General features: G+C 42.8%; 4 protein-coding genes across 4 annotated transcripts; all 4 read right to left on the minus strand.

The window, feature by feature from the left end:
* Positions 1 to 4,873: 4,873 nt before the first annotated feature.
* MAPK1 (mitogen-activated protein kinase 1) lies at positions 4,874 to 31,349 on the minus strand. Its single transcript, XM_070762852.1, has 9 exons — positions 30,941 to 31,349; positions 19,198 to 19,380; positions 17,677 to 17,866; positions 16,100 to 16,216; positions 14,773 to 14,887; positions 14,433 to 14,564; positions 13,933 to 14,042; positions 8,288 to 8,416; positions 4,874 to 6,501 (listed from the first exon to the last, which is right to left on the minus strand). Exons 1-8 carry the CDS (start codon positions 31,072 to 31,074, stop codon positions 8,300 to 8,302), a joined length of 1,098 nt encoding a protein of 365 aa, XP_070618953.1. The 5' UTR covers positions 31,075 to 31,349; the 3' UTR covers positions 4,874 to 6,501; positions 8,288 to 8,299.
* A 10,117-nt stretch (positions 31,350 to 41,466) lies between these two features.
* On the minus strand, positions 41,467 to 46,481 carry LOC139173232 (uncharacterized). The gene is made up of 2 exons (XM_070762854.1): positions 44,865 to 46,481; positions 41,467 to 44,730 (listed from the first exon to the last, which is right to left on the minus strand). Exon 2 carries the CDS (start codon positions 42,598 to 42,600, stop codon positions 41,629 to 41,631), a length of 972 nt encoding a protein of 323 aa, XP_070618955.1. The 5' UTR covers positions 42,601 to 44,730; positions 44,865 to 46,481; the 3' UTR covers positions 41,467 to 41,628.
* A 4,008-nt stretch (positions 46,482 to 50,489) lies between these two features.
* On the minus strand, positions 50,490 to 77,442 carry PPM1F (protein phosphatase, Mg2+/Mn2+ dependent 1F). The gene is made up of 8 exons (XM_070762851.1): positions 77,074 to 77,442; positions 69,404 to 69,534; positions 65,695 to 65,894; positions 64,607 to 64,795; positions 60,673 to 60,816; positions 59,038 to 59,131; positions 52,495 to 52,900; positions 50,490 to 51,379 (listed from the first exon to the last, which is right to left on the minus strand). The coding sequence occupies exons 1-7, from the start codon at positions 77,241 to 77,243 to the stop codon at positions 52,542 to 52,544; spliced, it is 1,287 nt and encodes a 428-aa protein (XP_070618952.1). The 5' UTR covers positions 77,244 to 77,442; the 3' UTR covers positions 50,490 to 51,379; positions 52,495 to 52,541.
* A 964-nt stretch (positions 77,443 to 78,406) lies between these two features.
* On the minus strand, positions 78,407 to 110,709 carry TOP3B (DNA topoisomerase III beta). The gene is given in 20 exon segments (XM_070762864.1): positions 78,407 to 78,952; positions 81,191 to 81,392; positions 83,272 to 83,372; positions 84,317 to 84,466; positions 85,104 to 85,232; positions 87,146 to 87,319; positions 89,327 to 89,387; positions 89,389 to 89,474; positions 91,467 to 91,538; positions 91,541 to 91,571; positions 93,169 to 93,323; positions 93,937 to 94,027; positions 94,929 to 95,042; positions 96,521 to 96,677; positions 99,809 to 100,005; positions 102,362 to 102,436; positions 103,352 to 103,458; positions 105,457 to 105,588; positions 107,212 to 107,331; positions 110,569 to 110,709. Coding segments are annotated over 19 exon segments (2,592 nt in total). The 5' UTR covers positions 107,282 to 107,331; positions 110,569 to 110,709; the 3' UTR covers positions 78,407 to 78,464.
* Positions 110,710 to 144,179: the final 33,470 nt, after the last annotated feature.

A 144,179-nucleotide genomic window follows, 5' to 3' on the forward strand; every position in this document is an offset into this window, starting at 1 on the left:
TCTAAATTCTATTTCATTCCCTACATTCTATTCTATTCCATTCTCTAAATTCTATTCTATTCATTTCAGAATCTATTCTATTCAAGCAGGGTCTCTGAGCAGTGTTCATTGTCATCCACTTGGCTCTTGTGACATAGCTACGTGAAGGAGCAAAGAACAGGCCTGCAGAAATTCGGGGGGGGGGGGTGCAGAGGGCGCTTTGTGACAGCAGGAAAAGAGACACACAAATCTCTAAAATGTTGCTGACACCTAGCGGCAGCTCCAGCAAAGATACATTTTTTGTTTGCCACACAGATTAACTTGTTTCAAGGGCATTGTGGGCTCCGGAGTGTGTTTGTGTGTGTGAATCATTTAATAGAAATGCTAACTGAAATAAAGTTATAACTGGTGGATGAATGCTGCAAGAGATTAAAAGGACAGTGCGATGGGTGGGGGGAAAGGAGACCACCTGATGTTCCTGAGGTTATCAGTGGTTGGATTCTTCCAAACCATCGCCAAGGCACCAGCTATTTATCACTTATTTTACCTGGGCCATTTTTCATGCCACTGATCCCAAGTGGAATAACCAAGGCCTGAATTAGCTCCTTTCCCCTGCTCTTATTAACAACATATAAGTCCTTAGGGAAAGGGGGGACATGATCGAAACATTTAAATATGTTAAAGGAGGTTCAGGAGGGAAGTGTTTTTAATAGTAAAGTGAACACAAGAACAAGGGGGCATAATCTGAGGTTAGTTGGGGGAAAGATCAGAAGCAACGTGAGAAAATATGATTTGACTGAAAGAGTAGTAGATGCTTGGAACAAACTTCCATCAGACGTTGGCAAATCCACAGTAACTGAATGTAAACATGCCTGGGATAAACATAGATCCATCCTAAGATAAAATACAGGAAATAGTATAAGGGCAGACTAGACCATGAGGTCTTTTTCTGCCGTCAATCTTCTATGTTTCCTTGACTTCTAACAGTTCAATTAGTGACTACATTTTCAACATCATGATAAAAGTGACTAACTTAACAACTGCGGTGGCAAGAAAAGTCATAATGGGGCAAAACTCGCTTAACAGCTGTCTTGCTTAGCGAGAGCAACGTTGGGCTCCATTGTGGCTGTCAAGTCGAGGACCCACCTGTATTGTAGAAAACGTGCTTTTGAAAAAAGACCCAGCATCTCTCTCATTCCAAATATCCACAACTACTTTGTTGCTTTAGTAATCCAGGATCAAAATTTAATGAGTACCTTCACATTTGTTTTTACAGGAATCTGATGGCAGGTATTAACAAAACATTAACTGTTCCATTTGTCTTTAAAAAAAAAAAAAGCATGTACGCTTACAACAGAAGACAAAAATATAAACTTTTCCTACTTACAGTCATCCTATACATAGCATTAAGAACCAAATCACACATTTTGTCACACGATAGAAATGTTTTGTGTTATCAGGTAACATAGCGAGAAAACCCTTTATAAAATCCTGCTTTTTCCGGTTTTAAATTAACCATTAACTATGACTAGCTATTCAGAAGGGCCTGGAATACATGACTAAGGCACCGACAGTACAAAGCAATATAAAAGCAAAACGTTATTTCCTTAAGGAGTGCGTTACACACCGACACGCCACGAGAAAAGGCAAAAAGAGTAAACAGACTCGTTGCAACCTTCATGTGTTTTTTCTCAGATGGCACCGTTTCTTCCAGTTTTCATCCAAACTAATATGTTGATGGACTTCCTCGAGGCTTCAGAAATTCAATTTTCCTAACGTGGGTGTTTCTTCAGATTCTTAGTAATAACCAAACTGGTTGGAGAATTTCAAGTAGATGACAACCAAACAAATCGGTTGCTCAAAATCTAAACCTGAATTTTACTTTTGAGGCTTTCCTTGAAGGTGAACCTTCGATGCTAAACAGAAATAATTTACTGTTCAACTAAGAATTACGTCAAAACCTTGTTGGCTGGAAGTATTATCTTACATCTGCCTCGCCTGAGCTCATTTCAAATTAAGGTTTCATCTGCAGGAACCAATTTAGCCTCAAGAATCTATCCCCTGCGATTCCCTTGCAGGAAGTATGCTGTAATGAAGCACATGATGTAAGGATGTGCTATAGCTTTCTTGCAATATACAAGGTGTGCATATCTCGTAGTTCTTACATTTAGAGTTGAGAATCAGCAGAGATGAGGATGATTTCTGCACAACCGTTTGAGGGTATTTACTGTCAGGGGTTTCATAACCTAACATACTGTTTTCCATTATTAGAGCACAATCAATTATAATCAGTACCAAACTTGATAACCTTAAGACTAGTGGACTTCAACTCCCAGAATTGCTGGCTGGGGAATTCTGGGAGTTTGAAGTCCATGAGTCTTAAAATTGCTGAATTTGAAGACCCCTGAATTAAGGTACACCCAGCTGTATTCCTAGAAGGGCCAACATGCTTGCAAGGAACACTAGGCGTTATGGGTTTGAACCCTGTGGGAAGGGGGTGCCAGTCATCTTATATCCACCATTTTGGTAAATTATGAGATTACTTTTAAACTAGATTGTTTGGATTGGCAGGGAGAGTTCCATGGAGGATCTGCACCAAAGGCTCTTCCATTTTGCCCAATTGATCTGCATAGTCTCAAACATGATATCCAAAACATTTTGTAAATGGCCAGCAGAGGTTCATTCAATTCATATTGGGTCCAATATATCCATATATTCCATATTTACATACATCAAATCTTTCTGAATAGGCGTGAACATGATTACATATTCTTTATCAATAGTGTAATTTATAATATATATGGCATAAGAAATAATGTATTAGAACTGTACAGATAGAAGCATTTATTTTTTTAAAAAGACAGAATATGGTAACAGAATAATAGAATTGGAAGAGGCCTTGGAGGTCTCCTAGTCCAACTTCCTGCTCAGGCAAGAAACTATACTACTTCGGACAAATAGTTGTCAAATTTCTTCTTAAAAACTTCCAATGTTGGATAATTCACAACTTCTGCGGGCAAGTTGTTCCACTGATTAATTGTTCTGCCAGGAAATTTCTCCTTGTTTAGTTTCCATCAGTTGCTTCTTGTCCTACCCTCAGGTGCTATGGAGAGTAGCTTGACTCCCTCTTCTTTGTGGCAACCCCTGAGATATTGGAACACCGCTATCATGTCACCCGTAGTCCTTATTTTCATCAAACTAGACCTACCCAATTCCAGCAACCGTTCATTACATGTTTTAGCCTTCAGTCCCCTAATCATCTTTCTTGCTCTTCTCTGCACTCTTTCTAGTCTCTCCACATCTTTTTTACATTGTGGTGACCAAAACCGGATGCAGTATTCCAAGTGTGGCCTTACCAAGGCCTTATAAAGTGGCATCAACACTTCACGTGATCTTGATTCCATCCTTCTGTTTATGCAACCTAGAATTGTGTTGGCTTTTGTTTGGCAGCTGCAGCATATTGCTGGCTCATACTTAAGCGATTATCCACTAGGACTCCAAAGTCCCTCTCACAGTTACTACCATTGAGCCAGGTACCACCTAAACCAATGATGGCTAACCTTTTACGTCACCTTGTGCTGACCTGCGTTCCAGAAATGGCAGGTAAAACTGTCCCACCTGAACAATGTGGCCTTGCAGCTCAAGGTTTCAGCATCCCTGTGTGTGCAAAGACCAGCTGCCTAGCGCATGTGTGTACACTGGAGTGCGGAAGAGGAGTCAGCGAGGCTGCATGACCTGCGCTAGATGGTTCTACGTGCCCCTTCCGGTATACGTTCCATAGATTCATGGACCTACACTATAGTTTTGCATTTGGTTTTTCTTGCCTAAATGTAGAGCCTTACTTTTTTCACCATTCTGTCAAAAGATGGGCCTTGTAAACAAACAGTTAATGACCAGAAGTCAATTAACAGACAGAATGAATATCTCAAAGCAGATTTTAGTACAAGGCTCCCCAACTCCTGGTGGATTGGGCCACACACACACAAGCGAAGCCCCTTCCATGGGATGCAGGCAGCATTCAAAACCACATCTCCCCTGGTCCACAAAAAAAAACCCTTTCTCCAAGGAACCTGGTGCCCAAAGGTTTGGGGGCAGCACCAGTTTAGTATGTTTTGTCTGTAGCTTCCTTTGTTCAATTGTAAATTGCAGGTGAATAGGACAGTACAAAGCATAACAAAGTTAGCAAAAGTTTCCATTCTTGTAACAAAAGCTGCTGTGGTTTCACTTGAGACTTGTAACAGTCTAAAACCACCAAATTAATGTTGCAATAATGATGCAAGTCAGCTCCCAAGAACTTAACGGCTGGCATCATGGTAAAAATTAAAGACAAATCTAGAAAGGATCTGAACAGTCATAGGAAGTTGGGGAGAACTTGTGACCGGTCAAACCTTTTCCAACAATATTCCCAATATATGCTTTTTTGCAGGTTCCAAGAGAGTTAACAAAGATCAAATTTTAGAGACACACATTTATTAAGTTTTGGTTTAGCAGGCTGATTGCTTATGTATTAATGTAGAATCCTGTCATCTGTAAACACCTAGTATAAACTCTGATGCTATACACCTTACGCAACTTCAGATGCACCTAAAATGGCCAAAACTAGAATTCTAATTTCCGAACGAACAGTCTTACCGAGCTCAATGGAATTTTGGAATTTGGAGAAGCAAATTAACTAACTGTGGATCAAGCTGAGACCATAATGTCACATTAACTTCCTTAACAGAAAAAAAAAATCCTTGCCCATTTTAGCATATATGCATAATGACTGGCCCACTAAGAATCCACCCAAAAGATTTTATCACCCTTGCAGGAAATTAAATTAAATGCAAGCCATCCCAAGACTGAAATAGCAAGAGTCCTATCGAAGCAAACAAAATCATTTGGAGGAAAAAGGTAAATATACAAAACAACATTTTAATGCTTGATTCGTTAACAAGGGCACTGCTGCCAAAATACAACAGAGCAAAAAAAAAGATGGGACAGCTAAACATACTTTATTCTCCCCCATGAAATGTTCTCTTTGCTGGGGAAAATTTCATTGAGCATAATTAAGAGGTAACTTTTTTTGTTGTTTGTTTCAGCTCCAGCTATGTGGCACTTAAGACAATCATTGGTGCACAGAAAGCTTTTAACAGTCATGCGAGGAGGATACAGTCATCATTTTAGAACAAGGTAAAATTTCTCACCAAGAGCAGTAGGGGGTGAGGGAGGGGGAAGTGGTCAGTGAGGCACCGCACTGGGACAGAACATCTAGTAAACTCCACACTGCACAGTTTCAGAAACAAATACTTGAAGAGCCATCATAAAAAAAAAATTAAAAAAAGCAGAGTATTGATGAAAGAGAACCAAGCAGCAGGTTCATTTCGTGGGCCCGGGTTAGAGGGGGTCTTGATAATACAACTTAAATCAGGTGAGGTCCAGAGTTATAAATTCTGAAAGCATATGGGTAGAGGGGCAACCTTACAAGAAATAAATGTGAGGTGCTGCGGAAATAACTTGTTCTCACTTTCTTATTTTAAAGATGCAGCGTTCCTTTTTTCCCCCCCCCCCCACATACATTCAAAAGAAAGGTACCAAGTGAGGATTCTTCGTATTTGGGTGGAGTTTACATTATTCACAAAAGTTTCTCCGCTAATAATACATTACCCCCAGATGCCTTACCATATCAAATGCAGGATTTCGTATTTAAGTCATTTTTGCTGGGTTGAAAACGACTGAAATTCTAAAGTCGGCGTGGATTATGTTCAAATCAAAGAGATTGGCTTCTGGGTAAGCAGAGGTGTTTTGCAAATGTGGCGTTAGATATCCCAGGTGTACCATTCAAAGTTAAAATTGCACAAGTACCTAGGACTTCTTAAAATGGGGGGGGAGAGAAATGGCGGCGGGAGGGGGTGGGGTTTCTGCATCATTTGCTGAGACATCTCAGCATTGAGGTGACCGACTTTAATTTATGACGGGAGGGGGGGAGAGGTGAAAAGTATAAATACAGTGTATGCTTGGATCTGTCCTCTCGTACTGTGCATGTCGGTAAACATGGCAAGCTTAAAGAAGTGCAAAAGTTGTGGCGAATGCCCCTGACTTAAAGTGCCCTCAATGTTCCTTAATTATTATTATTTTTTTCCTCTCAAATGACGTTACAAAAAATCTAGAAAACAAAAACGATTCAAGGTATAAAATAGTCTGCCCTCCCGAAGGTCAGAAACCAACACTGCATCTTTCAAACCAGAAAGGGACATGGTCTAAACTGGTCGGCGTGTGTTTAGAGAGAAAGATAGTACCTGCAAAAAGACCGGTAGGGGGGGGGGGGGTTTACACGCAGGAGTATTGGTAACGTTTCTTCAGGAGTAAGAGAGAGAATTGGTTGAAGACATAGAAAGCCAGGATGACCATAGAAATGGTCCTCCTGAATGGCTTGAAATGTTTAGTGGATAAACTGAAGGAGGCCACGTCATATGATCATAGAGAAAGATCCAGGAAGAGAACGTCTACGAAGAGTGTTCCCAGCCCTTTAATTCTTTTATCCTATAAAAAAAAAAAGACAAAGGGGGAAGGTTTTATTGGAAAAAAAGTAGAGAGAGATCACACCATACAGATAGTCCTTGACTTACAACAGCAATGTAGCCAAAAACAAGATCACAGTACATGCACAGTGCCGGAAAATTTGGCTTCTGTGCATGCGCAGATGAAAAAAAAAATTCAATTATTTTTTCAAAAGAAAAAAGACGGCGGCATCCACAGACTGGCACGGACCAAACAGGCTCTGTGAAGTCACCAGCGGTATGCTACCGGTTCAGGCAAACTAGTCCGAATCCACCTCTGGGCCCACCTCACTGCTGAGAAGCTGCGGCTGGCTCACAACAACTTATACATAAACAGTGACAATTTATTCAGGGAAGGCTGCCTTTGTTTTTGGCTTCTGAAGGCAGGGCCACAAAGTATACTGCTCGGAAAAATAAAGGGAACACTCAAATAACACACCCTGGATCTGAATGAATGAAATATTCTCATTGAATATTTCATTTGCACAACTATTCCATTTGCACAACAGCATGTGAAATTGACTGTCAATCAGTGTTGCTTCCTAAGTGAACAATTTGGTTTCACAGAAGTTTGATTTATTTGGAGTTATATTTAGTTGTTTAAGTGTTCCCTTTATTTTTTTGACCAGTGTACAGTGTTCCCTCGATTTTCGCGGGTTCAAACTTCGCGAAAAGTCTATACCACGGTTTTTCAAAAATATTAATTAAAAAATACTTCGTGTTTTTTTCCCTATACCACGGTTTATCCCGCCCGATGATGTCATATACATCACTGCCAAACTTTTGTCCGCCTTTAATAAATATTTTTTTTAATAAACTTTAATAAATAACCCTGGTGAGTAATAATCTAAATGGTTGCTAAGGGAATGGGAAATTGCAATTTAGAGTTTTAAAGTGTTAAGGGATGGCTTGTGATAATGTTCACAGCCAAAAATAGTGTATTTACTTCTGTATCTCTACTTCGCGGAAATTCGACTTTCGCGGGCGGTCTCAGAACGCATCTCCTGCGAAAATCGAGGGAACACTGTATTTCTTTTTGATTTAAAGCAATTTTTAAATATATTTTAGCTTTTGCTATACAAAGATTAATACAGAATATTCTAGGTGTATGAATTGAACTGAATACTGGACAAAAGAGCAAATAATCCTTGCTTTAGAAAGACGACTACATTCTATGTATGGGTGGGTGGGTGGTATCAATAGGCATTTTGGAAAAACTAACGGAAGCCATTGCAGACTTTTGGGTTGTTCTTCTGAATTCTTTCAGATGTTTTATGGGCATTTTGGAATAGCCACTTGGGGCTACCCCAAAGTAAATTCCTGAGTAAATTTTTCAAAAGACAGAAGGAAAAGGGGGGACATGATCGAAACATTTAAATATGTTAAAGGGTTAAATAAGGTTCAGGAGGGAAGTGTTTTTAATAGGAAAGTGAACACAAGAACAAGGGGACACAATCTGAAGTTAGTTGGGGGAAAGATAAAAAGCAACGTGAGGAAATATTATTTGACTAAAAGAGTAGTAGATCCTTGGAACAAACTTCCAGCAGACGTGGCTGGCAAATCCACAGTAACTGAATTTAAATATGCCTGGGATAAACATATATCCATCCTAAGATAAAATACAGGAAATAGTATAAGGGCAGACTAGATGGACCATGATGTCTTTTTCTGCTGTCAGTCTTCTATGTTTCTATTTATTTATCAAGCAATTACATTAAATACAAAACAAGTTGCCCATTTCACGTACTTAGATTAAACACTTAACGTACCTTTAAAGCCATTTAGGATCTGTATCCTGGCTGGAATCTGGCAGTTTCCTCAAAAATTAGTTCTTTCAGTTTTTCCTTCGGCAAGTCATCCAGCTCCATATCAAATTTGAAAGGCGCTTCAGCTACAGGCTTTAAAAAAATAAAGAACAGGCCATCAGAAACATGGATGATTTTGAGGCACACAAGGAATACCATAAATCGCAAAGTTTCTGACTTTGTAAGTTTTCTAAAGCTACTCAGATGACTTTGTGGTCAAAATTAAAATATGAAGAACATATTGCATACCAAATTAGCCGCTCTAGTAGTTACTCTGTAAATATGCAGTTACAGAAGTTTTACTTGGTTATATTTATTATGATGTGGTTTGGAAAGCTGGTGAGTTAAATTTTTCAAACATTTATTGATATATAAAGATGCATGCGAGAGCAGTCATGGGCTTACCTAGGTATGCCCATGTTTCACCAACACTCCGCAGTCTGCATTGGTTGCCGATCAATTTCTGGTCACAATTCAAAGTGTTGGTTATGACCTATAAAGGCCTTCATGGCATTGGACCAGAATATCTCCGAGACCGCCTTCTGCTGCACGAATCCCAGCGACCGATTAGGTCCCACAGAGTGGGCCTTCTCCGGGTCCCGTCAACTAAACAATGTCGGTTGGCGGGCCCCAGGGGAAGAGCCTTCTCTGTGTCGGCCCCGGCTCTCTGGAACCAGCTCCCCCCAGAGATTAGAACTGCCCCTTCTCTCCTTGCCTTTCGTAAACTCCTTAAAACCCACCTTTGTCGTCAGGCATGGGGGAACTGAGACATCTCCCCCGGGCATATACAATTTATGCATGGTATGTTTGTATGTATGTTTGCTTAGTAAATGGGTTTTTTTTAAATATTTTTAAATTATAATTTAGATCAAGGGGACACAATCTGAAGTTAGTTGGGGGAAAGATCAAAAGCAACATGAGAAAATATTATTTTACTGAAAGAGTAGTAGATCCTTGGAACAAACTTCCAGCAGACGTGGTAGATAAATCCACAGTAACTGAATTTAAACATGCTTGGGATAAACATATATCCATCCTAAGATAAAATACAGAAAATAGTATAAGGGCAGACTAGATGGACCATGAGGTCTTTTTCTGCCATCAGACTTCTTTGTTTCTATTTGTCATGAACTGTTTTTGTTTTGTTGTGAGCCGCCCCGAGTCTGAGGAGAGGGGCGGCATACAAATATATATAAATAAATAAATAAATAAATAAATAAATAAATAAATAAATAAATAAATAAATAAATATGCTAAGGAAAATACAGATAGCCTTCAACAAAACAACAGTCCATTTATTGACCGTTCAAAGTTACAACGGCAGTGAAAAATGTGTCTTTTAATAGTTACCACTATTGTGGCATCACCATGGTCACGTGATCCAAGTTCAGATGCTTGGGAACTTAACAACCAGGTTAATAACTTATCAACTGCAGTGATTCAGGTAACAACTGTAGCAAGGAAAGTCGTAACATGAGGCAAAACATGCTTTTGTCTCTTTTAGGAACATACATTTTGGGCTCAATTATGGTTGTAAGTCAGGGACTACCTGTAACTGATATAACTATGAATGTAGTAGAATAGTTATTTTTGACCTAAAGTGTGGTTCTGCACTTACAGACATCCGAACCTTACAGCTTCGGAAATGATTACTGAGATCCTCATTAAATGGCTAAACTTGTATGTAGTCCTTGGGAAGACCTCGACCTACGAGAACATTTGGGACCAAAATTTCCAACGCTAAGCAAGGTGGTTGTTACCCCAGTGAAGCCTGATTGTACAGCCTTTTTGAGCCATGGTTTTTAAGAAAATTGGTGCAGTTATTAAGTGAGTCATGAGGTCGTTAAGGAAATTTGACTTTGCTTGTTGGAAGCATCCCAGAAAGGCTGCAGATGATGACACCAAACCTGGCAAGGACAATGTAACCTTCCTAAATGCCAAGCACCCAAAATTTCATCAGGTGACTGGGGGATTTCGAGTGACCGTCATCAGGGCAAGGACCAGTTGCAACTTTCTCCCCCCTCCATACGGTTGTAACAGTGACTAAGCAAACGGGTATAAGTTGACCCAAAGGTGCTTTTTCAAAAGGCAACTGGGCTTTATTTTTCCAATGAAGACATTTCGCTTCTCATCCAAGAAGTTCCTTCACTTCTGACTGAATGGTGGAAGAGGGAAGGATTTAGAAACATAGAAACATAGAAGTCTGACGGCAGAAAAAGACCTCATGGTCCATCTAGTCTGCCCTTATACTGTTTTCTGTATTTTATCTTAGGATGGATCTATGTTTATCCCAGGCATGTTTAAATTTAGTTACTGTGGATTTATCTACCACATCTGCTGGAAGTTTGTTCCAAGGATCTACTACTCTTTCAGTAAAATAATATTTTCTCATGTTGCTTTTGATCTTTCCACTTCAGATTGTGCCCCCTTGTTCTTGTGTTCACTTTCCTATTAAAAACACTTCCCTCCTGGACCTTATTTAACCCTTTAAGATATTTAAATGTTTCTATCATGTCCCCCCTTTTCCTTCTGTCCTCCAGACTATACAGATTGAGTTCATGAAGTCTTTCCTGATAAGTTTTATGCTTAAGACCTTCCACCATTCTTGTAGCCCGTTTTTGGACCCGTTCAATTTTGTCAATATCTTTTTGTAGGTGAGGTTTGATTTATATTCCCTTTGCAGTCATCTGGTTCTTAGCGCTCTGAGAGTCATTGAGGCCACGTGGATGTTTACCTCTGCATCTTTTGGGTCACCTGAGCAGGGCAAAGGACTGCAAGGAATATAAAAAGCACCTTTGGGACAACCATGACTTGGATGAATGAGAATCTCCATAGAGACAGTTGTAAGTTGAGGACTACCTGTCCTTGACTTACAACAGTTCACTCAGTGACCGTTTGAAGTGACAATGGCACTGAAAAAAGTGACTAGTGACCATTTCCCCACTTATGACCTTTGCAATATCACAGTGGCTGCATTATTTATGTTCAGCTGCTGGGCAACCGACTCATATTTATGATGGTTGCAGTGTCCTGGGGTCATGTGATCAGTTTTTAAGAAAAAACAGATTCACTTAACAACCATGTTACGAATTTAACAACTGTTTTTTTAAATCACAACAAACGTGGCAAAAAATAAGACCTAAATTGGGGCAAAACTCACTTAACAAATTTCTCATTTAGCAGCATCATTTCTGACCATACGTTGAGAGCTATCTGTATATAAAACAAGATTTGAGCTGCGCTGAAATGGATATGCTGACAAGACGGTTAAATAACCAAGGAGAATCTGAATTTTATGTGATTTGGAATAAAGTGTATACATGGATAGACAAAAAGAAGAATTAAAAATGCACAATAGTAGTATGGTTAGGATTTAATTTTTGTGTTTGTACTTTGCTTAGATATGAAGTTTATGGGGTTTTTTCATAATAAGGTAACATAAAATCTCTTCTTTTCACTTAAAGTAATAGGTTGACTTAACATATTAATAATGCATTCTAATAATGCAGTTTTCGGAGAGGGGCGGCATACAAATCCAAATACGGTAATAAATAAATAAATAAATTCTTTTTTCTGTAATGCAATTTGACTTCTTGAACAAGCGGGGTATCTGCAACCCCAATTTTATGTTAACTGTGTGTTTGTATGTTTGTCAATTTTAAGAAAATCAATAAAGTTTATTTTTTTAAAAAAAACAAGATTTGAGCTATACGTTCAATTCAATTGTATAGAACCGTGATGGCGAACCTATGGTACATATGCCACAGGTTGCACGCAGAGTCATATCTGAGGGCACATGAACCGTTGCCCTAGCTCAGTTCCAGTGCGTGTGCTGCCCGCTGATTTTCAGCGAGCCCTGCCCACGCTGCCCCTCTGCTCCCAGGAGGCTCCACGTGGCCCAGGTAAGTACAGGGCTCGTGTGGAGGTTCTGGGAGGCTGTTTTTGCCCTCCCCAGGCAAGTCTCTGGAGCCTGGGAGGGCAAGAAACAGACTGACTGAAAAGTCTGGGAATGGGTCGTTTGTGGCCTCCGGAGGATTCAGGGAGGACTGCTAGGCCCAAAACAGGGTGTGTGAGGAGTCATGTGTGCATGTGCAGGGGAGGGAATTGCATGCGCTGGGGCAGTGCAGTGCGGGGGGGGATGTCACATGTGCATGCACAGTGGCATTTAATTATGGCTGTGGGCACACACGTGTGTTATCATGCACACACACACACACACTTTCAGCACCAAAGGGAAAAAAAAGTTTCACCATCATTGGTATAAAATGTGAAGGATGTGCGTTTGTGTTTTATTTTTATAATTGCAATGTATACTGAAGGTGGCATTTAATTTTGTTGTACGAAGTGCAATGACAATAAAATAAACTAAAACTAAACTAGATATTGGTCGGGCAGTAGGAAAAGCAAGTAGGATGCTTGGCTGCATAGCTAGAGGTATAACAAGCAGGAAGAGGGAGATTGTGATCCCCTTATATAGAGCGCTGGTGAGACCACATTTGGAATACTGTGTTCAGTTCTGGAGACCTCACCTACAAAAAGATATTGACAAAATTGAATGGGTCCAAAGACGGGCTACAAGAATGGTGGAAGGTCTTAAGCATAAAACGTATCAGGAAAGACTTCATGAACTCAATCTGTATAGTCAGGAGGACAGAAGGAAAAGGGGGGACATGATTGAAACATTTAAATATGTTAAAGGGTTAAATAAGGTTCAGGAGGGAAGTGTTTTTAATAGGAAAGTGAACACAAGAACAAGGGGACACAATCTGAAGTTAGTTGGGGGAAAGATCCAAAGCAACATGAGAAAATATTATTTTACTGAAAGAGTAGTAGATCCTTGGAACAAACTTCCAGCAGACGTGGTTGGTAAATCCACAGTAACTGAATTTAAACATGCCTGGGATAAACATATATCCATCCTACCCTGTTTCCCCGATAGTAAGACACCCCCGATTGTAAGACGTATCGGGGGTTTCAGGGGGGTCGGCTAATATAAGCCGTACCCCGAAAGTAAGACATATGTCTTACTTTCAGGGAAACACGGGGGTATTGCCGCCTCCCTCTCATCTAGCTGCACGCCGCCTCCTGCCCACGTCCGCACTGTCCCCCTCTCCATACGTCGCCGCGTCTGCCACCTCCCTCTGATCTTAATGAGCGCCGCCTCCTGCCCACTTTCGCGCCGCCCCCCTCCATACGTCACTGCATCTGCCGCCTCCGTCTGATCCAAATGAGCGCCGCCTCCTGCCCACTTCCGCGCCGCCCCCCCTCCATACGTCACCGCGTCTAAATGTTAATTTTATGGTTAAAACAAAAAAATTGACAATTTTTTTCCAATATAAAACATACCCCGAAAGTAAGACATAGTGGGGCTTTTGGGGATAAAAAGAAAGTAAGACACAAGATAAAACACAGGAAATAGTATAAGGGCAGACTAGATGGACCATGAGGTCTTTTTCTGCCGTCAGTCTTCTATGTTTCTATGTTTCTATGTATTGGCCGCTCTGGCTGCCCAATCTATTCAAAGCATTGGCCGCTCTGGCTGCCCAATCTATTCAAAGCATTCAAGTGCTTTACACTGTCAAACAGCTATGATATTGTAGCCTCCATACCTCATCGCTGGGGTCGTAATATTGTTCTAGGTAGGGGTGAGCCAAAGCTTCTTCCACTTCAATTCTCTTGTGAGGGTTGAAAGTCAACATTTTATCCAACAGATCAAGAGCTAGAGAGACAATTTCTAGAATTAGTTTGGCTTGCATTCTATTCACCCTGATGTCCACCCCATACAGAACAGGTTGAGTGATTTTTCATTTTTTTCCCCTCCCAGGGTATACAAAACAACCAGCCCAAAAGGAGGGCTCTAGTCAGAGCAGGATTTCACCTACAATAAAAAAAATTACTAAGAAGAAAATAGAAAATGTCTGTACGTTTTTCCACGAATTTATGAGGAAGTTTATAACTATGGAGGGCTAATTCTTTTGATGTGAACATTAATGAAAGAGAGAGAGAGAGAGAGTAGGGACTGTTACAAATCTAAGCTCTTGTAACTTTTCCTATCTCATCTTATGCCATAGCTTTTTCAGAACATCAGAATCTTATTCTTTTAAATTACCTTTGGGATCAGCATTTGGAAACAATCTGTTCCAGGGAACTTTATTTTTATATGGTAGAGAAAGCAAGTAATTTCTCGCTTTCGCGTTGATTATACAGTTCAAATCTTCTTGAGAAGGAGACCCAAGAATTCCTGCAACACGAAAGGGAAAAAAGGAAGAGTAATTACTGCAAAAGTAAAGTAGACCTGTCTGGTGAATATAGGGAACTTAAATTTGCTAAATTTGCTCAAGTTCCTAGTTCCAACAAGTAAACAAAGAAAAAAGGAAGAAACACCAATTAGACATGTTAAGAGTCTTTTGCCTATATTATTTAAGATGTAAAAAAGAATTTTTTTTTACCAAGAATGTGGTTGAGCTGATCAAGGTAGTGTTTTCCTGGGAAGATGGGTCTGTTTGATAGCATCTCTGCCAGAATACAGCCTACAGACCAAATATCAATGGATTTGGTATATCCCTAGAAATAAAATGGGGAAAAAACATTTGGTATAATGTTGTATATTTTATAGTTCTCTAATTCTCAAATATGATCATTTTCTAGCACATATCACTACTTCTACTATTTGAAAATATTTTAGATTTTACACTTAGGGTTTCTTGAAGTATTACAAAAATGCACTATAAAAATATTTGTTTATACAGCTCCTTAAACCACTATATCTAACGTTCAATTCCTTGGAATGCAGAGGACATGTTTCAACACATAGATATTAAATAACTAACTTTAAATGGATAATATACATGTTAACCAGGTATGAGCCTACACCCAAACACACACAAAAAACCTCCAGGACAATATTCTAGAAAAAAAAAAGTACTGTTTATAAAACAGGAAGCACCGTTTTATGATCAGCAAAGGTAAATTAATATTTTTCTTAAACTAGGCCAGGGGTCAGAAACCTGGCTCTTTCATCCCTCTGCTGCGGTTCCCTGTCACCAGTTGGCACTACAATTTTGAGAGGAGCTTCAATTTAGGGTTAGGGGAAGCAGGGTGCGCCAGGAGGAGACTTTATGGCAAAGGGCAGGTTTTCTGGTCATCTCCACAATTGATAGAGCATTCAATTAGGACAGGTAGAGGAGAAAGGATGCTGTGCTAGGAGGAGACTCTATGGTGGAGAAACCGGACTTCCGATCAGCTCCAGAATTGAATAGGGGGGCTTCCTGTTACAACCTTTGTGGCTCTTTTGAGTGTTTAAGGTTGCCGACCCCTGAATTAAGCTCACTCTTAAACAAGACTTATACAGTGTTACCTCTACTTACAAACTTAATTCATTTCGTGATCAGGTTCTTAAGTAGAAAAGTTTGTAAGAAGCAATTTTTCCCATAGGAATCAACGTAAAAGCAAATAATGCATGTGATTGGGGAAACCACAGGGAGGGTGAAGGCCCTGTTTCCTCCCAGGAGATTCCTAGATAGGCCCCACGGAGGCTTCTCTCTGCCTTTTCCGATTACAGTTTCGGAGGCTCCGGTTTGTTAAGTGGAAAATGGTTCTTGAGAAGAGACAAAAAAATCTTGAACACCCAGTTTTTATCTAGAAAAGTTTGTAAGTAGAGGTGTTCTTAGGTAGAGGTACCACTGTAATGGATTTCCGCGATGAAAATGATTTACATTTTGATTTGGATCAAACAACTCTGCTATAATATTAAACACAAAACATTCCAACTCTCACCTTAGAATTCAACATGATTTCAGGAGCTCTGTACCAACGCGTAGCTACGTATTCTGTTAGGAAACCAGTGTGGTCATGATCTGGGTCTGCCACACGAGCCAAACCAAAGTCACATGTCTATTATGGGATAGAAGAAAGGATTGTTGTTTTTAGAAAGAGGAGGGCTTTTTCTTTCAAGTCATCAAAATTCATTTTTTTTAAAGTATGGTAAATTTTAAAGGGATAATACTGTATTCCACAATATTGGAATCTGAAAGCCCCAGAAGGCAGGACAAGAAGCAATTGATGGAAACTAACCAACCTAGAACTAAGGAGAAATTTCTTAATGGTCAGGCAACCAACCAATGGAACGGGTTGATTTCAGAAGTTGTGGGGGCTCCAACACTGGAGGCTTTTAAGAAGAGACTGTCTGAAATGGTATAGGGCAGTGATGGTGAACCTATGGCATGGGTGCCACAGGTGGCACATGGATCCATATCTGCTGGAACGCAAGCCTTTGCCCTAGCTCAGCTCCAACATGCATCTGTGTGCCAACCAGCTGATTTTTGGCTCACAGAGGCTCAGGTAGGGCGTTTTTGACTTCCAGATAGCCTCTGATGGGATGGGGGAGGGCGTTTTTACCCTCCCCTGGCTCCAAGGAAGCCTTTGGAGCCTGGGGAGGGTAAAACATGTACCTACTGGGCCCACCAGCAGTTGGGAAACTGTTTCTGGCCTCCAGAGAGCCTTCGGGGGGCAAGGGGAGCTGTTTTATTTATTTATTATTTATTAATCAGATTTGTATGCCGCCCCTCTCCGCAGACTCGGGGCGGCTCACAGCAACAACAATACAATGTAAACAAATCTAATATTTAAGTTAATTTTAAAAACCCCAGTTTAGAAACCAATCATACATACTAGCATACCATGCATAAATTTTATAAGCCTAGGGGGAGGGAAAATGTCAATTCCCCCATGCCTGACGACAGAGGTGGGTTTTAAGGAGCTTACGAAAGGCTAGGAAGGTGGGGGCAACTCTGATATCTGGGGGGAGTTGGTTCCAAAGGGTCGGGGCCGCCACAGAGAAGGCTCTTCCCCTGGGTCCCGCCAAATGACATTGTTTCGTTGACGGGACCCGGAGAAGGCCAACTCTGTGGGATCTAACTGGTCGCTGGGATTCGTGCGGCACAAGGCGGTCCCGGAGATATTCTGGTCCGGTGCCATGAAGGGCTTTATAGGTCATAACCAACACTTTGAATTGTGACCGGAAACTGATCAGCAACCAATGCAGACTGCGGAGTGTTGGTGTAACATGGGCATATTTAGGAAAGCCCATGATAGCTCTCGCAGCTGCATTCTGCACGATCTGAAGTTTCCGAACACTTTCAGCCTTTCGAGGCATTGAATTATAGGTGTGGGCACTTGTGCATACGCGATAGTGCCCCGCACACTCTTTTGGCACCCAAGGGAAAAAAGGTTCGCCATCACCGGTATAGGGTTTCCTGCTTTAGCAAGGGCTTGACCTCCAAGGTCCCCTTTCCAACTCCCTTATTTTCTATTCCGTAATCCCTTGAGCTGTCTCCAAAAAGATAAATACAGACCTTGAGATCACAAGTAGTGTTTAGCAGCAAGTTGGACGGTTTGAGGTCCCTGTGCAATACGTTGGCCGAATGGATGTATTTCAGTCCTCTCAAAATTTGGTAAAGGAAGTAACAAATGTGATCGTTGCTGAGATGTTGAGTCTTTAAGAGTTTGTAAAGATCTGTTTCCATGAGATCTTGCACAATGTAGCTGAACATTGAATTTAAGGCAACAAAACCAATTTGGCTGAGCTTCAATATACAGTTACAATAATTAAACAATGACAATATGTCCGTGTTGTTCATGAATACAGAGGTACACAGGGAGTTCTCTGCTTAAGACCACAACTGAGTCCAAAATTTATGTTTTGCAGGGAGTTTTGTCCCATTTTACAACTTTTTTTGCCACATTTAGAAACATAGAAGACTGACGGCAGAAAAAGACCTCATGGTCCATCTAGTCTGCCCTTATACTATTTTCTGTATTTTATCTTAGGATGGGTATATGTTTATCCCAGGCATGTTTAAATTCAGTTACTGTGGATTTACCAACCACGTCTGCTGGAAGTTTGTTCCAAGGATCTACTATTCTTTCAGTAAAATAATATTTTCTCATGTTGCTTTTGATCTTTTCCCCAACTAACTTGTGTCCCCTTGTTCTTGTGTTCACTTTCCTATTAAAAGTACTTCCCTCCTGAACCTTATTTAACCCTTTAACATATTTAAATGTTTCGATCATGTCCCCCCTTTTCCTTCTGTCCTCCAGACTATACAAATTGAGTTCATTAAGTCTTTCCTGATACGTTTTATGCTTAAGACCTTCTACCATTTTTGTAGCCCGTCTTTGGACCCGTTCCATTTTGTCAATATCTTTTTGTAGGTGAGGTCTCCAGAACTGAACACAGTATTCCAAATGTGGTCTCACCAGCACTCTATATAAGGGGATCACAATCTCCCTCTTCCTGCTTGTTATACCTCTAGCTAGGCAGCCAAGCATCCTACTTGCTTTTCCTACCGCCCGCCCACAATGCTCACCCATTTTGAGACTGTCAGAAATCACTACCCCTAAATCCTTCTCTTCTGAAGTTTTGCTAACACAGAACTGCCAATACAATACAGTACTTAGATTGAGGATTCTTTTTCCCCAAGTGCATTATTTTACATTTGGAAATTTGTTAAGTGAATCGCTGCAGTTGTTAAGTTATTAACATGGTTGTTAAGTGAATCTAGCCTCCCTACTGACTTCGCTTGTCAGAAGGTTGCAAAAGGGGATCGTATGTCCCTGGGACATTGCAACCGTCAAAAATGTGAGTGAGTTGTCAAACATCCAAATGTAAACTACGTTATTGTGGGGATGCTGCCATGGTCATCAGTGTGAAAAATGTTTGTAAGTCATATTTCAGTACCGTTGTAACTTTCAAACAGTCAGTAAGCGAACTGTTGTAAGGCGAGCACAGCCAATGCATATAATAATAACCAGAATAAATAATTTAACACAAAGAGGAAAAGAGAACAGAAGAATGCAGGGTTTTGAAAGGATACACGTCTTTCATTTGATCAATAGTTGGAGCCCTAATGATGTCATTGATTCCAATGATATTTTCATGCTTGAAACGCAACAGGATTTTGATCTCTCTCAGGGTTCTCTGACAGTAAGTCTGGTGTTCAAAAGGGCTGATTTTCTTTATCGCCACCCGAACTCTGTTCAAATTATCATAGGCTGAACTGGGGGGGGAAAGGTGATAAAATAAACTCAACAATCGGCAAAACAAGAGACATTCTTAAATAATATGGCAAAATCTATACCTTGTCTTCCAACCAACTTTGGGTTGTTTCAACATTAAAAGCTTCCTTTGATGGTGGTGACAAGCACAAAAATTTACAGAGAATCTGCTTCTCCTCTAAATCTTTGCCCATATTGTGTTCCTTCTCTATACAGTGGTTCCTCTACTTATGAATTTAATTTGTTCCATGACCAGGTTCTTAAGTAGAAAAGTTTGTAACAAGCAATTTTTCCCATAGGAATAAATCTAAGAATAAATAATGCATGCGATTGGGGAAACCACAGGGAGAGTGGAGGCCCTGTTTCCTCCCAGGAGATTCCTAGAGAGGCCCCACGGAGGCTTCTCCCTGCCTTTTCCAGCCCTGTTTCCTCCCAGGAGATTCCTAGAGAGGAAGGCTCAGGTTTGTAAGTGGAAAATGGTTCTTGAGAAGAGGCAAAAAATCTTGAACATCTGGTTCTTATCTTAAAAAGTTTGTAAGTAGAGGCGTTCTTATGTAGATATACCACTGTATAGAAATGGAGATAGAGATAAAAATTGTTTATCCCCAAAGAAATTGCTTAAAACAAAAGAGTAGGTTCCAGCATTATAGACGCTGAGGTTGCAAAGTTGTCCACCCATTTCTTTTCATACAATCTTGCCTTATTTCAGAGACAATGAGGATTGTAGGGTCAGGTTGTAATCTAAGGACCCAAGCGGGGGCTTGGAATCCTCCAAACAAGGAGACTCATTTACCATTTTTAAGGCAGAGAGGGCTGTTAGAAGGAAGAAGAGCAGACTAATTCGGACAACACCATTATAGAATAGAATAGAATTTTATTGGCCAAGTGTGATTGGACACACAAGGAATTTGTCTTGGTGCATATGCTCTCAGCGTACATAAAATAAAATATACGTTTGTCAAGAATCATGTGGTACGACACTTAATGATTGTCATAGGGGTCAAATAAGCAATGAAGAAGCAATATTAATAAAAATCTTAGGATATAAGCAACAAGTTACAGTCATACAGTCAACATGGGAGGAAATGGGTGATAGGAATGATGAGAAAAGCTAGTAGAATAGAAGTGCAGATTTAGTAGAAAGTCTGACAGTATTGAGGGAATTATTTGTTTAGTAGAGTGATGGCGTTCGGGAAAAAAAATGTTCTTGTGTCTAGTTGTCTTGGTGTCCAGTGTGACATGAATCAAGTGCACAGAAATATTCACTTTAATGCCTATTGCAAAACTTTTATAATTTAGACAATGTTTCCCATCTCTGTAAACTTATTGCTATTATAAGATACAGTAGTAAAGAGGTGTTTTTTTTAAAAAAAATATTGCTACAATTTAGCAAATGATAATAAACGAGTGGGACTTTTCCTGTGGATTTGGACCCATTTGTGTTCCTTGCCAATGTTGACAATGGCTCATTTTCTGCTCTGGTGGTTTTTCAACAGGGACATGTAAGCTTATCCAAATCTTGAAAAGTTTAAGGAATGCATTCTTAGAAAAGGAGCAAGATTATTGCTTTGTCGACCCAGTTCTTGCTGTTGCTGGGCGACCACACTTGTTTAAATTTCACTCCAGATTTCAAGCCTAATAATAGATGATTACCAATTTGGTTTTCCACGGAAAGACAACGACCCCTATAGTCTAACTAACAGAACCATTCCAATAATGCAGAGGACAAAAAGGAATTGAAGCAAAATTTGGCTGAGATTCTCGGTCTCTGTTCTTCTCCCCAGCAGGGTCATTCAACAGGAGCTATTCCAACAGGCTAAATGAACTATTTCTAGAAGATAACCATTATACCAACTGTAAATCAGGTTGCCTTTTCCTCCCGTGTCATGTGATACAGCCAGATATAAGACTGGAGCCAGGCACTCTCTTTGCAAGGATCTTTGTGAGTTTTCAGGCAACCTTCCTGATTAGAGAGGTTAAAAATTCTCTAAGTAAACAAAACTTCTGGAGGGGAAAAAAAAACCCTTACAAGCCAATTTAACTCTTGATTAAACCCAGCCTGATTTTATTCTCCACTTTTACTCTTAGAAACATAGAAGACTGAGGGCAGAAAAAGACCTCATGGTCCATCTAGTCTGCCCTTATACTATTTCCTGTATTTTATCTTACAATGGATATATGTTTATCCCAGGCATGTTTCAATTCAGTTACTGTGGATTTATCTACCACGTCTGCTGGAAGTTTGTTCCAAGGATCTACTACTCTTTCAGTGAAATAATATTTTCTCACATTGCTTTTAGAGATAAAGAATATTTCTCCAAGAAGTTATCCCAATTACAAGGAACATTTTCAGAGAGTAACATAAATAAATAAATAAATAAATAAATAAATAAATAAATAAATAAATAAATAAACTGGAAGAGAAAAGTAATGGAATAAGAAACCCCTAAGAAAGTTATTCGGAAACAAGAGCTTTATAGATGTCTATGTAGGTGCAAATCAGGTGGATCTCGCACTGAAGGGAAATAAAAGGCTGACACCATAGTTCCCTCTAAGCTGAGCAGTGAGCAATCGCTCAATTAAAAATCATAATCAACTCAGAGTTTTCCAAACCTGCCCAGAAGCCGAGAGGGAAAGAGTGAGAGGGAAGGAGAGAGAGAGGAAGAGAGAGAAACAGATAGAAAAAAGAGAGGAAGGAAAAGAAAAAGAAAGGGAGTAAGGAAGAGAGAAAGAAAATCAAAATCTAGTTTGAAACTAGCTCAACTATTTAAGTGGCATTTTGATATTGATAGAGTTGCCCTATTATGAGCTCACTGTTATAGACACACAGTACAGTATTTTATTTTGAAATTCTTTGAGGCAAAACAGGGTGGGTTTTTTATTTGTTTGTTTGTTTGTTTATTTAATATTTCTGTGACACCGCTCAGACACTATACTTTTCCGCCCACCCCCCAATAAATTAGAGAGAACACTGGCTGACACCCAAGAGTAATCAATTTTTATATTCCTGACGAAGAAGGGGAAGAAGATAATAATTAAACTTGCATGCTGCCCAATTCTTGTTGACTCAGGGTGGGTCATAACCAACAAGCGAAGAAATTAATGTTTCATAACCTTCCTCAATCAGACGCTCTCTCAAACTAGTGTATAGGGACCTGATTTCCCAGAATTCATTGGAAAAGCGGCCAAAGGTATTACCCTAGATCAAAGATCAGAGTACAATCTGTTTGACTGGTTAGGAAACAAGTTCCTTCTTTTGTCGCTGAGCAATGAATCACCGATTTGCCAGTCCACCTTTGTCAAGGCCACGAGTGATTCCATTTTAAAAGGTTCAGGATCATGACCTTCTCGGGATCCCAGGTAAACGGCCATTCTTGCTTCACAAGTTATGAATTGCCTATTAACCTATTGCCTATCAAAAGGTCTTCATAGAATATCCCCAAAGAGTATTTCAATAACCCTGCGTGAGAGTTGGTCAACTCAACATACCGGTGGAGGGCCCAATTTCAGGAAGACCGCACTAGAAATCGGAAGAATTCCACTGGAAGGTTTTAATTCTTCCTCGCAACAAGAATGGATCCCATATGGCAAATCAGAATTTTAAGGCTCTGATGGCTATTTGAGAGAAATGGAGTTTTTCTGTCTCTTCCAGGCTACTGAAAAGTTTAAAAGAACATATTTCTATCCTTTCACCTAACTAAGGAAATAGGGTAGCCTATGAGAAACGCTCGTCATCAACTTTATTCTTAGAGAGAGAAGAGAACAAAACAAAAACAAACTCGGTGGAGCATAAACTGAGAGCAGAGGTGGAGCAAGTATAGGTTTTGGCAGAAAGAAGACAAAGAAACGACTATTATTAGAGCAAGCGGAGGCCAGACAGTGTCTGGAATGTAACAGAGGGAAAAGGAACGTGAATCTATGATGGGACAGCTTCAATCACATTTCTTTCAAAGAAATTCGGCAGCTTGGCTTTTGCAAACAGAACGGATGAGCAGCACAGACAGTCCTCGATTTACGACCGCAATTGAGCCCAACGTTTTGGTTGTCAAGCGAGACATTTGTTAAGGAGAGCTTTACGAACTTTCTTGCCACAGTTGTTAAGTGGATCACAATAAAGTTAGTAACCCGGTTGTTAAGTGAATCCAGCTTCCTCCTTGACTTTGCTGGTAAGATGGTCACAAAAGGGGATCACATGACCTTAGGACACAGCAATGGTTCTAAGTAGGAACCCATTGCCAAGCATCTGAATTTTGATCACATCATTGTGGTGGGGATGTTACAAAGGTCGTAACTGTGGAAAATGGTCATACATCACTTTTTTCCATGTCACTAAAACTTTTGAACAATAAATGAACTGTTATAAGTCAAGGCTATCCTGTTTCCCCTGCAGTGAGACATCCCCAGATAATAAGCACAATGTTAGGTCCCACAGAGTTGGCCTTCTCCAGGTCCCGTCGACTAAGCCAGCGTTTCCCAACCGGTGTGCCGCAGCACACTAGTGTGCCGCGAGACACCGCCAGGTGTGCCGCCAAGCTAGGGAAGCTCCAGCTGGGCGGGGCGCTGCCGGGGCCTCCGACCTCCCGGCTCCTGCCCGATGCCGCGGTTTCTGGCGCTCTCCTGCTGGGCCCCAAAGAAGGAAGGCAGGAAGAAGGAGAGCTTCATTCTTTGCACCTTTTTCCCGCCTTCCCTGGCGTCGGCGGCAAGTGTCCTTTGGGGCCCGGCGGGAGCGGGGTGGGGTGGCGGCTGCAGCGGCCCCGGGCAGTTGCTGGGGGATAGCAGCGGCGAGCAAGAGCTCCAGGGCGGAGCCACCGGCAGCACCCCGCCCAGCTGGAGCTTTCCTGGCGGGGGTGGCAACAATTGTCCTTTGGGGCCCGGCGGGAGGGCAATGGCAGCGGAAACAGGCTGCCGGATGCAGCGCCCCCGGGCACCGTTCCCTGTAGGCTGCGCACGCCAACGCACCCCAAAATGCCCCCCCGTGCACCTTTTTCCAGGGGCGCGGAGGGAGCCGCGGCCACCCGCCCGATTTCCCTCCACGCGGCTGGGGACACGGATCCACCGACCTCGCCAGCCCGATCTCCCTCCACCCGGGTGGGGAGGTGGATTCGCCGCCCCCGCCAGCCCGATTTCTCCCCAGTGGCTGATCTCCCTCCATGTGTGGGGGGGGGGCGACGAACCGACGACCGGGGGCTTTCCGTCCGTGTTGGGTGGTGCAGGGCAGGCACAGGCAGCCCCAGGGGAGAACAAGGGAAGGAGAGAAAGGAAAGAGAGAGAAAGGGAGGGAGAGAAAATTGAATGAAGGAGGGAGAGAAAGAAAGAGTAAGAAGTAGAAAGGATAGAGAAAAAGGAAGAGAAAGGGAGGGGGAGAAAGGAAAGAGGGAGGAGGGGGGGAGAGAAAGAAGATATGAAGGAGGGAGAAAAAGAAAGAGAGATAGAAGGGAAAGAGGGAGAGAAAGGAATGAGAGAGAAAGGGAGGGAGAGAAAGGGAATGAAAGAGGGAGAAGGGGTGAGAGATAGAAAGGATAGACAGAAAGGGAGAGAAAGGAAAGAGAGAAAGGGAGGGAGAGGAAGGAAAGAGAGATGAGAGAGGAAGGAGACAGAAAGAGAGGAAGGAAGGAAGAGAGAAAGAAAGAGGGATGGAGAGAGAAAGGAAGGAAGAGAGAGAAAGAGGGAGGGAGGGAGAGAGAAATAGAGTGAAAGGGAGGAAGAGAGATTTTTTTTGTCCAAAGTTTTTTTAGCCCCCCCCCCCCAATGTTCCCCAGGATTTTGAAAATATGAAAAATGTGCCGCGGCTCCAAAAAGGTTGGGAAACACTGGACTAAGCAATGTCGTTTGGCGGGACCCAGGGGAAGAGCCTTCTCTGTGGCGGCCCCGACCCTCTGGAACCAGCTCCCCCCAGATATCAGAATTGCCCCCACCCTCCTTGCCTTTTGCAAGCTCCTTAAAACCCACCTCTGTCGTCAAGCATGGGGGAATTGAAATTTCCCTTCCCCCTAGGCTTATAGAATTTATACATGGTATGCTTGTATGTATGAGTGGTTGTTTAAATTGGGGTTTTTTAGATTGTTTTTAATATTAGATTTGTTTACATTGTCTTTTTATATTGTTGTTAGCCGCCCCGAGTCTTCGGAGAGGGGCGGTATACAAATCTAATAAATACAAATACAATTGGGTTGTTGAGTGCATGGTAATAAGGCCAAGCACCTATTTCAGGGTTTAAAAAAATATCAGGTTTAAAACAGGTTTTATTTTCAGGGAAACACGGTACCTGTAATCGTGATTTCCTGAATCCAGAGATAAAGGGATGAGCTAAGGACTAAATATTGATACTCCTGTAATTGTTTCCATGGCCACGCTCGAAAGCATGTTTCAAGATCTGACCAATTGTTCTCAAGAATGAAGACTTCCTCTTTACTCTTCCTGCATACAGGAACCCATAGAATCACTCATCGTTCTAAAAAGTCAGAATTACCTGCCACTTCCTTCCTTAAATGAAGGTGGTAGCAGCCAACTTCAAATTCTAGCTTCACATCATGTTGGCTGAGAGATATGGTGAGGTCTCTGTTCCGATGCAACATTAAACTTTTTGAATCTTAAAAAAAATTAACATTACCCACTTACCCAAAATAAATAAAATCCCAAGATGAGCTTGAAAAAAACCAGAGAGAATGCTGGCATGCTCCTTTGTGAATGTTAGGCCAAGATTCTGAAGAATTATGGCTTGATATTTTCTGCAAGAGAACCCAGAGAAAGCAGTTTCCTATGTTCCTAAGTTACAAGCCCCGAAGCGTAGGCAGAAGTGACAGGAGAAATAACATATTAAAAATGACTGCAGTCAGTGCACTGCACCTCGAAAAAACAGGCATCGAAGGAAGAAATGAAATGGGGACCAGGCTACAAAAAAGGACTGAAAGAACACAGAATTTTGTAGAAGGAATTCTAGGAAAGCCATTAGGGTTGAATAGCAGAATATGGCTCACCAAAGTATATTTTTAAAAAAGGAATCTGTCCCAGAGAAAACTGGAAGCAGATGGTTCAAAAAGGTGACCATGAATGCTGAATCACCAAGGCACAGAATGGAAGGAAAGTCAGGGAGCGAAAGAGAGAAAGGAAGAAAGGGAGAAAGCCACAAGAGGTCTAGAGTGAAAGATGAGGAGGAGAACACAGATTAAAGTTTCAGCAGTGGGAAAAGATTACTGCCCAAGGTTGAGCCTGGCAGACTTTGACAGGGAACTGTTATATGTCAGGTAAGGTTATAAAGACTGCCCAAAGTAAAAAAGAAACAGCATCAAAGGCTGTGTTTTCTTCCTAATAAGCCACAATTCGCTTAACTGTGACTTATTATTAAACCACAAGTGTTTGGGTTTGCACAACATGCTACGGTGGGGCGGGAAAGCATTTCGTCTTTGCAATGTTAGATGAAACCAGCCGCGGTAACAGAACAAAACTGTGTGTTGAAGAAAGAAATGAGAGAAAACCAGAGGATAAATTTAGCATCTAAATAAGCAGTGTTTTCCAGTTTTAGTGAAATCTTTTCAATCTGCCTGACTAGCATGTTTATTTGACATTGAAATGGACATACAGACCTGGATAGGAATCTGGGTTACAGAAACCTTTGGTCACTGTTTTAGCGTACACCGGCAACTTCACTAGTGTGAGTCTAGCAAAGATACTGAACATATTCAACATTCTGAATAATTTTCTCATGGAATAGAAACATTAATAACTTGACACCGAATCAGGATGTTCACATGCTTATAATCTGCTGAAAAGTATATAAGCCATGGCTGTCTTAAATTCTTACTAATCTGGATACACAGAATTTTTTCTTAAATTCCTGTCTTAGCATCAGCTAAGTCGCAGCTGACTGCCACATACTTATACTTCAGGTTTTAAACTAAATCTCAGAAAGAATTTCAACAGAAATAAAGTATAATATCTTTAAAGAAAGAATTAGCATCACACCTATAATACAAATAATTGTTTGTATAACAGAATCGTGATTCTTTCAGTTAACTGTTATTAATACTGAATTTTCTTCAAAATTTGCTACCTGATTGAAATTTTAGTAAGACAAAACTAACCATGGATTAGTCAAGTGGCCAAACAGCTGTTAAGTATAAAGATGTTAGAATTTTAAAAATGAATTACTGTCTAGCTCATTATGCTGGATCGGAAAAAGGCAATTCCCCAGTGGAAGATCTGAGCACTTATGACAGCTTGCATTGATTAAAAAAAAAAGGTTAAGAGCTGAGCAGTCTTTTTCAAGAGGAAAACAATTAACTAAAAAGACCTTAATGTAAAAGGAGGCTCTGCATACGCTGTGAAAAGAACACTTTCCTGCCTATCCCTCTGAACTGATATTATTGGTGTGATAGAACCTGCACCATGCAACTTCAGGCTCTTGATCGACGGGCGTTAAATTCTGACTTCAGATTGGCTTGTCCACACAACACAGGAGACTCCAACAGAGGAAGAGAGCCTTGCTGAATATCAGTTGAAAAGGAGCAGCACCAGCTGCATTGAGCCTTCACAACACAAACCTGTAATATATCACTTGCCCCCTTGCTGGCTTTCGTAACTAGAAAAGGCTCTGTTCCCTGCTCTCGCAGCTTTCCTGTACCCAAATGTTTAAAATTATATAAGACCCAACAAGCTATCCGTCAAAGCCCCCTACAAAAATAATTGCCAGTTTTCATACTTGGCCTGGTCTCCTATTGTAATTCAAATAATATATAATAAGTTTTTATCCAAACCAAGGTGAAGATATAATCTGATTTCATCAAGCACAGCCATGGCAAACAGCAATTGGGGGGGAGGGTACCAGCAGAGAGACAAAAGATGACACCACTATGCAGTGAGGGATCAGATGCTCTTCTGTATCTTCCTGGACACCCCAGAAAACTCACATATGAAATATATTAAATAATACCTGGCATACATTCACTCTACATATGTAACACAGGCGCCTTTGTACAGACACATCCCCAGTTTCATGCTTGCAATGGTTAATAATTAATATCTGGCATTAAATGTCATACTTATATTCTACGGCAATAGCATAAAGTGGTTCGCAGATACTATAGCAGGCAAAGAAACCTGGGCATGTGGGTGTTTTATTAAGTAATCCGATAAAGGAGATAATAACTTAGATCTTTATAGGTGCTATAATACCAATAATGGGCATTATATTTTATTTGTGGCAGCAAAGTCTCATTAAATTTTGGGGAAATGTGAATAGGATCGAAATGAGAATTTGAAATATATGCTTCCTGAAGCCAGGCTCATTATTTTAGGTTACGATTGCCTAAAAACAATGCTTCCCCAAGGAATTTGGCACGATTAAAATGTAAGGCATAAAATGTTTTCTGGGTATATACATATACAAGAGTATAATGACACTTCAGATATTGATTCCTTTGGAAAATAATGGGAACTTGGAGAGAAAACAGAAGAAATGACTGCTTTAAATAAATAAATCACTGATATACATCAATACACACCTATTTTGACTGCTTTACATTATATTATGAGACACCCTGAATGCCTCATTGAGGGAGAATAGGCAAAACAAATACATGATTTTTTTTTTAAAAAACAGACAAGGCTGCAATCTTAAGGATATTTTAACCAGGAGTTAACAATATTTGCACCTAATTGGTTTCATTCCCAAGTAAAAATGTCCAAGATTGCTCTGCAGTCTCCAACCTCTTGACTTAAAATCCTTGATAGATTTTAAATGCAATACTGGCACCCAACTGCATTTGTACTTGATGTATGTAGAGTGTCTTGGCTAGCCAAGAACAGAACATTAGCGTGGTGTGAAAGCAAATGTGTTAGCTTTTAAATAGGGAGACCCTGTTGCACACTCAGCCATGATAACTGTTGGGGTGATTCGGGGACAGATGTTCTTTCTTTCTCAGCCCAGCCCACCCCACTGGGTGATTGCAGAGGGGGGAAGCTGTGTTCCAGGCTTTTGCTCCTGTGTGAGATGGAGAACAAAACAGAAACCACAGAAGAGGCGACAGGTTTGCAATTTAAAAGGCTGCGACAACCACAAACCTCAAGTTTGTGAGGAGGGGTCGTGGCCCCAAAGCAGCTTGGATCCTTTAAAGGTGGTGTGGGCTAGACTCCATTCTTATCATTTACCTCCAATATGGGAAGGGCCTCCGACTCCGTCGGCAGCGATGGGAGTTGTGGTCCAACCTGGCTAGAGGGCACCAATCCTCTCTCCAGAATGGACCATCCTCCTCCTCATCACCCACTTCCAGAAGTGGAAGGTCTTCTTCTCCCTGGGGCAGTTGATGGCAGCTGAGGACCAATCCCATCTGGAAGGCAGCACTGTTGGCCTCCAATCTCTCCTCAATTTGGATCCCTGTCCCCATCATCCACTGAGAGCATAAGTCCCTGGGTCAGCAACGGGGGCTATGCTCCCACCTGCCTGGAAGGCAATGCACTGCCTGGCCTCAACCTACAACTCCATCATCCACTACCACGTAGCATGAGAAGACTGGGAAAGCGATGGGAGTTGTGGTCCAATGTGCCGGGAAGGTGGAGTGCTCTGCAGTCCCTCTCTGGCAAGCAACGCAACCAGCCTCCCCTCCCCCATCATCCACTACTAGATTGAGAAGGCTGGTAGTTGTGGTCCAATGTGTCTGGAATGTAGGACTCCTCACCCTTCCTCTGCTGGACCCCCACCATCCACCACTAAGACCAAAAGGTCTGGAAAGCAATGCACCCAGGCCCTTCCTAGATACCCATCATCCACTACCAGATGGGACAACTATAGGAGTCGCAGTCCAATCTGTCTGGATGGCTCCACATCTCCTCCCTGCCTGGACCACCATCCCCATCATCCACCACCAGGACCAAAAGGCTCTGCAGTCCAACCTGTCTGAATGGCTGCCCATCTCCCACCCACCCGACCGGACCACCATCCCCATCATCCACCACTGACTGAAAAGTCTGGAAAGCAATGCACCCAGCCTCTTCCTAGATACCCATCATCCACTACCAGATGGGACAATGATAGGAGTCGTGGTGCACATCTCCCACCCTACCTGACCACCATTCCCATCATCCACCACCAGGACTGAAAGGTTCTGCAGTTCCTGTCTGCAAAGCAACCCTCCCAGCCTCCACCTTAGAGTCCCATCAATCCCTGCCAGAAAAAGGGGGAGAGGGAGGCTGGGCCAACGATGGCAGTCGTAGTCCAACCTGTCTGGATGGCTCCACATCTCTCCCCCCCCCCCCACTTGCCTGGACCACCATCACCATCATCCACCACCAGGACCGAATGGCTCTGCAGTCCCTTCCAGCCTCCACCTAGATTCCCATCATTCCCTGCCAGAAATGGGGAGGGGGAGAGAGGCTGGGCCAACGATGGCAGCCGTGGTCCAACCTGTCTGAACGGCTCCTCATCTCTCCCCTCCCACCCCCGCATGGACCACCCTCTCCATCATCCACCCGCAGCTGAGAAAGGCAGCGATGGGCACAGCGGTCCCACCTGTCTGCAGCGCGCCCCGCCCGCCGCCGGACTCCCTTACCCATCATCCCCATCCTTACCAGACCATCCCGTAAGCCCCTTCCCCGATATAGGAGAGGTTGGTGTAGCGAGGCCCCACGTCGAAGACCTGTCCGCGCACCATCTCCGGCACCCCGGCGGGGCTCCCCGCGGCGGCCCCCGACACCGCCGCCATGTTGGGATCCGTGAGGGGAGGCGAGGCTGAGGGGAGAAAGGGGCGCCGACCGGCCGGCGGAAGAGAAGGAAGGAGGCGGGAGACCGCCTTTCGGCTCGGGCGGGTCGCTCCGGCCAGACGAAGCGAAGGAAGAAGGGCTGCCAAGGGAAGAAATTCCCCCCCTCAACGCAGAGACCCCAAAAATACACGTTCGCCTCACAAGCCCGCCAGTCGCCCTCTGAGAGAAACCTCTGAGGAAAGTGGGGCGGGGCCGAAAAATGACGAACTGCGCAGGCGCGTTCGTCAGGAGAGGGGGCAAAATGGGCCGGGCTCACACTCTATGATTGGTTCGGCTGAGGGGGAGAGGCGTGGCGCGCCAGCGCGCGAGGGGGAGGGAAGGGCGGGGCTTACGGATTGGATGAAGCAGGTTGTGGGAGGGGGGGTAAGCAAGCCTCACCCGAGAGGAGGGAGAAGGTACCGCAGCCCGAAGGGCGTGGCCTGGGCGAAAGCAGCGGCGGACGTGGAACGGAGGGGGTGTGGCCACGGAGGCGGAGTTTTGCAGAACGGTGGGGGGTGGGAAGAGAGCAGAATCTGTAAATCACGTGGTTTCCCTGAGTTTTTTTTGTCTTGTCCTTTGCAATTTTGTGTTTTGCAAATTTATTTATTTCTTACCTCCGAAATTGCATTTAGCCTCCCTTAATGCTGCCTACCCTTCCCTGTCCTTCTGCCCTATTGTCCTCTTTTATCATTACTTTTTACTTATGTTCTTTTTACAAACAACTATTCTGTAGGTTTGACAGATAGATAGGTAGGTGATTGGGTAGGTAGGTAGGTTGGTAGATAGGTGGGTGGGTGATTGGGTAGGTAAGTAGGTAGGTAGATAGGTAGGTAGATAGATGGTGGGTGGGTGATTGGGTAGGTAAGTAAGTAGGTAGGTAGATAGATGGTGGGTGGGTGATTGGGTAGGTAGGTAAGTAGGTAGATAGGTAGATAGGAGGGTGGGTGATTGGGTAGGTAGATAGATAGGTAGATGGTGGGTGGGTGGGTGATTGGGTAGGTAGGTAAGTAGGTAGATAGGTAGATAGATAGGAGGGTGGGTAGGTAGGTAGGTGGATGGTGGGTGGGTGATTGGGTAGGTAGGTAAGTAGCTAGATAGATAGGAGGGTGGGTGATTGGGTAGGTAGGTAGATAGGTAGATGGTGGGTGGGTGATTGGATAGGTAGGTAAGTAGCTAGATAGATAGGAGGGTGGGTGATTGGGTAGGTAGGTAGATAGGTAGATGGTGGGTGGGTGATTGGATAGGTAGGTAAGTAGGTAGATAGGAGGGTGGGTAGGTGATTGGGTAGGTAGGTAGGTGGATGGTGGGTGGGTGGGTGATTGGGTAGGTAGGTAAGTAGCTAGATAGATAGGAGGGTGGGTGGGTGATTGGGTAGGTAGGTAAGTAGGTAGATAGATAGAAGAGAGATAGATAGATAGATAGATAGATAGATAGATGGATGGATGAATGGATGGATGGATGGATGGATGGATAGGTAAGTAGGTCGAAACATCCCCAAGATTCTATGACTCTTACATGGGAAAAGACCCGAATACGTCAAGACCTACATCCCTATACCTGTGAAAATCTACAAAAACACGTGTATAAACCAATTCCAAACCTTATACAGGAGTCACTATTTCACAGGTTTGTTTTTAAAGTCTCCTTCTATAAAATGTATAATAGGCAGTTCAGGATTTTTTAATTTTGGTAATTTTGCGTTGCCCAGGACCCCATTTCCAGATGCAGTGGTACCTCTACTTACGAACTTAATTCGTTCCGTGAACAGGTTCTTAAGTGGAAAAGTTTGTCAGAAGAAGCAATTTTCCCCATAGGAATCAATGTAAAAGCAAATAATGCGGGTGATTGGGGAAATCACAGGGAGGGTGGAGGTCCTGTTTCCTCCGAGGAGATTCCTAGAGAGGCCCCACGGAGGCTTCTCCCCACCTTTTCCAGCCCTGTTTCCTCCCAGGGCATTCCTAGAGAGGCCCCACAGAGGCTTCTCCCTGCCTTTTCCGGTTACAGTTTCGGGGGCTCAGGTTTTTAAGTGGAAAATGGTTCTTGAGAAGAGGCAAAAAAAATCCTGAACACCCGGTTCTTATCTAGAAAAGTTTGTAAGTAGAGGCGTTCTTAGGTAGAGGCATCCCTGTATTTTCATGTAGGATCTGCAACAAACTCAAACTCAACCCAGACAAGACGGAGTGGCTGTGGGTCTTGCCTCCCAAGGACAATTGCATCTGTCCGTCCATTACCCTGGGGGGAGAATCATTGATCCACAGCTCACATTAGAGAACCATCTTTCAGCTGTGGCAAGGGGGGCGTTTGCCCAGGTTCGCCTGGTGCACCAGTTGCGGCCCTATTTGGACAGGGAGTCATTGCTCACAGTCACTCATGCCCTCATCACCTCAAGGCTCGACTTCGGTAATGCTCTCTACATGGGGCTACCTTTGAAAAGTGTTCAGAAACTTCAGGTCGTGCAGAATGCAGCTCGAGGGCAATCATGGGCTTCCCTAAATATATCAGTTTCCGGTCACAATTCAAAGTGTTGGTTATGTCCTATAAAGCCCTTCATGGCACCGGACCAGATTACCTCAGGGACTGCCTTCTGCCACACAAATCCCAGCGACCAGTTAGGTCCCACAGAGTGGGCCTTCTCAGGGTCCCGTCAACTAAACAATGCCGCTTGGCGGGACCCAGGGGAAGAGCCTTCTCTGTGGCGGCCCCAGCCCTCTGGAACCAACTCCCCCCAGAGATTAGAATTGCCCCCACCCTCCTTGCCTTTCGTAAGCTACTTAAAACCCACCTCTCCCGCCAGACATGGGGGAATTGAGATACTCTTTCCCCCTGGGCCTTTACAATTGTATGCATGGTATGTTTGTATGTATGTTTGGTTTTTTTATATTAAGGGTTTTTAAATTCGCTTTTAGTATTGGATTATTATTGTACACTGTTTATGATTGCTGTTAGCCGCCCCGAGTTTTCGGAGAGGGGCGGCATATAAATCCAATAAATAATAATAATAATAATAATAATAATAATAATAATAATAATAACAACAACAACAACAACTCCTTTTGCTTCTCCAAGATTCCCCAAAGAAAAAGAGACCCTGACTGCTCCCTGACTCTCTCATTACAACCGTCATCCAACTTGATGCTATACCGTGCAGGATTTAAAATCACGATGGACTTAAAAACACCCGGAACGTGCCAGACACCTGTTTCTTTATGACACCTCCCCGTGCCACATGAAAGAACACCATGAAACAATTTCTTCTCCATGTTAACAATTTTTAAAAAAAAAATTGCTCAGGAACATCAGAGAAATCGCAGATGACAATGCTGCTTTGCAACAAAAATATTTTTCCATCTTCTCCTTTACATAATCGTGGGTTTTTTTTCACAAGAAGCAGATGGCAGATGACTTTGTATGTTATGAAAGCACGTGTAAACCCCGTTAGGTGGGATTGGAGTTGGACGCACGGGCTGTAACTAATGTGAGACGCTGGCTAAAATGCTTCCATCCTTGGATTGTGTTCTGACCGCATGGCCAAGTTTCTGATGCCCTGGTCAGAAAAAAAAGTTGCCCAGAAGCGAGAATTTTTTTCCATCTCAAAATCAAAAACAGATGCTAGAACGTGATTCGGAGTGGAATCCCATGTCAAAAAATGGTATCGCTTGTTTTTCAGAATTGAACTTTTTTAGTGACCGGGGAGAAAATCTCTGATGCCCCGTTCAGAAAAATAGTTGCCCAGAAGCGGAAAAAAATTCCATCTCAAATCAAAAATGGACGTTAGAATGTGATTCGGACGTTAGACCAAGAAGAAACAGAATATTATGAGATATGGAACAAAGTGTATATATGGATAAACAAAAAGAAATATTAAAATAATGAATAAATAAATAAGAATAAATAAATAAATATTAGCAGTGATATGATTTAAATATTAGCAGTGATATGATTTAAGATTTACATTAGAAATAGCATTGATATGATTTAAGAGTTATGTTAGAATTAGTTTATGTATGAAAATTTATTATATAAGGTAAAACAAATTTCTTCTTTTCATTTAAAGTAATAAGTTTGAATTTAAGTATTTTTTAAATGTATTCCTTTTCTGTATTGAAATTTTACTTCAAAAATAAGCGGGGAAGATACAACCCCACTTTTATGTTAAATGTACAGTATGTGTGTCAGTTTTGTCCATTTTATGAAAATTAATAAAATATATTGGAAAAAAAAAAAGAATGTGATTCGGGGTGTAATGTCTAAAAATACTATTGCTTGTTGTTTTTTAAGAATTCAACTTTTTTGGTGCCCGGGGGGAAAAAACCTCTGATGAAAAAAAGTTACCCAGAAATTATCTCAAAATCAAAAACGAATGTTGGAAATTGCGAGATTTTTGCATCTTTTCTTGCCTTAAACTAGCCCTGTTCTAAAAAGATGCTGGGAGTAGGAATCAATTATTAGCAGAGAATAAACCCCTTTCTTTGTCAGCGCTGTTAGCTACTCGGGTGGTGAAATGTCTGCAAGAAATCAAGCAAGATCTTTTACAAAATCTACCGCCAACATTTCACAACAGGCTTTCAAATGTCGTATTTTTCTTGGTATTTTAACAGCCTGTTGCAAGTCGGGAAGAAACCTCCCGCCTTGTACAGGTTACAAGCAGTGTGCCACAAGTGTGTGTTCTGGGTCCTATTCTTTTTAATATGTTTGTGAGTGACATAGGGGAAGGTTTGCCTATTTGCCGATGACTCTAAAAGTGTGCAATAGGCGTCTGTAATATGGTAAATGATTTAGCTTTACTAGATAAATGGTCAAAGCAATGGGAACTGCAGTTTAATGTTTCCAAATGTAAAATAATGCACTTGGGGAAAAGGAATCCTCAATCTGAGTACAGTATTGTATTGGCAGTTCTGTGTTAGCAAAAACTTCAGAAGAGAAGGATTTAGGGGTAGTGATTTCTGACAGTCTCAAAATGGGTGAACAGTGCAGTCAGGCGGTAGAGACAGCAAGTAGGATGCTTGGCTGCATAGCTAGAGGTATAACAAGCAGGAAGAGGGAGATTGTGATCCCCTTATATAGAGTGCTGGTGAGACCCCATTTGGAATACTGTGTTCAGTTCTGGAGACCTCACGTGCAAAAAGATATTGACAAAATTGAATGGGTCCAAAGATGGGCTACAAGAATGGTGGAAGGTCTTAAGCATAAAACGTATCAGGAAAGACTTCATGAACTCAATCTGTATAGTCTGGAGGACAGAAGGAAAAGGGGGGACATGATCGAAACATTTAAATATGTTAAAGGGTTAATTAAAGTCCAGGAGGCAAGTGTTTTTAATAGGAAAGTGAACACAAGAACAAGGGGACACAATCTGAAGTTAGTTGGGGGAAAGATCAAAAGCAATGTGAGAAAATATTATTTTACTGAAAGAGTAGTAGATCCTTGGAACAAACTTCCAGCAGACGTGGTTGATAAATCCACAGTCACTGAATTTAAACATGCCTGGGACAAACATATATCCATCCTAAGATAAAATACAGAAAATAGTATAAGGGCAGACTAGATGGACCATGAGGTCTTTTTCTGCCGTCAGTCTTCTATGTTTCTATGTTTCTAAACTTATTAACTTAACATCTTTTAACTTAACGAAAAAATATTTCTGTTAAAAACTGTGTCGCCGTGAACTCTTTGGCAAATAGGTCTGAGTAAATACAGGTAACCCTGGACTTAAAACAGTTTTTTTTGTGACCTTTCCAAGTTATAAAAGCGACTTACGACAGTTTTTCAAACTTATGACTGTTGTAGGTCGTAAAGTCGAGGACTGCCTTTAGGGGGGGGGAGAAATTACTCAGCAATCCCAGGCAGTGTTCTAAATTTTTTTTGGGGTGAGCAGAAAAGTATAGTGTCTGAGCGACAGTCCCTTCGGGACTGGGCGGCACAGAAATAATAATAAAATTTCCCTCTCGGCTTCTGAGCAGGTTTGGAAAACTCTGAGTTGATGATGATTTTTAAGTGAGCGATTGCTCACTGCTCAGCTTAGAGGGAACTATGATCCCAGGTATGAATAAAGGGTTCAAAACCTTCATTGCTATTGTTTCACTGCAGGAAGGAACCTTAAGAATCATAAAAATGTTTTGGAGCTACGGCAACACTTCAGCCTGCAAGGGTAATATTGATTGGCTTCTGCGTTGGCTACCGTGTTTCCCCGATAGTAAGGCAGTGTCTTACTATCTTTTTACCCCCAAAAGCCCCACTGTGTCTTACTTTGGGGGTATGTCTTATATTGTCCCGGCCACCGGGGGTTGCTCGTCTTCAGGCTTCGGCCCGGGCGAGGCCTCTTCTCCTCCGGGCGGGGCGGGGCCTGCCCGTTGGGCCCGGCCTCCATCCCTCCTGCGCCGCGGCGGGGCCGGTCCACGATGCTCGTCCTGGGGGTGCCTGGCTGGCCGGCTCTGGAGGCTGCGGCTCGTCTTCGGGCTTCGGCCCGGGCGAGGCCTCTTCTCCTCCGGGCGGGCGGCATTAGGCGGCGTTGTGTGGCAGGCGCGGCTGCCCATTGGGCCCGGCCTCCATCCCACCTGCGCCGCGGCGGGGCCGGTCCGCGATGCGCGTCCTGGGGGCGCCCGGCTAGAGGGCTGGACCCCGCCGCTTTGCCGCCGCTCTCGCTGCCGGCTTTGCTCTCCCCGCCGCGCCTGGGGCTGCCTGCCTGCCTGCTGCCCAACGCCGAGGATGCCCCGCGCCCAGCCCGGCTACGGCAGCAGGCAGGCAGGCAGCCCCAGGCGCGGCGGGGAGAGCAAAGCCGGCGGCGAGAGCGGCGGCAAAGCGGCGGGGTCCAGCCCTCTAGCCGGCGCCTCGCCAGCTATCCGCCGCTTCTTTCTTCTCCGGAGCCTGCCGCCGCCGCCGTGCTTCCTCCGCCGGCCGATGAGTCCTTATCCGCGCCGGGTTTGGGAGACTCTCCTGGGCGCGAAGCTCCCTCGCCAGCGCCAAGAACTGCTCCGATGCCTCCCTCTCTTTTAGTACCGTGTTTCCCTGAAAGTAAGACATATGTCTTACTTTCGGGGTATGGCTTATATTAGCCAACCCCCCTGAAATCCCCCATATGTCTTACAATCGGGGGGGTCTTACTATCGGGGAAACACGGTATTACCGCAGATTGAACATTTCCACACAAAGCTAGGAAAAAGATGAAGACACTTTTTCTAAGGCAATCCTCCGGGACCGCCTTCTGCCGCACGAATCCCAGCGACCGGTTAGGTCCCACAGAGTTGGCCTTCTCCGGGTCCCGTTGACTAAACAATGTCGTTTGGCGGGACCCAGGAGAAGAGCCTTCTCTGTGGCGGCCCCGACCCTCTGGAATCAGCTCCCTCCAGAGATTAGAACTGCCCCCACTCTCCTTGCCTTTCGTAAAGTTCTTAAGACCCATCTCTGCCGTCAGGCATGGGGGAACTGAGACATCTCCCCCGGGCCTATACAGTGTATACATGGTATGTTTGTGTGTATGTTTGCTTTTAATAATGGGATTTTTAGTGTTTTTTAAATTATTAGATTTTTCTTACATTGTTCTTGTTATTGTTGTGAGCCACACCAAGTCTATAGAGAGGGGCGGCATACAAATCTAATAAATAAATAAATAAATAATAAATAAAGATGGGGGAATCAGCTTGCCCAAGGAGGCTGTGAGTCCTCCAACACTTGGGACTTTTCAAAGGGAGATTGGACTGCCATTTGTCTGAAATGCCCATCACCCATCTCCTCCCACTAATGACGGTACGACTGTAACTTGTTGCTTGTATCCTTAAGATTTTTATTAATATTGTTTCTTCATTGCTTACTTGACCCCTATGACAATCATTACATGTTCTATTCTATTCTATTCTACTCTATTCTGTACTATGATTTATTTATTTATTCGATTTTTATCCCACCCTTCTCCTTAGACTTGTTGTGGTTAGCTCTGGCCCAGCTCCTGCCCCAAGGACTGTGGATGTGGGGGAGACATCCACATGCTGCAGGCCTGTTTTGCTCCCGGTGGAATCTGATGATGAAGGCTCCTCTGACCAAGAAGACATGAGTGACAGGGAGGAGGAGAGCGGGGCAGACAGCTCAGAAGGAGATCAATTATCTAGCTTCTCCTTGGATTCAGAACAAGAGTTAATGATACAGCCATGCATGCGGAGAGCGATGCATAGGCAGCAACAACCGAGAGATTATTATCAAAGAAAATGAGGCCACCTGTGGTTGGGTGGGGCTGTGGTAATTAGTGAGGCTGTTATAAATAGCAGCCTGTGGGTTTGGCCATTGTGGAGGATTATCTGATCATTGTGTTTCGTGCCTGCTTTCCTGACTTCGACCTTTGTGTGCTGATTTTTCCCCGCTGTGAAACTAACCCAGAGCAAAGTGTGTTTCACTTTGTGAAAGAAGAAGGACTGTGAATTGCCCCACAGCTGCAAGCTAAGTATCACAGAACTGATAGGGGACTTGTACAAATTACCAGTTTGTTTGGAGATAAGTGCTCTTTGCTATATAAAAAGAGTGCTTCATTTATTTGCATTTTCGGTATAAAGAACATTGTTTTGAATTTTCAAACGTGTGTCTGAAATTGTATCTGTGCATTTTCGGGAGGATTCTACCAGAGAGCTCGACAGAACAAGACTCAGGGTGGCTTACAACATGTTAGCAATAGCACTTTTTAACAGAGCCAGCCTATTGTCCCCACAATCCGGGTCCTCATTTGACCCACCTCGGAAGGATGGAAGGCTGAGTCAATCTTGAGCCGGTGATGAGATTTGAACTGCTGACCTACAGATCTACAGTCAGCTTCAGTGGCCTGCAGTACAGCACTCTACCTGCTGTTTGCTTATTTGTACCATATGACAATGATTAAGTGTTGTACCTCTTGATTCTTGACAAATGTGTCTTTTCTTTTATGTACACTGAGAGTTGGCCTTCTCCGGGTCCCGTCGACTAAACAATGTCGGCTGGCAGGACCCAGGGGAGGAGCCTTCTCTGTGGTGGCCCCGACCCTCTGGAACCAGCTCCCCCCGGAGATTAGGATTGCCCCCACTCTCTTTGCCTTTCGTAAACTTCTTAAGACCCACCTCTGCCATCAGGCATGGGGGAATTGAAACATCTTCCCCAAGCCTACATTATTTGTGTATGGTATGTTCTGTGTATGTTTTTTAATTATGGGTTTTTTAGTTTTTAAATATTAGATTTGTAATTTTACATTGTGTTCTGCTATTGCTGTGAGCCGCCCCGAGTCTATGGAGAGGGGCCGCATACAAATTTAATAAATAAATAAATAAATAAATAAATAAATAAATGACAGCGACCAATAAGGTCCCACAGAATTGGCCTTCTCCGGGTCCCGTCGACTAAACAATGTCATTTGGCGGGCCCCAGGGGAAGAACCTTCTCTGTGGCGGCCCCGGCCCTCTGGAACCAACTCCCCCCAGAGATTAGAACTGCCCCCACCCTCCCTGTCTTTCGTAAACTACTCAAGACTCATTTATACCGCCAGGCATGGGGGAGTTGAGATATTCCTTCCCTCTAGGCCATTACAAGTTATGCATGGTATGTTTGTGTGTATGTTTGGTTTTATAATAGGGGGTTTTAGTTGTTTTTTATTATTGCATTGTACATGTTGTGTTTATTATTGTTGTTAGCTGCCCCGAGTCTGCGGAGAGGGGCGGCATACAAATCCAATAAATTATATTATTATTATTATTATTATTATTATTATTATTATTATTATTATTATCATCATCATTATTATTATTCTTGTGTGTCCAATCACACTTGGCCAATAAAGACATTCTATTCTATTCTCTCTCTGTCTCTCTCTCACACACAAAGCTATTTGCAACACAGCAGCATCAGGTAATGGAAGAATAAATTATCACTTGTCTCTCTGAGCCAAGAACAGTTGGTCACACATAAATTGTGTTGCAAACAGCCAGAATTCTGCTCAGATTTAAGCCCAAGGATTTTTCTGCTTTCTCATATGCTTTTTTTTTTTTTACTGGAAAGATTGTATGTGTATGTTTGTGTGCGTGCAATTGTGGCACTGCAAGACAATGGAACTGCCCGAGCAATCCAGCTGCATTGCAAAGAAATCCAAGATATTAAAACGCATCCTCTTTCTCCTGTTGTTGTTTCTTTTGTCGGGGGAGAAGTGTTTTGACAATTTGTCGAGAAGGCAGGCATGTTGAAGTGACAACTGGAGGAGAGGGAAACTCAACAGGCAGAAAAACACACACAAACCGCCACGGGCATGCAGTGGTTAGCCACGAGCTTTTAAATGTTTGCAGCCGTCTTGGGAAAGAGAGTTAAAATGGGCTTCAAATTTTGCAGCCTCTCCAACGACAAAGCAAAGGAAGTTTCAGATGAAATTTGCAGTCCTTTATTAATACTTATGAACAATTAGGTGTAAGGGGTCTTCCCCCCAACTTATACAAAATAAAAAGGGATGGGAGACCCTCTGCAAATACTGAGAATATATGAACCGACACCTTTTCAATCAAATTCACTCAATTTCAGCATCAATCATGCAGGATGTCTATGAGCCACATTAGAGAAAGAGAGGGAGGGAGAAGAGGGGAAGAAAAGGAATGGAGGGAAATAGAAGGGAAGGGAAGGGAAAGGAAAGGGAGAGGAAGGAAAACAGGAGAGAAAGGAAAAGGAAAGGGAGGAAAATGGAAGGAAAGGGAAAGAAAGGAGGGAAGGAAAGAAGGGAAGGGAAGGAGGGAAGGAAGAAGAGAAGGGAGGAAAATAGGAAGGGAAAGGGAAAGAGGAAGGAAAACAGATGGGAAGGAAAGGAAAAGGAAAGGGAGAAAAATAGGAAAAAAAGGAAAGGAAGGAAAATGAAAAGGAAAGGGAAGAAGAAAAATGGAAGGGAAGGAAAAGAAAGGAGGGAAGGAAAGGGAAGGGAAGGAGGGAAGGAAAGAAGGGAAGAGAAGGAAAAGAAAGAAGGGAAGGAAAGAAGGGAAGGAAAGAAGGGAAGAGAAGGAAAAGGAGGGAAGGAAAGGGAAAGGAACGAGGGAAGGAAAGAAGGGAAGAGAAGGAAAAGAAAAGAGGGGAAAGAAAAGAGGGAAGGAAAGAAGGGAAGGGAAAGAAAGGAGGGTAAAGAGGGAAGGAAAGAAGAGAAGAGAAGGAAAGAAGGGAAGGGAAAGAAAAGAAAGGAGGGGAAGAAAGGAGGGAAGAGAAGGGAAGGGAAGGAAAAGAAAGGAGGGGAAAGAAAGGAGGGAAGGAAAGAAGAGAAGAGAAGGAAAAGAAAGGAGGGGAAAGAAAGAAGGGAAGGAAAAGAAAGGAGGGGAAAGAAAGGAAAGAAGGAGGGAAGGGAAGGAAAAGAAAGGAGGAGAAAGAAAGGAGGGAAGGAAGGAAGGGAAGGGAAAGGAAGGGGGAAAGAAAGAAGGGAAGGAAAAAGGGAGGAAAATAGAAAAAAAGGAAAGGAAAAGGAAGAAAAATAGAAAGGAAGAGAAAGGCCCTACCCATACAACAGCTGTATAAAACATATGCGATTCAAAACCAAGCTACCATTAAACGCACAGATCCTATCTCCTGCAAAGAGCTGGTCCAAATTCCAGACGTGAAAAGTTTTCCATCCGAAACGGTTGATATACCAGGACCGACTCTACAATAAATAAAAACGATTCGTTTTGAACGTTAAAATGGTGCAGCCGAAAAAGCCTGCCCCTGTGGAGGGGAAAAATAGCATGGGTTTTCTTTCAAGGCTAAACAGAAGAGTCCGAAAGCCTTTATTGGTGGCCGCAACAAAGCTGTGGTTTTTCTTTTTCAATGCTCGAAGTGGTTAATACTGACAACTATTTTTTTTTATATATACAGTATTAAAAAAAAAAGAGGGGGGGGAATCAGTTACAGAAATAGAACATGACTGCGTGTACTTCTGGAGTTATTATATAATATATGCCAAAAGCTGGAATATAAATGGCTTGATGCAAATATATGATTAATCACAGCTACTGGGTTCACTCCCAGGTAAAAGACCTATTGCACCCTTGTACACAGCTACTGGGTTCACTCCCAGGTAAAAGACCTATGTGCACCCTTGTACACATAGTCCTCGACTTACAAGGTTTGTTTAGTGACCGTTCAGTTACAGCGGCACTAAAAAAGGCAACTTATGACCATCATAGAAACAAAGAAGATTGACAGCAGAAAAAGACCTCATGGTCCATCTCGTCTGCCCTTATACTATCTCCTGTATTTTATCTTAGGATGGATCTATGTTTATCCTGGGCATTTTTAAATTCAGTTCCTGTGGATTGACCAACCACGTCTGCTGGAAGTTTGTTCCAAGCATCTACTCCTCTTTCAATCAAATAATATTCAATCAAATAATATTTTCCCATATTTGGCTTTGGGTTGTTCCCCCTTCTTCTTGTGTTCACTTTCCTATTAAAAACACTTCCCTCCTGAACCTTATTTAACCCTTTAACGTATTTAAATGTTTTAATCATGTGTTTCCCCCCCCCCCCCTTTCCCTTCTGCCCTCCAGACTATACAGGTTGAGTTCATTGAGTCTTTCATGATAAGTTTTATGCTTAAGACCTTCCACCATTTTTGTAGCCCGTCTTTGGACCCGTTCGATTTGATCCATATCTTTTTGTAGGTGAGGTCTCCAATAGTAGATGCTTTGAGCAAAGTTCCAGCAGACGTGGTTGGTAAATCCACAGGAACTGAATTGAAACATGCCTGGGATAAACATATATCTAGCCTAAATGTATCTTTTTCTTTTATGTACGCTGAGAGCAAATGCACCAAGACAAATTCCTTGTGTGTCCAATCACACTTGGCCAATAAAATTCTTATTCTATTCTAAAATAAAATACAGGAAATAGTATATGGGCAGACTAGATAGACCATGAGGTCTTTTTCTGCCATCAATCTTCTATGTTTCTATGAACAATTGATATTCTTTGTAAAAATAAAAAACAACCACCAAGTTTCTAGTCCTTGGCGTTTGAAAAAAGGCATATGTGGCAAAACAGCCCTTGTTTAATACGTTAAAGACATATTGCTTCCCTTCAATGCCCAGTTCACCATTAATAGCTGGAAGGGACCTTGGAGGTCTTCTAGTCCAACCCCTGCAAAAAAAAGAATCTTGAACACCCGGTTCTTATCTAGAAAAGTTCGTAAGTAGAGGCATTTGTAGGTAGAGGCACCACTGAATTGTTCTAAGGAATTACAAGCCCAAACTTCAGAAGACCAAGCCGAGACCAAAGTCCATTTCCTACCCTGCAGAACTCTTGCGATAAAGATTCCAATCGCTAACAGCACGCGGAAAAGGGGAAGACGGAACACGCTGTCTTACTTTCGAGCTCGGCTAAGCGTCAATTATTAAACCCGATGCTGCAATTAACCATCCAAGCTGCCGGTTCTGCTGAAACAATCAAGTCATTCATTCTGTCAAGGTCTGTCAAGTCCCAGCAACCTGGAGAACGTTTCAGTACAGCAGGTGTGTGAGGCAGACGGTAATCTGCCAAGGAGGAGAAACGATACTGGTACAAATCAACCAACAAACCAACCCACCCAAAAATAAACCCGGGTCCGTTATTTTACTCTTTACGGAATAACAGAGTTGAAAGGGACCTTGGAGGTCTTCTAGTCCAGTGATTCCCAACCTTGGCAACTGGAAGATATTTGGACTTCAACTCCCAGAATTCCCCAGCCAGCGAATGATGGCTGGGGACTTCTGGGAGTTGAAGTCCAGATATCTTCCAGTTGCCAAGGTTGGGAAACACGGTTCTAGTCCAACTTCTTGCTAAAGAATGAGACCCTACATACCAGTGATGGTGAACCTTTTTTTCCTCGGGTGCCGAAAGAGTGTACGTGAACACTATTCATAATTCCATAATTCAATTCCTGGAGAAGGCAAAAACAGCTCCCCCCACTCCAGAGGCTCCCTGGAGGCCAGAAATGGCCTGTTTCCCAACTTCTGGTGGAACCAGTAGACTCATATTTTATTTATTTATTGGATTTGTATGCCGCCCCTCTCCGTAGACTCGGGGCGGCTAACAACAGTAATAAAAACAGCATATAACAATCCAATATTAAAACAGTTAAAAACCCTTATTATAAAACCAAACATACATACATACATACGTACCATGCATAAAATTGTAAAGGCCTAGGGGGGAAAGAGTATCTCAGTTCCCCCATGCCTGGCGGCAGAGGTGGGTTTTAAGAAGCTTACGAAAGGCAAGGAGGGTGGGGGCAATTCTAATCTCTGGGGGGAGTTGGTTCCAGAGGGCCGGGGCCGCCACAGAGAAGGCTCTTCCCCTGGGTCCTGCCAAGCGACATTGTTTAGTCGACGGGACCCGGAGAAGACCCATTCTGTGGGACCTAACTGGTCGCTGGGATTCGTGCAGCAGAAGGCGGTCCCTGAGATAATCTGGTCCGGTGCCCTGAAGGGCTTTATAGGTCATAATCAACACTTTGAATTGTGACCGGAAACTGATTGGCAACCAATGCAGACTGCGGAGTTTTGGTGTAAAATGGGCATATTTGGGAAAGCCCATGATTCCTGCATGACCTGAAGTTTCCGAACACTTTTCAAAGGTAGCCCCATGTAGAGAGCGTTACAGTAGTCGAGCAGTGACTCCCGGTCCAAACAGGGCCGCAACTGGTGCACCAGGCGAACCTGGGCAAACGCCCCCCTCGCCACAGCCGAAAGATGTTTCTCTAATGTGAGCTGTGGATTGAGGAGGACGCCCAAGTTGCGGACCCTCTCTGAGGGGGTCAATAATTCCCCCCCCCCCAGGGTTATGGACGGACGGACGGATGGAATTGTCCTTGGGAGGCAAAACCCACAGCCACTCCGTCTTATCAGGGTTGAGTTTGAGTCTGTTGACACCCATCCAGGCCCCAACAGCCTCCAGACACCGGCACATCACTTCCACTGCTTCGTTGACTGGGGAGCCTTTGCCCTCCCCAGGCTGCAAAGGCTTCCATGGAGGCAGGGAAGGGTTAAAACGCCCTCCCATATCCTCCCGGAGGCTCTCTGGAAGCCAAAAATGCCCTCCCAGCGCCTCTGTGCAAGCCAAAAACCAGCTGGCCGGTACACACATGCACATTTGAGCTGAGCTAGGGCAACGGCTCGCGTGCCAGCAGATATGGCTCCATGTGCCACCTGTAGCACCCGTGCCATAGGTTCACCATCACTGCTATATACCATTGCAGACAAGCAGCTGTCCGGTCTCTTCTTAAAAACCTCCAGTGATGGAGCAGCCACGATTTCTGGAGGTAAGTCGTTCCACTGGTTAATTTTTCTCCCTGGGAATTCCGTAGTTTTTTAATGTATTAGATTTGTTTTGCACACTTTGTTTCTATATTTATTCTGTGAGCCGCCCCGGGTTTTCAGAGAAGGGCGGCATACAAATCTAAATAATAATAATAATAATAATAATAATAATAATAATAATAATAATAATAAGAAGAAGAAGAAGAAGAAGAAGAAGAAGAAGAAGAAGAAGAAAGAAGAAGAAGAAACATAGAAATATAGAAGACTGACGGCAGAAAAAGACCTCATGGTCCATCTACTCTGCCCTTATACTATTTCCTGTATTTTATCTTAGGATGGATGTATGTTTATCCCAGGCATGTTTAAATTCAGTTACTGTGGATTTACCAACCACGTCTGCTGGAAGTTTGTTCCAAGGATCTACTACTCTTTCAGTAAAATATTTTCTCACGTTGCTTTTGATCTTTCCCCCAACTAACTTCAGATTGTGTCCTCTTGTTCTTGTGTTCACTTTCCTATTAAAAACACTTCCCTCCTGAACCTTATTTAACCCTTTAACATATTTAAATGTTTCGATCGTGTCCCCCCTTTTCCTTCTGTCCTCCAGACTATACAGATTGAGTTCATGAAGTCTTTCCTGATATGTTTTATGCTTAAGACCTTCCACCAGAAGAAGAAGAAGAAGAAGGAGGAGGAGGAGGAGGAGGGGAAGAAGAAGAGGAAGAAGACGATGAAGAAGAAGAAGAAGAAGAAGAAGAAGAAGAAGAAGAAGAAGAAGGAGAAGAAGAAGAAGAAGAAGAAGAAGCAGCAGCAGCAGCAGCATAACACACCAGACATCCTGACTGTGGAGAAAAAGAAAGTATGGATCATCGACATTGCAATCCCAGGGGACAGCAGAATTGAGGAGAAGCAGCTAGAGAAATTAGTGAAGTACGAAGATCTAAAAATCGAGCTGCAACGACTCTGGCATAAGCCAGTGAAAGTGGTCCCAGTGGTACTTGGCACGCTGGGCGCAGTGCCAAAGGATCTCAGCGGACATTTGAAAACCATTGGAATTGACAAAATCTCCATCTGTCAATTGCAAAAGGCCGCTTTACTGGGATCGGCAAACATAATTCGCCACTACATCACGCAGTCCTAGATGCTTAGGAAGCGCCCGACTGGTGATGAAATACGAAATCCAGCATAGTGATCTCATTTGTTGTGTTGTACTGACATAATAATAATAATAATAATAATAATAATAATAATAATAATAATAATCATCATCATCATCATCATCATCTCTCTTTTGCTCTCTCTCTGCTAACCATTATCCAGAACTATGCCTCCATTTAAAAAGAAGCAGGCATCTGCAGGCATCTGTAGCTTTCCATTACTTCCTCCAGGCACTAATAATTCCTAAACGCTTTCTCATTACTCCCTCACCCTCCATTACCACTGTCAAGAGGGTGGATTCACTGAAAATTGCCACCTCCTCCCATTGTTTCTAAAATGGTGCTTTCTGCATAATGCTGCTTGTCAACCCGATTAGCAAGCAGGGGGAAAAAAGCATCTTCGTAAAACCCTTCTCCTCGTTTACCCGAGATTTCTGGCCCGTTCTGTAGTTTCTCGAAGGTTCGAGAAAGAATAAGGCACGGCTATTTCCCCCCCCCTCCACCATGGGGTGGAGGTGGGGTAAAGAGAGATGCTCCAAGTCTAAAAACGAAACCGTTCAAAACGTAGATTTGTAGCTCGTCATACCTGCCTTAAAAAGCAACATTTAGCAATTGCACTTAGACTTATATACTTCTTCATAGTGATTTTCCAGCCCTCTCTAAGCGGTTTACAGAGAGTAAGCATATATTGCCCCCAACAATCTGGGTCCTCGTTTTACTGACCTTAATTTAGCGGTGGAAATTCCGGGTTCCCTTGTGGCTGTAAAGTAGAGGTTTACCTGCATTAGCAAATTTTATTATTATTATTATTATTATTATTATTATTATTATTATTATTATTATTATTTATTAGATTTGTATGCCGCCCCTCTCAGGAGACTCGGAGCGGCTTACAACAATACATAGTACAAATCTAATGGTTAAAAAACAGTTTAAAACCCTTATTATAAAAAACAGTCATGCATCCCAAACAAACCATACATAAAATGATACGGCCTGGGGGAATCAATTTCCCCATGCCTGACGGCAGAGGTGGGTTTTTAGGAGTTTGTGAAAGGCAAGGAGGGTGGGGGCAGCCCTTCATGGCATCGGACCAGAATACCTCCGGGACCGCCTTCTGCCGCATGAATCCCAGCGACCGGTTAGGTCCCACAGAGTTGGCCTTCTCCACGTCCCATCGACTAAACAATGTTGTTTGGCGGGACCCAGGGGAAGAGCCTTCTTTGTGGCAGCCCTGACCCTCTGGAACCAGCTCCCCCCGGAGATTACAACTGCCCCCACCCTCCTTGCCTTTCGTAAAGTTCTTAAGACCCATCTCTGCCGTCAGGCATGGGGGAACTGAGACATCTCCCCCAGGCCTATACAGTTTATACATGGTATGTTTGTGTGTATGTTTGCTTTAATAATGGTGTTTTTAGCGTTTTTTAAATTATTAGATTCGTTCTTACATTGCCATTGTTATTGTTGTGAGCCGCCCCGTGTCTAAGGAGAGGGGCGGCATACAAATCTAATAAATAATAATAATAATATCTGGGGGGAGTTGGTTCCAGAAGTCCGGGGCTGCCACAGAGAAGGCTCTTCCCCTGGACCCTGGAATTGCAACCGACATGCATTAAACCCTGGAATTGCAACCGACATGGATTAAGAGGTGAGCGGAGGTTGCACCCTGGTTGAGTGGGGGGCTTTAGGGCCGTGATGGCGAACCTTTTTGGGTTTGCCTGCCAAAAGTGTGTCGGTGCGCACGCTAGTATATGCACATGTGCCTACATCCATTTCCTACCCCCTGCGCATACAGGCACACACACCACCCCTGCACATACGCATAGGCCTCATTGAAGCCTGGGACGGTGAAAAAAACCACCAAGTGGGTAAACAGGAAGTTCGGAAAAACGGACTTCCTGTTTGCCCGCTGTGCTGTTGTTTTTGCACTCTGGAGGCTTTAGGGAAGGTTCCCGGAAGCCTCTGAAGGGTGAAACAGCCTCTCCAAGACTGAAAATCAGCTGGTCAGCACACACACACATGCACTGGCGCTGACATACAACAACAACAACCTCACACGCCCTTCAATGTGGCTCCGCGTGCCATCTCGGCCACCATAGATTCGCCATCACTGCTGTATGGGGGAAAAAACACCCCAATTCTAGCTAGGTTTCCCTGCAACGTCACAGCCCATTAATAAGGGAAAAAAGTAAATGACAAAGTAGAGAATAACAACACTTTTTAAAAAGACTCCATTCTAGTTGCTTTTCCTGTTGCTCTTCACAACCAATTTCCCCCCCTTTATCATCAGATTCAAGTTTAAACCAATTTTAGCACTGCTTCAGGTTTAAGCCTCAAAAAAAAAAAGTGCTTTCTTGTAACAGCGCCCGATTAAAAGAAACACCAAGATTGTTTCATTTAATTCAAAGCCTCCTGTGTTTTGGAAAATTTCCAGTCATTTCCAGTCCAAAGCGTTACTTAATTCGAAAGATCTCAGTGTAACTTTATAAAAAAAAGCCTCGAGGGTTTGTTATAAACGTCCGAAATAAACGCCCGTAAAGATAAAAACAGAATATAGGTAGTTCTCGACTTACAATTCACTTAGTGACCGTTCAAAGTTACGACGGCATTAGAAAAAGCGACTTAAGACAGTTTTTCACGCTTATGACCATTGCAACTGACATGTTTATGACAATTGCAATATTCTGGTATCGAACAATCCCCAATCAGACAGATTTACTTAACAACTGTGTTCCTATCTTAACAACTGCAGTGGTTCACTTAACCACCGCGGTAAGAAAAGGTTTGTAAATTGGGGCAGGACTCATTTCACAAACGTCTGGCGTAGCGACAGGAATTTTTGATTCAATTGTGGTCATTAAGTCGAGAGCTATCAGTATTCTACTTCTTCGTCAGCAGGTGAATGACATCTGACAGCAGCCCATTTCAAAACACCAGTGATAAAGTAACAGTAAACATGCACGGATTAAAATAAAACCTCTGGGAGAATCTTTTTTTTAAAAAAAAAGGATGAACATACAGATGAGTAGAGAAATTATAAAATACGAGGGTCGCCCAGGAAGGAATGCACTTTTTTCCCCCTCAGCTTACAGTAATGGTACGAATGCGAAACTTTATTTGAATTGTCAGGAGTGCGTGTGTAAATTTTGCGTTTCTTCAGACAGATAGCGTAGCTGCAGCCGTGTTTCAAAATGGCGTCTGCCAATGATACAAGCAGCGCGTCGTCATTGAATTTCTCACTGCGGAGAAAGAAACTGTTGGGAACATTCACAAACGTTTGTGTAGTTTGTGGAGAATCTGCAGTCGACAGAAATACGGTTAGTCGCTGGGCAAAGAGGGTGAGGCCATTAGAAGACGGTTCAGCAGAAAGCCAAGATTTGCAACATTTGGGGCGGCTAGCTATGGCTGCCACCCCTAACAAGACGTAGCTTGCTGATGTGCTCATTCACGAGAACCAACGCATAACGACTCGGCAATTGGCGCTGAAGCTGTCAGTCAGCTGTCAACTCAGGTGAATGTTTGATTCAACATGATAACGCTTGGCCTCACACAAGTTTGAGGACTTCGGAACACATCACTAAACAGGGTTTGGACAGTGTTACCCCATCCATCCTATAGCCCTGACCTTGCTCCCTCAGACTTCCATTTGCTTGGACCATTAAAGGATGCCATTTGCGGAAGACATTCTGAGGATGACAAAGAGACGATTTGCACAGTGCAGAAATAGCTTCGTGACCAGGACAAGGAGTGGTACCAACAGGGCATACACGCCCTTATGTCTCGCTGGAAGAAAGCCATAGAATGGGATGGAGAGGGAGTATAGAAGAAACATCATTCTTTCTTGTAAGTTTCATTGTGTTCAATAAATAATTGCTGAAGAAAAAAAATGTGGTGCATTATTTTCTAGGTGACCCTCGTACATAAATTTTAAAAATGACAACAGATAAACCATTTCACACACACACACAAAATATGTTTAGCTATTTAACTGCAACTTAGGTTATCTCAGCTTAATTTATGGATACTGTATGGCCATATATGAGTTAGATGCAGGTTTGACATATTAAATAATTGGGGAAAGGGATGGGGGGCAGTAGAATATTATCACGTCCTTACAGTTCGTTTTCTTCAATCTCATAGTTGGCATAATATTTTCTTTGGTATACAAAAGCACAAATACAAGATGCAGAACCATACAGTTAGATTGCCCCAATTCCTGAACTTAATACTGAATTTCTTTGCGCAAATAAGCCATAGCTTATTCAGTGGTTAATTTCCAAAAGAACCCCCTCCCCCCAACGCAGTCCCTATTTCAATTAAAATATAGCAATAGCATGTATATACCGCTTCACAATGCTTTACAGCCCTCTCTAAGCGGTTTCCCGAGAATCAGCAACAATCTGAGTCCGGAAGGATGGAGGGTTGAGTCAACTTTGAGCCAGTGGTGAGATTTGAACTGGTGAACCATAGCCAGCCATCAGCAAAAGCAGCACTCTAACCACTGTGCTCATATAGGCTCATATAGTTTGAACTCTCGTCCGAGACAACAGAATAACAGTGTTGGAGGTCTTCTAATCCAGCCCCCTGCTCAAGTAGGAAATTGAGCAGAAGATGAGGACACGCACTGGACCTTCTCAAGAAGCAAGGCCTTCAACCACCAGCCCATATAACCCCCCCACACACTTTTTTTAACGATACACTTGAGCTATGTCATCACTTCAGTTTGACACCTTCTCTGCTCAAACTCCATCCTTTCTTGGTGGAAAACCCCAAATCGGTAAGAAATTTAAGTCCCCCCTGTCACCTCCAGACAAGGTCTTCAATAGAAGGTTGGACTTTCCATCCTACCCTTTCTCCAGCTGTTTGACATTATATCCTGGGGGCTAAGGAACAATTGGATGGATTTTCTTTCCCAACGTCCAATCCGTTGCAGGCGCCATATTAAATTTTCTGACCTAGAAGAGATTATCTTAAAAAAAATTATTGACCTCTGGACAAACGGGCTGTAGATGTTGCTTTGAAAGTGGATGGTCTTTCAGTTGTTAGCTATAAAGCTGAAGAAGGGGCCCGATACGTCCTCCTCCGCAAGGCTGGTTTTGGGGTCTCTGAGGCAGTCGGCCACGATGTCCTTGGGCTCGCGTAAGAAGAGCACCAGGACGGTGATGTTGTCGGTTGAACCGCTCTCCTTCGCCGCAGCCACCAGCTTCTCCGCGGTCCGAAGGCCGTCTCCGTCATTTTGCGTCAAGTGCTCCAAGACGTGGTCCACCACCTCCACCGGCTGGATGGCGTCGAAGAACCCGTCGCAAGCGAGGAGGATATAATCTTCCCGCCCCGTCAGCTCAAACGACGCGCCGTCTGCACAGCCAGAGATATACGGTTTTTGCAGGAGATCCCCTGTAAAAAAAATAGAGAAACTTGAGATAACCTTCTATTGAAGACCTTGTCTGGAGGTGAAAGGGGGGGCTTAAATTCCTTGCCGATTTGGGGTTTTCCACCAAGAAAGGATGGAGTTTGAGCAGAGAACTGAACAATGTCGTTTGGCGGGCCCCAGGGGAAGAGCCTTCTCTGTGGCGGCCCCGACTCTCTGGAACCAGCTCCCCCCAGAGATTAGAACTGCCCCTACCCGCCTTGCCTTTCGTAAACTCCTCAAAACCCACCTTTGTGGTCAGGCATGGGGGAACTTAGATATCTCCCGTGGGCCTATACAATTTATTTATGGTATGTTTGTATCTATGTCTGCTTAATAATGGGATTTTTAAAATATTTTAAATTGTAAATTATTAGATTTGTTATGAACTGTTTTATTGTGTTGTGAGCCGCTCCGAGTCTACGGAGAGGGGCGGCATACAAATCTAATAAACAAACAAACAAACAAACAAACAAACAAACACAGTCTGTCCTCGAGTTACGACCATTTGTTTAGTGACGGTTCAAACTTACAACGGCACAGAAAAAAATTCTTCTTTTTAACATGTTTGTGAGTGACGTAGCACGATAACTCTAAAGTGTGCAACAGGGCTGATATTCCTGGAGGCGTCTGTAATATGGCAAATGATTTAGCTTTACTAGATAAGTGGTCAGTGGAAATGTCGGTGGATCTTATACACCGAATACAGCCATTTTTGGCCTCCAAAAGGCCCAGTCCCACGTCCCATTTTTGCAAAAACTGGGCTCTTTTTTTGCAAAAACGGGGTAGATCTTTAGCAGTTAGTTAGGGCGGGGGGGGGGAGGAAGCTACATGAGCATAAGGCACACGTAAATTATCAGCCTCTTTTAGAGAGGAAAAAGGTGCATCTTATACTCCTAAAAATACGGTTCCTAACTCTGATCACACGATCTTGTGGCTGCAGTTGTTTAAGTGTGAAGACTGGTGATAAGTCCCTTTTTCCACCCGGTCATTAAATGAATTGTTTGTTTGTTTGTTCATTCATTCATTCATTCATTGGATTTGTATGTGGCCCCTCTCCATAGACTCGGGGCGGCTAGCAACAGTAATAAAAAACAGCATGTAAACCCAATACTAAAACAACTAAAAAACCCTTATTGTAAAACCAACCAAACATACAACAAACATACCATGCATAAATTGTAAAGGCCTAGAGGGAAAGAATATCTCAGTTCCCCCATGCCTGACGGCAGAGGTGGGTTTTAAGGAGCTTACGAAAGGCCAGGAGGGTGGGGGCAATTCTAATCTCCGGGGGGAGTTGGTTCCAGAGGACCGGGGCCGCCACAGAGAAGGCTCTTCCCCTGGGCCCCGCCAAACGACAATGTTTAGTTGACGGGACCCGGAGAAGGCCAACTCTGTGGGACCTAACTGGTCGCTGGGATAGTTGTATATGAGCTGGGGTGGCGCAGCAGGTAGAGGCCACTGAAGCTGACTATAGATCTATAGGTCAGTGGTTCAAATCTCATCACCGGCTCAATGTTGACTCAGCCTTCCATCCTTCCGAGGTGGGTCAAATGAGGACCCGGATTGTGGGGGCAATAGGCTGGCTCTGTTAAAAAGTGCTGTTGTCCTGAGTCTAAGGAGAAGGGTGGCATAAAAATCGAATAAATAAATAAATAAATACTGAGGACTACCTGCATTGGCATTACCTAATAATAATCTGAGCCAATGGGAACATGACCTAATCATCCGAGCGGTTAGCCTTGAATATGAACGTGTGCTTCTGGGCGCTGATGGAAAAATATTAAAAATATCACTGCAGAGGCTTTGGGAGCGAACAGCACAAACTTCGTTCCTCAATGTGAACTGTCAGGTTCGAGTTACTATGGCAATGTGCTGCACCGAGCAATTTTTAATGGGAGCGCCTCGGTGGCAGCCAATGTGCCGAGGTTTTCTGAGATGCCAGTGTTTCCATGAACATTAAAAACAGGCCACCTTGGGAATCGGATGGGACGAGATGGGATGGGGTGGAATGAAGTTGAATGGAAAAGAACAGAATAGGATAGACCAGTGATGGCGAAACTATGGCACGGGGACCACAGGTGGCACACGGAAGTGATGTGCCGGTGCCTGGAGGCTGTTGGGGCCTGGATGGGTGTCAACAAAGTCAAACTCAACCCAGACAAGACAGAGTGGCTGTGGGTCTTGCCTCCCAAGGACAATTCCATCTATCCGTCCATCACCCTAGGGGGGGAATTATTGACCCCCCTCAGAAAGGGTACGCAACTTGGGCGTCCTCCTCGATCCACAGCTGACATTGGAACATCATCTTTCGGCTGTGGCGAGGAGGGCGTTTGCCCAGGTTCGCCTGGTGCACCAGTTGCGGCCCTATTTGGACAGGGAGTCATTGCTCACAGTCGCTCATGCCCTTATCACCTCGAGGTTCGATTACTGCAACGCTCTCTACATGGGGCTACCTTTGAAAAGTGTTCGGAAACTCCAGATCGTGCAGAACGCGGCCGCGAGAGCCATCGTGGGGCTTCCCAGATTCGCCCACGTATCTACAACACTCCGTGGCCTGCATTGGCTGCCAATCAATTTCCGGTCGCAATTCAAAGTGTTGGTTATGACCTTTAAAGCCCTACATGGCATTGGACCAGAGAACCTCTGGAACCACCTGCTACTGCACAAATCCCAGCGGCCGATAAGGTCCCACAGAGTTGGCCTTCTCCGGGTCCCATCGACTAAACAATATCGTCTGGTGGGCCCCAGGGGAAGAGCCTTCTCTGTGGTGGCCCCGGCCCTCTGGAATCAACTCCCCCCGGAGATTAGAACTGCTCCCACCCTCGTCTTCACCTATACCACCAGGCATGGGGGATTTGAGACATCTTTCCCCCAGGCTCCTTATAATTTATGTTTGGTATGTATGTGTTGTTTGGTTTTTAATTATGATAGGGTTTTTAGTTATTTTTAATATTAGATTTGTGCCATTATAATATTGTTTTTATCATTGTTGTGAGCCACCTCGAGTCTTCGGAGAGGGGCGGCATACAAATCTAATAAATTGAATTGAATTGAATCTGCTGGCACGCAAGCCGTTGCCCTAGCTCAGATCCAACATTCATGTGTGTGCCAGCCAGCTGATTTTTGGCTCACACAGAGGCTCCAGAGGGATGGAAAAGGGCGCTTTTACCCTCTCTTGGCTCCAGGGAAGCCTTTGGAGCCTGGGGAGGACAAAACATGAGTCTACTGGGCCCACCAGAAGTTCTGAAACAGGCCGTTTCCAGCCTCCAGAGAGTATCCCTGGCGTGCAGGGGAAGTTGTTTTCGCCCTCCCCAGGCATTGAATTATGGGTGTGGGCACTCACGTATGTGCAATACGTTCTTTTATCCCCTCGAGGAAAAAAAGGTTCGCCATCACTGGTATAGACTATAGCAGGGGTCCCCAAACTTGGCAACTTTAAGACTTGTGGACTTCAATTCCCATGCTGGCTGGAGAATTCTGGGAAAATTCTGAGAATTTTAAGTCTACAAGTCTTAAAATTGCGAAGTTTGAAGACCTCTGGAGAATAGAATGGGATAGAGTGGAAGGGATTGGATTGGAATAAAATAAAAGAATGGAATGGAATAGATTGGATAGAATAGAATAGGATTTTTCGATATCCTTCAAACTATGTAAAATTTATGATTTTTTTCTTTTTTTAAATTGTCTATCCTCACTCCCTTTCTTTTCCCCTTCTCCCCACGTTTTTACTTTAATATTCAATAAACTTTTTTTTTTTAAAGAATAGAATAGAATATAGAATAGAAATAATTAGAGCAGAGTAGAGGTGGGGTGGAATGTAATGTAATGGAGAGGAGAATGACAGAAATAAAAATACATAAGATAGGACAGCTTAGCTTTATTTGGCCCAATGTAGTTGGACATACAAAGAATTTACGATTTAGAAATTGGAATAGCAATAGCACTTAGACTTATATGCCACTTAGAAACATAGAAGTCTGACGGCAGAAAAAGACCTCATGGTCCATTTAGTCTGCCCTTATACTATTTTCTGTATTTTATCTTAGGATGGATATATGTTTATCCCAGGCATGTTTAAATTCAGTTACTGTGGATTTACCAACTACGTCTGCTGGAAGTTTGTTCCAAGGATCTACTACTCTTTCAGTAAAATAATATTTTCTCATGTTGCTTTTGATCTTTCCCCCAACTAACTTCAGATTGTGTCCCCTTGTTCTTGTGTTCACTTTCCTATTAAAAACACTTCCCTCCTGGACCTTATTTAACCCTTTAATATATTTAAATGTTTCGATCATGTCCCCCCTTTTCTTTCTGTCCTCCAGACTATACAGATTGAGTTCATTAAGTCTTTCCTGATACGTTTTATGCTTAAGACCTTCCACCATTCTTGTAGCCCATCTTTGGACCCGTTCAATTCAATCCATATCTTTTTGTAGGTGAGGTCTCCAGAACTGAACACAGTATTACAAATGTGGTCTCACCAGCGCTCTATATAGCGGGATCATAATCTCCCTCTTCCTGCTTGTTAGACCTCTAGCTATGCAGCCAAGCATCCTACTTGCTTTCCCTACCGCCTGACTGCACTTCATAGAGCTTTTACAGCCCTCTCTAAGCTGTTTACAGAATCAGCATGTTGCTCCCAACAATCTGGGTCCTAATTTGACCCACCTCGGAAGGATGGAAGACTGAGTCAACCTTGAAGCGGTGGTGAGGTTTGAACTACTAAACTACAACTAGCAGTTAGCCGAAATAGCCTACACTCTAACCACTGCACCACCCTGGCTCTTATGTAAGGCTTTTTTTGGGGGTGTGTGATTAATCTCATTCTTTATCATTTGCCCCAAATTCCTTCACTTTGCTGTCACAGTTTTTCTCCTAGAAATAATTTTTTTTGATAGTTTATATTTGTGGAGGCTAACAATCTGATTTAATCCTGCTTGATCGAAAATTAAAAGTTGCCACCGATTTCCCAAGGCCCTGATCAGCTGGCTGTATCATTTGGGCTAATTTTCAGCAAATATAGGTAATCATTGACTGACGGGTTTGGGTTCAATTGAGGTCATAAAGTGGAGGACCACCTATGCAGTGTTCCAAGACCGCCCGCGAAAGTCGAATTTCCGCGAAGTAGAGATGCGGATGTATTTTTGGCTATGGACAGTATCCCAAGCCTTCCCTTAACACTTTAAACCCCTAAATTACCATTTCTCATTCCCTTAACAACCATTTACTCACCATTATTACTGGTACTCACCATTGAATAAGACACTTAGTGATCCTGATACTTATAAACGTAATTATTTATCAACAATAATTATTTTATTTGTTATTTATTTGCAAAAATTATTAGTTTGGCGATGACGTATGATGTCATCGGGCGGGGAAAAACGTGGTTTAGGGGAAAAAATCAAAATATTTTTTAATAAAATTTTTTTTTTTTTGAAAAACCGTGGTATAGACCAGTGATTTTCAAGCTTTTTTGAGCCGCGGCACATTTTTTACGTTTGCAAAATCCTGGGGCACACCACCAACCAAAATGACACAAAATGACACCCTAAGACACTCTCCTCTCTTTTTCCATCCCTGTCTCCTCTCCCCCCCCTTGTGTGTGTATATACACACTCTTGAACCATTTCCAAAAACAGGTGAGGGCTGGGGGGGTTTTCTCTCTTATTCTTTGGGTCCTTTTTATCATATGCTTTAAATCAAGAGTCACTTCTCTCTCTTTTGTTTCTCTCTCTTTCCTCTCATTCTCTGTCACAATCATTTTCTCATTTCTCTTTTTTCCTCCCCTTTTTGCTCATTTCTCTCTCTCTCTCCCTTCCTCTCCTTTTCTCTCTCTCTCTTTCTCTCTTGCTTTCTTTCTCTCTCTTTCTCTCTCTCTTGCTTTCTTTCTCTCTCTCTCTCTCTCTCACTCTCTCTTTCTCTCTCAGCAAAAAGTTGCGAGACCGGAACCTGAGCTTCCTGCTTCACGGCACACCTGACCATGTCTCGCGGCACACTAGTGTGCCACGGCACACTGGTTGAAAAACACTGGTATAGACTATTCGCGAAGTTCGGACCCGCGAAAATCGAGAGAACACTGTACGTATCGTCCAACTATCTTTACAAAAAGTACACTTACCAATTGCTCTGGAAACAGCCAGGGTGCCGTTTACACGCCAACAGTCCATGTACGTTATGCAGCCTCCCAAACCTTCTATGCGTTGTCGTTCATCCTAGGAAATATACACACACGCCTAAGCATTTTATTTATTGATTGATTGATTGGATTTGCATGCCGCCCCTCTCCGTAGTCTAACAACAATGATAAAAACAGCATGTAACAATCCAATTAATAAAACAACTAAAAACCCTTATTATAAAACCAAACATACACACAAACATACCATGCATAACTTGTAATGGCCTAGGGGGAAGGAATATCTTAACTCCCCCATGCCTGGCGGCATAAGTGAGTCTTGAGTAGTTTACGAAAGACAGGGAGGGTGGGGGCAGTTCTAATCTCCGGGGGGACTTGGTTCCAGAGGGCCGGGGCCACCACAGAGAAGGCTCTTCCCCTGGGGCCCGCCAAACGACATTGTTTAGTCAACAGGATCCGGAGAAGGCCAACTCTGTGGGACCTTATCGGTCGCTGGGATTCGTGCGGTATAGGATCATGTGTGACTATGCTTTGGGCACTCGGTCTGGAAAAGGTTAGCCATCACTAGTATAGGGTCTCCGGTTTGAACAGGGGGTTGGACTAGAAGACCTCCGAGGTCCCTTCCAACCGTGTTATTCTTCAATTAAAAAATAAATCAAGGATACGGAAAGAAATCAGATTTTCGGACAATGGGGGGGAGGGGGGAGATCTTCCAAGCAATTAATAATTAATAATAATAATAATAATTGTTGTGCTTCAGCCTGAGGCTCCTTAGGGACCGCCTGGATCTCTGCCGGATCCATGCCCAGAGGAGGAGGACAGTGAACAGGAGGGGGAGGACCAGGCAGACAGGGGAGAGGAACGTCAGGAAGAGGAGGAGGGAGAGCAGCCTGAGACCCCCGGGGGGGGGGGGGGCTCTCCCCAGCTAGTAGCCTGGATTCATTGGATGAAGACGCACAGGCTATAATAGACATGAGGCAGCGACGTGCGGCTCAAAGACGCACGTCTTTGGGGGATTAGAAAGGTATTTCCATCACTGAATTGGCAACAGCTGGGTTTGGGTGTGGTTCTCCTCAGCAGGGTTGAAAAGGCAGGCCCGCCTTTACAGTCTTGTGGAGAGTTATCAACTAGGAGTCCTGTGACCTTGCTTCGATTCTCTGGAAGACTTGGGGGAGGCGTGGGTTTTATTATCTCCAGCGTTGTTTTTGCCAGCAAGAATCCTGTTTTATTGCCTGGCCTTCGTGAAACCTCTGTGAAGCTTCCTATTGTTCCTGTCTGTAATAACAGTTTTTGTTACCTGTGTTTGCTTTGAATTATATAAACTGCCTTTGCTTTTTACCAGTGTGTCTGGCTACTCTTTTTGGTTGGTGTTGGCGTCTGGGGGGACCCAGACAGAACAAATAATTTATTACATTTGTATGCCGCCCCTCTCCAAAGACTCGGGGCGGCTCACAACAATAATCAAAAACAATATAACATTGCAACAAATCTAATATTAAAAAAGAACAATATATAAAACCCCGACAATTTAAAACCCATGCAACAATTACTTTTTTTTATTATCAAAGTGAGCCAAAACAAACATAAGAGTACAAGTTGTAAAGAGCTACAATTTACCTCTCGTTCTGGTTTGTGAGGATCCATCAGAGTGATAACTTTTCCTTGCTGGACCAACATCACTTGTGAGTCCCCCAGCCACGCTATGTGTAGTTTGTCGTCCACCAGGAAACAAGATACCGCTGTGGAGCCGCCCCGAAGCTTCTGCAGATGTGTTTCAAAAAAGCAGAAAAAGTCAACCGTATTTTTCGGAGTATAAGACGCGCCTTAGTTTTTGGGGAGGAAACAATCTGCCTACTTAATATTCATCCGATTAGCGTCCTTAGTCTGGTCAGCTTCAGCACAGTATTTTATTTCCTGGTTAGCGCTTAAAAAAAACCTTATTGATATCCGATAAGATTGTAACTTTCCTCCTCTCAAGAGGATATTGATAAGATACCTTTTTTCCCCTTTCTTATATGTTGTTTGTATATTTGTAAATTTGTAACTGTTTATGGTGTTTTTTTCCGTTTTTCTTGGGGTTTTTAAATTATTTTTTATTTGTTTGTTTTGGTATGTATGTGTTTTGTTTCTTTTTTCCCCCTGTACATTGCAATATTGCAAATATGCTAATGTATATACTTTTTTGGATTATACCTTTTAATATAATTGAATAAAAATTACTTTAAAAAAAAACCTTATTCAAGGTGAGTAGCAGTGAAAAAAAAGCCTGTAAGAACTTAGGGTTGGGGAAAAAACTTCTTAGGAGAGAGTAGCAATGAAAAAGCCTGCAAGCCAGTAAGAGCTGGGGTTTTCACCTAATTAAAAGTTTTCCAACTTTCTCAAAACAATCAGTCACATGGTCAGGATGGAATTGATTTAAATCAACTCGATTTACAGTCACTCATGCCCTCATCGCCTCGAGGCTCGACTACTGTAATGCTCTCTACATGGGGCTACCTTTGAAAAGTGTTCGGAAACTTCAGATCGTGCAGAATGCAACTGCGAGAGCAATCATGGGCTTCCCCAAATATGCCCATGTAACACCAACACTCCGCAGTCTGCATTGGTTGCCGATCAATTTCCGATCACAATTCAAAGTGTTGGTTATGACCTATAAAGCCCTTCATGGCATCGGACCAGAATATCTCTGGGACCGCCTTCTGCCGCATGAATCCCAGCGACCGGTTAGGTCCCACAGAGTTGGCCTTCTCCGGGTCCCGTCGACTAAACAATGTCATTTGGCAGGACCCAGGAGAAGAGCCTTCTCTGTGGCGGCCCCGACCTTCTGGAACCAGCTCCCCCCAGATATCAGAGTTGCCCCCACCCTCCTTGCCTTTCGCAAGCTCCTTAAAACCCACCTCTGTCGTCAGGCATGGGGGAATTGAAATTTTTTTCTAATCTCCCCCTAGGCTTATAGAATTTATACATGGTATGCTTGTTGGTATGATTGGTCTCTTAAATTGGGGTTTTTTAGATTACTTTTTAATATTAGATTTGTTACATTGTTTTCTTCATTGTTGTTAGCCGCCCCGAGTCTTCGGAGAGGGGCGGCATACAAATCTAAATAAACTAAACTAAACTAAACAATGTCTTCTCATCAGTGAATTATTAAATATAGCTGCCACTCAGAAATGCACGCTAATTCCTCTTTCCTCTCTCTTCAATTTTCATAATGAAGGTGTTGTGATTCAGTCTGAGGCTCCTCAGGGAACGGCTGGAACTCTGCCGGCTCCATGCTCAGAGGGGGAGGACGAGGAACAGGAGGAGGAGGAGGACCAGACAGACGGAGAAGAGGAATGTCAGGACGAGGAGGAGGGAGAACAGCCTGAGACCCCCGGGGGGGAGCTCTCCCCAGCGAGTAGCCTGGAGTCATTAGATGAGAACACACAAGCCATCATAGATATGAGGCAGAGAAGGGCAGCACAACGAAGGGGACAATTAGCCAGGTATTTCCATCCCTAATAGGCAACAGCTGGGTTTGGGTGTGGTTCTCCTCAGAAAGGTTGAAAAGGCAGGCCCGCCCTTCCTGTATTGTGGAGAGTTATCTTTTGGGAGTCCTGTGACCTTGCTTCGATCCTTGGCGTCTCTGATTCTGGCTTGTGGCCTCGAAGGCTGAAAACTTGGAGGAGGCATGGGTTTTATTATCTACAGTGGTGTGTGTGCCAGCAAGAAGCCTGTTGTATTGTCTGGCCGTCGTGACTCTTCTGTGAAGCTTCATAGCATTCCAGTTTGTAAGAACAGTTTTTGTTCTCTGTGTTTGTTTTCAAAGATATAAAATGACTTCGCTTTTTATCAGCGTGTCTGGATACTCTTTTTAGTTGGTGTTGGCGTCTCGGGGAACCCAGACAGAACAGAAGGTATGCATAATTTTGAGGAAAAAACACATTTCCCCCCCCCTGGAGGTTTTATTTTGGCCTCTGCGCAAGAAGGCCCGTTATTATGTGTGACAATTTCCCTTCTACCAACCACGCTTGAACTGGAACAAAATTCAAGAGAGTGTGTGTGTGTTTTTAAGAAAGAAAACAAAGAGATCTTTGTTACTCGCTCGAGTTTTGTTTCCACCTGAGATCGGCGATCGATAATATCGAAACTGTGACCCAAAAAAACCCCACACCATATTCTCTGCCTGCACAAAACCACACCTGCCATTATGGGGGTATATAAAATACATTACAAAGCAATGGGTAATGCAAATTGCACATAAACGAAAACTTTTGCAGCAGATCCAGAAGTCTGATCTTTTTTTCTTGCAACGGCAGACATAACTCCCACAAGCCACACCCACAAAATAAGCCACGCCTACAGTGTGGTAGTAAAAAAATTTGCAGCCCTTCACTGCCCCAGGTAAGTGGATAGAGCAGACCTCCCCAAGCCAATAGTTTGCTTGCAGCTTAGAATAAGTAAAATTATAAATATTAACACTAAAATTCCACTGGGGCCTGTATCGGAGAGTTGTGGCGGCATGAAATGTTTAATTCGTCCAAACGGAGGTGGGGAATCCCAATAGGGAATTCCATGGGCGGAGCTTTGACGTCACAGAGACGTCCTTCCTGGAGTCCACGTTTCAGCTGGCCAGGAAGGAAGTCTCCGTGACGTCAAAGCTCCGCCCATGGAATTCCCTATTGGGATTCTCCACCTCCATTTGAGCCTCCCGACCGGCCTACAGCTCTGCGGCTCTTCTGGCAAGGTGACAGCCGGGCTTCTCGGCGGCCTCCCAAACCCAAATGCCAAACCCGAACTTTTGCCGAACTTCCGGGTTGGGCGTTCGGGAGAACGCTGAGAAGCGCCTGGCTGTTTCAAAAGGTGACAGCCGGGCGGCAGGGCTTCTCGGCGGCCTCTGGAATGCCCAACCCGGACGTTCGGCGTTCGGGGGAACACAGAGAAGATCCCCGGCTGTTTCAAAAGGCGATAGCCGGGCAGTGGGGCTTCTCAGCGGCCTCCCAAACGCCGAACCAGGAAGTTCCTCAAAAGTTCGAGTTCTGCTTTCGGGGGAATGCCGAGAAGCCCCCCGGCTGTTTCAAAAGGCGACAGCCGGGCGGCGGGGCTTCTCGGTGGCCTCCCGAACGGCGAACCAGGAAGTTCGGCAAATGTTCAGGTTCGGCGTTCGGGGGAACGCCGAGAAGCCCTCCGGCTGTTTCAAAAGGTGACAGCCGGGCGGTGGCACTTCTCAGCGGCCTTACGAACGCCGAACCCAAACTTTTGCCGAACTTCCAGGTTCAGCGTTCGGGCGGCGGGTTCGTAAGGCGAAAAAAGTTTGTAAGAAGAGACAAAAATTTTCCAAACCCCGGGTTCGTATCTCGAAAAGTTAGTATGACAAGGGGTTCGTATCACAAGGTACTACTGTATTTTTATCCGAGGCATGTTTAAATTCAGTTACTGTGGATTTACCAACCGCGCCTGCTGGAAGTTTGTTCCAAGCATCTACTACTCTTTCAGTCAAATAATATTTTCTCACGTTGCTTCTGATCATTCCCCCCCCCCCCCCCCTTTAACCCTTCTACCCCACACTCACATCCTTCCTGGCTCTTGAGAGAAACATCTCGTCCGTCTTCTGGAAAGACTCTCTCAGCGCTTCCGCTGGGTTTTCTAGAAACTTCTTCTGACGCGCCAAGTTGACATGCAAATGGACAGCGGCGTAATTGGCAGCCTCGATCCCTCCGTGGCCATCGTAGACGGCGAAGTAGCTTCGATCGACGTCATCCTTTCAGTGAGGGAAAAGGTAGAAGGGAAACACAAAATGGCTGGGTTGATCCAAGCGTAAAAGGAAGTCTCTCGCTAGGGCAAAGAAACTTTGGTTATACGACAGAATTGGATAAATGGGAGAAGCTGTGGGGTAGAAATGATAAATTAACCGTGTCAATGGCATAGAAAGAGAATTTGTGTAAGATGTTTTATAGATGGTATCTACCACCGGCAAGATTGGCAAGAATGAGAGGAAGGAAGGAAGGAAGGAAGGAGATAAGAGAGGAAAGAAGGAATTAAGGAAGGAAAGAAGGAAGGATGGAAGGAAAGAAGGCAGGAAGATGAGGAAGGGAGGAAGGAAGGAGATAAGAGAAGAAAGAAGGAATAAAGGAGAGGAAAGAAGGAATTAAGGAAGGAAGGAGATCAGAGAGGAAAGAAGGAATTAAGGAAAGAAGGAAGGAAGGAGATGAGGAAGGAAGGAAGAAGAGGAAAGAAGGAAGGAAGGAGAGGAAAGAAGGAATTAAGGAAGGAAGGAAAGAAGGAAGGAGACGAGGAAGGAAGAAAGGAGATAAGAGAGGAAGGAAGGAAGGAAGGAAGGAAGGAGAGGAAAGAATGAATTAAGTAAGTAAGGAAGGAAGGAAGGAAGGAAGGAAGGAAGGAAGGAAGGAAGGAAGGAAGGAAGGACTGTGAATTCCTTGGTCCTCTCCGACCTTTCCTTGTAGAGGTTTCATTACCAAGCTACCCTCAGTATACTGATAATGTAACCTACTTGGATTATGAAATGTCTACAAAAACAACAGCCAAGGTGAGAGAACATCAAGGAACTGAAAAGTCCGAAGCTGCAAATCCAAAATATGTGAGCATGATCATGGAGGGCAATTATTTTTACAATCAGTGTTGTCCTTCCTAGCGTCTCACCTCCAGGCCAAACAGTTGGTTAAATTCCAGCAGGGAAATATGTCTGTCTTCCATCTTCCGTCGAGTGTTACGCGTCGCGTGGATCGAAATCTGAAGGTAGCGCTTGGACGGCTTCAAGGCGGGAAGCTCCTTCTGCCATTCGGCGCAGACCTCCACGAGCTTGTTAAAGAAATGGCGTTGCAAAGGAGCGGCTTCCAACACTGCAGAGGGGATGAAAAAGAACTCAATTAAACAGGTGGTTTTTGAAACTTTTCAAGGCCTCGCCTGGTTATCTTCAAGTGGGACTTTACGGCAGGTCCTCGACTTATGACCACAATGGAGCCCAAAATTTACGTTGCCAAGGTAGACGTATCTTTAGTGAATTTTGTCCCGTTTTACAACCTTTCTCCAGGACACGGTCTTAAGTGTGAAAAAGCATCGTAAGTCAGTTTTTCCAAAGGTCACGGAATGAACTGTTGTCAACCGAGAGCTGCCTGTGTAAACAACGATGTAGTGATTTTAAATGATTTTCAAATTAGAGAAAATCTAGAAAAACAACATTGGGATGTAAATAAGGAGCGGTTTTCTTTTGGTAAAAGTTTTTTTTAATTTTCTTTTATACAAACATTTCATCTTTCATCAATCAGCGTGTCCTCCGAGTACAAACTTTAGTGTCATAACAATTAAAATTTACCACCCTATTCATTATTTGTATCTATTTTCTATATTACTACTAATATTTAACATACCATAACATTTGTCTTCTTTAACTTATTTGACTTTATGATATACTGCTTTCATGTCTTCTCTAACCACTGATAAAATAACTTCCATATACAGTGGAACCTCGACATACGAGCAGCTCTACTTACGAGCTACTCGAGATAAGAGCTGGGAGGGGAGCGACATTTTTGTTCGCCTCCCGAGCTCACATTCGGGATACGAGCGCCAAGGAGCTGTCTCCTGAAGCCGAACACTAACTTCCGCTTTCGGCTTCAGGAGACAGCTCCTTGGCGCTCGTATCCCGCGTGTTTTAAAAGGTTGCAGCCGGCCTGGGGGGCTCGGGGGGGTGCTGGCAAGCCCCCCAGGCCGGCTGCAACCTTTTAAAACACGTGCGCCGCTTCGCAGCTGTCTCCTGAAGCCGGAACGCTAACTTCCGCGTTCGGATTCAGCAGAGAGCTGCGAAGCGGCGCGCGTGTTTTAAAACGTCACAGCCGGCCTGGGGGGCTCGGGGGGAAGCCCCCGAGCCCCCCAGGCCGGCTGCCACGTTTTAAAACACGCGCGCCGCTTCGCAGCTGTCTCTGAACGCTAACTTCCGCGTTCGGCGGCAGCGGGTTTTTTTCTTGTTGCACGGATTAATTGACTTTACATTGTTTCCTATGGGAAACAATGTTTCGTCATACGAGCGTTCCGACTTACGAGCCTCCTTCCGGAACCAATTAGTCTCGTAAGTCGGGGTTCTACTGTATTATAATAATCAGATTCCTCCTTTCCTTTAATTGCAAAGGTTAATCTATTCATTTCTGCACATTCTAACACAGTGATACCTTGTCTTACAAACTTAATTGGTTCCGGGACGAGGTTCTTAAGGTGAAAAGTTTGTAAGACAAAACAATGTTTCCCATAGGAATCAATGGAAAAGCGATTAATGCGTGCAAGCCCAAAATTTACCCGTTTTGCCAGCTGAAGCATCTGTTTTTGCGCTGCTGGGATTCTCCTGAGGCTCCCCTCCATGGGAAACCCCACCTCTGGACTTCCATTGCCAGCGAAGTGCCTGTTTTTGCGCTGCTGGATTCCCCTGCTGGGATTCCCCTGCAGCATCACAAAACCATGGAAGTCCGGAGGTGGGGTTTCCCATGGAGGGGAGCCTCAGGGGAATCCCAGCAGCGCAAAAACCGGTGCTTCACTGGCAATGGAAGTCCGGAGGCAGGGCATCCCAGCGGCGGCGGTGGGTTTGTAATGTGAAAATAGTTTGTAAGAAGAGGCAAAAAAATCTTAAACCCCGGGTTTGTATCTCGAAAAGTTTGTATGATGAGGCGTTTGTAAGACGAGGTATCACTTTATTTTCCTGATCGCATTCTCCTCTGTAGAGATCTCTTCACTCTTCCAATTTCGTGCAAATACAATTCCAGCTGCAGTTATTACATGAATAATCAAATATACATTTTCTTTACTATCTGTCTATATAGAAACATAGAAGACTGACGGCAGAAAAAGACCTCATGGTCCATCTAGTCTGCCCTTATACTATTTCCTGTATTTCATCTTACAATGGATATATGTTTATCCCAGGCATGTTTAAATTCAGTTACTGTGGATTTACCAACCACGTCTGCTGGAAGTTTGTTCCAAGGATCTACTACTCTTTCAGTGAAATAATATTTTCTCACGTTTCTTTTGATCTTTCCCCCAACTAACTTCAGATTGTGTCCTCTTGTTCTTGTGTTCACTTTCCTAATAAAAACACTTCCCTCCTGAACCTTATTTAACCCTTTAACATATTTAAATGTTTCGATCATGTCCCCCCTTTTCCTTCTGTCTTCCAGACTATACAGATTGAGTTCGTTAAGTCTTTTCTGATATGTTTCATGCTTAAGACCTTCCACCATTCTTGTAGCCCGTCTTTGGACCCATTCAATTTTGTCAATATCTTTTTGTAGATGAGGTCTCCAGAACTGAACACAGTACTCCAAATGTGGTTTCACCAGCGCTCTATATAAGGGGATCACAATCTCCCTCTTCCTGCTTGTTATACCTCTAGCTATGCAGCCAAGCATCCTACTTGCTTTTCCTACTGCCCGACCACACTGCTCACCCATTTTGAGACTGTCAAAAATCATTACCCCTAAATCCTTCTCTTCTGAAGTTTTTGCTAACACAGAACTGCCAATGCAATACTCAGTATCTATATTTATATTTATATGCCGCCCCTCTGAGGACTTGGGGTGGTTTACAACATACAAAAAACAATGCAGTTGTTAATCTAAAACCCGCATAGTATTAAAATCAGTCATTGCCATTCACACAACAAACGTACACTACATTTGTTTGGCCATACTATAATTTTCTGGTGAAATCCCCAAACAAAAATAGGTTAGGTTCTAAATCAATATATTGTTGTATCATTTTCTACAACCCCATATAAATATTCTTTTTTGCTTCTACAAATATCTACCACATATGGTAGTAATACAACCCCGGCATCGGATGACATTGCCAACATTTAACTGATTTATCTTTAAACATTTTTGCCAGTCTTTCGGGTGGCAAATAAAAATATTTCTATATTGTGTTGTCAGAGAACAACACAAAAAGGCAGATTACTAATTAATAACACATATAATAACAGCGGCAAGATTGGTTTTTGCACAAAATTGGGAAAAAGAAAACAAACTGGGGAGATAGTGATTAGGAAAATATTAGACTGTGCAAAATTGAGTAGACTTACATTGGAATTACAGAACAAACAAGAAAAAAAAACATTACACCGTATGGGGAAAACTTTATAACTGGATAGAAGGAATTAGAATAACAGTTTAAAGAGAAGGGAAAGTAGAACTGTGAATTTGTGTTAAGTTTGCGGATCTTATTGTTTTTATATATTTTTTTTCAATAAAATAAAAAAAATCAATAAAACATCTTATGTAGCTCTTCCTTGCATACAATAAATAAGAAGCTTTTGTAAGAAATCATGAATTATGTACAGTACTGCTGAAAGGCAAATACTTACGGGTTTCACTTTCGCTGTCACTAGCGCCATCCTGTTCGACGTTCTGTTTTTTAAAATCACTGAGGTCGCTCTGCAGAATCCCACTGACTGAGGCGTGAATTAAGGAGGCTGCAAGAAGAGGAGGGGCACCCCTAATGAAAAAGGGGGGAAAAATATGGGGTGAATGAAAACACGCAAAACAAAGAGTTTCCAATAAAGGAGAATACAGTGTTCCCTCGATTTTCGTGGGGGATGCATTCCGAGATTGCCCGCGAAAGTCAAATTTCCACGAAGTAGACATGTGGAAGTAAATACACCATTTTTGGCTATGAACAGTATCACAAGCCTTCCCTTAACACTTTAAACACTCCGAGCCTGCGGAGAGGAGCGGCATACAAATCTAATAAATTATTATTATTATTATTATTATTATTATTATTATTATTATACCGCTAAATTACCATTTCCCACTCCCTTAACAACCATTTACTCCCCATTATTACTGGTACTCACCATTGAATAAGACACTTAGTGATCCTGATATTTATAAACGTAATTATTTATCAACAATAATTATTATTTTTGTTATTTATTTGCAAAAATTATTAGTTTGGCGATGACATATGACATCATCAGGTGGGGAAAACCATGGTATAGAAAAAAACCCGCAAAGTATTTTTTAATTAACATTTTTTGCAAAAAACGTGGTATAGGTTATTCGCAAAGTTCGGACCCACGAAAATCGAGGGAACACTGTATTTTTATCTTGGGGTCGATACGAGGAGTGCTTGGTGTTCTCTGAGGTTAGTTGCTTGGTTGTAGGACGTTTCATTGCCCAACTAGGCAGCATCATCAGGGCTACAGAGGAGTGGGGTGTGCAAAGTGGAGGAGAAGAGGAGGGAAGAGGACTGTGGGGTCTTTGGTGATCTCTGAGCTTGGTTGTTTCCTTGCCGATGTTTTATGACCCTAGTAGGTAACATCATCAGTGGAAGGAAAAAGTGGGGTGTGTTAAGAGGAGGAAGAGGACTGTAAGGTCCTTGATGCTCTCCGAGCTTGGTTGTTTTCTTGCAGAAGTTTTATTACCCAACTAATAATAATAATTAATAATTTATTGGATTTGTATGCCGCCCCTCTCTGTAGACTCGGGGTGGCTCACAACAATGATAATAACAGCATGTAACAATCCAATAATAAAACAACTAAAAACCCTTATTATAAAACCAAACATACACACAAACATAACTTGTAATGGCCTAGGGGGAAGGAATATCTCAAACCCCCCATGCCTGGCGGTATAAGTGAGTCTTGAGTAGTTTACGACAGACAGGGAGGGTGGGGGCAGTTCTAATCTCCGGGGGGGAGTTGGTCAACTCTGTGGGACCTTATCGGTCGCTGGGATTCGTACGGTAGCAGACGGTTCAGGAGGTAATCTGGTCCAATGCCATGTAGGGCTTTAAAGGTCATGACCAACACTTTGAATTGTGACCGGAAACTGATCGGCAGCCAATGCAAGCCACGGAGTTTTGAAGAAACTAGGCAACCCAACTAGGTTCATCAATGCTAGAGGGGAGTGAGTGAATTACAAAGAAGAGGAAGAGGGTGATGACAATTGTAGGGTCTTTGATGCTCTCTAAACTTCATGTTTTCTTGCAGAAGTTTTATTTATAAGAAGTTTATAACTATCTGCTTCGGTTCTGCAACCCAACAAGAGCGACAGAGACTTCAGAGGAGAATCAGAACTGCAGAAAAAACAATTGCTGCCAACCTGCCTTCCATTGAGGGCCTGTAGACTGCACGAGTCAAAAAGAGGGCAGTGAAAATATTTGCTGACCCCTCGCATCCTGGACACAAACTTTCAATTCCTACCCTCAAAACGTTGCTACAAAGCACTGCACAGAAAGACAACTAGACACAAGAACAGGCTTTTCCCGAACGCCATCACTCTGCTAAACAAATAATTCCCTCATCACTGTCAAACTATTCATTATGGCTGTGTTGTTATTAGTATTAGTCTTCTGATCATTCCTGTAACCCATCTCCTCCCACTTATGACTGTATCACTGTAACTTGTTGCTTGTATCCAAAGATTTTTTAAATATTGTTTCTTCATTGTTTATTTGACCCCTATGACAATCATTGTTACACCTAATGATTCTTGACAAATGAATTTTTTCTTTTATGTACACTGAGAGCATCTGCACCAAAGACAAATTCCTTGTGTCCAATCGCATTTGACCAATAAAGAATCCTATCCTATCCTAATTCTATTCTATTCTAAATGATTGGATTGCTTATTTGTATCCAGACTATCATTAAGTGATATACCTTATGATTCTTGACAAATGTATATTTTCTTTTATGTACACCGAGAGCATATGCACCAAAGACAAATTCCTCATGTGTCCAATCACACTTGGCCAATAAAGAATTCTATTCTATTCTATTCTATTCCCCAACTAGGTAGCATCATCACCGCTAGAGGGGAATGGGATTTGCAAGGAGAAGGATGAGAAGTTCTTGGTGCTCCTTGATCTTGGGTTTTGTTTTGTTTTTTTGGAAAAATTTCACTGCCAAATTATTATCATCACTGCAAGCAAGGAGTGGAGTTTAGATAATCTGAGAGCAAACATGTATGGGAGACCTTTTAGTCCCTATCAACTCCAGAGGTCTTTAGCAATTACAAGTCACAACAATTTCTCCTAGAGGGCTTCAAACCATCCATTCAGTTTCTAACTCTCTTACAAATCTCAGCTTCGAATGGTTTTATCTCTTTCTTCTGCAGTGCAAATGGGCTATTTGCAGCGCTGAGCTAATTCTTGGAATTTCCTGTTATTCTTCTCCGGAAACTGGAAACAATCGCTTCCTTTTTCCTTTCGAAATTTCCTACCGGATACAGCTTGGTCAAGGATATACTGGCGTATACATTTTGATCAAGTAATAATAATAATAATAATTTATTAGATTTGTATGCCGCCCCTCTCCGAAGACTCGGGGCGGCTCACAACAATAATAAAAACAATATTATAGTAGAACAAATCTAATATTAAAAAACATATAAAACCCTATCATTATTTAAAAAACCAAACAACACATTCATACCAAACATAAAACAAAGTATAAAAGAGCCTGGGGGAAAGGTGTCTCAACTCCCCCATGCCTGGTGGTATGAGTGAGTCTTGAGTAGTTTACGAAAGACAGGGAGGGTGGGGGCAATTCTAATCTCTGGGGGGAGTTGATTCCAGAGGGCCGGGGCCGCCACGGAGAAGGCTCTTCCCCTGGGGCCCGCCAAACGACATTGTTTAGTTGACGGGACCCGGAGAAGGCCAACTCTGTGGGACCTTATCGGTCGCTGGGATTCGTGCGGTAACCACAGATACGCTGCAACGTTCATAAAGGTGAGAAAAAAGGTAATAAATCACTTTTTTCATTGCTGTTGTAGCTTTGAACGGTCACTAAAAATGTTGTAAGTAGAGGACTACATTTTAAAATAATAATAATTTAATTTCGCCAGACTAGAGAATGATAACGTAGCCCCTGGCTATGTTTACTAGGCAGAGTTATTTCAAAGAGGACAAAAAAAATTCCACACAGGTTGTGACTTGCTCAAACTACAATATTTGGCGTTTCAAGGGATAAAACCTTGCCAAAATTACAGTGACGTGAGGTCAGAAATATGCCATGTCATCCATCATTTTAGAACAGGCTCCACTGAACCAAATGAGGAATACGCAGAATTATCGATGGTTGTCATCTTACAACAATTCATTTAAGGTCCACTGCAATTCAAAGCGTCTCCTCGAATAGTGAGAGAGCTCAGCACCCAAACCAATAGCCCAATTCATTTAACGTCCATTGCAATATTTGGATAATCATAGTATTATATGAATACATGAGTAGCGCAAGCTTTTTGGCAGTTCTGCTGGAATTATTGCAGGAAGCTGCAATTTTTTGATGTATTTTATAAAATTCTTGGACATGGTACCAAGTGCCCCGATGACAGTGGGTATCACTGTTCCATGTTTCATCCATAATCGTGTAGATTCAATGGCCAGGCTGCGATATTATTATTATGATGTCAATACAACACAGCAAACGAGATCACTATACTGGATTTCGTATTTCATCACCAGTCGGGCGCTTCCCAAGCACATAGAACTGCGTGATGTAGCGGCAAATTATGTTTGCCGATCCTAGTAAAGTGACCTTTATTATTATTTATTATTAATTATTATTATTATTATTATTATTATTATTATTATTATTATTATTATGTCAATACAACACAGCAAATGAGATCACTATGCTGGATTTTGTATTTCATCACCAGTCGGGCGCTTCCCAAGCACCTAAGACTGCGTGATGTAGCGGCGAATTATGTTTGCCAATCCCAGTAAAGTGGCCTTTTACAATTGACAGATGGAGATTTTGTCAATTCCGATGGTTTTCAAATGTCCGCTGAGATCCTTTAGCACTGTGCCCAGCATGCCAAGTACCACTGGGACCACTTTCACTGGCTTATGCCAGAGTCATCGCAGCTCAATTTTCAGATCTTCGTATTTCACTAATTTCTCTAGCTGCTTCTCCTCAATTCTGCTGTCCCCTGGGATTGCGATGTCGATGATCCATACTTTCTTTTTCTCCACAATCAGGATGTCTGGTGTGTTATGCTTCAGAATTCGGTCAGTCTGAAGTCCCACAGTAGTTTTGCTTGCTCATTTCCGACCACTTTTTCGGGCTTATGATTCCACCAGTTCTTTGCCACTGGGAAATGGTAGTTCCGGCACAAGTTCCAGTGGATCATCTGTGCCACAGCATCATGTCTATGCTTGTAGTCAGTCTGTGCAATCTTTTTGCAGCAGCTGAGTATGTGATCGATTGTTTCATCTGTTTCTTTACAGAGTCTGCACTTTGGATCGTGTGTTGATTTTTCAATTCTGGCTTTGACAGCATTGAAAAACCAATGGCCAGGCTGCGATATTATTATTATTATTATTATTATTATTATTATTATTATTATTATTATTATTATTATTATTATTATTAAATTCAGTCAACTGAACTTTTAAAAATGCATCACAAATATCAAGTTTCTAGTAGTAGTAATAGTAGTAGCAATAGTAGTAGCAATAGTAGTAGTATTGTAAATTCAGAGTCAACATCCAACTTGCAACATTAAGTAACTCAGAACAGTTTCCCCTAAACGGATTAAAGCTAGCAATGACCCTGGATTTAATCAACCTCCAGATTAACTTTTGGACAACTTCTGAGATAAAACTAAAAAGCTATTTATCCGACCTCAAGGCTCTGGCTTAGAAGTATTTATCTCACCACTTTTCTGTTTAATTCCACACTTCCTTTCACAAAAGGACAGTTTGAGGGCAGGTCAGTTTTAAAAAGAAGATGATTGCATAAAGCAAAATTACAAAATCTTGGGGTTTTTTCCCCCAAAGAATTAGGAAGTCTTCTAAACAAACACCCAAAGTATAACAACCATCCATAATTTTTATTCCACAGAAAAGAACCCACACAGAGGATGGGAGGTAAGATGGAGGTATATCACAAGAACTCCAAAAGGTCATAAAATGAGGTGTGACTCACTTAACAACCCTGGCTGGAATTAACCTGGGTTAGGTGATATTTCCCCCCCCCCCCTAGGTTATTACGGGAAGCACCTGAGTTGAAACCAGATTCTGGAAAAGTTTGGACTGAGGAAGCAGATGGGATGTTCAAGGCAAAGTTAGCCCTGATGATGTTACCTAGTTGGGTAAAGAAACGTCTACAAAAAATAAAAAATAAAGTGCAGAGAGCACCAAGGACCTAATTTATTTATTTATATATGTATTTATTTATTTGATTTGTATGCTGCCCCTCTCCGTAGACTCGGGGCGGCTAACAACAGTAATAAAAACAGCATATAACAATCCAATATTAAAACAGTTAAAACCCTTATTATAAAACCAAACATACATACAAACATACCATGCATAAAATTGTAAAGGCCTAGGGGGAAAGAGTATCTCAGTTCCCCCATGCCTGGCGGCAGAGGTGGGTTTTAAGAAGGGGACCCGGAGAAGACCCACTCTGTGGGACCTAACTGGTTGCTGGGATTCATGCAGCAGAAGGTGGTCCCTGAGATAATCTGGTCGGATGCCATGAAGGGTTTTATAGGTCATAACCAACACTCTTCCTCCACTCCCTTCTACATCAGTGTTAGGTCATGTCTGCAGGAAACCCGACAAGCTCAGAGAAGACCAAATGCCACCTGAGTCCGTGCACAACACCCCTCCCTAAAAAATTGCAGCTGCCCTGGTGGCCTCCCAACCCGGAGGAAGACTTCTTCCAACCCCCACTCTGTGCAGGGGCTTCCACAAAGAAACTGGGGCTCCCCCCCCACACGCGTGTCCGTGCAAAGCAACACCCCACACCACCAAATTGCACTAGCCGTTGTGGCCTTGCAACGCCAATGCATTTCTGCCCCACACAAGTTTCCTTGCAAAGAAACCTGGGGAAGGCTTTTTTTTTCCACACACACACACCCCATGCGTGTCTGTGCAAAACAACCTGCCCCAAATACACAGCTTCTGCTCAGGCAATCTCACACTACTCAAGAGCCTACAAAACTTTTGCCAGACCCATCCTAGACTACTGCTCATCTGTCTGGAACCCATATCACATCTCAGGCATCAACACCCTTGAAAATGTCCAAAGATATTTCACCAGAAGAGCCCTTCACTCCTCCACTCGAAACAGAACATCCTACGAAAATAGACTAACTATCCTGGGCCTAGAAAGCCTAGAACTACGGCACCTAAAACATGATCTAAGTATTGCCCACAAGATCATATGCTGCAACGTCCTACCAGTCAATGACTACTTCAGCTTCAACCGCAACAACACAAGAGCACACAACAGATTCAAACTTAATACGAACCGCTCCAAACTTGACTGTAAAAAATATGATTTCAACAATCGAGTTATCGAAGCGTGGAACTCATTACCGGACTCAATTGTGTCAACCCCTAACCCCCAACATTTCTCACTTAGACTCTCCATGATTGACCTCTCCAGGTTCCTAAGAGGCCAGTAAGGGGCGTACACAAGTGCACTGGTGTGCCTTTCGTCCCCTGTCCAATTGTCTTTCCTTTCTCTCACTTATCATATATATTCTCTTTCTTTCATATATCCTCTCCTCTAAGTTCACTTTACCCTTATATATATTACCACATGTCTATTTTTCTTCCTACGTATTTGTGTATTGGACAAATGAATAAAGGAATAAATAAATAAATTGCATCCACCCTCCTGGCCTTGCAACGCCAATGCATTACCTCCCCAGCCCCGCGAGCGTGGCATCCACGCGCTCCCTTGCAAAGGAACCCAGGGGCCTTTCCCATCACCACCACACGCGTGTCCGTGCAAAACACCCCCCCTCCAAAAACGTTACACCCGCCCTCGTGGCCTTGCAAAACGCCCGTGCATTTCCGCCCCACGCGCTTCCTTGCAAAGAGACACAGGAGCCTTCCCCCCACGCGTGTCCAGGCCAACAACCCCCCCATATGCACCCCCTCGTGGCCTTGCAAAACGCCCATGCATTTCCACCCCACGCGCTTCCTTGCAAAAATTAGCAACCCCGGGGGCCCTTATTATTTCCCCACACACACCCACACACAAACACGCGTGTCCGGCCTCACCTTTTGCCCAGGAAGCCTCGAGCCCTGTCGATCAACTCGGCCTCCGCTTCTTCGGGCCGGAGCCAAGCGGCGTGGGAAGCGCCGGTCCAAGGCGGCGGCTCGGTGGGGCCCAGCGGGCCGGGGAAGTCCTGCAGGAAGCCGGCCAGCCAGGCGAGCTCCGGCCCAGCCATGGCCGAAAGAGAGAGGAGGAGGGCGGCTGGAAGGCGGTGCCCGGGGGATGGAGGGAGGACGGCGAGCCCGGCTGGCTTCCTGCACTCGTCCCCCCCCCCCGCCCCGCTTTAAATGGGAAAGGGAGGGCAGCCCCCGCCCAGCTTCCTCCTGCAAGGAAAAGCCACGTCTGCCCAGCTGTTTCTCCCCCCCCCCCCCCCCGCAAAACTTTTTTCCTGTTTAGGTGTGTATGGGGGGCAACCGGGCTTCCTGGGCGGGTCGTTGGTTGGAGGGGGAGGGAAAGCAGCGCCAAAGTTTTTACTATATTATAATCATAAATTACAGTATTATAATTATTATTATTATTAACTATTATAATTTATTATTATTATTTAGAATAGAATTCTTTATTGGCCAAGTGTGATTCGACACACAAGGAATATGTCTTGGTGCAGATGCTGTTTATATTATTATTATTATTATTACAATTTATTATTATTATTATTATTATTATTATTATTATTATTATGTAAAGGGAAAAGGCAGGGAGAAGCCTCCATGGGACCTCTCTAAGAATCTCCTGGGAGGAAACAGGGCCAGAAAAGGCGGGGAGAAGCCTCCATAGGGCCTCGCTAGGAATCTCTTGGGAGGAAACAGAGTCGGAAAAGGCAGGGAGAGGCCTCCATGGGGCGTCTCTAGGAATCTCCTGGGGGGAAACAGGGCCAGGAAAGGCAGGGAGAAGCCTCTGTAGGGCCTGTAGGAATCTACTGGGAGGTAACAGGGTCAATAAAGGCAGGGAGAAGCCTCCATAGGGCCTCTCTAGGAATCTCCTGGGAGGAAACAGGGCCAGAAAAGGTGGGGAGAAGCCTCTGTGGGGCCTCTAGGAATCTCCTGGGAGGAAACAGGGCCAGAAAAGGTGGGGAGAAGCCTCCATGGGGCCTCTTTGAATCTCCTGGGAGGAAACAGGGCCGGAAAAGGCGGGGAGAAGCCTCCATAGGGCCTCTCTAGGAATCTCCAGGGAGGAAACAGGGCCTCCACCCTCCCTGTGGTTTCCCCAATCACCCGCATTATTTTCTTTTACCACTGATTCCTATGGGAAAAATTGCTTTTTCTTACAAACTTTTCCACTTAAGAATGTTTCCGGGAAGGGAGTTCCCAATGCCATAAAATACCAAGGAGAACCAACTGAAGGCAGCTTTCTCCAGGAGGGATTTTATTAAGAAACGCCTTCCGCATGACGGCGATCATACAAAATAAGCTGCGAGGGCGGCCATCTTGTCTTTCGGCTTCTTAGGGGGCTGCCTGCCCCCCCCAAACCGCCGGCCCTTGCCTCCCCTCCCTCGGCCCTGCCGTTTCCCCTGCCCGCCCCGATGCATGGGATGCTTCATGGCCGCGTGCTTCAACTCCACCAGGTCCTGGAAGACGGGGTCGCAAAAGACGCAGCCGGAGTGCTGGGTCTCGCCTCCGGGCAGCGGCGACTTGGCCTTGTTGAAATCCACGTCCACCAGGGCGGCGTCGCAGGCCTCGCACGTCTCAGCCGACACCCGCACCTTGTGGGCGTTTTCGAAGAAGTGTACCACCACGTTGCATTTGTTGCAAGCCATCTTCCACTTGGGCCCCGAGGTGGGATCTAGCACCAGCACCCCACTTTCGCACTCGACGCACTGGCCGATGCCAAGCAGGTTGAGCGAATGTTGGCAGTTGGGGTGGGTGCATTCATTGCAACCCATTCCTGCATTGGCAGGGGGGAAACAAGAAGAAGAATAGCTTTTAGATTTATGTGCCACTTCCTGGAGCATTCGCAGCCCTCTCTAAGCGGTTTATAGGATCAGCCTATTTTCCCCCAACAATCTGGGTCCTCATTTGACCCACATCGGAAGGAGGGAAGGCCGAGTCAACCTTGAGGAAGGAAGGAAAGGAAGGGAGGGGGGGAGGGAGGGAGGGAAGAGAAGGGAAGGAAGGAAGGAATAGGAATAGCATTTAGACTTATATACCCCTTCATAGTGCTTTCACAGTCCTCTCTAAGTGGTTTACAGGATCAGCCTATTTGCCCCCAACAATCTGGGTCCTCATTTGACCCACCTTGGAAGGAGGGAAGGCTGAGCCAACCAGGAAGGGAGGGAAGGAGGGAGGGAGGAAGGAAGGAAGGAAGGAATAGTAATAGCATTTAGACTTATATACCCCTTCATAGTGCTTTCACAGTCCTCTCTAAGTGGTTTACAGGATCAGCCTATTTGCCCCCAACAATCTGGGTCCTCATTTGACCCACCTTGGAAGGAGGGAAGGCTGAGCCAACCAGGAAGGGAGGGAGGGAGGGAAGGAGGGAGGGAGGAAGGAATAGTAATAGCATTTAGACTTATATACCCCTTCATAGTGCTTTCACAGTCCTCTCTAAGTGGTTTACAGGATCAGCCTATTTGCCCCCAACAATCTGGGTCCTCATTTGACCCACCTTGGAAGGAGGGAAGGCTGAGCCAACCAGGAAGGGAGGGAAGGAGGGAGGGAGGAAGGAAGGAAGGAAGGAATAGTAATAGCATTTAGACTTATATACCCCTTCATAGTGCTTTCACAGTCCTCTCTAAGTGGTTTACAGGATCAGCCTATTTGCCCCCAACAATCTGGGTCCTCATTTGACACACCTTGGAAGGAGGGAAGGCTGAGCCAACCAGGAAGGGAGGGAGGGAGGGAAGGAGGGAGGGAGGAAGGAATTGTAATAGCATTTAGACTTATATACCCCTTCATAGTGCTTTCACAGTCCTCTCTAAGTGGCAATGTCCCTTCTAATTTTTTTCTGGTGTGGGCGGAAAAGTATAGTGTCTGAGCGGCAGTCCCTTCGGGACTGGGCGGCACTCTTTCCCTCTCACTTTTTCCCTCTCGGCTTCTGGGCAGGTTTGAAAAACTCTGAGTTGATGATGATTTTTAAGTGAGCGATTGCTCACTGCTCAGCTTAGAGGGAACTATGCTAAGTGGTTTACAGAATCAGCCTCTTGCCCCCCAACAATATGGGTCCTCATTTGACCCACCTCGGAAGGAGGGAAGGCCGAGTCAACCTTGAGGAAGGAAGGGAGGGAAGGAAAGAAGGAAGGAAGGAATAGGAATAGCATTTAGACTTATATACCCCTTCATAGTGCTTTCACAGTCCTCTCTAAGTGATTTACAGGATCAGCCTATTTGCCCCCAACAATCTGGGTCCTCATTTGACCCACCTTGGAAGGAGGGAAGGCCGAGTCAACCTTGAGGAAGGAAGGGAAGGAAGGAGGAAGGGAGGGAGGGAAGGAAAGAAGGAAGGAAGGAATAGGAATAGCATTTAGACTTATATACCCCTTCATAGTGCTTTCACAGTCCTCTCTAAGTGATTTACAGAATCAGCCTCTTGCCCCCCAACAATATGGGTCCTCATTTGACCCACCTTGGAAGGAGGGAAGGCTGAGTCAACCTTGAGGAAAGAAGGGAAGGAAAGAAAGAAGGAAGGAAAGAAGGAAGGACTAACAATAGCATTTCTCTCCGAGTCTACAGAGAGGTGCGGCATACAAATCTAATTAATCAATCAATCAATCAATTTAGACTTATATACTGCTTCACAGTGCTTTTTCTAAGTGGTTTACAGAATCACCCTCTTTCATTGTTACTCTCTGCAAAGAATGTTTTCCAAGCCCTAAATCTTTGCAGGGTTTTTTCCATTGCTTTACTTGCTCCGAATGTTTCTTTCTAGGTCCTAACAATTTCCACAGCTTTTACTGACTTGCAAGCTGTTTCATTGTTACTCTCCGAATAAAGTTTTTTTAAAAGCCCTAACCAGGGGATAAAATAACGTGCTGAAGCTGACCAGACTAAGGACGCTAACCAGCTGAATACCTGGTAAGCAGATTCTTTTTCCTATTTTCCTCCCCAAAACCTAAGGTGCGTCTTATACTCCCAAAAATAAAGTTAGTAAGTTAGTTAGTTTACATCTCCTCCTGTGAAATCTCACCTTTCTTCATATCCCTAAAAGGAGGGTTATTGTAACAATAAGGGCACAGGGGGTAACTTTTCCCCCTGGATCCAGAAGACCACAGCACCAGCTCGAAGTCATCTAGTGGGCATCGCAACTCTTTGTAGAGTTTGATTGTCCCGTTCTGGGGAAGGCTGTAGGTCTCGTCACAGTGCGAGCAATGGAGACGGCTTGGCTTGGCCTGCAAAAAACAATCAGCAAAGGACAAAGCTCAAAACATTTAAGAGTCTACAGAGAGGGCAACATACAAATCAAATCCAGAAAGAAAGAAAGAAAGAAAGAAAGAAAGAAAGAAAGAAAGAAAGAAAGAAAGAAAGAAAGAAAGAAAGAAAGAAAGAAAGAAAGAAAGAAAGAAAGAAAGAAAGAAAGAAAGAAAGAAAGAAAGAAAGAAAGAAAAAGATGATAGTTTCTGGAAAAGCCAGTTCCCGTCCGATCCTGAAATGACCAGTTCATTTTGATTCCGTTTTTTGGGTTTAAACCAAAAAAGTGCATAAAGGATATTTAGACTTTTGTAAAAACAATCGTCGTTTCCACCTGAACGAACAAACCGTTTTACCCATTTCTAAATCAAGGACTACCTGTGTCAAGTGTTCTGGTTTCTGGTAGAACTTTAGCTATTAAAAATAAGTCTTAATAAATGCAGTATTTCATAAACAAAGAAACTCCATTTTTATTCTCTTCACTTCTGTATTCAAAATAGTTCGGACTAGCACATTCCCTTTTCTCCCATTATCTCTCTTAATTACATTCCTCCTGCATTCCTCACAGCCTCCTCCGGTTTTCCAAGATTTATGTACTCACAGCATAATTCAAAAATAGCAGAAATGATTGTAAAATAACACAGGCTGAGTTTGCTCGCTTGGGAGCTGAACAGAAACACCTTTCATTTTAGCCCTACAACATTGAAACTCCACCCTTCTTCCCCACTGGCCCCCTGACGTACCAAATACATCACTCCAGTATTTAACCCATTCCTCCCCTTAATATCTTCTTCCAAACACCTGTTCCTTACGTTTTTGGACCCTTCTGAATTTAGGATTGACCCAGCGAACGTCTGATTCTTCCTCGCTAGATTCTGGACTCCTAGCAACATCCTATGGCTGGCCTCCCACATGTTCTACTACCTGTAACCCCGGGCCCACCACTAATTCATAAACACTACCTGTATCAGAGTCCTGAAGTTCTTCATCATCCTCCAACTGACCAGGAGTATGTACAACACCAAGTATAAAAATAAAACAAAAGGAAGCTCCCCATAAGTACATAAAATTTGTGCAACCATTTAAAAAAAAGATCACATCACAGATCTCGTTTCTTACACCGGCTTAAACTCCAGATTTTGTCAGGGTAATGATGATTTAATAGCTAACCAGCTGATGTCAGGCTGCTGTAAAAGCTGATGCAATGAGTGTGGGTAGTAAGTTTATGCACTATGTATTGAATACTTAATAGTTCTTTCATTGTCCTTCCTTCTCTTGTACATTAGTGTGATCCTTAATTACTTTTAAAATAGGAAATAAATAAATAGTATGCTTTTATAGTATGCGTTTAAATGATAAACGCTTTAATCATTTTAATCATTAACTACAACTGAACTTTTATAGCAATTGAAGAAAATTGAGCCACTTGCCTAATCTGTTATCATATTGAACCTTGTGGGTTCAGTACAAAACCTTAAAATGTGACTGTGCTCCTCAACAAATAATGCTGCCTATCATCGGTCCTTTTTGTGGCTATTCAAATACAGGTAATGGGACTTAATCAACTGAAAAAGGGCCCAAGCCCCTATTTGAAAACTTATCTTGGTCGGTAAGCCACTCCCACCCAGTCACATGACTTTTAAACCACCACCCCCCAGTCACATGACTTTTAAACCACCCCCCCCAGTCACATGCCTGTCCAGCCACTCCCACCTGGTCACATGGCCAGCAAGCCACACCTGCCCTGTCACATGACCATCAAGCCACACCCACAGAATAAGCCACAGCCACAGTGTGGTAGTAAAAAAATTTGCAGCCCATCACTGAATCACACTGTGCACACTGACAGATTTTCTTTACCTGGATGTATTTCATAAAACGATGACATTTGCCGCATCGCGAGAGGGGCTTCCCTGTGGCAGCCAGGGGTGAAAAAGATACTTCCATTAACTCATCCATACCTGGAGGGAAGGGAAGGCATGTGGGAGAAAACGGTCAGGTGTTTTGAAAGTGCGCACGGCTGTCACCTTTTCTGTTTTAAAAAAACCAATTTTATTGGGGTGGTTTAAGGAGGACAAAAAGGAGGGAAGACAGGAAGGGGAGGGGAGGGGAATGAAAGGAAGGGGAGAAAGAAAAGGAAGGAAGGAAAGAAGAAAGGAAAGAAAAAGAAAGAAAGGACATAAAGAGGAAAGGAATGGGGAAAAAGAAAAGGGAAAGGAGAGGAGAAGAGAAGAGGAAGGAAGAAGGAAGGAAGGAAATAAAGAAAGAAAGAAAGATTCTCTCTTTTTTTCTGGAAAAACAGAAATAACAAGGAAGAGAGACAGAGAAAGAAAGAGAAAGAAAGAAAGAAAGAAAGAAGAGATTCAGACAGAAGGAAGGAAAAAGAGGAGGGAGGGAGGAAGGAAAGATCTTTTGATCTACATCATTTATATTTTGTATAACCCTGTAAAAATAAGAACTCTTTCATATTCATAACCATTAACAACAAAGCACTGAACTGTTGGACAATTCCTAAGAAGCAAAGTTACGATTCAGTAGATCATTATTTCTCCCTGAACTAACTGTCTGTCTGTCTGTCTGTCTGTCTGTCTGTCTGTCTGTCTGTCTGTCTGTCTGTCTGTCTGTCTGTCTGTCTGTCTGTCTGTCTATGATTTGATTTGATTTGTATGCCACCCCTCTCCGTAGACTTGGGGCGGCTACTATGTCATGACTGCAAATTCTTCTTTTTAAAAACACCACCAAATCTAATTAAGTAAAATCAACTAAAAGAGCAAAACAAAGAAGGGGGCAGAATAGGATTCTTAGGTATCCAGCAGTATAAACTCCTGACCCATAGAAGTTATTTTTCCTTTTGGAAGACTACACATTTGTAAAAACGCCAGCCAGGGGAGGAGTGGAGACCTACCAGCGATGGAATCCACAAAGTAGTGGAACTTCCTTTTGAAGATGTCCAAGGTGTGCTCCAGGACTTGATGGAAATTGGCTTTGCCTTGAGCAATCAGGTTGAGCTGCTTCTCCACCGCGCTACGGATGGTGGGGAGCACCAGCTCCGCATCTGAACAGGAGGGAAGAGACAAACACAGAGATGCCTTTAAAACTTTACGGGATGTTCCAAGCGAGTCGGCCTGGGACAAACATCCAGGCTTGGTCCCAAATGCATGGAAAACTCTTAGAATCCAGTTTTGCAAACTCAGCCACTTTAAGAGCTGTGGAGTGCGCACACAGCCAGAATCCCCCAACCGCGGGGAATTATGAGAGTTGACACTGGCTCAAAGCATGGTGGCTGGGGAATTCTGGGAGTTGAAGTTCCTCTCTCTTAAAGCATGGTGGTTAGGGAATTCTGGGAGTTGAAGTCCACCCATCTTAAAGCATGGTGGTTAGGGAATTCTGGGAGTTGAAGTCCAATCATCTTAAAGCATGCTGCTGGCTGGGGAATTCTGGGAATTGAAGTCCATCTCTCTTAAAGCATGTTGACTAGGGAATCCTGGGAATTGAAGTCCAATCATCTTAAAGCATGCAGGCTGGGGAATTCTGGGATTTGACCTCTTCTCTTCAGTTGCAAGGAAGAAAGATGAACTCCTCCATGTGAGATAGGGGGTGTGTGTCTTTCAAGTAACTTTGTCCTAACTCACAAATATACTCCTTCAATTTCCCTAGCGTTGTCCTCCCCCCACCACAAAATGCCACGTTACCTATTTTGTAGTAGCCGTGTACCAAAACTATGCCCAGGTTGGTGGGTTTCAGTCTTCGGCCCCCTTCCACCGTGACGTAGTTGCGTTGGCATATGTTGTTGATATGGACAGGAATGCTGGCATCCGTTCCTAACAACAACACAAAGTGTTAATTGTTTGATCCAGCCCTTCACTGCGTTCCAAAGTCTTTCCCTATTGAAAACAACAGCAACAACCCTGTTTCTGGAAGCTGCATGGTTATACCCATTTCGCAGATGGGGTAGACTGAGGCTAAGTTGGCTGCTTTTGATAAGCTCGTGACATGGTAAAGAAAGCCGTTGAAGGTATGATCCTCAGGATCCAGCCAAGCTACAACACCCAAGCATCTTCATCACATAATTCAAGCAACATGTGGTTATCTGATCTCTCTTCTCTACAAGACACCTGAAAGGATATTTGTCTCCAAAAACTAGACATTCAGAATTGATCCTCAAAGCAAATTCTTGAGTTAAGGACTTTATTTATTTATTTATATTTATTTATTGGATTTGTATGCCGCCCCTCTCAGTAGACTCGGGGCGGCTAACAACAGTAATAAAAACAGCATATAAACAATCCAATATTAAAGCAGTTAAAAACCCTTATTATAAAACCAAACATACATACAGACATACCATGCATACAATTGTAAAGACCTAGGGGGAAGAGTATCTCAGTTCCCCCATGCCTGGCGGCCGAGGTGGGTTTTTATTTATTTATTCATTCATTCATTCATTCATTCATTCATTCATTCATTCATTCATTCATTCGATTTTTATGCCGCCCTTCTCCTTAGACTCAGGGCAGCTTACAACATGTTAGCAATAGCACTTTTTAACAGAGCTAGGCTATTGCCCCCACAATCCGGGTCCTCATTTGACCCACCTCGGAAGGATGGAAAGCTGAGTCAACCTTGAGCCGGTGATGAGATTTGAACCGCTGACCTTCAGATCTATAGTTAGCTTCTGTGGCCTGCAGTACAGCACTCTATCTGCTGCGTCACCCCAGCTCAGTATTAAGAAGTTTTAAGAAGCTTATGAAAGGCAAGGCCGGGGCTGCCACAGAGAAGGCTCTTCCCCTGGGTCCCGCCAAACGACATTGTTTGGTTGACGGGACCCGGAGAAGACCCACTCTGTGGGACCTAACTGGTCGCTGGGATTCGTGCGGCAAAAGGCAGTCCCTGAGATAATCTGGTCCGGTGCCATGAAGGGCTTTATAGGTCATAACCAACACTTTGAATTGTGACCGGAATTCCTTCATTCTCTATCTTTGTATACCTTCTGTTGTAAGTGGCCCACAACCATTTCAGTTAGTCACAGATTCTGAGAAGGATTGATTCATTGATTGATTGATTTATTTATTTATTTATTTATTTATTGGAATTGTATGCCGCCCCTCTCTGCAGACTCGGGGCGGCTAACAACAACAATAAAACATTATATAACAAAATCCAATACTAAAAACAGTTAAAAACCCATTATATAAAAACCAATCATACATACAGACATACCATGCATAAAATTGTAAAGGCCTAGGGGGAAAGAGTATCTCAATTCCCCCATGCCTGGCGGCAGAGGTGGGTTTTAAGCAGCTTTCGAAAGGCAAGGAGGGTGGGGGAATTCTAATCTCTGGGGGAGTTGGTTCCAGAGGGCCGGGGCCGCCACAGAGAAGGCTCTTCCCCTGGGTCCCACCAAGCGACATTGTTTAGTTGACGGGACCCAGAGAAGACCCATTCTGTGGGACCTAACTGGTCGCTGGGATTCGTGCGGCAGAAGGCGGTCCCGGAGATAATCTGGTCCGGTGCCATGAAGGGCTTTATAGGTCATAACCAACACTTTGAATTGTGACCGGAATTCCTTCATTCTCTGTCTTTGTATACCTTCTGTTGTAAGTGGCCCACGACCTTTTCAGTTAGTCACAGATTCTGAGAAGGATGAACTGGGTCTTGGTACCCTAGGACAGTGTTCTTGATTGACAACTGAGTCGGAGATGCGAAATATGCCACCCGAAAGGACCATCCCTACCTATCCCGTGTTTTTCCATCAATGTGATGAGTTCAGCTTCCGTCAAATAGTCGGGTGGGCAAGTCTGCTTCTCCAGGAGCTTCACTTCGCTCACAGGAAAGAGGTCTCCTCTCTCACAGCTGGGCAGGCTCTCTTCCAAGGGGATGCTTTGCCAAGGCATCACTTCAGTAAAACCTGCAATGATTTTTTTCTTAAAAGCAAGTGGTAATTCTGCACTAATCTTAGCTAATCTTTAAAAAGAGGTAATGTTTTTTCATAATTTTTGTATTTAAAGGTTTATAAAGAACAAGGGAAGGAAGGAAAAGAAAGAAAAAGAAAGAAAGAGATATACAAAGGAAAGCAAAGGGGAAAAGAGAAAGGAAAGTGAGAGAGAGAGAAAGAAAGAAAGAAAAAAGAAAGGAACGAAGAAAGAAAAAAGGAAAGGGGAAAAGAAAGGAAAGGAAAGAAAAGAGAAAGAATTACCATTAAAAGAATTTTAAAAAGCAAGTGGTAATTCTGCACTAATCTTAGCTAATCTTTAAAAAGAGGTAAGTAATGTTTTTTCCTAATTTTTGTATTTAAAGGTTTATAAAGAACGAGGGAAGGAAGGAAAAGAAAGAAAAGAAAAAGAAAGAGATATACAAAGGAAAGGAAAGGGGAAAAGAGAAAGGAAAGGGAGAGAGAGGGAGAGAGAAAGAAAGAGAAAAAAATAAAGGAAGGAAGAAAGAAAAAAGGAAAGGAAAAGAGAAAGGAAAGGAAAGAAAAGAGAAAGAATTACCATTAAAAGAATTTTAAAAAGCAAGTGGTAATTCTGCACTAATCTTAGCTAATCTTTAAAAAGAGGTAAGTAATGTTTTTCATAGTTTTTGTATTTAAAGGTTTATAAAGAATGAGGGAAGGAAGGAAGGAAAAGGAAGGAAAAGGAAGAAGTAGAAAGAAAGAAAGAAAGAAAGAAAGAGAGAGAAAGAGATACAAAGGAAAGGGGAAAAGAGAAAGGAAAGGGAGAGAGAGGGAGAGAGAGAGAGAAAGAAAGATAAAAAAGGAAAGGAAGGAATAAAGAAAAAATGAAAGGAAAAGAGAAAGGAAAGGAAAGAAAAGAGAAAGAATTACCATTAAAAGAATTTTAAAAAGCAAGTGGTAATTCTGCACTAATCTTAGCTAATCTTTAAAAAGAGGTAAGTAATGTTTTTTCCTAATTTTTGTATTTAAAGGTTTATAAAGAACGAGAGAAGGAAGGAAGGAAAAGAAAGAAAAGAAAAATAAAGCGATATACAAAGGAAAGCAAAGGGGAAAAGAGAAAGGAAAGGGAGAGAGAGGGAGAGAGAGAAAGAAAGAAAGAAAAATAAAGGAATAAAAAAGGAAAGGAAGGAATAAAGAAAAAATGAAAGGAAAAGAGAAAGGAAAGGAAAGAAAAGAGAAAGAATTACCATTAAAAGAATTTTAAAAAGCAAGTGGTAATTCTGCACTAATCTTAGCTAATCTTTGAAAAGAGGTAAGTAATGTTTTTCATAGTTTTTGTATTTAAAGGTTTATAAAGAACGAGGGAAGGAAGAAAGGAAAGGAAGGAAGGAAAAGAAAAAAGAAAAAGAAAGAGAGAGATATACAAAGGAAAGGAAAGGGGAAAAGAGAAAGGAAAGGGAGAGAGGGAGAGAGAAAGAAAGAAAGAAAGAGAAAAAAAGAAAGGAAGAAAGAAAGAAAAAAGGAAAGGAAAAGAGAAAGGAAATGAAAGAAAAGAGAAAGAATTACCATTAAAAAGCAAGTGGTAATTCTACACTAATCTTAGCTAATCTTTAAAAAGAGATAAGTAATGTTTTTCATAAGAAAAAAAAGAAAGAAGAAAGGAAAGGGGAAAAGAGAAAGGAGAGAGAAAGAGAAATAAGCAAACAAACATGCAGAAGAAAGGAAGGGAAAAGAGAAAGGAGAGAGAGAGAATGGAAGAAAGAAAGAAAAACATACAAAAGAAAGGAAAGGGGAAAAGAGAAAGGAGAGAGAAAGAGAAACAAGCAAACAAACATATAGAAGAGAGGAAGGAAAAAGAGAAAGGAGAGACAGAGAGAAAGGAAGAAAGAAAGAAAAACACAAAAGAAAGGGGGAAAGAGAAAGGAAAGGGAAAGGAAAGAGAGAGAGAGAGAGAAAGGAAGGAAGGGTACAAAAAGGGGAAAAAAAATCTGTCCCAAGACTGTCCCTTAACCCCTTCCCTACCTGGCGAAAGAACCGTCTTTCCTATGCAGGTGAAACGTTCCGAGGCGACGCTGCACGCAATGGCTCGTTTGAAGGTATTTGCAGTCGGCACTGATAGTGGCGATAAAATGCCTCGTGATGTATTCGTACAGCCTCCATCCATCACCCCCTGGAAATACACGGAGAGGCGCGGCTGTTACAACTTTGACCTGTTGCCACTGAGTGTCGAAATGGGAGTGTGTGCACGAAACGAAATATCTGTCAAGGTTGCAGGTAGCATCCAAAGCTAAATCAAGAGTCCAAGTCAAAGTATTGCCGGAGCCATCCTGACACCCACACTGGGAAATTTGAATCTTGGGTTTCCCACCCAGTTGAAAGTTCACATCCCTCGTCCCCCCACCCACAAACTTGTCACGTTGCCCACTCAGATTGTGCCAGTGTGGTGGGTCCTCCTTCCGCTTCCGCCCAGGTGGCTGGGCATAGGATGACCTTGAACCCCTCGAAAGGATGCTTTGTGGCTGCATCATGAAAATCACCCCTCCCATAAACATCAGGCCTTCAGTGGATAGTGTGGCAAGACGTTAATTTATCAGCAACGCCTGCACTGGCTCGACACCCAGCCAGCTTCTGATAAGCAAAGTAACAAGTGTTGTGGCCTGTCGGCTGCTGGTCCCTCCATCAGCCGAATCGGACAAGAAAAAATTGGCGTGGGAGTCAGCCAGCATCAGGGCAACCTGGGAGCTCCAAGAGGGAAGAGGGAATGGAGGTGGCAGAGAGAGAGAGAGAGAGAGCCTGGGCCATCCATCAACCCTCAGAGGGAGAGTCAACAGGAGGAAAAGCTGAGTCTTGTGCCTGGCGCACAGATGCTCAGAAAGCAGAGAGGAGAGCAGTGGAAATCTATGGGCCGGTCCTTGGGACGGAAGAGCCACTGCTACTAGCAAAGGGCTAAAAGGCAGAGGGCAGAGATGAATGGGCGTGTCAGGCAACTATAGTGTTTCCTTGATTTTCGCAGGGGATGCGTTCCGAGACCGCCCGCGAAAGTCGAATTTCCACGAAGTAGAGATGTGGAAGTAAATACACCATTTTGGGCTATGAACAGTATCACAAGCCATCCCTTAACACTTTAAACCCCTAAATTACCATTTCCCATTCCCTTAACAATCATTTACTCCCCATTATTACTGGTACTCACCATTGAATAAGACACTTAGTGATCCTAATATTTCCGCGAAGTACAGATGTGGAAGTAAATACAGCGTTCCCTCGATTTTCGCAGGTTCGAACTTCGCGGAAAGTCTATACCACGGTTTTTTGAAAATATTAATTAAAAAATACTTTGCGGGGTTTTTCCCTATACCACGGTTTTTCCCGCCCAATGACGTCATGTGTCATCGCCAAACTTTCGTCTGCCTTTAATAAATATTTTTTTTAATAAACTTTAATAAATAAACCTGGTGAGTAATAATCTGAATGGTTGCTAAGGGAATGGAAAATTGCAATTTAAGGGTTTAAAGTGTTAAGGGAAGGTTTGTGATACTGTCCATAGCCAAAAATAGTGTATTTACTTCTGCATCTCTACTTCGCGGAAATTCAACTTTCGCGGGCGGTCTCGGAACGCATCCCCCGCGAAAATCGAGGGAACACTGTACACCATTTTGGGCTATGGACAGTATCACAAGCCCTCCCTTAACACTTTAAACCCCTAAATTACCATTTCCCATTCCCTTAACAACCATTTACTCACCATTATTACTGGTACTCACCATTGAATAAGACACTTAGTGATCCTGATATTTATACACGTAATTACTTATCAACAATAATTATTTTATTTCTTATTTATTTGCAAAAATTATTAGTTTGGCGATGACGCATGATGTCATCGGGCGGGGGAAAACCGTGGTATAGAAACAAAACCGCAAAGTATTTTTGAATTAATATGTTTTGAAAAACCGTGGTATAGGCTAATCGCGAAGTTCGGACCCGCGAAAATCAAGGGAACGCTGTATTCCTCTTCCGGACGGACGGACTGGTTAGCCTGCGAGATAAACTTTTTTGTCGCAGCTGCCGGCATTCCTAACAAAGGAATGTTTTGAGTTCCCGTCAGAGGTGTCTGGGGAGCTGGGTCAGAACCGTTTTGCAATCATAAATAACCGCTCACCTAATTCTGCTTCCGAGGCAGCTCTCATTGGGGTGATGGGGGGGTGGTCTCCAGCATCGTGGCCTTTCCGTGCCTGTTGATGCCTTCCGCCATTAATGTTTTGACCTTAGGAGAAAGCCACAGACAGCATACATGAGCCAAGGGCCACCTCTGGCCGAACTGAAAGGTGTTTGGAGCAGACTATAAGTTAACTACAGGCAATCCTCACCTTACAAAGAACTACCAAACCCAAAGTTTCTGTTGTTAAATGAGACAGTTGTTAAGTGAGTTTTAGAAACATAGAAACATAGAAGACTGACGGCAGAAAAAGACCTCATGGTCCATCTAGTCTGCCCTTATACTATTTCCTGTATTTTATCTTACAATGGATATATGTTTATCCCAGGCATGTTTAAATTCAGTTACTGTGGATTTACCAACCACGTCTGCTGGAAGTTTGTTCCAAGGATTTACTACTCTTTCAGTAAAATAATATTTTCTCATGTTGCCTTTGATCTTTCCCCCAACTAACTTCAGATTGTGTCCCCTTGTTCTTGTGTTCACTTTCCTATTAAAAACACTTCCCTCCTGAACCTTATTTAACCCTTTAACATATTTAAATGTTTCGATCATGTGCCCCCTTTTCCTTCTGTCCTCCAGACTATACAGATTGAGTTCATTAAGTCTTTCCTGATACGTTTTATGCTTAAGACCTTTCCACCATTCTTGTAGCCCGTCTTTGGACCCGTTCAATTTTGTCAATATCTTTTTGTAGATGAGGTCTCCAGAACTGAACACAGTACTCCAAATGTGGTCTCACCAGTGCTCTATATAAGGGGATCACAATCTCCCTCTTCCTGCTTGTTATACCTCTAGCTATGCAGCCAAGCATCCTACTTGCTTTTCCTACCGCCCGACCAGTTTTGTCCCCATTCGACTTCTATGCTGCCCAATCTCGAAGGACTCAGGGCAGCTTACAACAAAATATAAAAATACAGTTAACAATAAACAGAAGTCCAATATAAATTAAAACATTAACCTCAATAAAAACTCACAACTCAGCAATCCAATCAACACAACATACCATTCAATATGATTTGGCCAGGAAAGATGTAAATTCATGGCCCCCTGGCAAAGCCAAGTCTTCGTATCCTTTTGGAAGGCCAATGGTGTTATGTATGTAACACGTTTTTGCTGATAATGAAAAGGGAGACTTGACCAAAAAAATCACACACACACACACACACATATATAAAAAAATTTCTGTCAAATCACCTTGGCATACCCAAATGTGGGAGGAAAAAACACTTAACATTTCCTGGTACACAGCTGAAGGGATGAGATCCTGCGGCCTAGAAAGGCTGCAGGTTCAAATTCCAGTGAGGATATGGCAAGCTGATGAGAAGAAACAACCTTGAAATAGATCTATACTAGTCTCCCTTCATTTTCAATTCAGCAAAAATGTTATACACACACACACATACACACACACACGCACACAGACAGACTAGATAGATAGATAGATAGATAGATAGATAGATGACAGAGGTAGATAGATAGATAGATAGATAGATGACAGAGGTAGGTAGATAGGTAGGTAGGTAGGTAGGTAGGTAGGTAGATAGATAGATAGATAGATAGATAGATAGATAGATAGATAGAGTAGTTACATAGATAGGTAGGTAGGTAGGTAGATAAATAGATAGATAGATATGTTACTTACGTTTTCAGCCCAATAAGGATTATTAGCTTGTTGTCGCAAAGGGCCTTTCAAATCGAAATTTTCAGGATAGTGAGTCGTTTCTGTTCGAGGATAACTAATATAGCCCTGGGTGTACAAGCGTTCAGCTATCTGCATCGTATGTTGTGGTCCCATTCCTACAGGTTTGGGGAAAGAAAAAAAACCCAGGTTGAAAATCAATCGTCACCACATCACACAAAAGATGTTGAGACTTTGGAAGGAGTTCAGAGAAGAGCAAACTAAGATGATTAAGGGACTAAAACATACAAGCACGGTTGCAGGAATTGAGTATGGCCAATCTAGAGGAAAAAGGAGGACAGAATAGTAATTTCCCAATACAGTAGTACCTCTAGATACGAGCTGCTCCACATGCGAGTATTCCAAGTTACGAGCCGCGACGCGAGCGAAATTTCTGTTCAACACCCGAGCTCAAATTCGGGATACAAGCCGAGCTTCCACTAGGTGGCGCAAGAATCTCCTTGCTTCTAGTTATCACGGCGCGAAAAACAAAGTCTAAAGGTATTCGTTCAAGATGCGAGTTGATCGACTTACGAGCTCGGGTCTGGAACGAATTAAACTCGTATGTCGAGGTACCACTGTATTTGAGGGGCTGCCACAACAAAGGGGGGGGGGGGTCAACCAGGGGTGAAATCCAGCAGGTTTACAGAGGGCTGCAAAGCACTGTGAAGCAGTATAGAAGTCTAAGTGCCATGGCTATTATTTTTTTAAAACGAATCCTGCCATATTTACCCAATGCAGCACTGGCAACCCGCAACATTTCCACCGTATTAAGAGCGAGAGGTCGCTGTTTCACTTTCTCCTTTTTACTCACAGACTCTACCTGAAAAAAAAAGAAGAAGAAGAAGGGATGTTCCTTAAAATAGTTTATCCTAGAACTTGATTTTATCCAGATTTTATCCCGATAAATCAAGTTCTAGGATAAACTATTTAAATTTCATTCTCTCTCATTTACAAGAAGAGCAAGAGGAAGTAGCAAACAATGAATGGAGTGGAATAGAATTAGAATGGAGTGGAATAGAATTAGAATGGAGTGGAATAGAAATAGAATAGAATAGAACAGAACAGAAAATATGCAATAGAATAGAATGGAATGGAACAGAATTAAAATTAGAATGGAGTGGAATAGAATAGAACAGAAAATATGCAATAGAATGGAGTGGAATGGAATAGAATAGAAAGAATAGAATGGAATGGAATAAAATAGAAGATCAAGAGGAAGGTAGCAAACAATGAATGGAATGGAATAGAATTAGAATGGAATGGAGTGGAATAGAATTAGAATGGAGTGGAATAGAAATAGAATAGAATAGAATAGAAAATATGCAATGGAATGGAATTAGAATGGAGTGGAATAGAATAGAATAGAAAATATGCAATAGAATGGAGTGGAATGGAATGGAATATAATTAGAATGGAATGGAATGGAATGGAATAGAATAGAAAGAATAGAATGGAATGGAATACAATTGGAATGGAATAGAATAGAATAGAACAGAACAGAAAAGATGGAATGGAATAGAATAGGAGTGGAATGGAATAGAATAGAATAGAACAGAAAATATGGAATGGAATGGAATGAAATAGACTAGGACTACTCAAACAATCATTGTATTGTAACTAATACCACGACAGAATTAACATTATTTATGACACAAGGTAGATTAAATTTACCATTGAAAGGAACACAAATCCATTTGCAGACAATGCTAATGGAGTCTCACCTTGGCTTCCTTCGCGATTTTTGTTAGGTTCAAAAACATCTGAGCGATTTCTCGGTCAAAGATCCTGACTCTGTCCCAGTCCAGAGTCAAACAACTGTCTTTTTCAGGAATAACCTGACGAGAAGAAAGCTTTTAGAAAAACTTTCACAAAAACAAAATACCGCGGTGCTAGGGATTCGAACTGTCAAACTGCCGACTTTTTTGATCGACATGCTCTGTGTCTTAGCTGCTTAGCCACTGCGTCCCTTTGGCCACCTGAGGATGTTTCAATCGCCATAAATGTGAAAAAATGGTCATAAATCATTTTTTTCAGGGTCCGTCATAACGTTGAATGGCTACTAAAAGAAACTACAGTGGTACCTCTACCTAAGAACGCCTCTACTTACAAACCTTTCTAGATAAGAATCGGGTGTTCAAGATTTTTTTGCCTGTTCTCAAGAACCATTTTCCACTTACACACCCGAGCCTCCGAAACTGTAACCGGAAAAGACAGGGAGTAGCCTCTGTGGAGCCTCTCTAGGAATCTCCAGGGAGGAAACAGGGCCGGAAAAGGCGGGGAAAAGCCTCCATGTGGCCTCTCTAGGAATCTCCTGGGAGGAAACAGTACGGGAAAAGGCAGGGAGAAGCCTCCATGGGCCCTCTCTAGGAATCTCCTGGGAAGAAACAGGGCCGGAAAAAGCGGGGAGAAGCCTCCGTGGGGCCTCTCTAGGAATCTCCTGGGAGGAAACAGGGCCGGAAAAGGCGAGGAGAAGCCTCCATGGGGCCTCTCTAGGAATCTCCTGGGAGGAAACAGGGCCAGAAAAAGCGGGGAGAAGCCTCCGTGGGGCCTCTCTAGGAATCTCCTGGGAGGAAACAGGGCCTCCACCCTCCATGTGGTTTCCCCAGTCGCACACATTATTATTGATTCCTATGGGAAAAATTGCTTCTTCTTACAAACTTTTCTACTTAACATGGTAATGGAACGAATTAAGTTCATAAGTAGAGCTACCACTGTACTGTACTCCGAGTCTCCGGAGAGGGGCGGCATGCAAGTCTAATAAATTATAATTATAATTATATTATTGTTATTGTTGTTGTTGTTATTATTATTATTATTATTATTATTATTATTATTATTATTATTATTATCATCGACATCGCAATCCCAGGAGACAGCAGAATTGAGGAGAAGCAGCTAGAGAAATTAGTTAAATACGAAGATCTAAAAATCGAGCTGCAACGACTCTGGCATAAGCCAGTGAAAGTGGTACTTGGCACGCTGGGCGCAGTGCCAAAGGATCTCAGCGGACATTTGAAAACCATCAGAATTGACAAAATCTCCATCTGTCAATTGCAAAAGGCCGCTTTACTGGGATCGGCAAACATAATTCGCCGCTACATCACGCAGTCCTAGGTGCTTGGGAAGTGCCCGACTGGTGATGAAATACGAAATCCAGCATAGTGATCTCGTTTGCTGTGTTGTACTGACATCATCATCATCATCATCATCATCATCATCATTATTATTATATTGAGAGCTACCCTTATGAGTTTTGGGGTGGGATGTAAGCTCCCGAAACAATTGGAGGCCAGAAGAATCAGGAGCAGTTTACCTTGGCTTGCAACACCCAGTAGGTCTCGGGTTTGAAGGACTGGATTTTATCATGGCGCTCCACACAAAATCCCAGGGTGGGCGTCTGACAAGGCCCAAAGGAGATCAGCGAACTGTCTAAATTGCCGTATTTACCCTGGAAGTATTTTGTCTGAAACCTGTACAAAAAGATAGAGAACATAAATACAAAATAGAAGAACAGTGTAGCTGCCACTGCCAAAAAATAACTCCTTTTCCCTTGCAGTTTAAAATCTGCTTTTCGTTATGTGCATGCTTATATCAATAAAGGGTTTGATTTTATAGAAACATAGAAGTCTGACGGCAGAAAGAGACCTCCTGGTCCATCTAGTCTGCCCTTATACTATTTTCTGTATTTTATCTTAGGATGGATCTATGTTTATCCCAGGCATGTTTAAATTCAGTTACTGTGGATTTATCTACCACGTCTGCTGGAAGTTTGTTCCAAGGATCTACTACTCTTTCAGTCAAATAATATTTTCTCACGTTGCTTTGATCTTTCCCCCAACTAATCATAAAATAAATTAAAGGATTTTTGAGTCGGTGGGTTAGCTCCCAGGGCTGTGCACAGAACACCTCCCAACTTTGTTAGTGTCAGCCTTGCTTGGTTTCTTCCTATCTTCAGCTGTGCTTTGGCTGTCATAAGAAATTTATTTATTTATTTATTGGATTTGTATGCCGCCCCTCTCCGTAGACTCAGGGCGGCTAACAACAGTAATAAAAAACATCATATAAATCCAAACATCCCTACAAACAAACATAACATGCATAAATTGTAAAGGCTTAGGGGGAAAGAATATCTCAGTTCCCCCATGCCTGACGGCAGAGGCGGGTTTTAAGAAGCTTACGAAAGGCGAGGAGGGTGGGGGGCAATTCTAATCTCCGGGGGAAGCTGGTTCCAGAGGGCCGGGGCCGCCACAGAGAAGGCTTTTCCCCTGGGCCCCGCCAAACGACATTGTTTTGTTGACGGGACCCGGAGAAGGCCCACTCTGTGGGACCTAACCGGTCGCTGGGATTCATGCGGCAGAAGGCTGTCTCGTAGATACCCTGGTCCGGTGCCATGAAGGGCTTTATAGGTGATGACCAACACTTTGAATTGTGACCGGAAACTGATCGGCAACCAATGCAGACTGCAGAGTGTTGGTGTAACATGGGCATATTTGGGAAAGCCCATGATTGCTCTCGCAGCTGCATTCTGCACGATCTGAAGTTTCCGAACACTTTTCAAAGGTAGCCCCATGTAGAGAGCATTACAATAGTCGAAATGGGGGTGGGGTGTGGGGGGTAGAGGGGTGGGGGGTGGAGGGAGGTGCTTGGGTTTGGAGGGGGCGAAGTCTGCTGGAGGAATCCAGGGAAGTTTCGTTTCTCATGAGAAGGGGTGATGAAGGGGGGCAGCTACACAGCTGGCACAGTTACACAGAGCAGAGCTGCTTATAACGGCAAGGTTAACGGCCAGACATTCCAACAGGGTGACGCGCCAGCGAAGATGCACCCACCTGACGAAGATGGACAATGGGGATTGGGTGAATTGCCAAGGGGGTGTTGGGGTTACTTTGTAATAGGCATCTCTCCCAACTTTTTCCTTTTTGAGGCATTCACTTTTGATTTAGCAAAAAGATGACCTTTGAAGTTCAAAAGGGACTCTTGAGGAATTAGAAACTAAATTAGGATTCACTAGCACAAAAAAAATTAAATATTTAGGAATAAATTTAACCAATAGATGTTCAACAGTAAAAGAAGATAATTATACAAAACTAGTAAACCAAACCAAAGTAGAATTAGAAAAATGGAGTAAGCTACAATTGTCACTGATGGGAAGAATAGCATCAATTAAAATGAGTATACTTCCGAAATTTCTATACCTATTTCAAACCATACCAATAAAATTGTACTCTAAATTTTTTACGAAATTAAATAAAATAATATCCAAATTCATATGGCAAGGTAAAAAATCAAGGGTAAAGATAGTAGATTTACAAGACATAAAAAATAGAGGGGGATTCGGAATGCCGGATTGGAAAATGTATTACAAAAGGGGCTCTTTGAGTTTCCTAAATATTGAGCGAAGCAGACCTGACAGGTAGTCTGATATTCTGGAGGCTAAAATCTTGTCCTCAACACGATCAGCTGTCTGAGGACATTTCTGGTTATTTGAGTTCTCTTGTGGCGGGACGGGACACGTCCAGTAATGGGCAGCCAAAATTTTTACTGCCGCACTGTGGGTGTGGCTTATCTTGTGGGTGATCACGTGACTGGGTAGGAGCAGCTTGCCGGCCATGTGACCAGGTGGGAGTGGCTTGAACGATCATCACCGTTCAAGTGAACTGCTAAGTCCTCGACTTACAACCTCACCAGTGTCGCTCTCTGGCATACAAATCTAATAAATTATTATTATTAATTATTATTAATTTGCTTCGCGTTTCCCGCGCTCTCCTTCCTGGGTCACCCCACCTGCCTCGGGCTGGGTAGCTAGGCGAAAGGGTGCCAATCAGCTGTTGAGAAAAGAGGGGGGAGGAAATGCCCCCCCCCCTGCAACACTTATCGGAGGGGGAGGGTGGGATGGTCAGCTGGGCACACAGCTTCATTTATGTCTATTTATTTTATTTATTTATTTATTGGATTTGTATGCCGCCCCTCTCCGCAGACTCGGGGCGGCTAACAACAGTAATAAAAAAGCATATAATAATAAACCAATACTAAAAAACAGTTAAAAACCCATTATTATAAAAACCAAACATACATACAAACATACCATGCATAAAATTGTAAAGGCCTAGGGGGAAAAAGTATCTCAATTCCCCCATGCCTGGCAGCAGAGGTGGGTTTTAAGCAGCTTACGAAAGGCAAGGAGGGTGGGGGCAATTCTAATCTCTGAGGGGAGTTGGTTCCAGAGAGCCGGGGCCGCCACAGAGAAGGCTCTTCCCCTGGGTCCCGCCAAGCGACATTGTTTAGTTGACGGGACCCGGAGAAGGCCCACTCTGTGGGACCTAACTGGTCGCTGGGATTCGTGCAGCAGAAGGTGGTCCCTGTTGTGAACTGCCCCGAGTCCTCGGAGAGGGGCGGCATACAAATCCAATAAATAAATAAATAAAATTTCCACTGGTGGGACTGCGTTCGACCCCGTCCTGCCTGCTGTCCACCCCTGGCTACATTGAGGTTTAACTGCACTAACAGTATAACAGATTTGGAAGAGGGGCATGGAACGGCCAAACTAGTTCCCCAGGAAAGTCCCCAGGAAAAATAAGCCAAGACAGGAGACCTGGTTACAAACCTCGTAAACGCACAGCCGATCCTCAAATCTAACTCTTGCCGCGCGTCCACCGACAGAGCTTCATTGTGGTTGGGTTCGCCCAGCTGGTTCATGGCGTTGCAAATATCCGTGTCCGTGATGGAGCTGAATTTGGCTCGGTAGACCGTCTTCTCGCTCCCGCGGGGTTTGTTCATCACAGGCAGGGTCGCATCCAGCACCTAGAAGCAAGGGAGCCAAATTTGTGGGGTAGGCAGGGAGTCCTCGGCTTACGACCACAAATGAGCCCAACCAGGTGAGCGTTCCACTTATCGGCCAATACCAGTATGTTCTCCAGGGTTGGCGCGGCCACTGAGCATCCAGTGAGCACGCATGCGCCCGTTGGTGTTGGACCAGAATACCTCTGGAACCACCTTCTACCGCACGAATCCCAGCGGCCGATAAGATCCCACAGAGTTGGCCTTCTCCGGGTCCCGTCGAACCAAACAATGTCGTTTGGCGGGCCCCAGGGGAAGAGCCTTCTCTGTGGTGGCCCCGACCCTCTGGAGTCAACTCCCCCCCCCCGGAGATTAGAACGGCCCCCACCCTCCTTGTCTTTCGCAAGTTACTTAAGACCCACCTATATCGCCAGGCATGGGGGAACTAAGACATCTCCCCCAGGCTTATTATATTTCACGTTTGGTGTGTATGTGCTGTATGGTTTTTAATTGTTGGGGTTTTTATATATTTTATTATTAGATTTGTTCCATTGTTATACTGTTTTTTATTGCTGTTGTGAGCCGCCCCGAGTCTTCGGAGAGGGGCGGCATACAAATCAGATAGATAGATAGATAGATAGATAGATAGATAGATAGATAGATAGATAGATAGATAGATAGATAGATAGATTAGATAGATAGATTAGATAGATAGATAGATTAGATAGATAGATAGATAGATAGATAGATAGATTAGATAGATAGATTAGGTAGATAGATTAGATAGATAGATAGATAGACAGACAAATAGATAAATAAATAGATAGATAGATAGATAGATAGATAAATAGATAGACAAATAGATAGATAGATAAATAAATAAATAAATAAATAAATAAATTTAGCTTCTGTGCATGCGTAGCAAGCGAAATCTCAAGGATGCTCTTGTGTGAGAGATTTTGCCTATTTTCGGCAATATTTTTGCTTCCACGCATGTGCAGAAGCAAAAAAAAAAAAGCCGAAAACATGCAAAATCTTGCACACGAGAGTGTCCTTGTGCGACACTTTGCTTGCTGCGCATGCACAGAAGCTAAATCTCACGCCGACTGGCATGTGCACATATCGGGAGTGTGGGAATGCGGGGTATGATATGTGTGTAATAGATATATAGAAATAAAGATCTTTAGGAAACTAAACATTTAATAAAGAGTGTATAGAAGGCGGCTAGGAAATAATTTCATATAGATAAAATATAGATAACCAAAATGAATAATAGTGGATACCGGTTGTATTTACCAGAATATAAAATATTTAATAATAGAAGAAGTTATATTTTCCCTTCTTACATGATGATGTAAATTATACGTTGGTTGTTATTGATTATGGTGTTGTTCTTTTTGTTGTTTTGTTATTGTATTTTGTAAATGTCTGATGACGGAGGTGGGTTTTAAGGCGTTTGCAAAAGGCAAGGAGGGTGGGGGCAATCTTAATCTCTGGGGGGAGTTGATTCCAGAGGGTCGGGGCTGCCACAGAGAAGGCTCTTCCCCTGGGTCCCGCCAAACGACATTGTTTAATCGACAGGACCTGGAGAAGGCCAACTCTGTGGGACCTAATCGGTCGCTGGGATTCTTGCGCCAGAAGGCAGTCTCTGAGATATTCTGGTCCGATGCCATGAAGGGCTTTATAGGTCATAACCAACACAAATGTTGATCAATTGACCACAGGGATGCTGCAATTGCTGTTAAGTATGAAAACTGATTTTTTTTTTTTTCCTGTGCTGTGCTTCTGGGGTGAAAAGTGAAACGTCTTCAAAAGGAAAACAAAAACGAAAAAGTCTAGTTGCCTCCTGCAAAAAACCAAAAGCACCTTTGGGACAACCTGGTTAAACTAAAGTTTTCAGTTTGATCATGAGACATGTCAGGGACTGCCTTCTGCTGCACGAATCCCAGCGACCAGTTAGGTCCCACAGAGTGGGTCTTCTCCCGGTCCCGTCAACCAAACAATGTCGCTTGGTGGGACCCAGAGAAAGAGCCTTCTCTGTGGCGGCCCCGACCCTCTGGAACCAACTCCCCCCAGAGATTAGAATTGCCCCCACCCTCCTTGCCTTTCGTAAGCTGCTTAAAACCCACCTCTGCCGCCAGGCATGGGGGAACTGAAATACACTTTCCCCCTAGGCCTTTACAATTTTATGCATGGTATGTTTGTATGTATGATTGGTTTTTATATAATGGGTTTTTAACTGTTTTTTAGTATTGGATTTTGTTGTACTGTTTTACGGCTGTTGTTAGCCGCCCCGAGTCTGCGGAGAGGGGCGGCATACAAATTCAATAAATAATAATAATAATAATAACAACAACAACAACAACAACAACAATGTTACCTCAAAGCATATATTTTCACCTTCCTTGTCGCAATCCAGCCACAGGACAACGTAATCGCAAGCTCTCCCTTCCACCTGAATCAAAAAAACCCAAAGAAAACAGAATACAGTGGTTCCTCTACTTAAGAACTTAATTCGTTCCGGACCAGGTTCTTAAGTAGAAAAGTTTGTAAGTAGAAGCAATTTTTCCCATAGGAATCAATGTAAAAGCTAATAATGCCTGCAAACCCATTACAAAAGAAATAAAAACTCGGAATTTGGGTGGGAGGAGGAGGTGGAAGAAGAGGAGGAGGACAGTCGCTGCCCAGAGTGAAGGGAGTGTTTCTTTTCTCTGGGCGCTGACAGAGGTTTATTCCCTTTCCAAGCACCCAGAGAAAGGAAAATGCTTCGTTCACTCTGGGCTGCCAAAGCCTCCTTAAGCGCCACCGAAAGGCTCCTCTGGCAGCCCAGAAAAGCCCAAGATGGCTGGGATTAAAGGGGGAATGGCAGGAAACTGGCCGGGCCTTTGTGCCGCTCTCAAATTTCCTGGGAAATTTTTCCATGCCTTTTCCGGCCCTGTTTCCTCCCAGGAGATTCCTAGAGAGGCCCCACGGAGGCTTCTCCCTGCCTTTCCTGGTTACAGTTTCGGAGGCTCAGGTTTCTAAGTGGAAAATGGTTCTTGAGAAGAAGCAAAAAATCTTGAATACCCGGTTCTAATCTAGAAAAGTAGAGGTACCACTGTACATAAACAATTTTTTTAAAGGCCACCCGTTTCTACCAATTTGGACAGCTGAATGGGATGGACCCTAAGCCAGCGACCTGCGACCTTTGGGGCACCAGTGACCGGTTCCATAGAAAGTGTTTCCAAGGACCGGAAGGGACATCTTCCAAGGACCGGAAGGGGCACCCCACAGATGGGTTTTTTACTTATTTACGTAGACCGGTCGAAAAAGATCAACCTGGCTCTCACAATCAGGTCCATCAATATTTATAAATTTCTAAGCAAGTTACCTGTAAGAATTTCACCATGTTTAGTTTGGGGTTGGCTTCTTTCTTTTCGGTTGGCGCTTTGCTAAAAAGTTCAGCGGGGTCAACTTTATCCCAGTTGTTGTATTTTCCTAAAAAAGAGCGGATAACATAATAATAATAATAATAATAATAATAATAATAATAATAATACCCTCCTTGTCTTTCGCAAGTTACTTAAGACCCACCTATATCGCCAGGCATGGGGGAACTAAGACATCTCCCCCAGGCTTATTATATTTCACGTTTGGTGCATATGTGCTGTACGGTTTTTAATTGTTGGGGTTTTTATATATTTTATTATTAGATTTGTTCCATTGTTATACTGTTTTGAATGAATGAATGAATGAATGAATAAATAATAATAATAATGTATTAGATTTGTATGACGCCCCTCTCCGAAGACTCGGGGCGGCTCACATCATCTTTGTGAAGCTGGAGAAGCCAGGTTCACTTCACAACAGTGGCCAAAAAAGTCATCAAATGGGGCAAAAAACAAAAAGTCACTTAAGAAATGTTTCGCTTTCATAAATTTTAACCTCAAGTCAAGTAGCTCAAGTCAAGGTCTATCCATACTTTTTTAAAGACTTGGGACATTCCCTGGTTGAAATTCCCTTGAAACAGCAGTAAAATCCAGCAGGTTCTGGAGAACCAGTAGCAGACATTTTCAGTACCATGTTTTTCGGAGTACAGTATATGACACCCCTTTTTTCTCCCAAAAAGAGGCTGATAATTTGGGTGCCTCATATACTCTGAATGTAGGGGTTTTTTTTCTTCCAGCCCTAACTAGCTGCTAACGATCTTCCCAGCTCTTACCTTGCAGGTTCTTTCATTGTTTCCCTCTGCAAAGAATGTTTTCCAAGCCCTAAGTCTTTGCAGGGTTTTTTTTTATTGCTCTAACTTGCTCCGAATAAATTTCTTTCCAGCCCTAACCAGGTGCTAAGGATGTTCCCAGCTCTTACCAGCTTGCAAGCTCTTTCATTGTTACTCTCTGCAGGGAATGTTTTCCAAACCCTGCCTTTGTAATTCTTTTTTTCATTGCTTTACTTGCTCTGAATGTTTCTTTCCAGCCCTAACCAGGTGCTAAGGATGTTCTCAGCTCTTACCAGCTTGCAAGCTCTTTCATTGTTACTCTCTCTGAATAAGGTGTTTTTTTAAGCCCTAACCAGGGGATAAAATAACATGCTGGCTAAGCACGCTAGCCAGATGAATACCTGGTAAGCAGATTCTTTTCCCTATTTTCCTCCCAAAAAACTAAGGTGCGTCTTATACTCCGAAAAATTTGTTAGTTCAGAGAACCGACCAATACCACCTCTGGCTGCTCCAGAGTGGGGAGGGAATGGGGATTTTCCAGTATCTTTTCCCTGCCACGCCCACCAAATCGGTAGTAAAAAAAAGATTGGAATTCACCACTGCCTTGAAACTGCATTGCAGAGGTATAACAAGCTAGAGGTATAACAAGCAGGAAGAGGGAGATTATGATCCTGCTGTATAGAGTGCTAGTGAGACCACATTTGGAATACTGTGTTCAGTTCTGGAGACCTCACCTACAAAAAGAGATTGATAAAATTGAACGGGTCCAAAGACGGGCTACAAGAATGGTGGAAAGTCTTAAGCATAAAATGTATCAGGAAAGACTTAATGAACTCAATCTATATAGTCTGGAGGACAGAAGGAAAAGGGGGGGACATGATCGAAACATTTAAATATGTTAAAGGGTTAAGTAAGGTTCAGGAGGGAAGTGTTTTTAATAGGAAAGTGAACACAAGAACAAGGGGACACAATCCGAAGTTAGTTGGGGGAAAGATCAGAAGCAACGTGAGAAAATATTATTTTACTGAAAGAGTAGTAGATCCTTGGAACAAACTTCCAGCAGACGTGGTTGATAAATCCACAGTAACTGAATTTAAACATGCCTGGGATAAACATAGATCCATCCTAAGATAAAATACAGAAAATAGTATAAGGGCAGACTAGATGGAGCATGAGGTCTTTTTCTGCCGTCAGTCTTCTATGTTTCTATGTTTCTGTCACTCTCACTTTCAACTTACAACAAAGTGGAAGAAAATAGCCAAGAATGATTGTTTTACCTATAAAATCCAGCGTCATCACATGACCACATACTGACGTCATCTTGAAGTGGACGGTTTGTCCAATGAAAGAACCAGTGAATTCATAGACAGAACACGCCCCGTTTAACCCTTTGCGAGAAGACATGTTTCCTACAGTGGGCGAAAAAACCCCAACAATATTGCATCACCAAAAAAAAGGTCAAATATTACAGCCTTTGAAGTTTACAACTTCAAAGAGATCTTTTTAAGAAATAAGCAAAACATTTTTTTTAAAAAGAGAGAGATAAGAGCATGCAACAAGTATACATCGTTACCTTAAAATCAAAATGATAACAGCATTTATTTTAAGGTAAATGTCTTACTATTACCATTGTTAAAGTATTCATTAAGGCTGCATTACTATCACTATTAGTCTTTGTTCCTATCACCCATCTCCTCCTACTTATGACTGTAACTTGTTGCTTGTATACATATGATTAATATTAATTGTTTCCTGATTGCTAATTTGACCCCTATGAAATCATGATTCTTGACAAATGTATCTTTACTTTTATGTACACTGAGAGCATATGTACCAAAGACAAATTCCATGTGTGTCCAATCACACTTGGCCATTAAAAAAATTCAATTCTATTCTATTCTATTCAATTCTACTCTACTCTAATTCTAATCTAATTCTACTCCATGATTTAATTGCTTATTTATACCCTATGACAATCATTAAGTATTATACTTCATGATTCTTGACAAATGTATCTTTTATTTTATGTACACTGAAAGCATATGCACTAAAGACAAATTCCTTGTGTGTGCAATCACTTGGCCTATAAAAAATTGTTTTCTATTCTAATTCTAATTGCACTTTATTAATGTTTTGTTTTATTGTACGTCCATTATATTTAATTTAGAAGCCCAATAATTATACTTATATATTGATAATTAATGTGGATAGTTTCTATGGTTTTTGTCGTTTTGAAACATTTTTACCATGTTTCCCCAAAAATAAAACCCTGACTTATATTTTTTTTAACTCTAGAAATAACGCTTGGCCTTATTTTCGGGGAGGTCTTATTATTTTGGGGGGGGGGGGTGGACCGAAATGGGGCTCCTCTTGCCATCTTACCTTATTTCCAACTCTGTCTTGCTAACCTTAACCAAAAGAAATGGTATTTTCAGGGGAGGGGTAATTTTTGGGGAGACATGGTAATATTTTCACAATAATCTATTTCTTAAATTATAAGCTACCCAGAGTCAAAATTGTGATTAATATTATCAGAATATAATTTGTTTTCCAAACTGTTAGTACTATGTACATAACTAGTTGGGTTTGGCAGTACAGTACATAAAATAGACCAACGTTATATACTTATATGTATTAGAACACTATTGCTTTAAGAGCTAGTACCATGGATTGCCATAAGAGGGAGCCAAATGTGTAATTCTCTCTGCTATTTCTGTTTGTCTTTGTGACTACGCTGTAGTAAGAACTGTGTGTTCCAATGATGGTTTATGTATTTGTAAGCTGGACAAGTAAGGCTTATTGTATTGTATATGTATTGAGAATCATTGACTGATTTAACTGTGTATGACTAGGACTGTTGTTGACTAAGATATTTGCCAAAGTAAATAATGTTTTATACACTAAATGTAACTGGATTGTACTACTGAATTATTACTCTTATCTTTGAGCTATCTGCTAGATCTCCACGTTTCCTTTGTGTACATGTATCTTTGCTCACTCAGAGACAGCTCTGCACACTCCTTAACACAAACCTCTTGAAAGAATTTTGGCGATGGACTGAGCCAGGGAGGGCTTCTCGGCTACCATAAGGACTATCTTCATCTTTAGGTAATGGTGATGGAGCCTTCAAACCGAAAGAAAATTATTTCCACCTAAAGAAGAAAGAAAAAACAACAACAACCTTATTGAATCCTTTTGAAAGGAGGGATGAAAAATATCTCTATTTATTTGTTGGTATCCCACCTTTATTATCTTTACAAACACATGTACAACCTCTTCCTCCTCCTTTTTGCCCCACAACGACAACCTTGTGAGGTGGACTGGGCTGACAGAGAGAGTCACCCATCTGGCTTTCCTAGCTAAGAAAAAACTAGAACTCACCGTCTCCTGGCAATTGGCCCAAAGTCACCAGGGTGTCTTTAATAGCTAAGGCAGGACTAGAACTCATGGCCCCCTATTTTCTAGCCTGGTGCCTTCACCACTAGATCCAACTAGCTCTCTTGTTTGCTTGCCCAGAAGATCTGCCCACCTGGTGCCTAACGTACCTTTTGAAAACTCTTTTCCACTAGAATTTGCCAGATTTAATGTGAAAATGTTTACTGGGTTATAAACACTTTCCAAATATACTTCTCTATTGTTCAGGGATTCCTTGACCATTTAACCACCATTCGAAGTTATAAAAGCATTCAATAAAAATAGCTTATGACTGGTTCAAAGATGTAATAGTCATAAGGCTCTTGAGTGCGATTACAAAACATCTGGAGCACCCTTTGAACACCATTGGCATTGACAAAATCCCCATCCTCAATTGCAAAAGGCAGCTTAATTTCGAACAGCTGGTGTCCTGTGATTTCTTTAACACCATCAAACATCCACATATACCAGTTCCAGGTCCTTGGGAAGGATTTGATAGGTGGATAAAAATTATTTTTAAAAAAGTTTAAATTTCTGGCTGACTGTATAACTAACCACAATAAAAATAAGGTGCCTTGGATGCAATCGCAAACATCTGGAACACCCCTTGAAAACCAGCATTGATAAAATCCCTATGGTCAATTATGAAAGAACAGCTTTTGAAATTGACCCCCATAGTTAATTTTGAAAGAACATCCTGCAAGGGGACTTTGGACACCATAAAACAGCTGTCTAATCCAGGTCCTTGGGAAAAACCCAATGGGTAGATAAAAATGCCAATCCAGTCTGAACATCTGGATGACTGCGCAACCAACCACCATCATCGCAATAATATATTAAACCTGTTATGCAGCCCAATTTTCAATGAGTCTCCATGATTAATGGATGGCGTCTGTTAGGATTAAGCTACAGTAGAACCCCGACTTACGAGACTAATTGGTTCCGGAAGGAGGCTCGTAAGTCGGAACGCTTGTATGACGAAACATTGTTTCCGATAGGAAACAATGTAAAGTCAATTAATCCGTGCAACAACAAAAAAACCTGCTGCCGCCGAACGCGGAAGTTAGCGTTCGGCTTCAGGAGACAGCTGCGAAGCGGCGCGGGTGTTTTAAAACGTCGCAGCCGGCCTGGGGGGCTTGCCCCCGAGCCCCCCAGGCCGGCTGCAATCTTTTAAAACACGCGCACCGCTTCGCAGCTGTCTCCTGAAGCTGAACGCGGAAGTTAGCGTTCGGCTTCAGGAGACAGCTCCTTGGCGCTCGTATCCCGAATGTGAGCTCGGGAGGCGAACAAAAATGTCGCTCCCCTCCCAGCTCTTATCTCGAGTAGCTCGTAAGTAGAGCTGCTCGTATGTCGAGGTTCCACTGTATTACACATTCACATGATATCTGCATTCTCACAAATACACCCAAGTCTCATACAGTTTAACTCAGGTTTTGAACAAATCATCTTGTATTGGGACCATTTTCGTACTGGAATAAACATTAACTGGGTTGTAGAACCATTTCAGACAAAAATAAACAAAGCATAACTGCATGCAATAAAAAAAATTAATATCTTTGCTATTAATAAAGCATGAATTCCTCAGGCTGCAATTAGAAATACAGCATAGCAAAAGTTATTTTAGGATCCTTACCTACCCAAATAATGTCAACTGAATTCTTATGTAAGTTAGTTAGTTAGTTAGTTTTACTTATTTATTTATTAAGTTAATTTATATGCCGCCCAACTCCCTAAGGACTTCCTAAGCTAGCTAGTTGGTTAGTTAGAAATGTTAGTTAGAAATGTTACTTATTTGTTAGGAATTCTTCTGATTAAAAAATTGTTTGAAATACCCAATAGGCAAAAGAACAACAAATTTTACCAATGTTAAAAATCTACCAGCTTTGGGAGATTTGGCGACAGACATCAAATTGCCATAACAAAAAAATTCCTACAAAATGTATTGCTTGCAAATTGGTCCAGCTACAATTCTGGTTTCAAATTAAAATATGCAATCCCCGAGGTTTTTCCCAATTCCTCTCCATTAGAATTCAGGAACAGGGTTAAGAATTTAAAAAATGGTTAAATGGAAAGGGGGAAAAATAAGATGCCAATCATTCTAAAGGAGGGGGGAAAGGGGGCATTTCTACATTTATCGTTCCTTCGTCTTCTTTATTTTTAAAGTTTTATTTCTTAGTTTCCAAATTTTAAAAACAACATTTCTATAGTTTGATAGATTGATGCCCGGTTTTTTCCCCAATTTGTTACATTTCTTATAATCACCTCTTTATAAGAACATATACTACATTGCATTTCTATATTTCTCATTTTTTGCACGTTCTTTCACGTTTTATCCTTTGCCTTTATTGCTTATCCAATTATACCAAATATTCCAAATCTCATAATATCCTGAGTTGCTAATTCCCTTGATAGTTCATCTTCTAATGTCCTTTTTCTCCGGCTTCAGCTTTAAATGTTACAGATGGTAAAATCCTAATCACCTTTTTATAAGAACATATATTACATTGCATTTGTATATGTTTCTCATTTTTTGCACCTTCTTTCACATTTTATCCTTTGCCTTTATTGCTTATCCAATTATACAAAATATTCCAAATCTCATAATATTCTGAGTTTCTAATTCCTTTGATCGTTCATCTTCTAATGTCTTTTAAATTATAACAGGATTTTTAGGGTTTTTAATTGTATTAATTGGATTTTAGATGTGTCATTGTTTTTTTATATATGTTGTGAGCCGCCCCGAATCCTCGGAGAGGGGCGGCTTCAAATCCAATAAATAACTAAATAATGTCCTTTTCCTCCCGCTTCATCTTTAAATGTTACCAATGGTAAAATCCTAATATAAATCAGATTTTTAAAAAAAATTGTTGACAAACCAGAGATTAAACCTGAAGGACATTCCGAGAAAGATTTAATCCTGCAAGAGTTCAACCCCCACGTCCCTTAGGAGTTTCCACCCCACGACCCCACCTGACCTGCCCCACTCGCGGGGACGCGTGTCTGTCGTGGGAAAGCCAACCGAGCAATCGTGGGAATGGTGCAAAGGCTCGCTCGCCTCCTTGTAACATGCAAGGGCAGGTGCGTGCAAGGAAAGACCCCCCCCGATTCGTAGCCCCCTCCCCAGCCCGCAAGGGGTACCCCCGCCTTCTCTACTCCGTGGGTTCAATGCACGCCGGCGAGGCGGAGCCGAGAAGCGGGTTTAAGGAGGAGGAGGAAGAGGAGGCGGCATCTGACACCACCTTTCCCCGAAAGCTTCCACTTCCGGGTCAGCTGAAGCCAACCTCCGCCTCCGCCGCCATCTTTTGCCCTAGCCGGCCGGGGATACTCTCCGCCAGCTCCTGTATCCCTCCTGCCGGCTGGTCCTCCGCCCGCGTTGCCATGGAGACGGGCCCCCCATGCCGCCTTCTTGGAGTTCTCACCTGGAAAGGGCGCGTGCAATTCAAAGGGGTGTGTGAGAAAGATGGGCGGCAAACAAATATAATAGTAACAATAACAACAACAACCATTAGCGCCAGCCAGTTATATTTGGGATACATTTTAAATGTTCAGTTGACTAAGTTCCATGTTTAATAATAAAAACAACAACAATAATAACTATTGCTATTGCTAACATGTTGTAAGCCGCCCTGAGTCTAAGGAGAAGGGCGGCATAGAGAAATGGAATAAAATAAATAAATAAATATCAACAACAACTATTAGTATTAGTTTTTTCTCATCACCCATCTCCTCCCATTTGAGACTGTGTGACTGTAACTTGTTGCTTGTATCCTTAAGATTTTTATTAACATTGATTATTTCCTGATTGCTTATTTGACCCCTATGACAATCATTAAGTGTTGTACTTCATGATTCTTGACAAATGTATCTTTTTCTTTTATGTACACTGAGAGCATCTGCACCAAAGACAATTTCAATAAAGAATTCTGTTCTGTTCTGTTCCATTCTAACAACAATCATTAGTGCCAGTCAGTTATATTTGTGATACATTTTAATGTTTAGTTTCAATAATAATAATAATAATAATAATAATAATAATAATAATAATATCAACAACAGAAGAGGAGAGGGGCAGCATACAAATCTAAATAATAAATAAATAAATAAATAAATAAATATGGAGGAAGTTGAACAAATTTGGGACTTAAATCTTTTGATACCAACTATACATTTATGAATCATTTAATGGAGAGCATCAAATAGTCCCTTTCTTTGTAACCCGGTCGTGAAAGAAAATAGTAGAAAAAGAAAATGGATTAAGTTTGGTTATTTTTAGACTCACACCACAGGAGTTTTATAACTTGTAGTTAAACATAAAAATAGATTTACACATTGTTTCCATAGTCCACAAGAGGGCAGTAAGATCGTACACATGGGACATTTTAGGCACTATTAAGTTAGGTACTGGAATTTCCCTTATCTAACCCACATGTACCCATGCTTGTGTAATTCTACCATTGCTTTGGAATGTAGAAGGGAATTAGTTTAAACCCAGAAAATTTGCTTACAACCTTTTATTGGAAAGTTCTTTAAAAACAGCAGATCGAGACAATGACTTCCCAAATAGTGAAACTTAAACTTCCCTAAATAAAAGAAAGCGTTAGCAAAAAAAATAAAAAATGAACACCCCTGTTAACAAAAGAAGACATAATCGAATTGGAAGCGACCTGGGAAGTCTTCTAGTCCAACCCGGTTGCTTAACTAGGAAACCCTATATCAGTGATACCTCGTCTTACAAATGCCTCGTCATACAAACTTTTTGAGATACAAACTTGGGGTTTAAGATTTTTTTGCCTCTTCTTACAAACTATTTTCACCTTACAAACCCACCGCTGCCGCTTGGATGCCCCGCCTCCGGACTTCCGTTGCCAGGGAAGCACCCGTTTTTGCGCTGCTGGGATTCCTCTGAGGCTCCCCTCCATGGGAAACCCCACCTCTGGACTTCCGTGTTTTTGTGATGCTGCAGGGGAATCCCAGCAGGTGAATCCCAGCAGCGCAAAACGGGCACTTCGCTGGCAGCGGAAGTCCGGAGGTGGGGTTTCCCATGGAGGAGAGCCTCAGGGAAATCCCAGCAGCACAAAAACGGGCACTTTGGCTTTCAAAAGGGGTGAATTTTGGGCTTGCACACATTAATCGCTTTTCCATTGATTCCTATGGGAAACACTGTTTCATCTTACAAACTTTTCACCTTAAGAACCTCATCCCGGAACCAATTAAGTTTGTAAGATGAGGTATCACTGTATCAGTGATGGCAAACCTATGCCACGGGGGCCACAGGTGACACGTGGAGCCATATCTGCTGGCATGCCAGCCGTTGACCTAGCTCAGCTCCAATGTGTGTGCCGGCCACCTGATTTTCCGCTCGCAAAGAGTCTCTGGGAGGGCATTTTTGGCTTCCAAAGAGCCTCCAGGAGGATGGGGGAGGGCTTTTTTACCCTCCTCCAGCTCCAGGAAAGTCTTTGGAGCCTGGGGAGAGCAAAACCAGATTATCAGGGACTGCCTTCTGCTGCATGAATCTCAGCGACCAGTTAGGTCCCACAGAGTGGGTCTTCTCCGGGTCCCGTCAACTAAACAATGTCGCTTGGCGGGACCCAGGGGAAAGCCTTCTCTGTGGCGGCCCCGGCCCTCTGGAACCAACTCCCCCCAGAGATTAGAATTGCCCCCACTTTCCTTGCCTTTCATAAGCTGCTTAAAGCCCACCTCTGCTGCCAGGCATGGGGGATTTGAGATACTCTTTCCCCTAGGCCTCTACAATTTTATGCATGGTATATCTGTATGTATGTTTGGTTTTTATAATAATGGGTTTTTAACTGTTTTTAGTATTGGATTATTATTATTATTATTATTATTATTATTATTATTATTATTATTATTATATGCTGTTTTATTACTGTTGTTAGCCGCCCTGAGTCTGCGGAGAGGGGCGGCATATAAATCCAATAAATAAATAAATAAAATAAATAAAATTTGAGCCTACTGGGCCCACCAGAAGTTGGGAAACAAGCCATTGTAAGGAGTGGGGTTTGGTGCAGGTTTCTACCACTGATGATGTTACTTTACTAATATTATTTTACTGAAAGAGTAGTAGATCCTTGGAACAAGCTTCCAGCAGACGTGGTTGGTCAATCCACAGGAACTGAATTTAAACATGCCTGGGATAAACATATATCCATTGTAAGATAAAATACAGCAAATAGTACAGTATAAGGGCAGACTAGATGGACCAGGAGGTCTTATTCTGCCGTCAATCTTCTATGTTTAACTGTGGAGAAAGAAACTATTGGGAACATTAACAAACATTTGTGTACAGTTGAAGGAGAATCTGCAGTCGACAGAAGTACGGTTAGTCGCTGGGCACAGAGGGTGAGGCTGTTAGAAGACGGAAATGGCTTCGTAACCAGAACAAGGAGTGGTTCCGACAGGGCATACACGCCCTTGTGTCTTGCTGCAGGAAGGCCATAGAACGGGATGGAGATTAGGTGGAAAAATAGGGAATGTAGAAGAAACATCATTCTTTCTTGTGTGTAAGTTTCATTATGTTCAATAAATAATTGTTGAAGAAAAAAAATGTGGTGCATTACTTTTTGGGCGACCCTCGTATCTCTGTTAGAGCTTCAGACAGAAATTGGGATGTAAATATCCCAACTGTGTGTTTTTCATATTTGTCTTCAATGTGTGTTTTGTTTTAAATACAGTGGTACCTCTACTTACGAACTTAATTCGTTCTGTGACCAGGTTCTTAAGTAGAAAAGTTTGTAACCAGAAACAACTTTTCCCATAGGAATCAATGTAAAAGCAAATAATGCGTGCGATTGGGGAAACCACAGGGAAGGTGGAGGCCCTGTTTCCTCCCAGGAGATTCATAGAGAGGCCCCACGGAGGCTTCTCCCCACCTTTTCTGGCCCTGTTTCCTCCCTGGAGATTCCTAGAGAGGCCCCATGGAGGCTTCTCCCTGCCTTTTCCGGTCCTGTTTCCTCCCAGGAGATGATGATGAGGGTTATAGAGGAGATACTCATAGTAAAATATATCTAAGAAATAATAGAAAAGAAGATATAGTAATAGAACATATCAATGAAAGAATAGAAGAAGAGATATAGGAATAGAAGAAAGGAATAGGAGATATAGGAGAGCAATAGGACAGGGGACGGAAGGCACTCTAGTGCATTTGTACTCGCCCCTTACTGACCTCTTAGGAATCTGGATAGGTCAACCGTAAATAATCTAAGGGTAAAGGAGGTAAAGGGGGTTTGGGGATGACTCTACGGAGTCCGGTAATGAGTTCCACGCTTCGACAACTCAGTTACTGAAGTCATATTTTTTACAGTCAAGTTTGGAGCGGTTAATATTAAGTTTAAATCTGTTGTGTGCTCTTGTGTTGTTGTGGTTGAAGCTGAAGTAGTCGCCGACAGGCAGGACGTTGCAGCATATGATCTTGTGGGCAATACTTAGATTTAAGTATTTTCCACTTAGTTTGTAAGTGGAAAATGGTTCCTGAGAAGAGGCAAAAAAATCTTGAACACCCAGTTCTTATCGAGAAAAGTAGAGGCGGTCTTAGGTAGAGGTACCACTGTAATTTTTTTAAAATAAGGTTCGCCATCACTGGACTAGATTGCACCCTCTGAACCAGGGCATGGGACAGAAACTCCAGGTCTCCTTCAGTCCTGGACCATTTGCTCCCGAATCTCCTTTCTCCCAAGGAAGCCTGTCAGATTTTGCTGAAACTTAAATTCCCCGCTTTGTAAATCCCAAAAGACAATGCCTGAGGATGGGGGGAAGGTAATCTCTCTTCCGATCGTGGCATGTGGAGAATGCACCGAGCTTTGCCGGCTGCACTCACGCAAACCACATTCTCCACATGCCAATTAGGTCCCCCTCCTCCCTTAAAAAAAAAAAAATTGGCCCGTAACTGGTTTATGGCCTCAAATGGTTTACGGGTGGGAGCCCATGTTGGCCTGTCTGGTTGGGACAGAGTTCAGAAGAAGGGTTGGAATTCCTTCTGCAGATGGAGGGCCTTCTCCCAGGCGTTGGGGGGCTGAGAGGCTGCCTCTATCTTTGCCAAAGTTTTTTTCCCCCTCCTCAAAATCCTGTGGGGAGGGGGTTGATTCGGGGTGGGGAGGTGGGTGGGTGTGTTGTAAAATTAACAAGAGGGAATTATTTTAAGCCATGTCCTTTCTGGGTAGAAAAATGTCTCCTTTAAAAAAGTTTTTCCCTTTTATTTATTTTGCCTTCTACAATTTGGATGATAAAGAAATTACTTGGGGGTAGGAGTGGGGGAGAGAAATTGACTGTGTGGGGTTCTTTCTTTCTTTCTTTCTTTCTTTCTTTCTCTCTCTTCCTTCCTACCAGCTTTCTTTCTTTCTTTGTCTTTCTTTCTTTTGTTCTTTTTTCTTTGTCTTCCTTCCTTCCTACCATCGTTCTCTTTCTTTCTTTCTTTCTTTCTTTGTCTTCCTTCCTACCATCTTTCTTTCTTTCTTTGTCTTCCTTCCTTCCTACCATCTTTCTTTCTTTTTCTTTCTTTCTTTCTTTCTTTCTTTCTTTCTTTCTTTGTCTTCCTTCCTTCCTACCATATTTCTTTCTTTCTTTTTCTTTCTTTCTTTCTTTCTTTCTTTCTTTCTTTTGTCCCTTCGTTCTTTGTCTTCCTTCCTTCCCACCATCTATCTTCCTTTCATTTTTCTTCCTTTCTTTTTTCCCCTTCTTTCCTACCATCTTTCTTTCTTTCCTTGTCTTCCTTTCTACCATCTTTCTTTCTCTTTCTTTCTTTGTCTTCCATCCTTTCTACCATCTTTCTTTCTTTCATCATCATTTAAATTCAATTCAATTCAATTTATTAGATTTGTATGCCGCCCCTCTCCGAAGACTCGGGGCGGCTCACAACAGTAATAAAAACAGAATAACAATGGAACAAATCTAATAATAAAATATATAAAAGCCTCAACAATTAAAAACCATACAGCACATACACATCAAACATGAAATATAATAAGCCTGGGGGAGATGCGAAAGACAAGGAGGGTGGGGGCCATTCTAATCTCCGGGGGAAGTTTATTCCAGAGGACCGGGGCCGCCACAGAGAAGGCTCTTCCCCTGGGGCCCGCCAAATAACATTGTTTGGTCAACGGGACCCAGAGAAGGCCAACTCTGTGGGACCTTATCGGCCGCTGGGATTCATGCTGTAGAAGGCGGTTCCGGAGGGATTCTTAAAGATTTAAAGATGCAAGGCTTTGGGGAAAAAAGGGATTTTTGTTTGGTCCTCATACTTACGACAATCATATCATCAGCATCCCTGAGGCATGGGATAAAAAATTCAGATGCTTGGCAATGGGTATGTATTTTTTTTTAAGCATTCAAAAGAAGGTTGGAAAACTGGGTGCAACAACACTTTCAGGATTTTAATTTATTCCCTTAGCAACTGCTGTGATTCCCTAACAAGTCTTACAAAAAAAAAAAAGGTCACAAAATTGGGTGCGGCCCACTTAGGAGTGGAAATTCTGGTTCCTACTGTGGTTGCGAGTTGAAATCTACCTGTCTTGTGGCTTTCCTCCAAGTGATCTACAACAAGGTCTTTAAGCTCCTTTCCAAGATTTCTATGTCTAGAAAATTGAAAGGAATTTCAAACACCCCGAGAATGAGGTGGGAAAACCGAAGAGCATCTCGCCCAGCGAGATTCCAAAGACAGATGTCGTATTTTTCAGAGTATAAGACTCACCTTTTCCCTCCCAAAAAGAGGCTGTCTTATACTCTGAATGTAGGTTTTTTGAAGCTTTTTTTCCAGCCCTAACTAGGTGCTAACGATCTTCCCAGCTCTTACCTTGCAAGCTCTTTCATTGTTACTCTCTGCAAAGAATGTTTTCCAAGCCCTGAGTCTTTGCAGAGTTTTTTCATTACTCTAACTTGCTCCAAATGTTTCTTTCCAGCCCTAACCAGGTGCTAATGATTTTCACAAGTCTTACTAGCTTGCAAGCTCTTTCATTGTTACTCTCTCTGAATAAGGGTTTTTTTTAACCCCTTAACTAGGAGATAAAATAATGTGCTGAAACTGACCAGATTAAGGACACTATCAAATGAATATCTGGTAAGCAGATTCTTTTACCTATTTTCCTCCCCAAAAACTATGGTGCATCTTATACTCTGGTGTGTCTTTTTTTTAATCTATATATATTTTATTGTTTTTCTTTAAGACAAACAATACATACAACATTTAACATTTAAGGAGCTACCATCGCTCCGCTAATCATAGAAGTCTAACTTCTATGTGTGTCTTATACTCTGAAAAATATATATATTTTGCACATCGTGAATGATGTGCAACCCAACAACCAAGCCATGAGTTGCCCTTGTTTTCTTGCTACCCCTGAAAAGAAATCTGGAATTCCTTCAAGTCCTTCGGAACAGCGGCGGTCTTACTTGTGAGTAACCAAACACTCACCCACCTCTTCACCCCGCACGGGAGACACCCTCCCCCCATTAAAAAAAAAAGAAAACCCATCCAGAAAGTTTTCCCTGATTAACACCAGTGTGGTCTGTTGGCCATTTCAGGCTAACCTTTGCACCAACATTGAAAAGTGCGAGGAAGGGAGAAGGGAAAGAGGAGGAGGGGGGAGGGAGAGGGAGGGAAGAAGTAAGAAGGCAGGGAGAAAAGAGAAAAGAGAAAAGAGAAAAGAAAGGAACAGACTAATAAGTAACAACAAGTTTAGGTGTTAAAATAGGCTGCTGGATTTCGACCCATTGGGAAATTTATTTTATTTTATTTATTATTTGGTGTTATATGCTGCCCCTCTCTGAAGACTTGGGGCAGCTTACAAAATGTGTGTACTGTTATTGATGTTAATATAGAAATTGGGGGGGATTAAAAATAAGAAAGAGAAAGGAGAAGGAGAAAGGGAGTGAGAAGGAGAGAGACCGAGAAAGAGAAGGATAAAGAAAGGAAAGGGGAAAGAGAGAGAGAGAGAGAAAGTGGGAGAGAGAAGGATAAAGAAAGGGAGGGAGAGAGAAAGAGAGAGAAGGATAAAGAAAGGAAGGGGGAAGGAGAGAGAGAGGGAAGTGGAGAAGGAGAAAGAGAGAGGGAGAGAGAGAAAAGAGAGGGAGAGAGAGAAAAGAGAGGGAGGGAGAGAAGGAGGGAGAGAGAGAAAGAGAGAGAAGGAGAAAGAGAAATGGGGAAGGAGAGAGAGAGGAAGAGAGAGGAAGAGAGAGAAGGAGAAAGAGAGGGAGGAAGAGAGAGAGAGAAGGAGAAAGAGAGGAAAGGGGAATGAGAGAGAGAGGAAGAGAGAGAAGGAGAAAGAGAGGGAGGAAGAGAGCGAGAGAAAGAGAAACAGAGAGAAGGAGAAAGAGGAGGGGGCAGGAGGGAGAGAGAAAGGGAGGGAGAGAGGAGAAAGAGAGAGGAAGAGAGAGAAGGAGAGAGAGAAAAAGAGAGGGAAGGAAAAAGAGGAAGGGGAAGGAGAGAGAGAGGAAGGGAGGGAGAGAGAAAGAAAGAGGGAGGGGGATAGAGGAGAGAGGGAGGGAGGGAGAGCACAATTTCTTTATTCTCTCTCTCTCTCTCCTTCTCCCTGTCTGCCTTCTTGTCAATAGGAAATGTAGCTTCGATCCCCTAATTGGAACTGACAGGCATTGTTTGCTCCCCTGTTCCTCTGCCACCCCCTTGAATTGGGGGCCGAAAGGCTGGGTGTTCCCCGGACCTCGGGATCTTATCTTCCCAGATTCCTTTCCTGGGCACATCTGTTGGAATCCATCTGGAGTCCATCTTCAAAAAGCTCACCTTTGACCAAGGGACGGCTCAGTTTAACTCTGTTTGTTTACAAGCCAGCTTCTCCCCTCCTTCAACCCCCCCACCCCATGAATCCTCCCCCCCTGGCATGGTTTGATGGATTCCTTTGGGGGCAGTCCCACCCAACAAGTAAATTGGGGGGGGGAGAGATTACCCTTTATTTATTTGCTTGCCCTTCCCAGCTCCGTGGGTGGGGAAGGGGGCTTAATTCCAATTGTGGAAAAAGCCACACACCCCTAGACTGAAAAAAAGCAATCGACGTTTACCCCCACCCCCCAAAAAATCACAGTTCACCCCAAACTCCGCAACAGGCCAGGAGTTGAAAAGGGGGAGGTCACAAATGACAAAACCATATCCCAATTTTATATATGCTGTTCAAAATAATAATAATAATAATAATAATAATAATAATAATAATAATAATAATTTGTTATTTGTTATTTGTTATTTGTTATTTGTTATTTATTTTATTTATTGGATTTGTATGCCGCCCCTCTCCATAGATTTGGGGCGGCTAACAACAGTAATAACAGGCATGGGGGAGTTGAGACACCTTTCCCCCAGGCTTTTTTATATTTTGTTTTATGTTTGGTATCAATGTGCTGTTTGGTGTTTTAAATAATGATAGGGTTTTATATGTTTTTAATATTAGATTTGTTCTACTGCTATATTGTTTTTATTGCTGTTGTGAGCCGCCCCGAGTCTTCGGAGAGGAGCGGCATACAAATCAGATAGATAGATAGATAGATAGATAGATAGATAGATAGATAGATAGATAGATAGATAGATAGATAGATAGTGTTCTGTCTGGGTCACTCCGGAAGCCAATACCAACCCAAAAAGAGAAGCCAGACACACTGGTAAAAGGCAAAGGCAGTTTATAAAATTCAAGAAAAACACAGGTAACAGAAAATGTCCTTACAAACAGGAAAACGCTGTATCTTCAAATATATCCACGCAGGCAAAAGTCCATGCAGCAATACAGGATTCTTGCTGCCAAGACGAGGCTGTAGATAGCAGACCTATACCTCCCACGGATCTTCCAAAGCTGCTGGGCCACAAGCCAGGAACAGAGACATCAAGAACAAAGCAGGACACCGTAACTCCAATTGATAACACTCCACATGGCTTCAAGGGCTTGCCTGCCTTTTAAACCCTGCTAAGGAGGACCACACCCAAGCCCAGCTGTTCCTAATTCAGTGCTGATAATACTTCTTTAATTGCTCCTTTCTCTGATCTGAACGTCTCTGTCGCATGTCAATGACGGCTTGTGCTTCATCACCTAATGACTCCAAGCTACTGGCTGGGGAGAGCCCCCCCCCCCGGGGCTCTCATGCTGTTCTCCTTCATCCCATTCCTGATTTTCCTCTCCCCCGTCCGACTGCTCAGCCCCCTCCTCTTCGCTGTCATCCTCCTCCGGGCATGGAGCCAGCAGAGACACAGCTGGTCCCTGAGCAGCCTCAGGCTGAACCACAACAGATAGACAGATAGACAGACAGACAGACAAACAAACAAACAAATAACTATAAAAAAAACTAAAACAATAAAAATTATTTAAAAGGGAGGAAAAAATAGGAGAAACTTTCTAACAGGAAGGACAATTAATCCGTGGAACAGCTAGCCACCAGAGGTTGTGGGTGTTCCATCACCAGAGCCTTTCAAGAAGAGATTAGCTAGCCATCAATCTGAGATGGAATAGAGCAGTGATGTCGAACCTTTTTTTTCCTTGGGTGCCGAAAGACCATGTTTGTGCGCCATTGCGCATGAATGAGTACCTAACCCAAAATTTAATGCCTGGGGAGAGTGAAAACAGCTTCTCCCACCCTCTGGAGACCTTCTGGAGGCTGGAAAAGTCCTGTTTCCCAACTTCTGCTGGGCCCAGTAGGCCCGTGTTTCACCTTCCCCAGGCTCCAAAGGCTTCCCTGGAGCCAGGGAAGGGTAAAAACGCCCTCCCACATCCCCCTGGAGGCTCTCTGGAAGCCAAAAACGCCCTCCCAGAGCCTCTGTGCGAGCCAAAAATCAGCTGGCTGGCACATACATGCATGTTGGAAGTGAGATAGACATGTGCCAGCAGATATGGCTCTGTGCTCTACCTGTGGCACCCGTGCCATAGGTTCGCCATCACTGGCATAGAGTTATTTATTTATTTTATTTATTTATTTTGTCCAATACACAATGAGGGCTTTAGTGGGTATATATCTATATACACATAGTAAAATACATGATGAAGAGGAGATACTCATAGTAAAATATATCTAAGAAATAATAGAAAAGAAGGTACTGTATAGTAATAGAACATATCAATGAAAGAATACAAGAAGAGATATAGGAATAGAAGAAAGGTATAGGAGATATAGGACAGCAACAGGACAGGGGACGGAAGGCACTCTAGTGCACTTGTACTCGCCCCTTACTGACCTCTTAGGAATCTGGATAGATCAACTGTAGATAATCTAAGGGTAAAGTGTTGGGGGTTTGGGGATGACACTATGGAATCCGGTAATGAGTTCCACGCTTCGACAACTCGGTTACTGAAGTCATATTTTTTACAGTCAAGTTTGGAGCGGTTAATATTAAGTTTAAATCTGTTGTGTGCTCTTGTGTTGTTGTGGTTGAAGGTGAAGTAGTCGCCAACAGGCAGGACGTTGCAGCATGTGATCTTGTGGGCAATACTTAGATCTTGTTTAAGGCGTCTTAGTTCTAAGTCTCCTGCTCAAGCAGAGGGTTGGGCTAGAAGACCTCCAAGGTCCCTTCCAACTCTTAGAAACATAGAAGACTGAATGGCAGAAAAAGACCTCATGGTCCATCTAGTCTGCCCTTATACTATTTCCTGTATTTTATCTTACAATGGATATATGTTTATCCCAGGCATGTTTAAATTCAGTTACTGTGGATTTACTAACCACGTCTGCTGGAAGTTTGTTCCAAGGATCTACTACTCTTTCAGTGAAATAATATTTTTTCACATTGCTTTTGATCTTTCCCCCAACTAACTTCAGATTGTGTCCCCTTGTTCTTGTGTTCACTTTCCTATTAAAAACACTTCCCTCCTGAACCTTATTTAACCCTTTAACATATTTAAATGTTTCTATCCTGTCCCCCCTTTTCCTTCTGTCCTCCAGACTATACAGATTGAGTTCATGAAGTCTTTCCTGATACGTTTTATGCTTCAGACCTTCCACCATTCTTGTAGCCCGTCTTTGGACCCGTTCAATTTTGTCAATATCTTTTTGTAGGTGAGGTCTCCAGAACTGAACACAGTACTCCAAATGTGGTCTCACCAGCATTCTATATAGCGGGATCACAACCTCCCTCTTCTTGTCATTCTATGCTCTATGCCATGCTGATTGAAAGAGTTTAGAGCCCGGGAGGTCCCCGAATATCGGAATTTGTCAACGTTCAAACTTTTGGCCAGATTTCAATCACCCCATTTCCAATTCCCCTCTTTCCCCCCCCCCTCTCGTTTGGCTGTCAAAGCTGGTGAAATTAACTATTATTGACAGCTGGGTCAATCCAGAGGATCACATCTGGAAGTTCAGAGGAAGAAGGAGGAAAATTCGAAACTCGGCGGATAATTGGTCAGACCGCAGGAACAGTTTCATTGTAAAATACCACCATCCACAAGAAACTCTACCTATGAACCGAACTATTCATAGGACGGTGTGTGTGGTAAAACTATGTACCGTATTTTTCAGAGTATAAGACGCACTGGAATATAAGACACACCTTAGTTTTTGGGGAGGAAAATAGGGGGAAATATCTGCCTACCAGGTATTCATCTGGCTAGCATCCTTAGTCTGGTCAGTGCCAGCATGTTATTTTATCCAACGATTAGGGCTTTAAAAACTTTATTTGGAGAGAGTAACAATGAAAGGGCTTGCAAGCCAGTAAGAGCTAGGAAAATCATTAGCACCTGGTTAGGGTTGGAAGGAAACATTTAGAGCAAGTTAGAGTAATGAATAAAACCCTGCAAAGATTTAGGGCAGAAAGTAACAATGAAAGAGCTTGCAAGCCAGTAAGAGCTGGGAGCATCGTTAGCACCTGGAAAGAAACATTTGGAGCAAGTAGGGCAATGGAAAAAACCCTGCAAAGACTTAGGTCCATAGTTCCCTCTAAGCTGAGCAGTGAGCAATCGCTCACTTAAAAATCATCATCAACTCAGAGTTTTCCAAACCTGCCCAGAAGCCGAGAGGGAAAGAGTGAGAAGGAAGGAGAGAGAGAGGAAGAGAGGAAGAGAGAGAAACAGATAGAAAAAAGAGAGGAAGGAAAAGAGAAAGAAAAAGAATGGGAGTAAGGAAGAGAGAAAGAAAATCAAAATCTAGTTTGAAACTAGCTCAACTATTTAAGTGGCATTTTGATATTGATAGAGTTGCCCTATTATGAGCTCACTATTATAGACACAGTACAGTATTTTATTTTGAAATTCTCTGAGGCAAAACAGGGTGGGTTTTTTATTTGTTTGTTTGTTTGTGTTTTTATTTATTTATTTATTTATTTATTGTTTCTGTGCCGCCCAGTTCTGAAGGGACTGCCGCTCAGACACTATACTTTTCCGCCCCCCCCCCAAAAAATAGAGGGAACACTGCTTAGGGCTTGGGAAAGATTCTTAGCAGAGAGTAACAATGAAAGATCTTGCAAGCGGGTAAGAGCTGAGAACATTGTTAGCACCTGGTTAGGGCTGGAGAGAAACATTCGGAGCAAGTAAAGGAATTTAAAAAAGAACCCTACAAAAACAGGGTTTGGAAAACACTCTTCGCAGAGAGTAACAATGAAAGAACTTGCAAGCGGGTAAAAACTGGGAACATAGAAACATAGAAGACTGACGGCAGAAAAAGACCTCATGGTCCATCTAGTCTGCCCTTATATTATTTCCTATATTTTATCTTAGGATGGATATATGTTTATCCCAGGCATGTTTAAATTCGGTTACTATGGAATAACCAATCACGTCTGCTGGAAGTTTGTTCCAAGCATCTACTACTCTTTCAGTCAAATAATATTTTCTCACATTGCTTCTGATCTTTCCCCCAACTAACCTCAAATTGTGCCCCCTTGTTCTTGCGTTAACTTTTTGATTAAAAACACTTCCCTCCTGAACCTTATTTAACCCTTTAACATATTTAAATATCCCGCCTTTCCCTTCTGTCCTCCAGACTACACAGAAGGAATTCATGAAGTCTTTCCTGATAATTTTTATGCTTAAGACCTTCCACCATTTTTGTAGCCCATCTTTGGACCCGTTCAATTTGATCAATATCTTTTTGTCGGTGAGGTCTCCAGAACTGAACACAGTGTTCCAAATAGGGTCTCACCCACGCTCTATACAGTGGGATCACAATCTCCCTCTTCCTGCTTGTGATACCTCTAGCTATGCAGCCAAGCATTCTACTCACTTTCCCTACCACCTGACCGCACTGTCCACCCATTTTGAGACTGTCAGAAGTCACTACCCCTAAAACATCTTTAGCACTAAATCCTTCTCTCCTGAACCTTATTTAACCCTTTAACATATTTAAATATTTCAATCATGTCCCCCCTTTTCCTTCTGTCCTCCAGACTATACAGATTGAGTTCATGAAGTCTTTCCTGATAAGTTTCATGCTTAAGACCTTCCACCATTTTTGTAGCCTGTCTTTGGACCCGTTCAATTTGATCAATAACTTTTTGTCGGTGAGGTCTCCAGAACTGAACCCAGTATTTACAAATGTGGTCTCACCAGCCCTCTACATAGTGGGATAACAATCTCCCTCTTCCTGCTTGTGATACCTCTAGCTATGCAGCCAAGCATTCTACTCACTTTCCCTCCCACCTCACTGCACTGTCCACCCATTTTGAGACTGTCAGAAATCACTACCCCTAAAACATCGTTAGCATCTCGTTAGGACTGGAAATAAACTTATTTGGAGCAAGTTAGAGCAATGAAAAAAAAACCTGCAAAGACTTAGGGCTTGGAAAACATTCTTTGCAGAGAGTAACAATGAGAGAGCCTGCAAGGTAAGAGCTGGGAAAATCAATAGCAGCTAGTTAGGGCTGGGGAGAAGCTACATTCAGAGTACAAGACACACCCAAAGTATCAGCCTCTTTTAGGGAGGAAAATGGTGCGTCTTTTACTCCGAAAAATACAGTATGTTTGGCCAGGAAGGGAATGTTCCTATTTTTCCCAAAATTGGCACTGGGGAATCTTTGCAGCGAGATGGAATCTTGCCAAAGCGATAAAGATGCGTCATGATATTGCAATGCGAGCTCTGCTCAATTTTTTGCGTTGGTGTGTGTTGTTGCAAGTTACTCACGGGGCGGAATTTGCAGGGTGACAGATGGATGCAAATTTGTCATCGCTCACCCTTTTCTACCCTGGAACCCTCCCGGGATTGGATTTATATTCTTTCCTTTTTCTGTCCACAATTAGATCTTCAACTCAGCTGGAGGAAAATACAGCAATTTGCCAGCCTCCTGTTATGCTGAAATAATCAATTAACGATTCAGTAGCAGTGAAATCTACTTACCTTCCCCTAAATGAATGCTTGGCTGCATAGCTAGAAGTGTAACAAGCAGGAAGAGGGAGATTGTGATCCCGCTGTATAGAGCACTGGTGAGACCCCATTTGGAATACAGTACTGGGTTCAGTTCTGGAGACCTCACCTACAAAAAGATATTGACAAAATGGAACAGGTCCAAAGACGTGCGATAAAAATGCTGGAAGGACTTAAGCATAAAACTTATCAGGAAAGACTTCATGAACTCAATCTGTATAGTCTGGAGGACAGAAGGGAAAGGGGGGGACACGATCGAAATATTTAAATATGTTAAAGGGCTAAATAAGGTTCAGGAGGGAAGTGTTTTTAATAGGAAAGTGAACAGAAGAGCAAGAGGGCACAATCTGAGGTTAGTTGGGGAAAAGATCAGAAACAACGTGAGAAAATATTATTTGACTGAAAGAGCAGTAGATGCTTGAAACAAACTTCCAGCAGACGTGGTTGGTAAATCCACATTATCTGAATTTAAACATGCCTGGGATAAACATAGATCCCTCCTAAGATAAAATACAGGAAATAGTATAAGGGCAGCAGACTAGATGGACCATGAGGTCTTTTTCTGCTGTCAATCTTCCTTTCCTTTCCTTTTCCTTTCCTTTCCTTCTTTCCTTTCCTTTCCTCCCCCTTTCTTTCCTTTCTTTTCTCCTTCCCTTCCTTTCCTTTTCCTTTCATTTCCTTCTTTCCTTTCCTTTCCTCCCCCTTTCTTTCCTTTCCTTTCTCCTTCCCTTCCTTTCCTTTTCCTTTCATTTCCTTCTTTCCTTTCCTCCCCCTTTCTTTCCTTTCTTTTCCTTTCCTTCCTTTTCCTTCTCTTTCATCCTTTCCAATCCTTCCTTTCCATTTCCCTTTAATTCCCTCAACACTGTCAGACTTTCTACTAAATCTGCACTTCTATTCTACTAGTTTTTCTCATCATTCCTTTCACCCATTTCCTCCCATGTTGACTGCATGACTGTGACTTGTTGCTTATATCCTAAGATTTTTATTAATATTGCTTCTTCATTGCTTATTTGACCCCTATGACAATCATTAAGTGTCGTACCACATGATTCTTGACAAATGTATCTTTTATTTGATGTACGCTGAGAGCATATGCACCAAGACAAATTCCTTGTGTGTCCAATCACACTTGGCCGATAGAAAATTCTATTCTATTCTATTCTATCCTATCATCTTTGGATCTGGCTTTGGTTCAATGGCTGAATTTCCATTCCCAAAAGCCCTTACATCCCCCCCTCTGTTCCTCCCAAGATTTTGGGAGAGGGTTTGTGTAATAAAATAACCTTAAGTGGAAAACAAACAACACACCCTTAACCAATGTATGACCGCCGAAGCTTTCGTGGACCATTGTCGGGGTGGATAACCCAAGTGGATAACCCAAGGGAAGCAATTTCTCAGAAGAGGCATTCATTCCATCATAGGAAACCTGAGATTTTTGGCTACAGTCTATTCCTCCTTTCCTTTTGTCTGGCGGGTGGGAGGAGAAAGGGTTAATTCTACTGCTGGAATCCAAAAATCCTGCAGATACCCCCCACTATCTGGGGTCCCTTCCATCTCCGCGTCTTGACCTCTTGACCGGGAGAGGGGTTGCAGAGGGGAATTTATCAGCGTACACTCTAATCAGGGGTGTTTAATGGAATTCTTCGCATTCCTGCAACCTTACAGCCCTGTCAGTTGAAGGAAGAAAGACCAAAAAATAAAAATCTTTCTTACAGGTTGCTTTTGAACTCTCTACACTTTGCAACCCTCCTTAAATCCTCTCTGGGTGTAGCTTTTCTCCCTATTACTAATCCACTCCAGGCTGTAATTCCCCCAATTTTTCTTTCCTTTGCTCAGTTCTCGTCATCTAAGGTTGATTAGGCATTAAAAAAGAAAAAAAAAACATAGAAGATTGACAGCAGAAAAAGACCTCATGGTCCATCTACTCTGCCCTTATACTATTTCCTGTATTTTATCTTAGGATGGATCTATGTTTATCCCAGGCATGTTTAAATTCAAGTTACTGTGGATTGACCAACCACGTCTGCTGGAAGTTTGTTTCAAGCATCTACTACTCTTTTAGTCAAGTCATATTTTCTCACGTGGCTTCTGATCTTTCCCTCAACTAACCTCAGATTGTGCCCCCTGGTTCTTGTGTCCATCATGGTCCATCTAGTCTACCCTTATACTATTTCCTGTATTTTATCTTAGGATGGATCTATGTTTATCCCAGGCATGTTTAAATTCAAGTTACTGTGGATTGACCAACCACGTCTGCTGGAAGTTTGTTTCAAGCATCTACTACTCTTTCAGTGAAGTCATATTTTCTCACATGGCTTCTGATCTTTCCCCCAACTAACCACAGATTGTGCCCCCTTGTTCTTGTGGTTCACTTTCCTATTAAAAACACTTCCCTCCTGAACCTTATTTCACTCTTTAACATATTTAAATGTTTCGATCATGTCCCCCCTTTTCCTTCTGTCCTCCAGACTATACAGATTGAGTTCATGAAGTCTTTCCTGATTCAGTTTTATGCTTAAGACCTTCCACCATTTTTGTAGCTGGTCTTTGGACCCGTTCAATTTGATCCATATCTTTTTGTAAGTGAGGTCTCCAGAACTGGACACAGTATTATTCCAAATGTGGTAGGAAGGAAGGAAGGAAGGAAGGAAGGAAGGAAGGAAGGAAGGAAAGGGAGGGATGGAAGAAGGAAGGAAGGGAAAGGGGGAAGGAAGGAAGGCAGGCAGGAAGGAAAGGGAAGGAAGGAAGGGAAAGAGAGGAAGGAAGGAAGGAAGGAAGGGAAAGGGGGGAAGGAAGGAAGGGAAGGGAAGGAAGGAAGGAAGGAAGGAAGGAAAAGGAGGGATGGAAGAAGGAAGGAAGGGAAACAGAGGAAGGAAGGAAGGAAGGAAAGGGAAGGAAGGAAGGGAAAGAGAGGAAGGAAGGAAGGAAGGGAAAGGGGGAAGGAAGGAAGGGAAGGAAGGAAGGAAGGAAAAGGAGGGATGGAAGAAGGAAGGAAGGGAAAGAGAGGAAGGAAGGAAGGAAGGAAAGGGAGATGGAAGGAAGGAAAGGGAGGGATGGAAGAAGGAAGGAAGGGAAAGGGGGGAAGGAAGGAAGGGAAGGGAAGGAAGGAGGAAGGAAGGGTAAGGAAGGAAGGAAGGAAAAGGAGGGATGGAAGAAGGAAGGAAGGGAAAGGGGGAAGGAAGGTAGGAAGGCATTAAGGAAGGAAAGGGAAGGAGGGAAGAAGGAAGGAAGGGAAAGAGAGGAAGGAAGGAAGGAAGGAAAGGGAGAAGGAAGGAAGGGAAAGGGGGGAAGGAAGGAAGGAAAGGGAAGGAGGGAAGAAGGAAGGAGGGAAGGGAAAGGAAAGGGAAGGAAGAAAGGAAGGAAGGAAGGAAAAGAGATAAAAAGTGAAGGAAGAAAAATTAATTTACCTGAGCCAGTTTCTAAACAACATTATTCCTCAAACCAGAAGCAACTAACTATATTTTGAGATCCTATAAATTTCCCATATTCTGCATTTGAGCTGCCCAAAATTTTATGATCAAACAAATTGGGTGGCCTCGGAATTGCTCTCCCCTTCTTTTTCCTCCTCCCTACCCTCCTGCCCTTCCCTTTCACACTCTATCATGTGGCATCTTTGCAGGGAACAAAGGTATGTTATGACCTCTGATGTGACCGGCAAGACGGCCAAAACCAGAGGTATCTGGCGCGGGGGAAAAAAAAGGACATTTGTTCTCCATCAAACTCTTCTTGCGTTTAAAAGGAATGGAATAGATTTGGAAGGAGAAAAGTCATATATCTTAGGGGTGGGTAGATTTCTCCCTTCCCCTCCTCCACTTTGATTGATTAATTCCAGTCCCTTCAGATCTCTGCCTGTTCCCACAAACCTGGAATCTCAGGATTGTTTGATTAAGTCCGGGTTACCATGACAATCCAAATGCCTCCGGCCAGCTTGACCTTTGGCTCCATTCAATTCCCCCAAAGGACTGGACATCGCATAGGGGGAAAAAAGCATCTTCTTCAATGCTTGCCTCAATTGCTGGCTTCAAACTGGCCAATCCAGGCGTGGACGAAACAATTTAAAAACAATCCCAAGCCTTCAGGCTCAAGAAATGTGGAATTTGGTAGCCAGGTCCTTTCCTTCCCCCTTTGGCCTGTTAAAAGATCAAAAGGCAACCCCTGTTCCTTGCAAATGCTGTTGTTTTTTAAAAAATAAAATAAAATTTAGACTAACCCAATTTAGCACAAAATAGTCCTCGGAAAGGGGCGGCATACAAATCTAATAAATTATTATTATTATTATTATTATTATCATCATCATCATCATCATCATCATCATCATCATCATCATTTAGCTGCTGGTCACATTTTTCACCAAATCAGATTTAATCAATTGAAATTGAGATCTCAAATTATGGGCCAATAATAATAGAGGATATATAGGAGTAGAATGTATGTTTGTGGTATACGGTCTCCTCCTTAAACAGGGGGTTGGACTAGAAACAGTGTAGGCAACGTTGGCTCTTCTATGACATGGGGACTTCAACTCCCAGAATTCCTGAGCCAATCATGCTATCTGGTGAATTCTGGGAGTCGAAGTCCCCATGTCATAGAAGAGCCAATTTTGCCTGCACCTGGACTAGAAGACCTCCTTCCAATTCTGTTATTATTCATTCATTCATTCATTCATTCATTCATTCATTCATTCATTCAATTTTTATGCCGCCCTTCTCCTTAGACTCAGGGCAGCTTACAACATGTTAGCAATAGCACTTTTTAACAGAGTCCGCCTGTTGCCCCCACAATCCGGGTCCTCATTTGACCCCCCTCGGAAGGATGACTGTCGAATGAATGATATTGATAGCTTTTTAACTAGAATTTTAAAGTCTGCGGAGAGGGGCGGCATACAAATCCAATAAATAATAATAATAATAATAATAATAATAATAATAATAATAATAATCCAGGCCATGTTATTAGGTCCTGTCCTGTCGTAGTTTACATTGAGTTCGTGTGATGTGTAAACTGGTTCCAGAAATATCGAGGCTGACATGGTCCAATCTAAGCCACGCATGGCAATATGAAACCAGATGACCCATCTCTGAAGTTCCGACTATTGAAAACATCAAAACAGAATAACGGAATTGGAAGGGACCTTGGGGGTCTTCTAGTCTGACCCCCTGCACTCAGGCAGGAAGGTGGACTAGGAGATGCTTTTCAGAAGATTCAAAACCAGGGATGAAATCCAGCAGGTTCTGACCGGTTCTGGAGAACCGGTAGTGGGAATTTTGAGTAGTTTGGAGAACCGGCAAATACAGTGATACCTTGTCTTACAAACTTAATTGGTTCCGGGATGAGGTTCTTAAGGTGAAAAGTTTGTAAAATGAAACAATGTTTCCCACAGGAATCAATGAAAAAGCGATTAATGCGTGCAAGCCCAAAATTCACCCCTTTTGCCAGCTGAAGCGCCCGTTTTTGAACCCCACCTCCAGACTTCCGTGTTTTTGCGATGCTGCAGGGGAATCCCAGCAGTACAAAAACGGGTGCTTCGCTGGCAACAGAAGTCCGGAGGTGGGGTTTCCCAGTGAAGGGAGCATCAGTGAAATCGCAGCATCGCAAAAACACCAAAGTCCTCGAAACCCCACCTCCAGACCTCTGTGTTTTTGTGATGCTGCGATTTCACTGAGGCTCCTCTCGCTGGGAAACCCCACCTCCGGACTTCCGTTGCCAGCGAAGTGCCCGTTTTTGCGCTGCTGGGATTCCCCTGCAGCATCACAAAAACACAGAGGTCCAGAGGTGGAGTTTCCCATGGAGGGGAGCCTCAGGGGATTCCCAGCAGCGTAAAAACGGGTGCTTCGCTGGCAACGGAAGTCCGGAGGCGGGGCATCCCAGCGGCGGCGGTGGGTTTGTAAGGTGAAAATAGTTTGTAAGAAGAGGCAAAAAAGTCTTAAACCCCAGGTTTGTATCTCGAAAAGTTTGTATGACGAGCCGTTTGTAAGGCGAGGTATCACTGTACAACCTCTGGCTGGCCAAAGAGTGGGGAGGGAATGGAGATTTTGCAGAACCCTTCCCCTGCCACATCCACTAAGCCATACCTACAGAACCAGTAGCAATGATGGGCTCCTACAGGTATGGTCAGGTATGCAGAACCGGTAGAAATATTTTGATTTTTTTTCTTTTTTCACCCTTCTGGGCTCTGGGTATGTTTTTCCTATCGCAGTAAATGAGGTTGAATGTGTATAACTTTAGAAAAGCTGTGCGTGCGTGTGTGTACATACACTTTATTGTTCTGCCGGGCTCTATGGTATGAGTCTCCCAAAAATTCAAAGGTACAAATTTCAGACACACACACTTGAAAGTTCAAAAACAATGTCCTTTATCACAAAATTCAAAAGAAACAAAGCACCCTTTTTGTATTGCAAAGAGCACTCGTCCCAAAACAACCTGGTAGTCTGTACAATCGCCTTAATCAATCCTTAAGTACTTAGCTAGCAGCTGTGAAGGAACGTCACAGCCCTCTTTCTTCCACAAAGTGAAACACACACACACTTTGCTCTGCTTTGGTTTCAAAGTCGTGATAAATCAACAAAGTCTGGAAACAGCAAGGCACGGTCCTGAACAATCAGATAATCTTCCACAACGGCCAAGCCAGCAGGCTGCTATTTGTATCAGCAGCTCTAATTACTGGAGCCTCACCCAAACACCGGTGGCCTCTCTTATGTCCTGTAATATTTCTTTACTTGGTCTCTTCTACGCATAACTCTGCGCATGCGTGGATCCAACATTTCCTCATCCGAATCGACCGAAGATAATGAAGATTGACTTCCTGGGCTCTGTGCCAAGCCCCCCTCTTTCAAGTCACCCCCACCTTCTTCTTCATCCGAGGAAACTGCACTACCTGACTCAGTCGGCAATAAAACAGGCCTATGACATGTTGATGTTTCCCCTGCGTCCACCTCCACATTCCTTGGGGCAGGAGCTGGGCCAGAGCCAACCACAACACTTTATATAGTAGATAATGTATATTTTCGTGTGCCTGTGTGTAATACACATATGGCATATATACATAGAATTAAAGAGTATATTTTGGATGTTCACTAATAGTAAATAGAGAGGGAAATTGTCTCTCTTTGAGGCAAGGAGAGGCCAGGCACCCTAACCCAAACCCTTGACATGAGTGACGTCAAGTTGGCCACCTTTAAGCCAGTCACATGACCTTTAAACCACCCCCAGTCACATGATCGTCAAGCCACTCCCACCTGGTCACACGACCAGCAAGCCACACCCTCAAAATAAGCCACACCTACAGTGTGATAAAAAAAAATTTGCAGCCCTTCACTGACCAGTAGTAAAAAAACAACAACCAGATTTCACCACCTTCACAAGCAGGGAGAGATCAGTATTTTATCCCCTTTATTTTAGTCCCTTCCCTACAAGGTTACTCACTGGATATATTAGCTACTTCTCTTGAACAATCTTACTCCAATTACAAGTCATGCCGACAAATAACAGTGATTTAAAACCAAACTAATTTCAAAGTGCTTTGATCGTGCTTAGAACAACTTTTCAGCTCGTCCAAACGGACAGTTCGGATCCCTTTCATGTCAATCTCCAAGTCAAGTATAAAGTATTCCGATCTTAAAATCGGAGCCTTGGAAACCTTGTTCCTGTTCCATGTTCAAGATTGCTTTCTACCTTGCGGGCGGCTTGATCATTATCCCTTGAAATTAAAACATCCTCCGGTATGAGCTGGAGCGAAAATGGATTTTCCTAGCATGAGCTGTATTTTAACCGGAAGGACGTTGAAATTATATGTGTTAGCGAGAAGGAATATTCGAGCTGTAGTTCCCCCAAAGAAAGTAATTGTGTCCATTCATATCATTGCAAATTTGAGGATATATTTGGGTTCTACATTAAATAATAAACATAAAAACATAGAAACATAGAAACATAGAAACATAGAAGACTGACAGCAGAAAAAGACCTCATGGTCCATCTAGTCTGCCCTTATACAATTTTCTGTATTTTATCTTAGGATGGATATATGCTTATCCCAGGCATGTTTAAATTCAGTTACTGTGGATTTACCAACCACGTCTGCTGGAAGTTTGTTCCAAGCATCTACTACTCTTTCAGTAAAATATTTTCTCACGTTGCTTTTGATCTTTCTCCCAACTAACTTCAGATTGTGTCCCCTTGTTCTTGTGTTCACTTCCCTATTAAAAACACTTCCCTCCTGAACCTTATTTAACCCTTTAACATATTTAAATGTTTCGATCATGTTTCGAGCACTGTATAAGTGAATAAAACAATGAAGGAAGCATAAAAGAGGGAAAGAGGAGGAGGAGGAGGAGGGACCAATCTTTTTCCTTTCCTTGCAAACCAGGCTTAGCTGGCCCTTTGAAGTCAACAGAATAACAAAGTTGGAAGGGACCTTGGAGGTCTTCTAGTCCAACCCCTTGTTTAGGCAGGAAAACCTACACCACTTCAGATAAATAGTTATCCAACATCGAGAACCACTCACATATTAATGCATTTTTATGCCTTTACTCTTGTTTACATTGTAGCTATGTTTTATATTATTCTATTATCGTTAGCTGCCCAGAGTCCATTTGGAATTGGGTGGCATGTACCGTATTTTTCAGAGTATAACATGCACCTTAGTTTTGGGGGAGGAAAATAGGCGAAATAATCTGCTCTCCAGGTATTCATCTGGCTAGCATCCTTAATCTGGTCAGCTTCAGCACATTATTTTACCCCCTAGTTAGGGCTCAAAAAAAACTTTATTAGGTGAGAGTAACAATAAAAGAGCTTGCAAGCTAGTAAGAGCTGGGAACATCATTAGCATCTGGAAAGAAACTTATCTGGAGCAAGTTAGAGCAATGAAAAAAAAACCTGCAAAGATTTAAGCCTTGGAAAACATTCTTCGCAGAGAGTAACAATGAAGGAGCTTGCAGGCTGGTAAGAGCTGGGGACATTGTCAGCACCTGGTTAGGCCTGGAAAGAAACTTGTTTGGAGCAAGTTAGAGCAATGAAAAAAAAAACCCGCAAAGACTCAGGGCTTGGAAAACATTCTTCGCAGAGAGTAACAATGAAAGAGCCTGCAAGGTAAGGGGGAAAAAAAAGCTACATTCAGAGTATAAGACGCACCCAAATTATCAGCCTCTTTTAAAGAGGAAAAAGGTGTATCTTATACTCCCAAAAAATACAGAATGTTTGGGAAGGAAGGGAATGTATGCTGCCCCGAGTCTGCGGAGAGGGGCGGCATACAAATCTAATAAATTATTATTATTAATTATTATAATGTTCCTATTTTTCTCGAAATTGGCACTCAGGAATCTTTGCAGCGAGATGGGATCTTGCCAAAGCGATAAGGATGCGTCATGATATTGCAATGTGAGCTACATTCAGGGTATAAGATGCACCAAAATTATCAGCCTCTTTTAGGTACGAAATAGGTGTGTCTTATACTCTGAAAAATACGGTAAATGCTAAGAATGAATGAATGAATGAATGAATGAATGAATGAATGAATGAATGAATAGGCTGTGGGAAGACCTCCAAAGGTCCCTTCCGTTAGTCTTCGGAGAGGGGCGGCATACAAATCTAATAAATTATTATTATTATTATTATTATTATTATTATTATTATTATTAATTAGATTTGTATGCCGCCCCTCCCCGAGGACTCGGAGCGGCTTCTAACAACAATACAATTTACAAATCCAATATTAAAAACCAGAACATATTAAGAAACCCTTATTAAAAACAATCACACTATTCAGCAATCCATAGACAATGCGAAGCAGCTGGGGGAATCAATTTCCCCATGCCTGGCTACATAGGTGGGTTTTCAAGAGTTTGCGGAAGGCAAGGAGGGTGGGGGCAGTCCTAATCTCCGGGGGAGCTGATTCCAGAGGGCCGGGGCCGCCACAGAGAGGGCTCTTCCCCTGGGTCCCGCCAAGCGACATTGTTTTGTTGACGGAGCCCGGAGAAGGCCAATTCTGTGGGACCTAATCGGCCGCTGGGATTCATGCTGGGATTATTATTATTATTATTATGTCAATACAACACAGCAAAAAAGATCACTATGCTGGATTTCGTATTTCATCACCAGTCGGGCGCTTCCCAAGCACCTAGGACTGCGTGATGTAGCGGCGAATTATGTTTGCCGATCCCAGTAAAGCAGCCTTTTTCAATTGACAGATGGAGATGTTATCAATTCCGATGGTTTTCAAATGTCCGCTGAGATCCTTTGGCCCTGCGCCCAGCGTGCCAAGTACCACTGGGACCACTTTCACTGGCTTATGCCAGAGTCGTTGCAGCTCGATTTTTAGATCTTCGTATTTCACTAATTTCTCTAGCTGCTTCTCCTCAATTCTGCTGTCTCCTGGGATTGCGATGTCGATGATCCATACTTTCTTTTTCTCCACGATCACAATGTCTGGTGTGTTATGCTTCAGAATTCGGTCAGTCGGAAGTCGGAAGTCCCACAGTAGTTTTGCTTGCTCATTTTCGACCACTTTTTCGGGCTTACGATCCCACCAGTTCTTTGCCACTGGTAAATGGTAGTTCCGGCACAAGTTCCAGTGGATCATCTGTGCCACAGCATCGTGTCTATGCTTGTAGTCAGTATGTGCGATCTTTTTGCAGCAGCTGAGTATGTGATCGATTGTTTCATCTGTTTCTTTACAGAGTCTGCACTTTGGATCGTCTGCTGATTTTTCAATTCTGGCTTTGGCAGCATTTGTTCTAATGGCCTGTTCTTTGTGCCGCCAGTATTAGTCCTTCTGTCTCCTTTTTCAGTGTTCCACTTGTAAGCCATGGCCAGGTCTTTTCCTTATCATTATTATTATTATTATTATTATTATTATTATTATTATTATTATAATAATAATAATAGTAATAATAATAATAATAATAATAATTATTATTATTATTATTATTATTATTATTATTATTATTATTATTATTATTATTATTATATGTATCTATGTTTCTAACAGGGTCTGTTCTGGGTCCTATTCTTTTTAATATGTTTGTGAGTGACATAGGGGAAGGTTTGGTAGGGAAGGTTTGCCTATTTGCCGATGACTCTAAAGTGTGCAATAGGGTTGATATTCCTGGTGGCATCTGTAATATGGTAAATGATTTAGCTTTACTAGATAAATGGTCAAAGCAATGGAAACTGCAGTTTAATGTTTCCAAATGTAAAATAATGCACTTGGGGAAAAGGAATCCTCAATCTGAGTTCTGTTTTAGCAAATACTTCAGGAGAAAAGGATTTTGGGGTAGTGATTTCTGACAGTCTCAAAATGGGTGAACAGTGCAGTCAGGCGGTAGGGAAAGCAAGTAGGATGCCTGGCTGCATAGCTAGAGGTATAACAAGCAGAAAGAGGGAGATTATGATCCCGCTGTATAGAATGCTGGTGAGACCACATTTGGAATACTGTGTTCAGTTCTGGAGACCTCACCTACAAAAAGATATTGACAAAATTGAACGGGTCCAAAGACGTGCTACAAGAATGGTGGAAGGTCTTAAGCATAAAACGTATCAGGAAAGACTTCATGAACTCAATCTGTATAGTCTGGAGGACAGAAGGAAAAGGGGGGGACATGATCGAAACATTTAAATATGTTAAAGGGTTAAATAAGGTCCAGGAGGGAAGTGTTTTTAATAGGAAAGTGAACACAAGAACAAGGGGACACAATCTGAAGTTAGTTGGGGGAAAGATCAAAAGCAACATGAGAAAATATTATTTTACTGAAAGAGTAGTAGATCCTTGGAACAAACTTCCAGCAGACGTGGTAGATAAATCCACAGTAACTGAATTTAAACATGCCTGGGATAAACATATATCCATCCTAAGATAAAATACAGAAAATAGTATAAGGACAGACTAGATGGACCATGAGGTCTTTTTCTGCCGTCAGACTTCTATGTGTCTATGTTTCTATGTTTCTATTATTGCTGCTGCTGCTGCTGCTGCTACTACTACTACTACTACTACTACTACTACTACTACTCCAGGTTGGATTCTCTTCCAACCCCAACCTCCCACCCTGCACCCGCTCATTCCTGGCATAAGTTCCGCCTTCTGCTCTTCCCGTTCTCTCGTCCCCATTCTGGGGGGGGTCAGGATTTATTTTGAAGTTTGCTTTCCAGGTACCGAGTGGTGAGTTCAAAGGAAGCCTACATGTTGGAAGCATCCCCGAGCAGGCGCCGAAAAGCCTGGGAAACCTGAGCGTTTCTCGTCCTTGCTTATGAACCATGACATCTGCTGCGACCCCTGGGGTCAGAGGTCGCCGGAGGGTTGAGGAGTTTCCTCTTTCACCACCAATAGAGACCCGGGCTGGAAGTAAATTATGTGCCCGTTTAAGGAAATAATTTGAAACACTCTTCTAATTATAATAAATTTGGCTGTTTACATTTTAATCTTCAACCCCCTTTTTTTAGACCCCCGTTTTCCCTCTCTTTCCGTTTGGAGGCGAGGGGTGGTGGTGGTGGTGGTGAGGGGGGGGTTAGAAACAGCCCCCCTTCGAATCTGCACATGGTTGGAGGGAAGAAGAAGATGGAAGGGGAAGGTGGCTTGAGATGTTTGTCTGAAATTCCATTCTCACCCTACGGAAAGGCAAGAGGTCTCCTGCTATGGGGTTTCCAAACCTTTGAGAAGTGTTTAACATTTGGAGCTGGTTTCTTTATCTTTCTTTTTCTTTCTTTCTTTCTTTCTTTCTCTTTTCTCTTTTTTCTTTCTTTCTTTCTGTTTCTTTTCTTTTTTACTTTTCCCTCTTTTCTTTTCTTTCTTTCTTCCTATTTCTTTCTTCTTTCTTTCTTTCTTTCTTCCTCTTTCTTTCTGTCTTTCTATCTTTCTTTCTTTTTCTTCTTCCTTTCTTCATTCCACTTTCCTTCTTTCTTTCTTTCTCTCTCTTTTTCTTTCTTTCTTTCTTCCTCTTTCTTTCTTTCTTTCTCTTTCTCTTTCTTCTTTCTTTCTTTTACCCTTCTTTTTCTTATCTTTCTTTCTTTCACTTTTCTTCTTTCTTTCTTTCTTTTTCTTTCTTTCTCTTTCTCTTTCTTCCTTTCTTCCTCTGCCTTTCTTTTCTTTCTTTTTCTTCTTCCTTCTTCTTTTCTTCCTCTTTATTTCTTTCTCTTACTTTTTCTTCTTTCATTCTTTTACCTTTCTTCTTTCTTTCTTTCTTTCTTTCTTTCTTTCTGTCCTTCCTTCCTTTTCTTTCTTTTCACAATTTTTATTTATACATCAATGCATAGACCTTAAAACATGTCAATCACATACATAATTCTGCTTTTTTAAAAATCCAATCAGTCCTGAATCAATATACTATTTTGGCAATATACTATTATTTATCGGCCTGTTTTTCTTCCTCCCCCCCCCACTCCCCTCCCTCTGTCTCCATCTTCTCCCTCTACCTTCTTGCTCCTTCTCTCCCCCTTCCTACGTCCCTCCACTCCTTCTCTTCTCTTCTCCCTTCCCTTTCTACTTCCTCTTTCTCCCAATTTAACCTTTCCCTGAGTGGTTTTGATGCTAATACATCTTACGTTTTACAGATTGATCCCATATCCCCATACGTCTTTAAATTATCGGTGTTCCTTCTAAGCTCATTTTTTTTCAGATCTACACATATATTCTAGGTATATACAGTTAACCTAATGCTGCCTCCTCAAAATCTAATTTTGTCACCTGGGTCTACCACCATGTATTCTATTTGGAGCTGGTTTTCCAAATTATTAACACTTTATAAGGCTATGGTAAGGCCACCCTTGGAATACTGCATCCAATTTTGGTCGCCACAATGAAAAAAGGATGTTGAGACTCTAGAAAGAGTGCAGAGAAGAGCAGCAGAGACAATTAGGGGACTGGAGGCTAAAACATATGAAGAACGGTTGCAGGAACTGGGCACGGCTAGTTTAATGAAAAGAAGGACCAGGGGAGACAGGATAGCAGTGTTCCAATATCTCCGGGGTTGCCACAAAGAAGAGGGAGTCAACCTATTCTCTAAGGCAGTGTTTTTCAACCAGTGTGCAGTGGCACACTAGTGTGCCGCGGAACATGGTCAGGTGTGCCGTGAGAGGGGAGAGAGAAAGAGAAAGAAAGCAAGCAAGAGAAACAGAAAGAAAGCCAGAGAGAGAGAGAGAAAGAAAGCAAGAGAAAGAGAAAGAGAGTGAGAGAGAAAGAAAGAAAGAAAGAGAAAGAAAGAAAAAAAAGAGAGAGACATACACAGAGAGAGACAGAGAGAGAGAGAAAAAATAGAGGGGGAGCAAGAAAGAGAGAAAGAAAGAAAGAGAGAGAGAGAGAGAGAGAAAGAAAGCAAGAGAGAGAGAGAGAGAGAAGGAGAGGAAGGGGGAGAGAGAGAAATGAGAAAATGATTCAGGCAGAGTGAGAGAGGATAGAAACAAAAGAGAGAGAGAAGTGACTCTTGATTTAAAGTATATGATAAAAAGCACCCAAAGAATAAGAGAGAGAAAAAACCCAGCCCTCACACAATGGGGGGATAATATGTACTGTCTTTGATTGTCATTTTGTGTCATTTTGGTTGGTGGTGTGCCCCAGGATTTTGTAAATGTAAAAAATGTGCCGCGGCTCAAAAAAGGTTGAAAATCACTGCTCTAAGGCACCTGAAGCAGCAGCAATGGATGGAAACTAATCAGGGAGAGAAGCAACTTAGAAGTAAGGAGAAATTTCCTGATGGTTAGAACAACTAATCAGTGGAACAGCTTGCCTCCAGAAGTTGTGAATGTCCCAACACTGGAAGTTTTTCCTTAATTTGTGGGAGAAGGGCGGGAATCAAACCATGGCATGGCTAGGCTGGTGTTTTCCTTTCCGAGGTCTCAAATTGAGCCCCCAAAAAAGCGGTGGGAACCCCAGGCTGGCGTTTTGCCACACGGCTTCCCCCAGTGTGTGGGGGGGGGAAATTAAGAAGTGCTGCTGGAGGGAGATGCGATTTTACACGGATATTATCCAATCAGAAACACGTTTCGGATTCCTAGTCTTTGGCTTATTGTGGCTTCTTTGCCGTTAAGATAAGCTACCCCGGCAGAATCAGAAGGAGGAGGAGGAAGTTTTTATCCCTGGAAGGAAAGATTTCTTTCCTCTTTAATTGACATTTGCTTACAAGTGACATGTCGGAATCAATTGGGTGATTTCTACCCCAACATTTCAACATCTCCTAACATAAGCTTTTTTGTAGGTTGGTTTTGCTGCTGCTTAAGAGGTGTGAAATATCTTTTGGGGATGCATTGGCATTTACCCAAAACTTTACCCTTAGACTGTCTACTATCGACTTCACCCCATTCCTAAAGGACGTGCATAAGTGCCCCACTGTCCCTACCATCTCAGGGTGGCGCAGTGGTTAGAGGGCAGCACTGCAGGCTACTTCAGCTAGCTGCTAGCTGTAGTTGAGCAGTTCAACTCTCACCACCGGCTCAAGGTTGACTCAGCCTTCCATCCTTACGAGGGCTCCATGGTGGCTTATTTGCCAAACTATGATTAAGGTAAAGCATGGTGGGAATAAAATAAGGAAGGAAGGCGGGAAAGAATGAGAGATAGAAAAACAAAGAGAAAGAGAAAGAAGGGAAAGGAGAGAGGAAGGAAGGAAGGAAGGAGATGAGAATGAGAGGAAGGAAGGAAGGAAGGAAGGAAGGAAGGAAAGGAGATGAGAATGAGAGGAAGGAAGATGAGAATGAGAGGAAGGAAGGAAGGAAGGAAAGGAGATGAGAATGAGAGGAAGGAAGGAAGGAAGGAAGGAAGGAAGGAAGGAAGGAAGGAAGGAAGGAAGGAAGGAAGGAAGGTTGACTCTGTCTTCCATCCTTCCAAGGTGGGTAAAATGAGGACCCAGATTGTTGGGGACAAGAGGCTGACTCTGTAAACCGCATAGAGAGGGCTGTAAAAGCATTACAAAGCGGTAGATAAGTCTAAATGCTATTGCTATCTCTGTCTTACTGTCCTATTGTCCTCATTTATCTGAATTTACTTTGCTTATGTTTATGTTTATACCTATACCTGATATCTTGCACATGTTTGACAAACAAATAAAATAAATACAATAAATAGCTATTGGAGCCGTTGCTTTTTTAAATGAGGTTTTTGCTGTTATTCTCTGTGACACATCCATACCTATACGTTAATTCTTCACAAAATACAACTAGTTATACGCTTCTATTGAACAGTATGTGGAACAGTATCTTAATTTGCACCTTTTATACATTAATTATCTGCTGGTTTCCCCTTTTATACCCTATCACTCCCCTCCCTCTATCTCGCTCTCTCTTCCTTCTTTCTTTCATTCTTCCTTTTCTTATCTTTCTTTCTTTCTCTTTCTTCCTTTCTTTCCTTCTTTCTTTTTCTTCTTCCTCTTTCTTTCTATTCCTTCTTTCTTTCTTTTACTTTTTTCTTTCTTTCTTTCTTTTTCTTCTTCCTCCTTCTTTTCTTCCTCTTTATTTCTTTCTCTTACTTTTTCTTCTTTTGTTCTTTTACCTTTCTTCTTTCTTCCTTCCTTCCTTTCTTTTTTCTTTCTTTCTTTCTGTCCTTCCTTCCTTCCTTCCTTTTCACAATTTTCATTTATACATCAATGCATAGACCTTAAAACATGTCAATCACATACATAACTCTGCTTTTTCCCCTTTTATACCCTATCACTCCCCTCCCTCTATCTCTCTCTCTCTTCCTTCCTTCTTTCTTTCTTCCTTCCTTCCCTCCTCTTCCCTTCCTTCTATACTTCCTTCTCTTGGGGAATTTATCTTACTGATGGGTCTTGTTTTCCTTGGATGGATCCCTTCATCCTTCCGAAGTCTCCTTGACTTGGGGCCCAGAATATCAGTTGGAAGGTCCTTTGGAGGTCTTCTAGTCTAGCCCTCTGCTCAAGCAAGAGAACCTACCAACAAAGGTCTGTCCACAGTCTCTTCTTAAAAGCCTCCAGTGATGGGGCACCTACATTTTCTGGAGTCAAGTTGTTCCACTGATTAATTAAGAGCCGGGGTGGCACAGTGGTTAGAGTGCAGCACTGCAGGCTACTTCAACTAACTGTAGTTCAGCAGTTCAAATCTCACCACCGGCTCCAGGTTGACTCAGCCTTCCCTCCTTCCGAGGTGGGTGAAATGAGGACCCAGATTTTTGGGGGGCAAGAGGCTGGTTCTGTAAACTGCTTAGAGAGGGCTGTGAAAGCACTAGGAAGCGGTATATAAATCTAAATGCTATTGATAATTGTTCTCACTGCCAGGAAATTTCTCCTTAGTTCCAAGTTGCTTCCTTCTTTGTTAAACTTCCATCCGTTATTTATTTATTATTATTTCCTTGCCTTTGATTTTCTTTCTGTACTCTTGATATCTCATTCGTGCTCAGAATGAAATAATCAAGAAAAATCTCTTTTTAAAGCAGGGAGAAAATTAATCCTTTTTTAGACTTGGTTAGCAACTCTTACTAAGAATAACAGAATTGGAAGGGACCTTGGAGGTCTTCTAGTCCAACCCCCTATACAAGCAGGAGTTGGGGTGGTGCAGTGGTTAGAGTGCAGCACTTCAGGCTACTTTAGCACACTGCTAGCTGTAGTTCAGCAGTTCAAATCTCACCACCGGCTCCAGATTGACTTAACCTTCCATCCTTCCGAGGTGGGTAAAATGAGGACCCAGATTGTTGGGGGCAAGAGGCTGATTCTGCAAACTGCTTAGAGAGGGCTGTAAAAGCACCAGGAAGCGGTATATAAGTCAAAATACTATTGCTAAATGCTATTGCTAGATTATTTCAGACAAATTTATTTAGAAACATAGAAACATAGAAGTCTGAGGGCAGAAAAAGACCTCCTGGTGCATTTAGTCTGCCCTTATACTATTTTCTGTATTTTATCTTAGGATGGATCTATGTTTATCCCAGGCATGTTTAAATTCAGTTACTGTGGATTTATCTACCACGTCTGCTGGAAGTTTGTTCCAAGGATCTACTACACTTTCAGTGAAATAATATTTTCTCATGTTGCTTTTGATCTTTCCCCCAACTAACTTCAGATTGTGTCCCCTTGTTCTTGTGTTCACTATTTATTTATTTATTTATTTATTAAATTTGTATGCCGTCCCTCTCTGCAGATGTCTAGTTTCTTCTTAACAACTTCCAGTGTTGGAACATTCACAACTTCTGGAGGCAAGCCGTTCCACTGATTAATTGTCCCGTTAGGAAACTTCTCCTTAAGTTCTCGGTCGCTTCTCTTCTTGTTTAGTTTCCAGCCATTGCTTCTCGTCTTGCCTTCCGGTGAAGTCAAGTATTCGTGATGCGATTGAGAAGAAACGGTTATTTTCATTTTTAACACACTCTGATGAC

Source organism: Erythrolamprus reginae, chromosome 10, assembly GCF_031021105.1.
Source record: "Erythrolamprus reginae isolate rEryReg1 chromosome 10, rEryReg1.hap1, whole genome shotgun sequence".
NCBI classification, from domain to species: domain Eukaryota; kingdom Metazoa; phylum Chordata; class Lepidosauria; order Squamata; family Dipsadidae; genus Erythrolamprus; species Erythrolamprus reginae.

Excerpts from the sequence above, each read along its gene's own strand:
- MAPK1 (XM_070762852.1), bottom strand. The coding sequence starts at position 31,074 with ATGGCGGCGGTGTCGGGGGCCGCCGCGGGGAGCCCCGCCGGGGTGCCG. Across the intron at positions 17,867-19,197 it reads ATTGATCAAATGAAAGACGT|CTACATTGTGCAAGATCTCA; the intron begins GTATCCTTTCAA and ends TTCAATGTTCAG. Across the intron at positions 16,217-17,676 it reads ACACTACTTGTGATCTCAAG|ACATGTGACTTTGGTTTGGC; the intron begins GTCTGTATTTAT and ends ATCCCATAATAG.
- LOC139173232 (XM_070762854.1), bottom strand. The coding sequence starts at position 42,600 with ATGTTTTATACAGCTGTTGTATGGGTAGGGCCTTTCTCTTCCTTTCTA.
- PPM1F (XM_070762851.1), bottom strand. The coding sequence starts at position 77,243 with ATGGCTGGGCCGGAGCTCGCCTGGCTGGCCGGCTTCCTGCAGGACTTC. Across the intron at positions 69,535-77,073 it reads CGAGGCTTCCTGGGCAAAAG|GGGTGCCCCTCCTCTTCTTG; the intron begins GTGAGGCCGGAC and ends CTTTTTCATTAG. Across the intron at positions 52,901-59,037 it reads GGCTGTTTCCAGAGCAATTG|GGGATCTCCTGCAAAAACCG; the intron begins GTAAGTGTACTT and ends TTTTTTTTACAG.